Here is a 126,706-nt window from a genome sequence, read left to right on the forward strand (position 1 = left end):
CTGGCTTATATGCCTTCTGCAGTGTGTGCTCACAATCTGAGTGGGGCTTAATGTTCTGGGGAAGGGATGGGGGGTGCTGGTGTGACTAAAGTTCTTGCCCACATTATTGCAGCTTTTTTCCCCCTACCTGGCAGTGGTCCCAGGACCAGGGGTACAACTGTGGGTGCTGGAAGCAGGGAGGATTATTAAGCAAGAAACTGTAACTACTGTTAAACCCTTTATGTCAGAATTCCTAAGGGCCTGATGGGATAGGTTGTGCCTTCACCCCATCAGGCAGCGTTGGGGCTGACAGTGGATGCTGATGTGTTGCGTAGTGGTTCGGGCAGCCCATGAGTTCTGCACCAGTGACCTCGGCCTGTCTGAGTGAGAGTGCCTCGGGGGAGGCACTGGCTAAGCTAGCGTGGCTGCCTGCAATCTGGACCCGCACAGTGGCGGAACCTAAAGACCCTTCAAAGGATGGAAAAGTCTGGGTAATAGAAACAACAAATGGAGAGAAGGAGAAATAATAGCAGAGGACAAAGGGATGAATAATTGGGCTATGCAACAAGGGAAATCCAACCTTTCATTTTTTAATGCCTGAAGAGGGTCAGCAAGAGATGACACCGCCTGAAAGGGTGAAGCCATGTTTTTCCCGAGACCACCTATGCTGTTGGAACCTGACAGGTTTGAATGGCAGTTTGCAAACCTGAATGACATCACCCTGGAAGACGTTTGCATATGATAAAATGACGGCTGGATAGTTACTCATGACTGAATGAGATTCTAGTAATGGACAAGTATCTTTTTAGAGAGAGGAAGGGGATGGGGGAGATAATTGATCCCAGGGATCAAACCCACCTTTTGGTGTACAGTACAACACTCCAACAGAGCCACACCAATCAGGGCTGGACGAGTATCTTTTTGTTGTTAATCCTCACCTGGGGATATTTTTTTCCATTGAATTTTAGAGAGGGGGGGTGGGAGAGAGAAAGAAACATCGATGTGAGAGACATATTGATTGGTTGCCTCCTGCATGCACCCCAACTGCGGCCAGGGATCAAACCTGCAACCCAGGTAGGTGCCCTTGACAGACTCTTCAGTGAGTGGGCTGCTCTAACCACCGAACCACACCAGTCAGGGCTGGACCAGTATCTTTTGACTTAAGTAATTTGCTGTGAGGGATCCGAGTTCAAAGACCAGAGGTTGGACTGTGATATGTGATTTATATGATGTTCGGTCTTCATCCATAGTTCCTGGCTTCACTACTCCCTAAACCAGGCATCCTCAAACCTACGGCCCGCGGGCCACATGTGGCCCGCCGAGGACATTTATCTGGCCCGCCGGGTGTTTTTGCCGTTTTGTTTTTTTACTTCAAAATAAGATATGTGGCTCTAGCTGGTTTGGCTCAGTGGATAGAGCGTCAGCCTGCGGACTGAAGGGTCCCAGGTTCGATTCCAGTCAAGGGCATGTACCTTGGTTGTGGGCACATCCCCAGTAGGGGGTGTGCAGGAGGCAGCTGATCGATGTTTCTCTCTCATCAATGTTTCTAACTTTCTATCCCTCTCCTTTCCTGTCTGTAAAAATCAATAAAATATATTTTAAAAAATTAAAAAAAAAAAAGATATGTGCAGTGTGCATAGGAATTTGTTCATAGTTGTTTTTTTTAAAACTATAGTCTGGCCCTCCGATGGTCTGAGGGACAGTGAACTGGCCCCCTGTTTAAAAAGTTTGAGGACCCCTGCCCTAAACCCTTGGAATTTCCCTGTATCTTGTTAGGTTAATGAGGTGACTTTTGGAAGCACATAAGGATGGGGGGCTGGTTGCCAGTGGAGCCAACCATGTGATTAGAGGGTTGGACTTTGTGTCCCATCCCCATACATCAGGAGTGGGTAGAGATTGAATCAATTACCAATTCCTAATGACTTAATCATAACTCTAATGAAGCCTCCATAAAAACCCAGAGGGGCAGTTTTTGCTGGTCATTTTGTGAGAGCTTCCAGGTCGGTGAGCACGTGGAAATGCGGGGAGAGTGGTGCACCTGAACAGGGCCGAGGGGCTGCCTGCCCTTTCCTGGTGCCTTGCCTTATGTGGCTCTTCTATCTGCCCCTGAGTCATATTCTTTGATAATAAACCTGTAATCTAGAAAGTAACATGTTTCTCTGAGTTCTGTGAGCCTCTAGCAAATGAACCAAGCCCAAGGAGTGGATCATGAGAATCTGATTTATTAGTATAGCCAGCTCTGGTTAGAAATACCTGGGCTTGCCCTAACCGGTTTGGCTTAGTGGATAGAGCATTGGCCTGCGGACTCAAGGGTCCCAAGTTCGATTCCAGTCAAGGTCGTGTACCTTGGTTGCGGGCACATCCCCAGTAGGAGGTGTGAGGAGGCAGCTGATCGATGTTTCTCTCTCATTGATATTTCTAACTCTCTCCCTCTCTCCCTTCCTCTCTGTAAAAATCAATAAAATATATATATTTTTTTTAAAAAAAAAATACCTGGGCTTGGCGGCTGGCTAATCTCTGAGGTATGTTGGAGGGTGGGAGTGGTCTTATAGGACTGAGCCCTACCTGTGGAATCATCTCTGTCTTCAGGTAGTGTCAGAATTTAGCTGAATGATTGGATACCCTGCTGGCATCTGAGAATTGCTTATTGGTGAGGGACCCTCCTATGTTGGGACCCCAATTTCAACCTATAAAAAGGATAGAGAATCACTTATAATCCTGGAATGCTGAAAGCTAGAAGTTCCTCAAATTTCTGAGGGAATATGATTTTCATACAAATTTTGTGCTCAGAAAAACCTTGAATCCAGCGCAAAATGTCATTAACATAAAAAGTACAAATTGTCTCCTGTGTCCCCATTTGCGTAGTTCCTGTGCAGGGGTTAGAAAGTGAATGTCCAGATTGGGTCAGGAGCCCACCAGCTCCCAGAGGAAGGTCTCCAGAGTAAATACGGAACGGATGATGGGTGACCTTGTGTGCTTGAGAATTAGGAAAATTTATTGCAAGGAGTTTGACATATCTCTTATAGCATTTGGGGGGAAATAGCAAAATCTATATATATAAAAGCCTAAGCGACCGAACCACCGGTTGACTGGTTGCTATGATGCGCACTGACCACCAGGGGGCATATGCTCAATGCAGGAACTGCCCCCTGGTGGTCAGTGTGCTCCCACAGCCAACCTGCAGCTGGCCAATCTCCCGCAGCCAGCCAACCTCCCTGACACCCCCCCCCCCCCCCCCCCATCGGCCCCAATCACTGGCCAGGGCGAGGGACCCTACCTGTGCACAAATTCGTGCACTGGGTCTCTAGTAAGTATATGAAAGAAATGACAGGCCCTGGCTGGGTGGCTCAGTTAGTTAAAGCATCATCCTGTACACCAAAAGGTTGTGGAGTTGAGTCCTGGCCAGGGTGCATGCCAGTCAGTGTTTCTCTCACACCGATTTTTATTTTTTTAACCCTTACCCAAGTATATGTTTTTACTGACTTCAGAGACCGAGGAAGAAAGAAACATCGACCAGTTGCCTTATGTACTGTTTGTTTTTATGGGGTTTTTTTTGGTTATCAAATAATCTTTAATTGAAACATTTTCCTTTGTAGTTCTTAACTAGCCGGACATTCTGCTGCACCACTGTTGATACCATCTATGATGTCATAAGGGTGGCGGCCATCAACATTGCAGCCACCAGACTGGGCAGTCCCCAGGATCTCTGTAATGGTTCCAGAGAGTTCTCTAGCTAAAGATCAGTGCCACATTTGTTGGGCAGTGATGACAATCTCGGCAAAAGGGATATTTGCACTGTGCTTAATGTTTTGTTTTGGTTTTTTTTGCTTCTTTCCGTCTCTTGTCGGTTCTTTGAGGGCTTTGATGATCAAGGCAAAGGCAGAGGCACTACTTCCATCTGGGCCTGTCTGTTCTGAATGGTCAGTTTCACTGTAATCCTCAGACCGTTCCAATCACCAGTTGCTTTGTCGATGTCATCACCAACCTTTTTTTTTTTTTAATTGATTTCAGAGAGGAAGGGAGAGGGAGAGAGAGATAGAAACATCAACGATAAGAGACAATCATTGATCGACTGCCTCGTGCACATCCCATGTTGGGGATTGAGCCCAAAACCTGAGCATGTGCCCTGACCGGGAATCGAACTGCAACCTCCTGGTTCATAGGCCGACACTCAACCACTGAGCCACGCTGGCCAAGCATCACTAACCTTTTTTGGAGACAGGCCCAAGGGGCCGATCTTGGGGGCCAGGGCAGATGTGGCACACACTTCCCCACTGTTGCACCTCGGGTATATGACTTTGATTTCATTGGGGTCGAATTTCAGCTGCATGGTGGAGGCAGCTGGTGTCGGATGAACCCGATTCGGGATGACCGAAGAAAGTTGCACCTGAGCCTTCTCCGAGCCAAAAGGTTGATTCTTGTATGTGCCCTGACCAGGGGATTGAACCCATAACCTTGGAGTATCAGGACAACACTCTAACCAGCTGAGCTACCCAGCCAGGGCAGGCTGCCAGAATTCCTTCTGAAGACTTTAGGGGAGAATCCAGTTCCTTGCCTTTTCCAGCTTTTGGAGGTTTCTGCATTCTGTGCCCTGTGGCCCCTCCATCTGCAAGGTGCAGCCCTCCAACCTCTGTTTCCCTTGTCACCTCTCTGCCTGCCTCCTTCCAAACTGAAGTACCCTTGTGATTTCATTGGGCCGTCAAATTAAGGTCAGCTAATTAGTATCTTCAATTTCATCTGCAACTTTAATTCCCCCTTACCAGTAAAGTGAATATTCACACGTTAGGGTGCAGTCATCCTTGAGGGAGGGGTTGGTCTACCTACACAAATGAGTAAAGGCCAAGGATGCTGCTAAATATGCCACAGTGCTCAGTCCAACCCCACAAATGTCAATAGTGCTAAAGTGATAGATGGGGCTTCTGACTAGGAGTGGGCAGAGGGAGCACTCCTGAGAGCTGAAATTTATCTTGATCTGGGCAGTGTACACACAGGTGTATACATATGTAACATGTTAAGATGTGCACACTTTGCCCAGACATTGTGGCTCGACCCAGGAACCAAGAGGTCACTGGTTCAATTCCAGGTCAAGGCACATGCCTGGGTTGTGGGCTCAGTCCCCAGGAGGCGGTCAATGGATGATGTTCCTCTCATCAATGTTTCTATCACTCTATCCCTCTCCCTCCCCCCCCCCCTAAAAATCAATAAAAACATTTAAAAAAAGATGCATGCACTTAAAGTGTTACACCGCCTTTAAAAAGACCACCAATTTGCCAAAACCGGTTTGGCTCAGTGGATAGAGCGTCAGCCTGCAGACTGAAAGGTCCCAGGTTCGATTCCGGTCAAGGGCATGTACCTTGGTTGCGGGCACATCCCCAGTGGGGGGTGTGCAGGAGGCAGCTGATCGATGTTTCTCTCTCATCGATGTTTCTAACTTTCTATCCCTCTCCCTTCCTCTCTGTAAAAAATCAATAAAATATATATAAAAAAATAAAAAGACCACCAATTTTAACAATAGCAGGTAAGTCTGTGGTTTCAAAATGAGGTAAATACTAGAAGAAACAGCTTCAGGAGTTGGAAGCAATTGCTCCTGGAAAGCAGAACTGGCATGTGAAAGGGTAGCATGGGGACGTCTTTATTTTTCCCCTTATATTAGAATTTGATGTGTGATATATGATTTTAAAAATGACAAAATGGAGCTCTGGCCAGTGTGGCTCAGTTGGGCATCGTCCCATGCACCAGGAGGTTGCTGGTTCGATTCCTGGTCAAGGGCACATGCCCGAGTTTTGAGCTCAATCTCCAGTGTGTGTGTATGTGCCGGGGGAGGGGGGGCATGCAGGAGGCAGCCAGTGGATGTTGGGTTTTCACATAGATGTTTGCCTTCCTCTGAAATGAATAAACTATTCTTTTAAAAAAATGACAAAATGGAGAGATTTGCTCATTTACTGTGTCATTAGGATGGAATTCATACTGGGAACCAGGCTCTGTGCCTGGGGTTGGGACCATGAGTGCAAAGCAGACATGGTCCCAGCCAGTGGGGGGGGGGAGGGGGCGCCTTGGTGTGGTGTTGGGGAAAGTGGAGTGCAGATAGTCTGAAGCCATGATCAGTCGCTGTCTAGGAGAGGCTGTTGTGTGGATGCAAGGAGAGGTGATTCTCCAGAAAGGAGAGCTCTCATGAGCTAGTAGGAGCTTCACCTCCTACCAGGGAGGTTTGGCTCCTGGCCTCTGGTGGTGGGAGGGATGGCAGAGGCTTTGTCACTGAGGCCCTGGGCTCCAGGCTGGACAGGTCGCTGAGTCCCTCCTCTGCACTCCAAATTGGGAGCCCCCAGCGTTCATCAAGCTATTCTGCCCTTTATTCCCCCAATCCAGCCCTGGGCTCCCTCTCCCGCGTGCCTTCCGCAAACTTGGTGTATAGGGATGACACTGACCTACCCAGCCAGGGCCGAAGAAGTGGTCTGAGGGGATCGTGACTACAGAGGAGGCTGGAGGTTGCCAGGCCCTTATTCTGCCCAGGCCAGGGCTGGGGTATGAGGAGGGTCTGACTATTCTGGAAGACTTGGGGAACCACTAGCCCCTTAGGGAGGGCTTGTTGTGGCCAAACTTGTGGTTTCAAGCATCTGTTCTGCAGCAGCTAGGAAACGGGTTTGTGGGGAGAAGCTAGGAGTGGGAGGGGAGTGTGTGAGAACAGATTTGAGAGCTGTGTTACGTAAAAATAAGGAACAGTCCCTGGGGAGGAGATACAGAGAGGGTCCTAAATGGTGCAGAGGGCCCCCCACCAATCAGCTCTACTTTACCCAACCTGGGCTCTGCCAGCCTCCCTGTCTTTGCTCTGCTGGTGCCCCACCAAAACGAGCTCTGGGCCCGGCCGGTGTGGCTCAGTGGTTGAGCATCTACCTATGAACGGTTAGATTCCCTTCAGGGCACATGCCCGGGTTGCATGGGCTGGATCCCCAGTGTGGGGCGTGCAGGAGGCAGCTGATCAATGATTCTCATCATGGATGTTTCTGTGTCTTTACCTCTCTGAAACCAATAATATATATATAACTGGCTAAGGGGCATTTCTTTGCCCCTGCCCCCCATCCCTGTGCCCTGGCATTTACTCTTTGGCGGGAAGAGGGGCACCCTTAGGGTAGCACCAACGTAAGTTCTATCTAAAGGCCTACTCAGCCCTGGCTGGTCTGGCTCAGTGGATAGTGTCCGCCTGCGGACTGAAGGGTCCTGGGTTCCATTCTAGTCAAGGGCACAAGCCTGGGTTGCGGGCTCGATCCCCAGTAGGGGGGCGTGCAGGAAGCAGCCAATTGGTGATTCTCTCTCAATGATGTTTCTATCTCTCCCTCTCCCTTTCTCTCTGAAATCAATGAAAGTATATTTTAATAAATAGATAAATAAAATAAGGCCTACTCAGCTAGGGTGCTCCAGTAACCCACATCCAGACGCATCAACCTGGGCTCCTTTTCTCCCTGCATCCCTCCCCCCTACTCTTGGGAACCCAGCGAGTACCGCGGGGGTGAGCAGGGGTGGGGCCAAGGAGCAGTTATAGTTAGACCCACCAGAGTTCAACTCTTGGCCTGTAGCTTTCTGCGCTCAGACTCCCAGATACCCCAATTCCACCTCACACCCAGATCCAGCTGAGCCAGCTCCCCGAATTGCCGCTGCCCGCAGGTGCTGGTATAAAGCACGCGGCCAGTCCCGGCGACCCCCGGGTGGGCCGCGCCGCGGTTCTGCTCCTGAGGCTGCGCTGCGCTGCGTCCCACTGCCGGCCCCCTTGCCTGGGCACTCCAGGCCTGCGTGCGCACTCCCTTGGGCCATCTGCCATAGACACCCTCTACTCCAGGTTGCGCCCGCCAAGCTGTCCTGCCTCCTCTGGGGTTCAGAAACCATGGGAGGCGCGACTCGGGAGATCCCGCGCGGGGCTCCCCGTCAGGGCGCCCTGGAGCCTGCGCCTGAAACCGAGCAGCGGCTGGTCGCCGGTTCCTGGACCTCAGCGGAGCAGGCCGGGTACCGGGGAAGGGGAAGGGGGCTGGGACGGCAGCGGGCTCGGGAGGTTTGAGCACGGAGCGCAGACCCGCGTGCCCAATGACACCTTCCTGCCTTTTCATCCCTCATTACAAGCGGTGGAAGGCTTTTGTGGAGCAGGGGTGGGGGTGGGGTAGTGGAGGGCGCACAGCCCTCTCCCCATCGTCCTGCTGTGTTCTTAGAGTCTCCCGCTCAGCCTTGGTCCCAGCAGCGAACTGCCTTCGCGGGCCTCGTCTTGCTCCGGGGCGGTCCTGAACTCAGCCCCTGCCCTCGGCGCCCCGGAGCCTGACCCAGGCATGGTGGCTTTGGCCTCCAGAGCGCGAAGCTCTGGCTAAGCCGTGCTGTTTGATCAATAGAACTAGCCTGGTTCCTGCGCCTCGCGTGTGACCCTTTTCCTCTGCTATGTGTACTTTGCCATCTAGCTTTGGGGCGCAAACAGCCATGCCCACCCCCTGGAAAATGTCAGGAGCTTTCTCGCTGCCCAGTAGAATCTAATACCCCCCCTCCCCCCCACCCCCATGCCTGGATCTGTATGTCCAAGAGGGATGGATGGAAGAGGAGAGAGAGAAACACTACCTGGGCCTGGGTTCCTTTCTCCCTTCTCTGCCAGTTTGCCCCTCCTGTTTCGGAGGTGGGGGTCATCAGGCCAGGCCCTGGGGTCCCCAGGAAGGGAGGAATCTGCCCTGGAGAGGGGTAAGTCAGACCCTGGGTTCCTGCTGTCATTCACTAAGGTATAGAGGAAAGCAGGAGCTCATACCTCACCCACTGAGATGGAGCGCCCCCCCCCCCCACCTCACCCCCGCCCTCAGCTTCCCTCACTATGCCCCCTGGCCAGGTTGGGGAGATTAACTTTCCCAAAGAGGTGGGATCTCAAGACCTGGCAGCCCACCCAACCTTTCCCTGATCTCCCAGCATTCCTTCCAAACCTAGATTTCCTAGGAACCCCTCCCTCCTCTCAGCAGAAGGCTTCTGGAGAGAAAGTGGGAACCCCTGCCCACTTAACAGCCTTGCTCTCCCCCTAGGGAGAAAGAGCCCCACCACTGAGTCCCCTTGCCTCCTCAAGGACCCTCTACCTCTTATTCCCCTCCGCATTCCCAGTTATTGGCTCCAGCCCCCTAGGCAATGTGCTGTGCCATCTTGAATAGCAAAGACCTCCTCTACCTGGTCCCCTCCCAGCTCCTCCTTCACAAGTATCTGGGCCCCTCCACCTCCCGCTTTCTCTTCAGCTCTTCAGTGTGGGTTCGGACTCCCACAACTGTCCTGGACCTCACAGCACCGAGGCACTGTGCTCCTTGCTGTTTGCCCTTGGAGCCCTCTGCAAGGTCTCCCCTTGGGACACCCAGCAAAGACTGGAGGAGAGGTGGTCCCCTGTCTGGCTGGCTTTGGGATGCCCATGTGGAACCAGCCCCACCCTGCCCTTTGGCCTCTGGAAGCTAACCCTCATCTCTCCTCACTGGCACTTCCTCCTCATCTGGATGCGTCCTCTGCACGTGATCCCCTAATGTGGGTGCCCATTTTAACTCCACTCTCTCAAGTCTTACCCTGAATTTATTTACCCTGATTCCACTCAGGTTTTTTTTTTTTGCCTCAGGATCCGCACTGGCAGAAGGGGTGGATCCACACCTCTCAGGTCCTCTTTCTCTGAGCCCACTCCTGCCCCTGCTCCTCCTTGAACTTGTTCTTTCAAACCATGGACTTACTGACCTCGTCACACCCAGTACACATTAAAAGGGTTCCCCACCATTGGTGGGATGAAATCCATCTCTGGGTCTGGGCCCCAGGGCTGGACCTGTCCCCCACTCTCATTGCTCCCTCCCCTCCCCACACAGCTTGCAGACATCGGGCAAGTTCCAGCCCCGAGGTCCACCCTGAAAGACTCCTGGGCTCCAGGCTGGGTTAAATGCCCCTCCTTCGGGCTTCCCTAGCCCTGGGCCTCGCCTCCCCTTGCCGAGTACACAAATCCCCGTTTCCATGGTTCTCGGAGATGTTTCCCCAGTGCTCAACGTGCTTGGCATCTAGTGGTCAGCAAATATTTGGTCACAAGTGCTGGAGCACTTGGTGAAAGGCCAGATTTCCTGTTGCCTGAGGTATCCCAGTCCAGAGAGGTTGGTGCTAGGTAAGGTGAGGGAGAATAGCCCATTAGGGGCTCTGCAGCGTCTTCGCTTCTCTGCCTACCACTCATATGGCACCTCTAAGTCCCTGTATTGCAAGCAGCCCTATCGCGCCGACCTCGCTCCAACCCCCACTTCACAGAGCTGGACCCTGTCGGCGTCAGAGGGGTGGAGCCTGGGGCAGCCCTTCGGGCCATGCAATCCCACGCACAGCCAGCAGGTGGCGCTGCGCGGCTGCGCTTCTGGGCTACAGCCCGCTCCGCGCCTCCAGCGGTGGGGGCGGCTGGGGTGAGTCGCTGGCAGGACCCGAGCGGGGTGGGCGGGGCATGAACGCCCCGGCGTCCTCGGTGGGCTTCCTGCGCCACCTCCCTCGTTGGTACTCGTGGTTCTCCCCTTCTCTCTCCCCGTCGGTCTTGTTGCAATTTCTTCCCGTCACCCTGGTCCCGCTGCTCAATTCTGGGCTCGGAAGAGAGGCCTGATGTCGTCTGCGGGAGGAGCCCTAAGCCTGAGGTCCTAGTTATCCCGCGGGGCCATTACTGCCATTAGGGAGGGAGGCGCCGGCCGAGGAAGCTCTGGGCCATTACACAGGCGTAAGACACTCCCCCCCCCCCCCCCCCCCCCCCCTCCGAGAGGCACGAACCCATCCTCTGACTGTGACCAGGCCTCTTCCCACTGCCACACCCCATGGGAGTCACCGCCCGGGCCCAGGCTCCGCCTATCGCTGGGGTGTTGCAGCAGGGAGCTGGACTCAAAGCTCAGAGGAAAGCCCCCTCCTTACCCAGGGTGGACCGAACGACTGTCCAGGGGAGGGGAGCACCGGAAGGTCTCCTCGCCCTCTATCGCAAGGTCCGCGCAGTTAGGTGGCAGGAGTGGGGGAGGGCGTGGGGGAGGGCATGGGGGAGGGGGACCACCCAGACCACCTCCAACCTGACTTCCTTCCGCCTGTTGCCCGCCTCACCGTCCACCTCCCCAATTCCTTTCCCAGAGACCCCAAACAGCGCACAGCTCCTGGGCACCTCTCAGCCACGCTCCTGGTCCTCTGCCTTTGCGTGTTCTGCGTCTCTCACCTTCATCACAGCGCCTGAGGCTCAGGCTGCAGGGAACTTGGGGAAGAGTTTGCCCAGGAGAGCTGCTGGTCGCCCTTCCTCCGGGCTGTTCCTCGAGGCCCTCCACACTGACCCTGCTCCCTCTCACTCATTCCTGTTCCCCCTTTGGAATTTTTACCTGCAGTTCTCCCTGCGCCTTTATTTATTTGCTGTTGTTACCCACTTCCTTTGTTACCCACCCCCTTCCTTACTCTTGTTACCCTCCCTTGTATTTTCCGGCTTTGGGGCCTCCTTTGTTACTCTTGGATGCAGCGTCTGTGCCTGGCCCCTGGCTGTGACCACACACGCCCTGTTCCCCCCTCCCTCCAGCTGTGCTGTTCCCATCCGTCTTCGCTTACAGGCTGAGTCCTTTGCTGTGGAAGGTAAAAAAGGTCCAAGGCTGACCAGGAGCTTCTGTCCCAGGGAGTGAGGAGGGGGTCTCCAAGCCTTCTGACCCAGGGGACCTTGTCTGGTGGTCTCCCATTGGGCCACCTCCTTCAACTCTGGTGTGGCCCCAAAGCTACAGACTGGCCGGTCTTGGATGGTCCTCATTGCTCTGGGGTAACCCTCATGGCCCGCACTGATCCTCACAGCCTCCTGATGCAGCAGCACGAGGTTGAGTACAGGGAAGCCAGTCACAGGCCAGACAGACAACCTCTGAACAGGCAAACAGACAAATGGAGGTGGCCAGCCAGATGGGAGCCTATGGCAGCATCAGCCAGGAACTCAGAGGTGGGGTGGGGGTGGGGAGTAGCCATGCAGTTTTGGCCTAAGTGGCTTTTATGGGCAGCAGCTGGGGTGTGGACACCCAAGGGGCTTTGGCCCAGGAGGCTGCCCAGAGGCGGGCCCTGTGCTTGGGTGGGAGCTGGGAGCCCAGGCTGAGGGCACTGGAGAAGTCGCAGCAAGGACTGGGCCTGAGTGGAGCCTGCTCCCGCCCTCAATGGGGAACTGTCTGGGCTGGCTGTGCCTGACTCCTGGGGACCAGGTATGTGCCGGGGAGGGGTCCACTGAGGGGGGCCTGCATCCAGTTGTCTTCCAATATCTGAAGCTGTGAAGAGTGTGGACTTGGAATCTCTCAGCCCTCGGCTCAAGAGGAGCTGGGGAACCTGGCCTGAGACTCTTCCTTCTCCAAACCTCAGTCCTGATCTGTAAAATGGCCTGAGCCTTTAGGGTTGTTCCAGGTAAAGTGCACTCAGAGGCAGTGATTCTCCATGTGATTATATTGTGTGGTTGGCAGAAGGGGGCACTCTTTCTGGGAGGAGGTAGAGGCTGGGGAGAGTGGGGATGGAGGCAGGGGAGGACTGGGGGCAGAGGAGGGGAGCTTCACTGGTTCCTACGTATGAAAACAGCTCCTGTGAGTGCTGACCACAGGCCAGGGCTCAGATACCAGAGTCCTCAGCACATTATATCCCAGGTCAGGGTGGGGAGGAGGGTAGCAAAGACCGAGACCTTCTCATCTCAGCCAGACGAGTGTACTTCCTTACCCCACCCTTCCACTTGTTCAGTCACCCACAATGGACAGGAGTGAGGGGTCCTGAAACAGGGAGAGGATGATGGGAATGCTTAATGGACACACTCAGCACAGATCAGGGCAAACACTCCTGGGGAGGGCCAGGGAGTCACTCAGGTACTGGCCTCCAGTAGATAGGGAGGGGCTGCAGTCATGTCACTTTCAAACCTCTCCTCCTGCCTCTGGGACCGTCCTGGGACTGCGCTGGGCCAGGGCAGCTGTGGGCACAGGAGGGACCCAGATTCACGGACGGACAGCGGTGCTAGTGGTGCTTCCCAAGGAGGGTGGGCAGAGCTGCAGCCCTTGTTGGTACCCTTTGTCTCCTGTGTGGGACTCCTTGGGCCCCTGGACCCTTCTCCATCCCGCTCCCACCTCTCTATCTTGGTGCAGTGCCCTGCATGCAGTAGGTGCTCAATAAATGTGCCTGGAACAGAAGGCAAAGGTGCTGACGCCAAGGAGGCTGTCCCGAGTGGGGGCGAGACAGAGAGGTTCCCGGGGATTCTGAACCCCCAGTTCCTGCAGCCTTCCTCTGGGCTCCCCAGGGCTGGCAGGGTGCCGAGATAGGGGCGAGGCCAGGATGGCTTGGACCCAGGGCGGGGGCGGAGGAGGCGGGGAAGGGGCGGTGCGGGGGCGGTGTCGCAGCCTGAGCTCCAGCCCCAGCCCGAGGCGACGGGAGCCGAACGGGAGGCGCGGAAGCCAACACCGGGTCCCCGGCGCCGCCGTCGCCTCCGAGCCGCCCGCGCCCCTGGCTTGCTGGCGGCGGCTGTGAGCGCCGAGGCCAGCCCCTGGCCCGCGGGTGGATAGCCAGCGCCATGGCCACCCCAGAACCGCTGCGGCCGCGCCTGTGCTGCCTGGTGCGTGGCGAGCAAGGCTACGGCTTCCACCTGCATGGCGAGAAGGGCCGTCGCGGGCAGTTCATCCGGCGCGTGGAGCCCGGTTCCCCGGCCGAGGCGGCCGAGCTGCGCGCTGGAGACCGCCTGGTCGAGGTCAACGGCGTCAACGTGGAGGGCGAAACGCACCACCAGGTGGGTGCCTGCGCCCCGTCCCAGCTCGCCGGGCCCCCTCCCCGGGAGCGCGACCGTGGAGGTACCAAGGACCCCCCGGCCGGCGCTGCCTGCGCCCAGGCCTCAGCTCCCTGCTCCCGGCCAGGAGGGGGTCGCACCAGGGCCTGCGTGCCCCCAGCCCCGCTCGAGGAAGTGGGGGACGGAGCCACGGAGGCAGCGGCCGCCGGCCTCCTTCCTAGCACCCCACCCCCTAAGCTCAGCAGTCCTGCACCTCCGAGGGGGAATCCTGGCAGGGAGGGGCCCGCACTGCGGTCTAGATCTTCAGGCTTGTTCTGGCCTGGGTGCACCAAGTGTGGAGGTGACGGGCAACTTGTGTACAAGCTTGTGTACTCTTCTGAGTATGAGTGTGAGTGTGCAGGTTTCTCAGAGGATCACCCATGTGGGCAGACAACTATCTACTAGTGTGTGAACCTAGGAAGTGTCATAGTAAGGGCACACCTGCGTGTGCCCGCATCAGTGAGTGTGTATGGGCTGGACTGTGTGCATGTGAATATACAGGTCTGCATCTAGGTGTGTGTGTGCATGGACAGGTCTGTTTGCTTGGACATGTATATGTGAGCTGCGATGTGTGTTGGACATGTGTGTGAGCTGGGCTGCGTGTGAAAGTACACAGGTCTGCACGCCTGGATGTGTGTGAGCTGCACTGTGTGTGTGTGTGTGTGTGTGTGTGTGTGTGTCCAGGCCTGCATGCTGACCCGCTTGGCTGTGTGTAGTCGTCAGTGTGTGTTGGCAGCCAGGGTACTCGTGGGCGTGCTGGCTGATGGTGCCTGGATCCCAGCGGGAATCACTGCTGGTGACAGCACATTCCTCTCCTTGGAGGCTGCCTGGCCCTGCAGGTGTCCCTGGCCGCAGCCCCTGCCTCCTGCAGCTGGAGATGAAGGCCAGAGGGAGGGCAGGGTCTCCTCCCTGCAGGCTCTGACTCCTGAGGGTGTCCACCTCCCATGCCAGGGACTCACCTGGCTTGTGGACAGCCGCTCCTGCTCAGGTTCCTCTGTGTCCCCCCTGCACCTCTGCATCCACGATCCGTTTGGGTGCCCAGCCCTGGGGTCTAGAGATTAACATATTGGTCCTTGGCTGAGACGGGAGCTGAGCTCCTGGGCCCTTGTCTATCCATCTGTCTGCTGTCCTGTCTTCCACCCAGAATGTCAACCTGATAAGGCTGTTTACTGAAGGAAGGTGGGGGTCAGGGCTAGAGGGCTTGGCTTGACAGACCACAGGGAGAGGCTGGCAAAGGTGGCACCTGATCACTGTTGAACAGTCAACTGCCACCCTTGCCCCTGCTTATCCCAGGCTTCTGGGTGCTGGTCTAAGGACTTCACAAGCCCTGACTGGGTAGCAGGGATAAAAAATATCTCTCTTAAAAAATATATCTCTCTTATAAAAAATATCTCTCTTTCTCTCTCTCTCTCTCTCTCTCTCGCTCGCTCTCTCTCTCTCTCAAATAAAATAAAAAATAAAAATTCAGTATTTCAGCCCTGGCTGGTGTGGCTCAGTTGGTTGAGCGTCATCCCCTGCACTGCAAGGTCACCGGTTCTATTCCTGATCAGGGCATGTGCCCAGGTTGTGGGCTTGATCCCAGGTGGGGGTGCGTGCGGGAGGCAACCAATTGATGTCTCTCTCTCTCCCTCTTCCCTCTCTCTCTAAAAATGAATTTTAAAAAAATTTAAAAAAAATTTAGAACTCCACACGCAGGACCCCATGGGATCCTCCTCCTGTCCCCGGAGGGAGGACATGCAGTTAAAGCTCCCATCCTACAGATGAGAAAACTGATGCTTGGAGATGCTGAGTGACTCCTTTGGGTACCACAGTTGGGAAGCAGCAGGGTGCTGCATGGGGAGAGAGGTGGGACAGGGAAACACGGGTCTGGTGCAGACCCTCCTCTCTGTTGACAACTTCTGCCAAGCAGCTGATGGGAGCCCCATCTGCTCTCCCCCGGCCTTGGGGTGGGGATGGGGATGTTGCCCTCCTTACTCCAATGCGCAGTGCTCCTTCTCCCTGCAAGGCATACACTGGCATGCATGCCCCATGGACACCCACATGCTCTAGACACACAGGCACCTGCACAGACACACAGATGGGCCACCTATCACACTTGCCCCACAGTTGGACCTGCCCCTCCACACCTCTGCCTGCTGCGTCTGAATCCTGCTTACGGCATCATGTGTGGTACCTGAGAGGTGCCTTGCCACAGGAACCCTGCAGGTCCAGCAGGAATGGATCTGTGCTCATGGTCTGGAGCAAAGAGAGGGCCTAGAGGCAGGGATTTAGACTTCCATGCTCCACCACTGAGAAAGACAGAAATGGGCACAGACACACCCAGACTGACACCCAGGGAGATGCCTCTCTTTCAAACCCAGACGGAGGACAGACCGACACAGATAGACGCACGCCTGCACAGTTGCCTCACCCAGCTTCCCACCCCTCCTGGAGAGGACCCTGGGCTGAGGCAAGGCCTGGGACCACACTGAGGCCCTTGTCTCCTGGGCCCTCATGTCAGGAGCCCCAGGAGAGGAGGGAGGGAGCTGCTGAAGCCGGGGGTGGGGGGTGGAGCCGCCAGGCCTCTTGGTCCAGCCACCCACCCCTAGTAGGTCAGCCTGGCCAGCCTTGGGTGGTGCCACTGTCCATGTGCTGCCCAGAGAGCTGGCTGCTGACCCACCGCCACCCGCCTGTCCCAGGTGGTCCAGAGGATCAAGGCTGTGGAGGGGCAGACGCGGCTGCTGGTGGTAGACAAGGAGACGGACGAGGAGCTGCGCCGGCGGCAGCTGACCTGCACTGAGGAGATGGCCCAGCGAGGGCTTCCACCCGCCCATGACCCCTGGGAGCCAAAGCCGGGCTGGACACGTGCAGGCAGCCTTGGCTCCAAGGATGGCCAGAAGGTATGGCAAGATTCTGCCCACAGGGACCACCGTGGCTGCTCCCAGAACCATCTTGGCCTCTCAACGGCAGTCTCTGTTCCCGGTTCCCTCCAGAAGGCACTGTCTCAGCCTCTTCTGCCTCTCAGGGCCCTTCTTTGCCCCTGGTGACTGCCCTCTTGGCTATCCTCTTTCTGCCCTGAGACTGTGTTAAGCTGGGTAGGATGAGGGCAGCCTGGCCATTCGCCCCCCAGCCCTCTTCCAGGATGCTCAGAGCCACCTGATCTAGGTCGGGGCCACTCTGACAAGGCCCCCTCCCCAGTCGAGGGGCTAAGGAACCCACCCTAGGGAGGGGCTGCTCCAATGTCCTGGGACTGAATGAGCCCAGCTCTGTGCCTGTGTCTGGTGTTTATCCGTCTGACTCTGTCCCTGTGTCTGTCTCTAGGCACCTGATTGTTCTGTGAAGGCCTTGGGGGTGGGGGCTGGCCCTCCCTGGACAGTGTATGGTTGGGGGCACCAGAGGAGTCTCCTCTCTAAGCTGAGTCCGCATCTGATGGTTTACAGGCTGGGGCACCTCCCTCTTCTCCCTGCCCTTCTCCCCATCCTCAGGCTGGAAGAGCTGGAAAAGAATTCACCTCCTTCTAGGTTTCTGGGCCTGGGGTGTGTGTGTGGGGTGGGGGGGGGGGGGCGGGGCACAGTGATCCTACCTGGGAAGCATCCGGACACTGGGAGGAAGAGCCTGGGGCTGCTAGTTGCTCCCTCCTGGAAACCCCATGTTAGTGTCTCTCATGTCCTCGCTCCCTTTTTTATTTTTAAAGAAAAATCAATCCCTTTAGGAGATTCAAGCCCAGGGGTTCCCCAGATCCCACTTTGAAAACCACTGGCCTAAGTCCAGTGGAGGTGTGAGAGCTGAAGTTTCTGGGTGTGCAGGGGATCCCAGCGCCTGCCTTACCCTGTGCCTGTGACCTGGACTGGAGCCTAGGCCCGTGTTTTTGTTCTAAAGGGGCACGTGTGCTCCAGGACAGAGAACCCCTGGGCGGGTTGGAGCGGGGGTTGTCTCAGGTACATGGTGCCGGGCCCTGTAGTTTGCATTTTGTCCTGGGGCCGGCGAACGCTGGAATAGGGGGTGTCCGGGTCAGATTTGTGATTGCAGGGGGGTCCTGGGATGGGATGCTGGCTGGGCCCCTCCCAGGCCCGAGGGTTGAAGCCTTCCTCCTTCTTGGGCATCTCACACGCCACCCCCAGGAAGTGCCCCGCCTTCCAGACGTTTGTCCATTGACTTGGACACAAATGGCTGAGTTCACCTTCCTGTGGAAAAAATTCCCCCTCAGGCCTTATCTTCAGGATGGGGTGGCCCACCTAGTCCTTGGGTGGAGCCTTCCCCCTCTGCTATTTCAGGCTCCGGGGCTGCAGGAAGCCCTGGGAGGGGGCTTCCTCTGGGTGTATTTTTAGAGGAACAGAGTGGGGCCTGGCTGGCAGGTCCCTCTGTGGTTCAGGCTGGCCAGACGAATAGAGACCCCCAATTTTGTTGGCTGAACTCGGATCATCAGAAGGAGGCACTGGGCCTTGGGGTGGGGGGGTGGGGTGCGATGCTTGCGTGCAGGGCTCTGCTCTAAGGTGGGAAGGTGCGTGTGTGTGGTTTGCTTTGGTGCAGGATGAGGGGCCCATCCCTCGTGCCCCTGGGAGGTAAGGGCTGAGCTGGAGTCAGGGCCCCGGAGGCCACTTAGACCCTCTCAGCCTGTTACCTCCTGTCCTGGGGCTGGGAGGAGAGGCGGAGCAGGGGAGGACACTAATGTGGCCGGCCCTGGGGGCTGTCGGGGGCTGTCAGGGCCTTGTCCGTGGTGACTCAGTCCCAGGCCAGACAGGGCTAGGGGTGGCTGCATCTACCGTGCAGCCAATCCGGAGAGTGATGATAGGGGACAGCCCCCACAAGAGCCAGGGCAACTAGCAACCAGTGGTGCCAGGTGGGGGCACTGGTAGGCCCCGGGTCCTCACAGGAAGTCTGGGCCCCCACCCTCTGGTTTTGGAGGCCCTTGGGGGCTGAGAGTGAGTGAGTGGTGGCTGCTTGGCATAGGACCTTGTCCTACAAGAGGGCTCCTTGCTCCTGCCTCTGCCCCGGGAGCTGCAGCAGGACTGTCTCCTATTCTGGGTCGGGTTTCCTCCCTTACCTCTCTGTCTCCCCAGCCGTGAGTCCTGGGAGCGGGGCAGGGCCTTCCAGCAACTTCCTTCCCTTCTTGGGACGGAAACCTAGCCTGTGGGGGGGTGGGGCCTGGGCTGGAGCCTGAATAAGGGAGGGGGGCTCAGCCACCACCCTGTTCCCCAGAGTGACTCAGCCCCATGTCCCCACCTGTCCCTGGGGAGCCTGGGCCTCAGTGGGAGGTAGATAAATGGGGTGGCAGCCTGGGCCAGCCAGAGAGCTCAGGCCACGCCAGCTGGATGCTCACTGTCGGCCACTTCTATCCCGCCTCCATGGCCCACTCCTGGAATTCCACACCACCCGCCCTGGTCTCAGCAGCCCCTCCACCGAGCCCATCCCAGGGGCTTGTGCAGGTTAGGTGTGGTGGGGGCCGGGTGGGCAGTGAGGACCCCAGCAGCCAGTTTAGCCTGTGTCCCCCAGGGTTAGGAGAGGGGACCCTGGTGTGAGCAAGCTGGACCCTGAACAACAATGGGGCTTTTCTCAGCCAGTGCTGGTGAGTCACCATCTGGAAGGGGGGGCACAGCCTGGCTCCTGGGGTACCCCCATGCCAGCCTCTTTGTCTGGTTACAGGCACAGCTGGGAGGCCAGGGCTTGTCCAGTTCTGGGGCGGCCCTGCTGGGAGCCGTGGGAGCCTGAGGGCCTGGCTGGGAGAGGGCAGGAAGTGCTCCGAGCCAAGGCTGGGAGTGAGGAATGTGAGCAATGCGCCGCCCGCCTGCGCCCCCTCCAGACCCACTGCGGCCTGCTCTCCCGCAGGGCCCCCCTGCTGGGTCATTGCATTGCAGCCCCTCAGCTGTGCGTCCAGGGCCAGGTTTGGTGCTCCGTGGGCCCTGGTCTCTCATAAGGAGAGAGATTAAGGCTAGACGTTAGGAGAAAACTCCTGGCTTGTGTGATGAGAGGCAGCTGTGCTGGATTGAGGGAGGGATGGCCAGTATGGTTTTGAACCCAGATGTGACTTCAGCCTGGCCTTACGGCCCGGGATGCCCCCAAATCTGTGCCTCCCCCCCCCAAATTATTTTCTCTTTTGGGGGCCTTGACAGATCCTGCCCTGAAGGTTAATGTGGAGGGTGTAGGAAGAGGCCACGGGGCCCCATAGCACTGGGCCATCCTTTCACAGGTGTGGGTTGCCTTATGTGTCTGTGTAGCATGTTTGCGAACATATGTTTGGATATCTGGTCTCTTTGACCGTGGGATGTGCCTCTGCTACCTGGGCCCATGCCCACATTCCGGGCATGGTCATGTCCCACTTCCAGGTTCCATGCTTGGCCCTGGCCCTGGCCCTGCTCTGTCCCAGCCAGCCTTGGGGGGCCTGTGCTCCAGCGGCCTGTACTTAGAGGCGCCTCTGGGGAGGTGTGGGCCCTCCTCAGAGCTGCACACTTGTACCTCCAGGTGTGTCTGTGAGAGTCTCTCACCCTCCGGTTCAGACCATGTTGCCCAGCTGAGGCCCCAGGGAACCGAAGAGCAGCAGCTCTGCCCCTGGAGCTCTTGGGGTTATAGGGCCAGATGGTGGCCTGCAGTGGGGTCCCCGGGGGCTCTAGGCAGTCTTTGGGGGTCAGGGAAAGGGTCTTGGAGGAAGGGCACAGGCTGGACAGGAAGAGGGTGCTCCTGACAGGCAGGAAGTGCCTGGCCGCGCAGCAAGGCACCCACCCGGTGAGGAAAGGACCCACACTTTCGGTCCCACAGCTGGGTGGCCACCAACCGGCAAGCCAGAGCATTCCCGGTCAGATTTGGGGTTTGGAATCAGGTTGCAGGCCTGGAGGCTGGAATGGCCCAGGGGGTGGCCGGGGCTGTAGGGGGGCAGGTACCCAAGGCCTGGAGACCTTCCCTGAGGGTCACCCCCAGCCCGACCCAGGGTCCCTCCAGCACCCTTAAGGGAGGGGCCTGGTGAGCACTCCCACCCTGAACCCTTTCACCTGCACGCGCACTGGAGCCCCGAGCGTCCCGGGAAACCTGAGCTGCCGCCTGCCTGCTCACTCCGGCCACCGCCATGTTTAATTGAGCACCGGTAGCCGCTGGCCACTCAGCACTGTGGTCCCTGACGGCCCCGGGCCCCGGCTGGGTGGGGGTACTGGGGCCTGGCCCCTGCCGGCAAGGCTCCCTGGCCACGGCCCTCCTGCAGGATGCCAGAGGTAAAGCGAGGCAGGGCCCTGGGATGTTGATGGGGGACCCCCAGGGCACCATAGGCCCCTGAGTCTCAGCAGGGAGGGCAGCAGGGCAGGCCCACCCTCGGCCCCGTCACTGGGCTCCTGCCGCAGCAGCGCAGCCGGCCATCCTCCAGTCTCTGGGCGCGGTGGGGGTAGGGTGGAGGTGAGGGTGGCTCCAGCTTGCTCTGGAATGTGAAAGCAAACACAGTAGCACTGCCACCAGCCCTGTGGGAGAGAAAACAAAACGGCCCCTGCACTCGCAGGGGGAGGTGGGAGGGGGGCTTGCAGGCAGGGCCCATGAGGACAGCCTGGTGTGTCTGTGCAGCATGTTTGCGAACTGGGACACTGAGCTGAGTGGCAGCGGGTCTCGCCTGGCCTCTCCTAGGACCCTGGCCTGAGCTCAGTGCTGTCCTGGAGCCTGTTAACTCTCCCAACATCCCTAAGGCCCCTGGCCCTGTCAGAAGTCATTTTGGGGTTTGGGAACTAAGACTTTGCCTAAGATGTTGCAGCGGGAGCTCAGTCACAGGCAGCCTAATGCCCCCCGCTCCCCCCCCCCCCGGGTGTGGGTGTACAGTGTTTGTCTCTGCCACTGGGCAGGCCTGATGCCCAGTGTGGGGTTGGGGCTCCCTCCTGCCCACCACCACTGCTGTGCTGCACACTGGGGGCCAGAGGCTTTGGGGTGGTGTCAGTGGCCTCTGGGGTGGGAGACCGGAGCTGAAGATTGTCCCGTGTGCCTGCAGGATGTCAATGGGCCCCCGAGGGAGCTTCGCCCGAGGCTCTGCCACCTTCGAAAGGGCCCTCAGGGCTATGGGTTCAACCTGCACAGTGACAAGTCGCGGCCAGGACAGTACATTCGTTCGGTGGACGTGGGCTCGCCGGCCGCCCACTCTGGCCTCCGTGCCCAAGATCGACTTATTGAGGTACCCATCACCAAGGCTTTGGGGTGGCAGGTGCCTGTGTTCGTCTGTGCCCGTGTCCCCTGTGTGCATGTCTGTGCCCGTGTCCCCTGTTTGTGTGTGGGCCCCAGGTCCTCCCTGGGAGGAGGGGAGTTTCTGGGAACTTGAGCTGGCATTCCTCTTGCTGCCGTGGCTGGTGACAACATTGATGAATATTTGATGCCACACCTGGCCAGGCAGCTCGGGGGGCTGGTGGGGGCCTGCCCTCAGTGCTGTCCTGTGCTGCCGGCGGCAGGTGAATGGGCAGAATGTGGAGGGACTGCGCCACGCAGAGGTGGTTGCCAGCATCAAGGCACGAGAGGATGAGGCCCGGCTGTTGGTGGTGGACCCGGAAACGGACGAGCACTTCAAGAGGCTGCGGGTGACCCCCACCGAGGAGCATGTGGAAGGTGGGCGGCTGCCCTGGGGGTCTCGGGTGGGGGGGAGCGTGGGGGCTGGGCAGCCCTTGACACACTGTCCCCACAGGTCCACTGCCATCACCTGTCACCAATGGGACCAGCCCTGCCCAGGTGAGAGGATGGGTGGAGGTGGACAGGGTGGGTCCAGGAGACTGGAGTGGCACCTCTAGGGGTCCCCAAGCCTGACAGAGCTCCCCCATATTTGTCCTTGTATATTTGAGGTTGTGACACCCAATCTGGCCCGACCCTCCCAGCGGTAATGCCCTCTGTGGATCCTGTCCTGGGTCAGCCACTCCCCAGCCCCACACGGCACTCCGGCCCCAGGGCTACTGCCCTTGCTGTTCCCTCTGCCCAGCACTGTCTGGCTACCTGGAGTGTCCGTCTCTCCTCAGGAAGCTGTCCCTGGCTTTGCCCCCGGTGACGTGCATGTGGGTGATTCATGCATCAAAATAGCTCCTCCCCATTGTGAATTGGCCAGGGCCGGGCCACCTGCCTGTTCACTGTTTAGTGTCCAGTGTCCTACCTACACTAAGCCTGGAGCATAGTAGAGGCTTGGTGCCCACTGCCGAATGGAGGAATAAATGCAGCTCTGTGTGTGCGGGTGTGTGTATGTGAACACTAGTGACAGGACAGGGCAGGGCCTCTGAAGCTACTACACCTTGCCCTTGGTTTCCCAGCTCAATGGTGGCTCAGCGTGTTCATCCCGAAGTGATCTGCCTGGCTTAGACAAGGACAATGAGGTAGCAAATGTCCATCCACTTCCTCTGCTGTGCTTACACTCTGGGGGGCGCCAGAGAGGCCTTTGGGGTGGGTATTTATGGAGCTTTCAACCTGGACAGTGGGCCACTGCCTCCAGGAAGCCCTCCTGGGCTCGCTACCTCAGCCCCACCAGCTGGCCTCTGGTGTGAGCTCCCTGGAAAGGGTTATTTATCAGTGTGGGGCTTGGGTCCCGGGCTCACTCTGGCTCCCTGTCCGCCCCCAGGACCGCAGCACCTGGAAGCACGACCCTTTTCAGGAGAGTGGCCTCCACCTGAGCCCCACGGCGGCTGAGGCCAAGGAGAAGGCAAAAGCCACCAGGGTCAACAAGCGGGCCCCGCAGATGGACTGGAACCAGAAGCGTGAGATCTTCAGCAATTTCTGAGCCCCTCGCTACCTGTGTGCTGGCCCCGGGCCTTCTCCCTGCACGGACTTTGGGCCTCCCTCCTTGGGCCCAGACCAGAGCTCCCCAAGCCTCAGTGGACTGGAGGAGGTGCATCCTCACCCCCAGAAGCCGTGGTGGTCCCACCACCACCCAGGAACCAACCCACATCCCAGTGAGTCCCTGTCCTGATCCCCCTACCGTTCCCGTGGGTGCTGGGGGAACGTGGCAGCAAGACTGGGGAGAGGGAGCCCCCAGTATGTGAGAGACATTGAGAGAGGGAGAAGCAGCGGTGACCCTAGGGGCCGGGCCTCTGCGCTCTGCCTGGGCCTGCTGACTTAAAGGAATTTGTGGTTTTGCTTTTTTTTTTTTTTTTTTTTCCAAAAAGAGCTCCAGCTCCACACATGTTTTCACTTAATACCAGAGCCCCGCCCCCGCCAGGACATGTTCTCTAAATAATTGCAATAAAACAAACCTTTCTCTACAAACCATTTCCTCCCCACCCCTTCCTTCTTGGCAGCAGCCATGCCGGTGGGAGTCCCAGGAACTTCCTGGGGCAGAGGTAGTGGGCAGGCTATTTGAGGGGGCTTCAGGTGAGGCTGGGAGGCCAGATGTGGCTATAGAAGCTTCCCCTCAGCCTTGTCTTTGCCTTCTCTGGTGTGGGGGTTCCCCTATTTCCCCACCATACCAGGGGTCTGGGACGCAGGGTCTGGGCTCTCGGAGGGGCCTGAGGATGGAGGCCTCCTGCCCTCTGGACAGGCCCCTTGCTCCTCTGCCACGGCCCCCAGGCTTGAGGAGTGTGGCTGTGTGAGAGCCTACCCCAGGAGTGACTCCAGGCTTTGGGCTTGGCCCCTGCCTGGCGCCCTCCTCCAATAGACCCCACAGACTCTGCCCTGAAACCCACTGACATCGCTGTCTGCCCTGTAAGCCATAGCGCATCTGCGCCTTTGGAATAAACAGGCCTTCCTCACACCCTTGGCTGCCTCTGTGCTTCCTCAGGGGATGGGGGAATGGTGGTCCACGCAGCAAGGTAGCAGCCTAGCAGCCCCATCCCCAAATCTCAGCTGCTGGAAACAGGTCTCATTCTTTCTTTGTTTGTTTTTAATCCTTACCCGAGGATATTTTTTTCCATTGACATCTAGAGTAGAAGGGAGGGAGGAGGGAGAGAGACATCCATTGGTTGCCTCCTGCACAGGCCCCTACTGGGCTGGGGAACCTGCAACTGAGGTACATGGCCTCGACTGGGAATCAAACCCACAACCCATTGGTCTGCGGGCCGCCGTTCTAACCACTGAGCAACCAGCCGGGGCAACAGGTCTCATTTTAAACCTCCCCTCCCTGAATCCATCCACCTGGTAGCCAAGTCCCAACTCTTCTCAGCTCCTGCTTCCCTCTCCCCCCTGAGGCCCTTGCTCACCTCCTCTGCCTGGTGAGGCCCAGCTGCCTTGCCAACACCTCCTCTGTGAAGCTTTCTGGGCCCCTGGCACCCCCTGCCTTCATCTAGCCCCCCAGCAGGTACAAAGGTCAGGCCTCATGCCCCGTGGCATCCAGCCTGGGCTTCCTGGTGCTCTCTGGAGGCCAGGTGGCTCTGTAAGCACTGGGGGTAGGGCCTCCCGGCAGCGGCAGGCTCTCAGGGTGCACAAGTTCAGGAGAGGGGTGTTTCTGGGCCCTCAGCCAGCTGCTGAGGGAGGGAGGAAGCCCAGGCCTCCAGCGTCACCAGCAGGCTCCTCAACAGCTGGCTCCAGCTGGCTCCCATGATCCATCTCTTCAAGTCTGAGCTTCTGCACCCACCCCCCACGTACACAGCCCAGATTGTCACGTCCACATGTTGGCCTCCCAAGGGTAGAAGTCAGACAGATCCCAACTGTTGCAAAACCCCAAACTTTATTATGAACAGGCTGCAGCTCCCCAACAAAGTCGCAGAATAGACACGGTCTTCAGAGTCCCACGCAGCTGGGCACAGGGCCTTCAGAGTCCCTGTGCAGATGGGCACAGGGCCTGGTTGAGGCAGGTCTGGCATCGAGGGCGGACAGGCAGACAGATCTGCTGGCCGAAGCCCACCAACAGTCCATTAATCTCACTCCACAGGTCCCTGTGGGGTGGGAGAGGGTTAATGCAGAGCGAGAGAGGGAAGGAGGGAAGGCGGAAGGGGAGTCCATCCTGCCCCGTTGCAGCACCTGGGCAGCCAGTCCTCCAGGGCTGCACGCGTCTCCTCCGGGGACTTGGTCACCTTCTTGGTCCACCTGAGTCGGTTGGCAATTCTGTGCACATGTGTGTCCACTGCTGCTTGGAGACAGGGTGGGGTGAATGTGGGGCAGGTCCAGACACCCCGTTCTTGCCCATGGTCCCACCCATTAGCCCAGGTTGGTGAGTCGCCCTGGCTTCCCACACAGAGCTCTGAGGGTCCCTAACTGCACAGTACTAGCCAGATGTGAGAGTGGGTCCCCAGGCCACCACTACTGCTGGGCAGGGGCTGTAGCCAGGAACCAGAGGACTTGGGCCCTCATTTGGGGTGCAGGGAGCAGTGCCTCTTGGCCCAGCCACTGGCTGTGGGTGCCAGCATGAGACTATTGCCTGCAGAGCCAGCACTTGTAAGGAACAGAGTGGGCAGCCCAGCCAGGCCAGCTCCGGCTGTTGTCACCTGGGCTGCAGCCCCTGCTCCCCTTTACAGCCACCCCAGAGCCCAGCCTGGGCACCCAATCACCCAGGCCTCCTTGCCCAGCTATCTGCAATCCCTCTCCTCCTGTCAAGGAGAAGCCAGTCCCTGCATCAGCTTTCTCTCCTGCTGCGAACAAGCCCAGGGGGAGGGTTACACCCTCGGATCCTCCTGCCTCAGTTTCCTCTTCCATAACATGGAGGTCACTGTGCTCCCGCGGCCCAACCGAGGGTCACACCACACTGCGTGAGGCTCCTGTGGGCTGGTCCAGGAGGGCAGCTGTGTCCCCTGCTTTGTGGCCAAAGCTCAGAGAGGCCAAGTGCCTTGCCCAAGGTCACCCAGGTGGGGAGGCAGAGCTGGGATCGGCTTTCTCATGAGGCAGCTTCTCCTGGGGAAGCCCCTGGGAGGCAAAGCCTGCTCTCCCCAGCGTTTCCCTATGGGTGACCAGAAAGGGTGACATTCTGACACTCCTGTTAGGGCGGTGGGCAGGGGGCCTTCACCCACAGACCTGCCAGACCACTCCCGGGAAAGAGCAGCTGAGGACAGCTGCCCAGATAAGCTCAAGTATTTGCTGAGAGGCTGGCATCTTCAGGAGCCCTAGGGGAGGCTCTGCCCTGGCCCCCTCCTTGGCCCAGTTCTGGCTCTCTGGGGCTGCCATCCCTAGCTGCCTTTCTACTCATGGGCAGTGCTGGAAGAGGGCCCCCACCCAGGGGGCAGGCTGCACAGGCTGTGGAAGCCGAGGGAATTCCCACCCCTTCCCAGCCCCGCCTTCTGGAGTCCCAGAGAGGCCCTGTGGTTGGGGCGTACAGAGAGGTTACGAGTCAAGCCTTGGTTTCTGGGCTGGCTGGGCCGGCTGGGCCTGCTGCTGGGGTCTCAGAAGCCCCAACTCTCTGGGCAAAGACCTTAGGAAGCAGCCGCTGCACCCTGACCCAGATCCTGTCTCCACCCAGAGATCCTCCGATGCCAGGCTGCTAGGCCTGGACCCAGCAAAGGGATTCCAGGAAGAGGCTCCCCCACTCCCAGTTCTCCTCCCCATCCCCCTAGCCCCGTGGTTGGCAAACTGCGGCTCGAGAGCCACATGCAGCTCTTTGGCCCCTTGAGTGTGGCTCTTCCACAAAATACCATGGCCTGGGCGAGTCTATTTTGAAGAAGTGGCGTTAGAAGAAGTTTAAGTTTAAAAAATTTGGCTCTCAAAAGAAATTTCAATCGTTGTACTGTTGATATTTGGCTCTGTTGGCTGATGAGTTTGCCGACCACTGCCCTAGCCCATTCCTCCTCTCCCTGGGTTCCCCTGTCTTCACAACATCACCCTCATCTGCCCACACTCATTCCAGAGCCTCCTGCTCTGGCCCTCTCCCCCACCTCATGGCTTTGCAGATGCTGTTCTTCTGCCTGGAACATTGTTCCTCCTCTTGGCCCCGCCTTACCCTTCAGCTCTTGGATGAGTTATCACTTCCACAGACCCCGAGTCCATCCCCGGAGCCCAGCACAAAGTAGGTGCTCAGCAAATGGATTAGTGCTCATCTCCAGCGGGACAGGCCTAGCTCAGTGCTGGCAATATCTTTCTGACCCTTTGGGCTGAGTTGTGGATGAGGAGACCTGAACTGGGGTTACAGGTCAGAGGGTATGGGGAATCCTGACAGCAGTCAGCAAGCTCAGAGCTGGCCCCACCCTCCTCATGGGCACATGCCACTCACCAATGCCTGACACGGTACCCCAGGCCACAGCCATGGCCAAGTGCGCCATTTTGGGCCCAACGCCTGGCAGTGCCACCAGCTCTGCCACCGAGGCTGGGATGTCCCCACCATAGTTCTGCTGCAGGATGGCACTGGTCTGCTTGATGTACTTCACCTTGCTCTGAAAAATGGGGAGGGGGGTCAAGTGCTGGAGGTGGGAGTAGAGTCCAACCTGGGAGGACAAGGCCCGAGGAAGGACCACAGGTGCCCAAAGCTACCCAGGACACACTCAGAGGCACCTGTTTGCTCCTGTCCCCCTAGGAGGTAGGAATGAACTAAGGAAACAGGCAGCCTGAGGGAGGCCCAATTCATGCCTGGACCCCTGCCTTCCACCTGTTTGGGCCAATGGCATATGTTAGGGGTCCAGCTTGGGCTCCCCCCTGCCCCATCATTACCCCCCGAGGCCAGGCAGGCTAAGCAGGCCCAGCCATGCCAGGAGCTGGGTTTAGCAGCACCTGGACCTTCAGGAAGGAAGGCTGGAGTCTGGGGTTCCCTGTCAGCCAACAGGCCAGCTGGGCGGTTCCCATCCTGTGCCTGAGCAGACAGGGCTATTTAAAACCCATCTGACACACTGCAACCCACACCAGTGCCTAGGGAAGTACCACACCCGCCTGCCACCTTCAATAGGTCTGCCTCCTGGCCACCCTGTGCTGTGGCCTCTCGGGACTTGGGAGGGGAGGGTGTGACACACCCCAAGGAAGCTCGGAGTAAACAAAGGGAAAGGTGGATGGGCAGCCTCAGTGAGAAAGGGAAGGGCCAGGCAGCTGGGTGGGGAGGTGGAGGAAGGAAGGGGTGGGCTGCAAACAGGAAAGGCCAAGGAGTTCTGAGGCCTGGACTTGAGGCCCCACTGCCTGGCCCCCTGTGGACTGCTCAGAGGGGTGGGGGACTCTAGTGAGAACTCATATCCAGGCCCGTGGCCAGAAATGTCCAACCCAGCCTCCTGCCACCCCCACAGCTGCCCTCAGCGACCCGATGTCTTTTCCAGGCCAGTGGCAACGCTGGCCCTAGTTGCCACAGGCTGGGCTCACCCTCCAGAAGCCCACGGGGTAGATGAGTGTGCCCAGGGTGCTGTCATCTGTCTTCAGGATGTTATCCACCGTTAGGCCCTGGGCCCGCAGCCGCTGCATGGCACCCGCTGTCACCTGGTCTTTGGTCTGGCTGGAGAGCATCAGTGACAGCAGCACCTGGTACCTCTGCACCTGCTCACAGTGACAGGACCAGAAAGATGGTCGGTCCTGGGTGCTCACTGTGGGCCAGGCTCTAGCCAAGTCCTTTACCCACGTGGGAACAGACCGGACGTCAGCTTCCTACCCACCTTGGCCAATGGGGGGAGGTGTGTGGGATCTGGTCTGGGCCTGCTTTTCATCTATAACATGGGGACAATAATAGCACCTGCTTCTCAGAATCACTGTGAAGCTTGAATGAATTTTCACTACACTTAGACTTGTACCTGGCACAAGGTCAGTGCAGCAACCATTGGCTGTTATTGTTATCTCTATGTGAATGATGCTACTACCCATTTTACAGACAAGCGAACTGAGGCCCAAGTCACCCAGTGGAAGAACTGGGATTAGATTCACGTTGATCAAAGGACCAGGCTCTGGGCTAAAGAAGTGCAAAAAACTCTTTCTCTATCAGCAAATTTACTGAATGCCCCTGATGATCCAGCACAGTGCTGGCAAGAAGGCAGAGCACGAGGCCTCATGCCACAGGGACCCCTGATGTGTTGATTGGCTGCCCGGTGAGTGCTCTGGGTGCCAGGTGTACATGCTCTCAGGGTGGTGTCAGCTAAGAGCTGCCAGGTGTCAGGCCTGAAAGGAATCAAGCATCTTGTTCAGAAGAGGGTCACCAGGCAGATGGGGCCCCTCCCTACCTTTGGGGGAACAGTGGGGTCATAGCAGTGCTCAGCCCCCAGCTGGTCCACAGGTGCGTCCTTCTCACTCCTCATGGTGCGGATGTTTGCCAGCTGCTGCTGCCAGTCTGGAGGCTCCCAGCTTGGCACCTTGATCCCCTCTCCTTTCTCACCATCTGAGGCTTCATAGGCCACTTTCAGGCTTCGTGCCTTCCGCTGACGCTTCACAGGGTGGTGGCTTTTCCTTCCTTCTGCAAAAAAAGTCACTCAGTCCCTTCAGTGGGGGACATAGGTAAGGATAAGGTGCTCTCTCATCTCTCATCATTCATCTTTCGACAAGCATCCATCATCCATCATCTACTACTGGGGAGGGGGTATGCTCTGTCTTCTGTAGCACACATCCGGGACAGGTCAGCCTTCTTTGTGACACTGCCCCCCTGACCAAGTCCAAGTTAACAGATGAGAACTCTGGTTAACAGCCTCTACCATGATGCCCCTTAATCTAGTCTCCACATTGTCAGAGAGAACTTTGTAAGATCAAAATTGGATCTTCCTGTTTAAAAATCCTCATTGGTTTTTCCTTGTGCTCATAATGAACTTAAACTCTGTCCTGCCATCATAGCTCCTGCCTATCTGGCTGGACTTGTCACCTGCCTATTCCTTCTAGCCCCAGTTCCTCCCACTATGCTTCTGGTGGGTCTCCTTTTCTGGACTACCCCTGGGGTTCTTGGGTGCCTATGGGAATCCCCTTCTGGCCAATGCTGCACACATCACTCTCTAGCAAGGAGAGAGGACTTCTGGCTAAGGGTGTCTTGGGCACCCGACTTCTCTGAGAGGTAAGCAGCTATGACAATAGGAACAATCTGCCGCACAGAGAGCTTTGGCGCAAGTGGAACATTCCAGGACAGGCTGCTGAGACCCAGAGAACGTCCTTGTTTAGGATGAGGGTCGGGGTAGTGTGAGCTCCTGGAACCCAGCCCCTGACTCCTGGGAAAAGGGCGCTAGGTGGGAACCCAGCAGCACCTAGGGCCGAGGAACTTGCTTGCTGCCGCCGGGTCTGCCGCGTTCGACGTCCGGATCCCAGCCCGCGCAGCTGGGAGCCCTCCAGGGAGGCTCGGGACTCCAGCCCTCAGTCCCTTGCAGTTTCCTCCCTCTCCCCTCCTCCCTTTCCCTGGCCGGGTCGTGGCGCTACCTGCAGCCGACTTTCCCCTTGGGAGCGGCGCGGCCTCTTCCCCACTCCCCCTCGGTCCGACCCCAGGTCCCCGGCTCCAGCTGCGGGTCACCATCCTCGTGCCCGCGGTGTTCATGTTGAACTCCTGCGGACTACACATCCCGGCGGCCCCCGCGGCACTGTCATGTGACTTGTGTCTCACCCATTCTTTTGGCCAAGGGAAGCCTAGAACTACGACTCCCAGCAAGTCGTGCGGCGGCCTTGGACGCCAACCGCTGCGGCAGTGCGCATTTCCGGCGGCAGGTCGGGGCAGGGGTGTGTGCTCCCTTCTCCGCGCTGGGACCGCGCTGGGACCGCCCGGCCCCGCGCGCCGCGGGCGCGGCTCGGGGTGAGTGCCTCGAGGTTCCCTGACCACTGATGCCCGCCCAGACCGCGGTGTGGCCCGGCCCCGAGGGGAGGCGGCCGCGCCGGGCCTACTCGGTGATGAGGTGGCGGGAGCGAACCCCGCAGTGGCCCGGGCCCGGGTCCGGGTCTAGGCCGCGCCCCCCTTAGCCTGACCCTGGAGCTCCAAGCTCTCCATGGTTTTAAGTCATGGCCAGTGAAAGGGGGTTCCTGCTTCCCGCGTCCCTCCGAGAGTCCTTCTTTACATGGAGGGGAGAGAGATGGCTAATGTCAGGGCTTCCTAGGGCCCGCGGTGCCCACCCTTCGCTCCCCGTTCCCCTTCCTCACCCCATGCATAAGGGGCTGGCGGCCTGGCGTTTCCCAGGTTTATTTCTGGCCTGGGCAGTGTGGCTGCGGTTGAGTTCTCTCCAGGGGCTGTGGGAGGAAAGGTGCCCACCAGAAAGCTAGGGTTCCGGGTGGCTGTAGGTCCGCAGGGGCAGGTGTGTGGAGTTGTTTCTGAGATCTCTGCCCGTTGCCCCCGCGCAGAGTCCCATGTTGCGTTCCTACCCACCATGGCCAAACCAACAAGCAAAGATTCAGGCTTGAAGGAGAAGTTCAAGATTCTGTTGGGACTGGGAACTTCAAGACCAAATCCCAGGTCTGCAGAGGGCAAACAGACGGAGTTTGTCATCACAGCGGAAATCCTGAGAGTGAGTGAGCTGCCTGCTGGCCTGGGAGGTGCAAGGAAGGCTGGGTTTGGTCTGTCAACAGGTTCTGTGGGAGATGAGTTGCTGGTGACAGTCTGTATGGGGCTGCTGTCCCCAGTACCAGGGGGGCTTACATGTCTTTTTTTTCTGGAGATTTAGGAAGTCAGAATCTTGACGACTTGGTTCAGCACATGAGTTAGTATTCAAATGTCAATTCAAGAAAACCTGTTTTATGATATGGGATATGAATGCCATGGTCTCCACAGGTGATTAGGGTTATGACCATGTGTAAACTAGTAATTTGTGAGTTCCTGTGAGAAGTCTTTATTTTTCGTCTTTATTTGAATCTCCCTACATTCCTGACACCGTACTTTGTCCATAAATAAATGTTGTCTTTGTACTTTTATTTTTATTTTTGAAAAACTTTTATTTATTGATTTTAGAGTAAGAGGTAGTGTGTGCGTAGAGGGGAGAGAGAAACATCAATTTGTTGTTCCATGTATTTATGCATTCATTGGTTGCTTCTTATATGTGCCCTGACTGGGGATCGAACCCACAACCTTGGCATATCTGGATGATGCTCTAACCATCTGAGCTACCCAGCCAGCACTTAGCTTTTGCACTTTTATTTTATTTATTTATTTATTTATTTTAAAATTTTTTAATTGGTTTCAGAGAGAGGAAGGGAGAGGGAGAGAGAGAGAAACATCAATGATGAGAGAGAATCATTGATCAGCTGCCTCCTGCACATCCCTACTGAGGGTCCAGCCAGCAACCTGGGCATGTGCCCTGACCAGGAATCGAACCGTGTGACCTCCTAGTTCATAGGTTGACGTTCAATCACTGAGCCACACCGACAAGGCAGCTTTTGCACTTTTAAAGTATCCCATTCAGAAACTAGAACGTCGCCCTAGCTGGTTTGGCTCAGTGGATAGAGCATCGGCCTGCGAACTGAAAGGTCCCGGGTTCGATTCCGGTCAAGGGCACATGTCCGGGTTGTGGGCTCGATCCCCAGTCGGGGACTTGCAGGAGGCAGCCGATCCATGATTCTCTCTCATCGTGGATGTTTCTGTCTCTCTCTCCCTCTTCCTTCCTCTCTGAAATCAATAAAAATATATTAAAAACAAAACAAAAACTGGAACGTATGTTCATCACCTGGTGAGTTACCCCTTGAATAACACAGATTTGAACTGCACAGGTCTACTTAAGTGCAAATTTTGTGTGTTTTTTAAAAATTGTATTAGGGTGACATTGGTCAATAAAATTATATAGGTTTCAGGTGTACATTTCTATAATACGTCATCTGTATATTGCATGTTTACCACCACAAGTCAAGCCTCCTTAAACCCAGGTTTTTAAAAAAATCCATGTGTAAGTGGACCCTCAAGTTCAAACCCAGCATTGTTCAAGGGCCAACTGTATAAACAAAATGTGATACAGCCATACAAAGGAGTATTGCATGTCAAAAAAGGAACAAAGTGCTCATACATGTTAATTACAACATGGATGAACCTTGAAAACATGCTAAATGAAAGAAACCAATCACAAAGGTTCACATAATGTGTAATTCCACGTATATGAAATATCAAGAATAGGCAAGCCCATAGAGACAAAGTAGATCAGCCTTTGTCAGGGCCTGGGTGGAGAAAGGAATGGAGAGTGACTGCTAAGGGGTATGAGGTTTCCTTTCGAAGTAATGAAAATGTTCTGTATTAGTGGAGGTGGTTACAAGCATTGCAGATATGCTAAAACATGAATTGTATGATTTAATTTTTTTTATTGCTAAAGGGTGGGGGAGAAACATTGATTTGTTGTTCCACTTATTAATGCATTCATTGGTTAGTTCTTGTATTTGTCCTGACCGGGGATCGAACCTGCAACCTTGGCATATCGGGATGAAGCTCTAACCAACTGAGCTACCCCACCAGAGCCTTAATTGTATGGTTTAAAGTGGTGAGTTTTATATGATGTGAATTTATCACAATAGAAAAAATGCAGTGATGGGAAAAAAAAAGTCTGTTTTCACTCCACTGAGATGGAGTAATGCCTAATTTCAGAAAGGTCTGCTGCAAGTCTCCAGAGTGGGAAATACGGTACAGTTCTTAGGGTGGTCTGTGCTTGGCCATTAGGAGATCAGTTGCCTGAGCACGGCCCCTTTTCTGTCTTTTATTTTTTCCAGGAACTGAGTGTTGAATGTGGCCTCAACAATCGCATTCGGGTGATAGGGCAGATCTGTGAAGTCGCAAAAACAAAAAAATTTGAAGAGGTAGGTCTGTCTCAGTTGGGTTACTTCATCTTAGTGACCGGGAAGCTTCTGGAAATGCCCTGAGCACAACCCTGAGGGACCAATCCTCTGTGGAGATGGAGAGCAAAGGGATTAAGGCTTTCCCAGCAGATTTGAGAAAGGGGTTGTGGTAGTTTCCAGAAATGTCCTTACTTGTCCTCTTTTTTTTTTTTTTAATAGGTATCACTTAAAAAATATATATATATTTTATTGATTTTTCACAGAGAGGAAGGGAGAGGGAGAGAGAGTTAGAAACATCGATGAGAGAGAAACATCGATCAGCTGCCTCCTGCACACCCCCTACTGGGCATGTGCCCGCAACCAAGGTACATGCCCTTGACCGGAATCGAACCTGGGACCCTTGAGTCCACAGGCTGATGCTCTATCCACTGAGCCAAACCGGTTAGGGCCTTACTTGCCCTCTTATTACAGATTTGGGGAAAGGAAAAATAGAGGTGTGTCCGGGAAGAGTGTGGGTTTCATAGAGAGCAGTTCAAGGCCCACTAGGCTGTCTTCGGGGAGAGGAGTGTGGTTGGTGGTACCAAGCGGCCTTACAGACACAGGCATGTTTATTCCAGCCAGCGCTTCCCAGGCTCTCCCCTGAGGTCCAGGGCTCTGAGTTGGAAGCTGCCCTAGAGCACTTCAGGGGCTCTGCTCTAGCCCTGCACGGCGTTTGTGTGAGTCGGGGGAGATGTGGACCTCACACCTCGCAGATTCAGATCTGCTAAGGGGGAGAGTGACCACTGCACCCTCAGCAGCTCTCTCTGAAACATGCAAGCTGCACATTACCGAGGGTAAATGTGAAAATAGTAATACTTTCAACATAAAGATACTTTTTTTAAAAAGTGAAAATAGGTATTTGTGTTCATAAACTTACCTTTATAGGTACAGAAAGGTGAAATGTGGTTGAGCTGCTACATGTGAATAGACAGATAGGTCTATGAGGCTGCGATAGTCTACAAACTCAGCGTCCATTTTTGTTATTGTTGTTTTGTGTCCCCCCCCCCCCCCATTGATTTTTTGAGAGAGTAGAAGGAAGGGGGAGAGATAGAAACATTGATGTGAGAGAGACACATAAGATTGGTTGCCTCCTGCACGCACCCAGACCTGGGCTGAGAATCGAGCCTGTAACTGAGGTATGTGCCCTTGACTGGGAATCGAACTCGTAGGCCGGCGCTGTAATACTGAGCCAAACCTGGCTAGGGCTCAGTGTCCGTTTTGTTGTATCAGTAGGAATATTGTGTATGGGGCAAAGGAGGTGAAGTTCAAGTATATCCTGAGTTAGTCAGAATGTTGGTCAGACAAGATCTAAAAGACATATTAGTCCCACTCCTAAAAGGAGTGAGCTCAGGAAAGGGTGAGTCGGCTGAAAACCCGGTTGAAGAGAGTCTGGGATGGTTAATGTAGAGAAGGGAAGGTGACGAGAGATACTGGTAGCTGTAGGGAACAGGAGCCAGGTCTCCCATGGGCTAGGTGGATTTAGAGGCAAATTCCAGAAACTTGTACAGAGTTTTGTGGGGTTTTTTTTGGTTTTTTTTTTATTGATTTCAGAGAGGAAGGGAAAGGGGGATCTCCTGTTTCTAATCACTGATGATTAGAAACATCAGTGATTGAGAGAGAATCATTGATTGGCTACCTCCTGCACACCCCCTACTGGGGATCGAGTCTGCAACCGGGGCATGTGGCCTAACTGGGAATCAGACTGTTACCTCCTGGTTCATAGGTCAATGCTCAACCACTGAGCCACACTGGCCAGGCTTGCACAGAGTTCTTGACAGGTCAAGCAAGGGAGCAGAGGTGGGGAAGGGAATTGGTACTGAGTGGCCCATAGCTGAGCTGGTGTGTTTACACAGAGGGAAGCCAGGGGGTGGATTTCTATGTCAGGCTACAGGCCCAGGGACCACTGTGGTGCTTCTTGTTCTGAGCCTCTTCTACTGGCTTTTCCCACCAGAGTCTGAGCAAGCTTTAAGGTGGACTCCCTGCGATCTCTGGAGGCAGCCTGGGCGGTTTCTCTGTCCTGCCTGCCCTTCTCTCCCTCCCCTAACCTGTGGACTGGTGAGGGTTTTGAAGTGGCTTGCAGCTTCCCCTTGTCAGGCTCATGGTCACTATGGGCTGTGACAGGCATACAAGATGTGGGCTTTAATGACGCAAGGTCTAAGTCAAAAGACCCTGTTGTTCTGCTCTGCCCTTTGCTCTCCAGTTGAGGGGTCCAGCACACCCTAATCTCTCTCCCCTCTTTGCTGGTGGCAGCATGCAGTGGAAGCACTCTGGAAGGCAGTTGCAGACCTGCTGCAGCCGGAACGGCCCCCAGAGGCCCGCCACGCAGTACTGGCTCTCCTGAAGGCCATCGTGCAGGGACAGGTAAGGGTGTTGGGTCTGTGCTCAGGTGGAGCTAGGATGGGTGTGGGATAATATTGGGCCACCCACTGACTGCTCCTGCTGGTCCCACTTGGATTCTTGTCTTTGGTGAAGGCACCAGGCCCAGGGCCTGTAGTTCCCAAGGTCTCTGTAGCTAGACGGCCGTAGTGGGCATCCTGGCCTTGCCTCTTGTATCTCTGGGGTGCTGGGCAAGTCTCTGGAGCTCCCTGAGCCTCCATCTCCTCACCTATGAAGATGCTCATGGCTCCTTCCTCCTCTGGAATGTTTAGGGAGTAAATGAGGCAGTTTATGCACAATGATGAGAACGGTGCCTGGCACGAGTGAGCCACAGTACTGTTGCTCTTGCTGACCTCGTTCCCTCTCCCTGGGCCACCCATACTCACTGTGCTTTGGCCACACTGGTCTCTGCTGTTCCTGGACCACTCAGGCCACCTTCTGCCATTGCTGCCTGGAAGGCTCCTCCCCTCCTCTGTTTCCTCAACTCCTTCACACCCACCTGCCCCAGAGGCCCCATCACCGTCAGTGCAGTTAGGTCATTGTCATTGTCCTGTGAGCACAAATGTGTCCACCCTGGGCTGTGAGTGTGGTAGAGGTGGGGGTATGGAACTGCACTGTCCCTACTGTGTGCCCACAGCCAAATACATAGTGGGTGCTTCACACATGCTGGTCAGATGACCGGTGCGTCTGGTGCCCTACTCCGAGCTGCTCTGATGTTCCCAGTTTGTCCCTCATAGCCAGTTCCTGTGGGAAGGGAAAAAGGCCCAGAGTTGGGAGTTTTGGAGCCTACTGGACTTCCTGGACTCCTTCCAGCTGCCCAGAAAGCCCAGGTGACCACGGGATCCAAGCAGGACTGCTGACCTTGTGATTTTGTCTTCAGGGGGATCGCTTGGGTGTTCTCAGGGCCCTCTTCTTCAAGGTCATCAAGGATTATCCCTCCAATGAAGACCTCCACGAAAGACTGGAAGTTTTCAAGGCCCTTACGGATAATGGGAGACACATTACCTACTTGGAAGAAGAACTGGGTGGGTGCCACACTGGGTGTGAGGTTTCTCTGGCCTTGGTGATCAAATTTAATCTGGGATGTGGAAGCCACTGGGGCCCTGAGGGAGCGCTGCAGTTTGCAGGAATGGCCTACAGACAGCGCTGCACCACACAGCTCTGCTTACTCATGTACAGCCTGGGCTAGCCACCCGAATCTCCTGGGGGAGCTTGTTAAAAATGCAGAGTCCTGGGCTTCACTCCAGACCTGCTGGCTCAGAACTCCTGGGGAATGTGTCTTCGATGTGCCTTTCAGGCAGGCAGGAGGTGGTCTGAGCTCTGCTGTAGGAAGTGCAGGATGCTGAGCTGGGCATTAGACTGTGTCGTACCCAGAGTGCCCTGAGGTTTCTGGGGGGCCGGGGCCGCCTCACTGGGTCTGCCTCCTTGCCCTCTTCGTGCCCTGGGTCTGACCTCCAGCTCTCTCCTTGGTGGCTTTTCTGCTTGTTGTTCTGATGGTGTGAGGTTTCTGTGAGTCTTGAGATTTCATGTCACTGGTCAGGGGAGGAGGGAAAGGAGGAGGAAGAAGTAAATCGGACTAAATTCCTTGCTGTTGTATTGGCCAGAAAAGGGCCTCAGCTGTTAGTTTGCCCCCAGGACAGGTGCTGACAGGGTCATGGTCAGGTTTGCTGTCTAAGTTTACTTGGCTAATGCCAAGCATTGCTTGTGTCTCCTTTGAGAGATTCTTTCTGGGGTTGGGGGGCCAGGAATCTGCCTCCTAAACATGTGTCCTGCTGACGCTGGCACCTCTAGCATTGGGGTCTCTGAGCCTCAGATGCACAAGCACTGCTACCGATTCTCAGCCCAGATCTCCCTCAGTGCATGCTGGGGGGGCGGGGGGTGAATTTGAATTCCAGAGTCTGTGACCTGCTGACCTGCTCAGGCTCCAGCTGAGCCTCCCTCGACTTTGTGCATGTGTGACCTGCCTGTCATTGCATGGGGACTGAAGATGGGGTTTCCAGCATTGAGTGGGATGGGATGTGTTTTCCTGGGCAGGAGGTGGGAGGAAGTACATTGCTCTCTTCCTCTTCTCCCCAGCTGAGTTTGTCCTGCAGTGGATGGATATCGGCCTGTCCTCAGAATTCCTTCTGGTGCTTGTGAACTTGGTCAAATTCAACAGCTGTTACCTCGATGAATATATTGCATCAATGGTCCAGTAAGAAAAGAATTCTAATAACGTTACTCTGATCCTAGTCCCACTGTCTTGGGTCTTCAGTTCAGCTCTGTAGGGTGAATAGAGCTGTTGAAACCACCAAATAAATGGAGAAGTTAGAAGTGATCATAGCCACCTGCTACTTAAGTTGATATTTTGAGGCTTGACCTAGTATTTTATGTTTAATGGATGTAATATTATCTGGTTTTATTTACTTGTCATTTTTTCTAAACGCTCTGTGAAATCCATGAGGGCAGGGGCAACCCTGAGCACCTGCCTATCTGTGGATGAGTGGGGCCCTAGGGAGGAGGAGCCCCTCATGTAACTGACTCTGTGGAGTATCAGAAAGTAAATTGGAGCCACGCAGCCTCTGGGAAATAGCCTTTCAGTTAACTTTGCGCTTCCTCCAACAGCATGATCTGCCTGCTGTGTGTGCAGACTGTGTCCTCCGTGGACATAGAGGTCAGTAGCTGCCCTCTCAGACAGTTTCTTTCACCCTCCTTCTGGATAGTCTGGGTGGGCTCTGGGATTAAGTCCCCTCACTGACCATGTGGCTCCAGGCAAGCTGCTCGGCTTCTCTGAGCCTCACACTCTCCTGTAAGTAAGGGTGATTGGGTGACCTCTGTTGTGGGGTCATAGTTCAGGATGGGATGATCCACAATGTTTGGGATGTAGAAGTATCCCCCAGACACTCACTTGCTCTTGTGCTTTTGAGGGAGGCTGCTTTGGCAGTGGGAAGGGGCAATAGTCACTGACCAAAGGAGGGTGGGAAGGAGGCTGGGGATGTTACCTCCCTTTGGGCAGGAGTTGCGGCAGGGCTGGTGTGACCCCTCTCTCCACCCCACCAGGTGTCTCTGCAGGTGCTGGATGCTGTGGTCTGCTACAACTGCCTGCCAGCCGAGAGCCTCCCCCTCTTTATTGTCACTCTCTGTCGCACCATCAATGTCAAGGAGCTCTGTGAACCTTGCTGGAAGGTGGGGGTCTGAACTGTTATCCTAGAGAGCCCTTCCCTAGGCGAAGTTATAAGTCAGGCACATGGCAGGACAAGGGCCATCTTGTCTTGAATGAATGGCCATCTGATTCTTGGAATGGCCACACAATGGCCTGTTAAGGGGAGTCCAGTGACATTTCCCCAAGGTGGTTGAGCTGAGGTCAGGGTTTTGGTGGCATTTTGGGAACTCTGCGGCCTCTGTGTTTGGGAAGAGATGGTTGAAAATGGCTGGACATGAAGGGTGTTGGAGCAGTGGCTGTGTAGGGCTGGCCGGAGTGTGGGGTCCTGGGACTCGTATCTGCCAATGGTATCTGGTGTGTTTTGTTCCCCAGCTGATGCGTAACCTCCTGGGCACCCACCTGGGCCACAGTGCTATCTATAACATGTGCCGCATCATGGAGGACAGGTGAGTGTGGTTAAGGCCTGGGCAGAAGGTGAGGGTGAAGTGGCTGGATCGGCTGCTGCAGAGCCTTCGTGAGGAGGTTGTCTGTGTTGGCTCTTGCCCGGTATAGGCGAACGGGGAGGTTTCCTGTTCCTTTGGGGTGACTGCTCCAGAAGCTTGCGCTAAAACTAGAGCGTACATCTTAAAGCTCCTGATCTGCTCCCCTCTTCAACTTCTGCTGGCAAAATCAGAACATTCAAAACTGAACTCGAAATCTCCCTCCCATATTTGGATCTTGTCCAGTGAGGCTGCCTCACCTTTGATCCTGTTTTGAGGCCCTCGCCCTCACCTCTCAGCCAAACCATTATCTGTCCTGTTGCTTCTGTCCCTTAGAGGAGGCTTACATCTGTCCACCAAGGGCCTCCACCCCACCCCCTCAGCTCTCATCTCCTCGATGGACTCCTCTACCCACTCTTGGCCTTTTGAAGTCCGTTCCTCCACACGGCAGCCACATGTTCTTTTTCCAACACAGATCTCTGTCATCCTTTGCTTGAAGCGACAGTGGCTCTCAGGGCTCTCAGATCAAAACCAAACTCCTCCCTGCAGCAAGGCCTGGGTGCTCAGGCCCTGCCCCAGCCATAGCCTCTCATTCCCTCCATCTTGCCACGGGCCTCTGCACGTGTCCTTTGCTCTTGCTGGAATATCTTTCACCTTGGTTAAGCTTCTCTGGGTGCTCCTTGACATCTAGGCGCCATTGTTGATTCCCTGAGCACCCCAAGCAGGTTTTGCTTTCCTATCCCGTGATTTTCCTTCTTAGCTGTGATTTGAGGTAGAAACTGGCATTTCCTTACGTGGCTCTTTGGTTCATGTCTGTGTCTCCTGGACTGTAAGCTCTCTTTCACCTCCATGCCCTGGTATCTAGCATGGCTCCGTGGTGAGCAATGTGTGAATGAATCAGATGGTTGCTGCTGACCCTGACCTCTGTGTTCCCTGACCAGCACTTCTCACCAGCTTTGCTTCTGCTCCATAAGTGCAGGGACCTCTGGGGAGGCCAAAAGGAGCCTGGGCCCACCCTGAGCCTACCCTTGGGCCCTGCAGCAGGCAGACACTGGCCCCAGGCTCTGCTCACATTCGTCTTTCTGGGGAACATTTTCAGAGCCTACATGGAAGATGCCCCGCTGCTGAGAGGAGCTGTGTTCTTTGTTGGCATGGCTCTCTGGGGAGCCCACCGACTCCATTCTCTCAAGAACTCCCCGACATCTGTGTTGCCATCATTTTATGAGGTAACTCATTTTTTTGTGCCGCAGGAGCTGGTGAGAACCAGAGAACTCACCTCATTCAGGTTTCCTGCCTGGCTAGAACAGACCCATTGGACGGGTTCTGTTGCAGGGGCTGTGGGGATATTTCCAGTCCCTTGCTTTGCAACTGGGAATGAGGTTTAGGGCTGTTTGAAAGTTGCTTCCTCAAGCAAATCGTGTATCTTAAGAATTTCGTATCTTGAAAATTATCATTAGAACTGCTCAAGGTTCCACCAGGGATGGGACACTAACTGGTGAGGATTTCATTTGGTGATATCACTCGCTCTAGAATGGAGGCCAGTGATGGGCTTCTGTTTCCATGGTGCCTGGTCGTATTTGGAGTACTTTCTGTGTATGTTTCTCACGTAGTTATCACAGCACCCTGGTGAGCGGGGCCATTGTACCAACTGCATCTTCCCACAGGGAAAGCAGCTCCGACGAGCTGTGTTGTGTACAGGGTCAGCAAAGAATCTCCTTATGGGCTGTTTTTTCTGCCCTGCCATCCCTCGTTGGGCAGTGGAGTGTGGGGTCTTCGGGCATAGCTTGCATCAAGGTAGCTTTTAGGCTCCTCTAGGCCAGTAAGTCAGGGCCCTGAAAGTTAGCTGAGCCGCGCCTTTTGGAGCCAGTGCAGAAAACACTTCTGGGTTCCTATGATACTTGGGTGGCCCAAGAGATAAGCGTGGGTTTCATGGGTGACGTGATGGGGGCTTCCTGTGGGTGAGCAAGAAGTGGCTGACCATTGCCTGCTCCCTGGGCCTTGTGTTCCAGGCCATGACCTGTCCAAACGAGGTGGTGTCCTATGAGATCGTCCTCTCTATAACCAGACTCATCAAGAAGTACAAGAGGGAGCTCCAGGCTGTGACGTGGGACATTCTGCTGAACATTATCGAACGCCTGCTTCAGCAGCTTCAGGTCAGGCCAGCGAGAAGACTGGGCACAGGGAGGACCAAGACCATGGACAAGCAGGCCCAAGGGCCCTTCCCTGGGGACCAGGGCCTGGACCTGTGGGGCTGGCTGGTTCATCTCACCTGAATGGTAGCTCTCATAAGACCTTCCCTCTGAGCCTGCCTGGTGTATTCCCTGATGAGTTTCAGTGGTGTCAACTCGCCATCCATTAAAGACAGTTGGGTTTTCCAAGTGCGCTCCGTCATTGGGAGCAGGAATATGTAGCAGGTGTTCAAGGGGGCAGTGCTGGCATTGATCAAGATTGGGTCACCTTTATGGCCTGGAAGTGGACCCTGAAGACAGTTCCCTCAGCATCTAGAAAGCCAGCCATAACCTTGGTACAATATTGGAGGACAGTGTGACCACAGCAGGAAGGGTGACATGCTGATGTGGGGGCTGCAGAGATCACAAAGTCGTGTCTAGCAAGGGCTCAGAGCTGGGTCTTCTGGGGACTAGTATGGACCAGTGTTTAGGTGGCCAGCCAAGGGGAGGAAAGACTGGACTCTCATCCCTCATTGTCCACTGACCAGCTGGCCAGGTGGTGCTTCATCCCAGAGTGGCAGGCTGGAGACCATTCCCTGGGTCTTCAGAAGGTGTTTGAGCCTGGGGAGGTGTGAAGTACTGGGAGCTGGTCCCTGTGTGGGCACAGCCAGGACTCCCTGGGGGTGGTGAATGAGCAGGAACAGCCCGGCTGCCTCCTGGGTCCCAGCACCGTGGGGGTCATTCCCCCTGTCCAGTGGAAGGGCATGGGGGGGATCTGGATGCAGCTGGTCTTGAGTCCTTGAGGGAAGCCAGAAGTCACTCCTGTGTAATTGCACCTTTATGTTGCAGAGCCTGGAGAGCCCAGAGCTCAGAGCCATTGTCCATGACCTGCTGACCACAGTGGAAGAGCTATGTGATCAGAACGAGTTCCATGGCTCACAGGAGAGATACTTTGAGCTCATTGAGAGATGTGCAGACCAAAGACCTGTAAGACCACCTCTCGAAAACCTGGTGGGGCCTTTGCTGCTCAGGCAAGAGGGTAGTTCCGCCAGGCTTGTAGGGAGGGTGGTTCTGCTCAGCTCTGGGAACCCTGGCTGTGTGGGTCTGAAACTGTTTGAAATAAAGGCTCCTGCTCTCCTGAGATTTGTACTCCAGCAGGGAAGTCTGGGAAGGTGTCGGAAAACAATGTGTGGCTCAGAGCACAGTGCTAGCCTAACTGTCAGTTTCCTCCCACCTGTGCGGAGGAAGGTGCTGGCCAGCGCCGTGGAGACTTGTTGCTTAGCATGTCTGCTCTCTGGGCGGTAGGCAGTCCTTGTGCCAGAAATGCTCAGCTTAATGCCAAGGCTTTACATGTGCTTTTAAGTGAATTTTCGCTGCTGCCAGTAAAGCTTTGTCTTGGTAGGCTCCCCACCTGGGCCTTGAAGTGGCTGGTCTCACTGAGCAAACTGTTCTCCTGGGCCATTAGCACAGGGTGTGCTTATAACAAAATCTCTGGAGAGGCCAAGTGGCTCATTCACAACAGGTTTTTCTTCTTTTGACAGGAGTCCTCCCTCTTAAACTTAATAACCTACAGGGCTCAGTCCATCCACCCAGCAAAGGTTGGCTGGATTCACAACCTGCAGTTACTGATGGAGAAATTCTTCAGGTAGGGAGACCCTGGACACCTCTTGGGCCCTGGAACCTGACCCTGTGTCTATGCCTTGGGCTGGGGTCTAGGACACAAAGAGTGAGGGCTGTCCTTTCTGATTCTTTTTTTTTTTTTCCTTTCTGATTCTTGAAAGTAATCATTCTCAATGAGCAGGAAAATGTTGTTTTCCTGTAGGGCAGAATCTCGAGGCCTCTGCTTCTTGCTGTGGAGTGGTTGTATAGAAAGATGCCTCTCTGAGGGCCGAGCTCTGTGTCTCGTTCCCCAGTTCTTTGGATGTTGACAAGCTGGGCCCCACACAGAGAGAAATAGAGTCAGTGCCTTGCCACCCAGGCTGGGGCAGGGGGGCTTAGTTTCCTGCGGTGGGCCTGGGGTCTGGGTCCCCAGGGGAGCTCTCGGAGTTTGGGATGTTAGCTGGGCCGGGTGCAGGGGGGCGGCTGGCAGTGGTGCTCCCACCAGGCCCCAGAAGGTGTGCCTCTGCCCCTAGGAGTGAATCTCGCAGTGCTGTGCGTATCAAGGTGCTGGACGTCCTGTCCTTCGTGCTGCTCATCAACAGGCAGTTCTATGAGGTGTGTGTCCCATGGCTGGCGGGGGCACCCTGGGGCATCAGGGGTGAGGGTGAGGCTGGCCCTAGAGGCCCTGCATGGCCCTCACTGGGCACTGAGAGCCTCCAGGATCTGCCTGGGACTTGGGATCTGACACACTCCTTTGTGACAGTTCTTCTCAATAGGCTTTGTCTGTTTCTCCCTTGTTTGTTTACCCATCCATCCATCCATATATCCATGGTATCCTCTGCCAGGCCTGTGCTGGGCTCAGAGGTGTGGCTGAGCAGGCAGGAGGGCACAGTTCCTGTCCTGTTAAAGAGTTTTTTGCAGAGTCTTGCATGGGGCTGTTTTCTTTCTTTTTGTCTTTGTAATCACCCTCACCCTCTGGACCCCAGCCCGACCACTAGCTGCTGGAGTAGTGCCAGGCCCTGCCTGTCTCTACTGCCAGTTTCTCCCTCCAGCCCATCTTTCACTGGGTTTGTGGCCAGAGCCTGCCCGCCACGCTCTTTCCCCCAGCAGATGCACCTCAGGCTCTGTGTGTTGCCCTTGCTTTTCAGCACACCGGGCGTTCCGGTGCTCCTCCTCCCCTCCCAGCTTCCCTTTCCCTGAGTCTCTGTGTCTTGGCATTCCAGCCTCCCTCAGAGTCCAGCTTAGTGCCGCTCTTCGAGGAAGCCGCTCTGGGTGCTCGGGTCCCTCACGTCAGGGTCAGTCTTGCCCTGCCTTCCCGAAAGCTCTCGTCATGCTGTCCTATTAAGGTGGACTCCGTGATGTTAGGGACAAGGCCTTCATACCCCAGACGCACACACAGAGGGCCTTCCATGTGAGATTATGTTAATTGTGATGGTCAATGACAAAGAGCAAGTGAGGACATTCACTGTTGCATCATGTCTGAGCCTGAGGGCCTGTGCCTAAGCTGTGCCTATGCTGGGCCGTCATGTAGCCACTGCCATTCTCCCGAACTGAGGGGCCAGGCAGAGCACCCTGGAAGGGACTCTGGCAGCGCTGACCCATCGCTGCCATGCATTTTCCCATTTGGAGTGGTCCCTTAGCTGCTTTCCAGCCTCTGTCGCAGGCAGCTCCCCTCACTCCACTGTGCTTGCTGTAGGAGGAGCTCATCAACACGGTGGTCATCTCACAGCTCTCCCACATCCCTGAGGACAGAGACTATCAGGTCCGGAAGTTGGCCACCCAGTTGCTGGTGGACCTGGCCGAAGGCTGCCACACCCACCACTTCAACAGCCTGCTGGACATCATTGAGAAAGTGAGAGCCGCTGGGGCTCCGGGTCCCTGGGCTGCCAGAAGGACCCCTCCTGTTTGGGGCAAGGCCCTGCATGCAGCAGCATGCTCTGGACTCTGTCCCATCCTCTGCAGAATGACTGGCTGGGTCTCTCAGAGGCAGGGCTTCCCTCCCAGCAGGGATGGGCGCTGTCTGAAGATCTGCCGGGCCTGCTGCTGCTCAGCAGTGTCCTGCTGCCCGGGGCCTGGGGAGCGGCTTGGTGGTAGCCCAAGTCGGGCTGGGGTGGGGCTTGGCCCATGGTCTGCCTACACAGCTAGCATCCTTCCTTTTAATTTTGAAATGCACCACAGTGTCTAAATGATTCCTCAGGTGCATAAAGTGCGTCTCTCCTTTTGAGAAATAAAGGAGAAAGTACATGCTGGGGAAAAGTTCGGAATTTAATGGGTGCTACTTCTGGGAGCCTGGAACCGGGATTTAAATACAGATCTTCTCTCCAAAGGTGATTGCCCGCTCCCTCTCTCCGCCCCCAGAGCTGGAGGAAAGAGACATGGAGGCATACTCTGCCTCCTTGGAGGATGTGAAGACGGCTGTCCTGGGGCTTCTGGTCATCCTTCAGGTGGGCCTCCACTCTTCTGGGGGGGGGTGTGTGATGACCAGCTGTGTCTGTTAGAGTGCTGATCTTTAGGGGACACATCTCCTGGGAGAACTGGGCTCCATGGGGGTCAAAGAGGGCAGCCTGGGTGTGATTCTAACTTGTCACAGCATGGAGAGGAGTGGACTCAGCCTGGTCAGGGCCATACTGTGCAGAGCCATTCCTGAGTCATTGCCCAACAATGCCCTCAGCTCTCCCAGCAGTAGAGGAGGGAAGGGCTGCCATCCATTTGTCCCCATGGTTGTTTGATTTTATTAAAGCTTTATTGAGATATAATTTACATACCATACAATTCATCTGTTTAAAGTGTACGATTCAGTGGTTTTCAGTGTATTCACAGAGTTGTGTAGCCATCACTACAGACACTTTTAGAACACCTTTATCACTTCAAAAGACACCTATGCCCGACTGATGTGGCTCAATGGGTGAGGGTTGACCTATGAACCAAGAGATCACCAGTTCGATTCCTGGTCAGGGCACATACCTGGGTTGTAGGCTTGATTCCCCAGTAGGAGGTGTGCAGAAGGCAGCCGATCAATGATTCTCTCTTATTGTTGATGTTTCTATCTATCCCTCCCTTCCTCTCTGAACTCAATTAAAAAAAAAAAAAAAAAGATACCCAATACCAGTGGTCGGCAAACCGTGGCTCGCGAGCCACATGCGGCTCTTTGGCCCCTTGAGTGTGGCTCTTCCACAAAATACCACATGCGGGCGCGCACGTACAGTGTGATTGAAACTTCGTGGCCCATGCGCAGAAGTCGGTTTTCGGCTCTCAAAAGAAATTTCAATCGTTGTACTGTTGATATTTGGCTCTGTTGACTAATGAGTTTGCCGACCACTGGCCTATACCCCTCACAGAGCATCCTGCGTGCTTGTCCTGCCCTGGTTTATCCTCTGCTGTGTGGTGTTGAGTGTGCTCTTTCAGCCCGCAGGGTCTCCTCTCACACACGGCTGTGTGGCACTCTGCTGGATGGACTTTCCTGGTTTAGTAACTGGTTCCCTGTGGATGATAGGGACGAGGCTGGCTCTGATTTTTTGCTATTACTGCATGCCTGCGTGTGGGGATGTCTGAGGGGCAAAGTCCTGGAGACTTTGAAGTGTTCATGCATTTTAAATGGTAGATGCTACCCAGTTGCCTCTAAAGCTTGTTCTGGTTTCTCTCCTCCTGGCTGCCAGGGTGACAGCTCCCTGGCTGCATTGTGGCCTCTTGCCCTCCTGGTGACCAGCATACTTTCTCTGCAGACCAAGCTGTATACCTTGCCTGCCAGCCACGCTATGCGTGTGTACGAGATGCTCGTCAATCACATCCAGCTCCACTATAAGCACAGCTATACCCTGCCTATTGCCAGTAGCATCCGGCTGCAGGTATGATGGGGCTGCCGGGCTGGCCTGAGGTAGATTCCCCGGGGGGCCCAGCAGCTGCCTCAGTCGTGGTGGTATAGTGACCTCAAACAGGAGACTTGGTGGCAAATGTCCGTGGGGGGTGGGGGTGGGTCCTCCATCAGACTGTCCCCTCCGTTAGTACCAGCTGTGGCACCTGCTGCCCTTCTCTTTGCCTGCAGCCTGAGAGCTTCTGTGGCATGTCAGTCTGAGTCACACAGTGGCCTGGGATGGGGACAGAGAAAGGGTGTCACAGCAATTTACAGGGTGGCATGTGTTCCATTCCTGGTGCTTCAGAGTCTGTCAGCAACCTACAGCAAAGGGTGTGGCTGTGTGGGGTCGGGGGCTTGGCAGGACAAACTGCCTTGAGCTTCCACTGTGCAGGCTGGCACCAGGCTGAGCCGAGGTCACAGACAGAAGCCCGGCCCTCCCCAGGGCATCTCCCTGATGGGGCAGCCCTCTGTCATTTAGGGAGCCCAGTTAAGGGACCCTTCCTCCACTGTCACTGGAGGAGGTGACAGTGTCCTGAGCAGAAGTTTGCTCTCCGGCACTCCAGGCCTGAAGCAGTGCTCTCCAGCCAGCATGAAAGGCATCCCTTTCCTCTTTCCTGGGGGAGGGACCTATGGTGTGAGAGGCCACAGCATTGCCATCTGCTATGGGACTGTCACAGAGCCCTTGGTCTCTGAGGGAGAGGGCCGTGAATGCTGCACCTCACCACCTGCCACTGTCTGCGTGGAGAAGCTGGGGTGTGTTTGCTGTTAGTGGAAGCAGCCTTTCTTGAGAAACGTGTGGGTCTGAGGGCATGGGTCCATTATGGTCCTGCTCTGTGGATGGCGCTTTCTATTCCTTGCAGGCCTTCGACTTCCTGCTGCTGCTGCGGGCCGACTCACTGCATCGCCTTGGCCTGCCCACCAAGGATGGCGTTGTGCGGTTTAGCCCCTACTGCCTCTGTGACTACATGTACGTGTGGGCTGACCTTCCCTCTGCCACTATCAGACCTCTTTCCCCAGTTTCATGGCGTTAAGGTTACGGGGCAGGTTGGTGGAGCTAGCTGCTCTTCACCCCAAGGATCGTCGTGTGTCTGAGGGGCCCAGTGGTCTTCTTACCCTATGGATCGGGGGCTTCAGCCTCAGTGCTCTTCCCGTTTGCTTCCACAGGGAGACAGAGAGAGGCTCTGAGAAGAAGGCCAGTGGCCCCCTGTCACCTCCCACCGGGCTGTCTGGCCCAGCCTCTGCAGGCCCCACCGTACGGCTTGGCTCTCTGCCCTACTCCCTGGTCTTCCGTGTCCTCCTGCAGTGCTTGAAGCAGGTGAGTTGGCTGGTCCCTTGAGCTCCCTAATGGCAGACTGAGCAATGACTGGTGCTGCCGGAGTGTCATACAGTTCCTTTCCCTGTATCATGACCTTGGGAAGTTCGTTGCTGGTTTTCAGGTTCTACCCTGAGGTTCCACAGCAGTTCTGTAACTATGTGTTGAGCACCTGCTGTGTGCAGAGCTGGGTGTGGAGACGTTCCTGCCTCCAGGAGATGGTTTTGGTGCAAGACTAAGGTGTATAGACAGACAACTGGAATCATGGAGCAGGGCTGGCCTCAGGAGCACAGATTGGCCTGTGGGACTGCAGTCACATCTGGTTGGGGCACCTGGAGGGGAAGTAAGGTCAGTTTTGAAAGGCAGGGAAGGTTCCAGGGGCAGGAGTTAAGCAAGCTTTGAAGTAGGGTCGGTGCAATTCTGTTAGCAGAGATGTAGCTGGGTGGAGCTGGGGAGGCAGAAGTGTTTAGGCCCGTTTCCTGACGGGCCAGCAAGAAAGAAGTGGACAGCAGTGTGCCAGGGCAGGGAGGGGCAGGACAGCCTGTAATGGGCTAGGGGAGCTCCTGAGGGCTACAGCGGAGGGCAGGGCAGGTTCCCTGGGGTGCCTGACATTGGCGCTAAAGGGGACCATCCGAGATTTCCTGTGACTGTCAAGGCCTCTATCACAGATGGGGTCTGAGAAAGGCTTTCAGGGTTTGTGGCGGTTGGTGTAGCTCATGGGCAGTGGTCACCGCTAATGGAGGTTGGGAGGGCCACCAAATGGGTCTGGTGGTGCCATGACTGTGTCCTCCCATTGTTTTGGCCCTGGGTTGACTTCAGTCCTGCAGCAGTTACCCAGGCTCGTGGATTGTAGAGGGATGCTTGCTGCTGCTCCCTTGGAGCTGGTTAATAGCTTTTTCCTGCTGTACCTTATCTATCGTGCTGAGTGGGCATCCGTGAGGCCCCTTAGGTTCCGTGCAGTAGGCAGGCAGTCCCGTGGTCTCTGTTGGGTGAATGGGAAGGATGGAGCCAGGTGTGTGGAAGTTCCAGATCCAGCTAAAAAAAGAGGCAGTGTTGGCTCTGCACTGGGCCTTCACTCAGCCTGGCACAGGGCAGCTGTTACCCTGTCTAGAAATGTGGAAAACAGAAGTAGAGGGTCCAAACCCCACCCCCACCAGCTATTCAGCTCCAACTAGCGATTCAAACTTGGAAACTCCATCTCCCCTCTCCAGGCTGCAGACCTCCCCCTGACTGACCCCTCTTCCTGCAGGAGATTGACTGGAAGGTGCTGAAGCTTGTGCTCAGCAAGCTGCCGGAGTCGCTGCGTTACAAGGTCCTCATTTTCACCTCTCCGTGCAGCGTTGACCAGCTGTCTTCTGCTCTGTGCTCCATGGTAACATGCTGCTTCCTGTGTCACTCACTGAAGGGTTCCTGTGCCGCTGGTGGTGGTGCTGCAGCATAGTTCCTCTCTCTCCAAAAGGCTTCAAGGCCCTGGGCGGCGTGGTGAAACCAACATCATGATCAAAGCATTTCCTTCAGAGATGTGATCTCTGTCTAGAATGCAGACCATGCTTCCAGGACCCGTCCTTCTTTCCCAGCTTATGGGGCAGAAAATGGGAGGTCCCCAATGTAGACCTAGAACTCGAGATACTGAGTGTGATGGCTCTGCCTCACTGGGGCTCCTGTGAGAGGGACATCAGTCACATTTCCTGTCTCTCCCTGAAAAGGCAGACCTTTGGCTGGAAACGGAAGTAGGAAGGCCCCTGGGCTCTTGACCCTCCTCCCACTGGGCCTGTGTTCCCAGGGACTTCTGGCCTCCCGACAGTTGACTTAGCCACCAGGCAAGGCTTCACATCTGGCCCTTGTTTGTTAGCTTTCAGGTCCCAAGACGCTCGAACGACTTCGAGGCACCCCAGAAGGGTTCTCCAGAACTGACCTACATCTGGCTGTGGTTCCTGTGCTGACAGCATTGATCTCTTACCATAGCTACTTGGACAAAGCCAGACAGGTACCAGATGGGAGTGACAGTCGAACTCTGTGGTGCCTGTCTGATCCTCAGGGTGTTTGCTTCAGGCAAATGGGCTCAACATTTTCCTCCTAACTTACTGTGGCTGCGAGGCCAGGACAAGGGGCCTGGCTTTGCTTCCCTGTGTGCGCACTGGACCCCTGCTCTGGCCCAGCCTGGCACTGCAGACACTGAATCCCCTGGCATTCCTGAGCACTCCTCTGGGGTGTGTGGGCTTAATGCAGCACCTGATTGTCCCCCTCCCCCGCCCAACACACCCAGAAGCGTCTTTTTTTTTTTATTTTAAGAATATGTTTTTATTGATTTCAGAGAGGAAGGGAGAGGTGGAGAGAGAGAGAAACATTAATGATGAGAGAGAATCATTGATCGGCTGCCTCCTGCACACCCCCACTGGGGATCGAGCCCGCAAACCGGGCATATGCCCTGACCGGGAATCAAACCGTGACCTCCTGATTCACAGGTCGACGCTCAACCACTGAGCCACGCCGGCCAGGCAGAAGTGTCTTTTTGAGGAATATTGCCTGGCTTGTCCTTGCTACGGCTTCAGGACAGGTGGCCAAGCCTCTTGGCAGAGCTGGCCCTGTTTTGAGAGGTAGTGTGGCTGGGCTGAAGGTTCCCTGAGAACCTTGAGGCCCAAAACATTTCTGAGGGGTGGGGCAGCTGCAGGAAATCAAAATCATCCATGGGGCCTCGAGCCACCAGGTGGTTTGTGCTGAGGCTGTGGCCCAAGCCTGCACTTGGCACTAGTCTACGGGCCCAGCCTTACTGTCTTCATGGAGGATACTGCCAGGCTCCATGTGGGCCTAGCGGCCTTATTGTGTCAGGCAGAACCTCCTCTTGCTTATTTAGGCCAACCATTTGGGGGTCCCAGAACCAAGGGGATGATGGGCCCAGCATGTCCTGGCTCCAGGGTGTTGGCTGGTGGGGAAGTGTCAGGAAGCATCTGACTGGAGTAGCCCCCATATCCAGTCAGCTTGGGTGGGGTCAGCTGCTGGTGGCTCTGCCACTTAGATGCTCAGAGACCTGGGACAAGGCACTTAACCTTCATAAGCCTTGACCTTCTGTGTAGAACATTTTAGAGCGGGTGAGGGTAGACATCGCCCTGGTTCACCAGGACAGCTGTCAGACAGGAGGGGATACAGAGGGCTGGTCTGTCCGGGGCTGGTGCTGAGGCATCTGTGCTGCCCACAGCGGGAGATGGTGTACTGCCTGGAGCAAGGCCTCATCTATCGCTGCGCCAGCCAGTGTGTGGTGGCCCTGGCCATCTGCAGCGTGGAGATGCCCGACATCATGATCAAAGCTCTGCCCATCCTGGTTGTGAAGCTCACACACATCTCGGCCACGGCCAGTATGGCCATTCCACTTCTTGAGTTCCTGTCAAGTAAGTGTCTGTACCTCCATGTGTGTAAATGTGTGCACATGTGCATGCGTGTGAGTGTGTGGGGTGGACCCTTGAGTTTGGGGCTGTGCCCTGCCCTGCCTGAAATACCCTGAGCTGACTTCTCTGACCTCATCTTGTAACCTTTCTGTGGCTGCATGTAGGTGCACCGTCCTCCTGGGAACCTGGGACATGCCACCCTCTGCTGCCTCAGGCCTTTGCACCTGTGCCTTGAATGCTTTCCTCCTTTCTGGCCTTTGAGTGGCTGGCTCCTTTTCCCCCCTCAGTGTCAGTTTAAATTGCACAGAAGCTTCCTGTTACCTGTCTTTGGCCCCTGCAATCAGCTTGGCTCTCACAGCCTCCTCTTTGTCCCCCTCAAAGCACACACCACAGCTTGGAGGGGCTTTGCTGACTCGCCTCTCAGACTGTGACTTCCAGGAACTCAAGGTGCCTCGCTCACCCCTTCATTCTCAGTATCCTAGTGTGCGTTTGGCCCTAAGTAGGCCCTCAGGTGTGTGGACAACAGAAGCCAAACAGGGCCAGTACTTCTGCAAAGGGCCACATACGGCCTCTGTTGTACATTCATTTTGTTTATAACCCTTTTAAAAATGGAAAAATGATTCTTAGCTCATGGGTCATACAAATGCAGGCCACTGGCCAGATTTGGTCTAGGGACCACAGTTTGGGTATAGAGGGCCAGGGCCAAGGGTCAGTGGAAGGTCATATTTGGTGGGCTGTGACCTTTATTCCTTTGCAGCCCTCTTGGGTCAGAATGGCAGCACTGGCTTTCAGAAACAACAGAGGACTGGTAACATCAGCGCCCGCTGCAGCCTTGGGCCCGCCTTTGCCGGGCTAGCCTGGGCTCTCTTACTGGCTGTCTCCTTGCTTCGCAGCTCTGGCCAGGCTGCCTCACCTCTACAGGAACTTTGCAGCAGAGCAGTACGCGAGCGTGTTTGCCATCTCCCTGCCATATACCAACCCTTCCAAGTAAGTGCTGGTGTGTGTGCCCTGGGAGGCCAGGCCTCTTGGAGCAGAGAGCCACGCTGACCTCAGTGCCCTAGAATTGGTCTGTGCTTCCAGTTCCTGGAGCATTTCTCTCAAGTGCCAGGATGGAGCTCCTGCACTTTCTTCTTGCAGGTTCAATCAGTACATTGTGTGCCTGGCCCATCATGTCATAGCTATGTGGTTCATTAGGTGCCGCCTGCCCTTCCGGAAAGACTTTGTTCCTTTTATCACTAAGGTAAGCCAGTGTTAGGGCTGGGACTGGCTTTGCTGTTGGCTGTCCATGGCTGGAGCAGGCTGATAGATGGAGATAGGGGTCGGGCATTGTTTGGTACTATGCTTACGATGCTCAGGACTTGCTCTGCTGAGCCTGGCCCACTGGGACACACTGTGGGCATGGGGGCAGGAGCTGCCACCGCTGTCCTAGACCTGCAGCTTACTCCCGGTTGGCAGCATACCTGGGTGGGGCTGATAGGTGCACAGGGAAGAAGCATGTGGGTGCCTCAAGGGCCAGTTCCCCCAATTCCAGCTCAGATCTGCTCCACTCTGACAGGGCCTGCGCTCCAACGTCCTCATGTCTTTCGATGATACCCCTGAGAAGGACAGCTTCAGAGCACGGAGCACCAGTCTCAACGAGAGGCCCAAGAGGTGTGGAGCCTGTCATGGGTGTGCCTGGTGTCCGGGTGGGGCAGGGCAGGTCTGTGAGCTGTGAGCTGTGACCTGTAACCAGCATGGTGCATGCAGGGCCTGGGGCTGCCCGGCTGCCCCCAGGCTAATGAATGGAAATGGGACTGTGGCTGAGGGTAGGCCCCTGTGCAGGCCGTGCTGGGCACCAAGGTGCCCTGGGTGGTGAGGCAGGGCAGGGCCTGTGAAGGCCGCCAGTGCTCCACATTCAGTTGGAGAGCCCAGAGCTCTTCTCACCAAGCGGCCGTGTGGTCTGCGGCATCCTGGAGACCGCGTGCTGGGCCGTGGCCAGTCCTGGCCTGCCTGGGTGGCCCGTGCAAGAGGTGCTGAGCTGGGGATTAGGGTGCCAGCAGTAAGTAGGACATCTGTGTTTGGGTCTGACTGCTGAACGAGCCCAGGGTTGCATTAGGGCATCTGTGACTCCTGAGAAGCAAACACCTGGCCTGGATGGGGAGGAGCCTCAGGGCCCCAACACCCTCCCCTGGGGACCCAGGGCCCTGTGGTCGGCCCGGCCTCGGGCCGGGTGCCCTTTCTCCAGAACTCACTTCCCAGCCCTTGGCTAACTAGGGGACATGTTCTGCTCTACCATCGCAGCCGCTTCTGCCAAATCTGACAAAGATCTGTGCTAGGCCTTGTGTTCTTGTTTGCATTTCATTTGAACGGCTACCCCCTTCCTGTCCCCCACCTCCTGCCTAAGCTTTTTTGGCTCTCCCTAAGTGGGAATACGGCATTTTCCAGAATGACCAGGTCCGTGGGACCTAAAGTCACAAGCTGTTCTCTCAAGCCTCTGGTGGCTGGGGCCACTAGTTAAGAACTGGCCTCTGAACAGTTACCCTCAGGGCCTCAGCTCTTCCTAGTCCCTGTGCTGGCAGTGCTGGCCATCCTCGGTGCGCGGACACCTGGTCAGCACAGCCTGGAATCTGCCGTGCGGTGAGATCCACACCCGTTGAGTGAGTTTGCACTGGTGTTCTTTGTTTTGGTATCACGAGTGAAACCTTTTTCTGTCATGTTTACAAGATGTATTTTCATGCGTTTTTGTTTTCTGTTTCTTCCCCCTGCTAACTGGCTTCTGGCATGGTTTTTTGTTCATCTCACCCACGGGCTCTCCATGCTGACCCTGTGGCCTGTGACCTTTCCTCCTCATCCCTCCAATGGCTTGCTCTCCCCTCCCGGGAGCTGGGCTCCCCGGGGCTTGGGCCTTCCTTCCTCACCTGGTAGTTTGAGGATAGCCAGACCCCCCAAACAAGGCTTGAATAACTCTCCACCCGTCAAAGAATTCAAGGAGAGCTCTGCAGCCGATGCCTTCCGGTGCCGCAGCATCAGTGTGTCTGAACATGTGGTCCGCAGGTAGTGGGCTTTGTTGGGCGGGGGGCTCAGACCCTGGAGCTTGGCCCGTGAAGTGGCGCTGCCAGGCGGGAGCACCTGGGTGGCGGTGCATGGGGCTGCTTGCATGACTTCGTTGCCTACCCATGCCCTCCCTGGCTGGAGCAGGGGGAGAGCCCAGGTGGCACCTCTTGGCCACAGTGGCTGCCCTGCTGAGCCCAGCCCTTGGTCCAGGGAGCCTGGCAGTGAGGGGTGGAAGGTTGCATTCTGTCCCCAAGCCTCGAACAAGCACGGGCTGGCTACACGGCTTCCTCAGGCCGCCTGGGAGCCAGAAGCAAGTGTCTGTTGGCAGCCTCCTGCAGGCCTGTCCCCATGGCTCAGGGGCCTTTGCAAGTTAAAGCAGTGGGAGCACCTTCTCCAGGGTTTGGCTTTTCATGTCCTCTCTAGTGAGCGTTCTTCTTGAGCTTTCTTCTAGAAAAGGTCTGCTTTCTGTGGTAGCCGAAAGGGAATGGCGGGGTGTTTGTAGGGCAATAGGGGTAGGGGCCAACCTGGGAGGGGCAGGGGAGGCCTGGATTTTTGAGGGATGAAGTCTTGGCCTCCTCCCGGTTGTGTTGGGGTGCAGGTGTTGGCTCTCGGGGTCACTGTTTGTGCTGACCAGGCCAGGCTGCACTAAGCAGGGGATACCTGCCTCTCCACTTGGAAGCCCCTTCAGACCTGTGTCCTGCTGCTCAGAGACCCACCTCCTCCCTGATGCCTGGATTGGGCTCCAGCCTCAGGCTGGCCTCCACTGAACGGGGTTTGGCTCAGGGGGAGGGGCAGTGGTCAGTGAGGCTCCCTCTTAGCTTTTTTCCATGCACAAAACATGGCAAATGTGATGTGGAATTTGTATCAGAATTAAACCTGCATAAGCCCCCCTCTTCTGGTCACTGGGTGCATGTGGAGCACAGGGTGACCTGAGTGTGAGGGTAAAGAGCCACACACGAAGCCCAGACCCTTCCTGTCCTCGATGGGAGGCCCTGTGGGCAGAATGCAATCTTTGTGCGTGCGTCCCGTGGTCTCGCTGTCTCTGCATGACTAAACTTCTGCCACAAAACCATCGCCTAACTCTCCCGTGCTTTGGTGAGGGGATGTCTGTCTCTCCTGCCTCCTAAGCCTCTGCTCCCAGGAGTGGGCCTGGGTCTCCCATGAGCTCCTGCACTTCCTCTCTGGGGTGACATGTCCACTCTGTTTGCCAAGCTGTGGCTCAAGTGGCCATGTGCACTGGCGGGGTCTTTCTGAGCTTGGCCCTCTCAGCACATGCATGCCTCCATCTCTGGTCCCCAGTGGTAGATAATTTGGTCTGCCCAGTGCCCTGACCTTGCCATGGTCCCTCCCTCCAGCAGGATCCAGACGTCCCTCACGAGCGCCAGCTTGGGGTCTGCAGATGAGAACTCGATGGCCCAGGCCGATGACAACTTGAAAAATCTCCACTTGGAGCTCACAGAAACATGCCTGGATATGATGGCCAGATACGTGTTCTCCAACTTCACAGCAGTCCCTAAGAGGTGGGGGCCGGGCTCCAGGGTTGGGGCAGGATGGGCACAGGGCCAGCTTTTCTGCCACTGCTTGGACCAAGTGACTGTTCTTGGTCGAAGTAGTGGCAGCAGGTGTGGCCTGTGGGGCTCCTTCCCTCGGGTTGGCCCAGGCAGGGCAGCTCTGCATGACAGGATGCCATCCAGTGCTTCCCCCGGGTGGTGTCCAGTAGCGGGGTCTGTACTCCTGTGCTTTCAGATCCCCCGTGGGAGAGTTTCTCCTGGCCGGAGGTAGGACCAAAACCTGGCTGGTTGGGAATAAGCTTATCACCGTGACAACAAGTGTGGGGACTGGAACCCGGTCGCTTCTGGGCCTGGACTCGGGAGAACTGGAGGGCAGTCCAGAGTTGAGGTGACTGAACCTTCCGCCCCCGGCCTGCTCAACCTTGACAGTGCCCAGGCTTGCATGGGACAGTGCTGTGCTGGTCTGGGGCCCATGGGGCACCCTGGTCACACTCTGTATGGGCCCTCTGTCTCTAGCTCTGACCTCAGCATGCACATGAGACAGACAAAGGAGGCACCAGCCAAACTGGAGTCCCAGACTGGGCAGCAGGTGTGCCTCGGGGCCCGGGACCGGGTTCGCTCCATGTCTGGTGAGCCTCCACCCCACTCCCTCACAGACGTGTCTCTAGATCCCTGAGCTCAGCCAGGCCCCTGAGAGCCAGGGGACCAGGTGGTTGGCTTTAGGCCTGGCCCAGTTCCTGAATAACGGAGGTGCTGTCTCTGTGAGCCCGCGTCATGGGTGGGAGAGGTGTGTACCTGGTACACGGCTATAACACAAGCCCCCTTGCTGCTGAGGGTTCTGTTCTCGTGGCCAGTGTTCCCCCTGAGCCCTTAGCAGTCCTGGCCCTTAGCTTAGCTCACCCCTGGGGCTCTTCTCAGGTGCAGCTGAGTAAGCCATGGTCCAATTATGGGACAGGAGCTGGGGCCCCTTCCTGTGGTCCTGGGTCCACTAAGGCCGATACCATAAGAGGGCCATGCCCAGGGAGGGCTGAGCTGTGCTGGGCACTGACGTGGGGCTTCTTGGCCAGATGGGCCTTGGGTGGAGCAGCCAGGTCGGCTTGGTGGCTTTGCACTGGGCAAGAGGTGGTCACCAGCCTTTCTGCCCTCAACCCCTTCAGGGGGCCACGGCCTTCGCATTGGTGCCCTGGACACTCCAGCCTCCCACTTCCCAGGCAGCCCTGCTTTCCCGGGCCCACAGACCGCACCAGCCAGCAAGCCTGAGAAGGCCTCGGCCGGCACCCAGCTCCCGGTGCAGAAGAAGACCAACCTGGCGGCCTATGTGCCCCTGCTGACCCAGGGCTGGGCGGAGATCCTGGTCCGGAGGCCCACAGGTACTGAGGGCGGCCTGTGCTGGCCAGCGTGGGTCTCTTACCTCATAGTGGGCGACAGCTCCCCACAAGGGGGAAACAGGAGCGAGCAACGGCCGGCTGGGCCACGGGCATTTGACCTAAGTCTGCAGAGGTGAACGTGGGGAGCTGCAGGTGGCTAAGTGGGAACATAACCGTCTGCTCAGGTTCCATGACAAAGCGCCGTAGACTGGGGCCTTACGTAATGAATGTAGTTCCTCAGTCCTGGAGCCTGGAAGTCTGAGATCAGGATGTCGGCAGGGCTGGTTCTTCCTGGGGCCTTGGTTTGTTTATTGATGGTCACCTCCCCGTGTCCCCACATTGATGTCCTCCTATGTGTCTATGCCCATATCGCCTCTTAGGAGGACACCAGTCAGATTGGATAGGGCCCACCAGTACGACCTCATTTTACCTTAATCACCCACTTAAAGACCTCATCTCCAAGTAGAGGCACATTCTGAGATCTGGGGGTTGAGACTCAACATGATTTTCAGGGAGACAATCAGACTATGACAGGTGTTTCGGGTTAAAGGGGGACTTAGAAGCCAAGGCGCAGGTTCAGGAGGCACCTCAGTCATGGTCTGGGCTGATGGTGACCAAGTGGTGAAGGGGATGGGATGCTGGGCCACAAGGCCCTGAGATGGGGGCTCGGAGAGGCTCCTCACTCGTGTTTTAGCCCAGTCCCCCTGGGTTCCCGTTGGAGAGTGGGCGGTCGGGAGGCGGGTGACCAGGTGAGAAAGGGCCAGGTAGGGCAGGAGGACGTGGGTTGGGGTCAGGTGAGATACTGTGATGTGAGGAGGCTCAGTAAGGAAGGCCGAGTCATTACCCTCCAGGATCAGAGCCTTGTGTGGACGAGGACAGAGCCCAGAGCCTCTGAAACTAGGCCCTGTCCAGCCCACTGGCGAGGAGGCTGCTGCTTTGAAATGCCTCCTGAGCCTGGTCTGGGTGCAAGAGCTGACCTGGGCAGAGGCTTGCTCGTCACTGAGAAGGGTGACCACAAATAGCTGTTACTCGGACCTTGCGGCCTGGGGATCCTGGGTCCTTCACTCTCTGCTTTGAGCAGGAAGAGCCCTGAAGGCTCCGGGCGCATGCCCTTGAGGACAGTGCACAGGGGCTGCCCCGGGAGGGCCGGGGGTGAGGAGGGGGCGGGCTGGATGCATGGACCTGCAGCCTGAGGGGTGCTGCCTGCCCTCAGGGAATACCAGCTGGCTGATGAGCCTGGAGAACCCACTCAGCCCCTTTTCCTCGGACATCAACAACATGCCGCTGCAGGAGCTGTCCAACGCCCTCATGGCCGCAGAGCGCTTCAAGGAGCGCCGCGACACGGCCCTGTACAAGTCCCTGTCAGTGCCGGCAGCCAGCTCAGCCAAGCCTTCCCCACCCCCACGTTCGAACACAGGTGAGCACTGGCCTGTCTCCCACCTGGTGCACACCATCTGATGGCGGTGTGGTCCGCCACACTGTGGGCACATGCCCAACGGGGTCCCCAAATCTTTCTTGGTACTGCCTGCCTCGGGCATTGCAACGAGGCTGGCCTGTGGGAGGATGCCTGTGCTGCCGACCCAGATGTTGGGGAACAGGGCCTACTCCAGCAGGAGGGACTCTCCTTAGAGACTGGGCACTGGTGGAGCGGCAGACTTCATGTCCCCTCAGCTGGTCCTACTCACAGGATGGATGTGGGCAGGGCTGTAAGGAGCCTTTGCCCTGCTCCCTCCTCGGGGTGCTCTGTGCGAGGCTACAGGGGTGGCCCCACTTTTGTTGGGGTCTGGATTTGGATGCGCCAAGCACATAGCCTGAGCTTGCCTGTGAGCTCTAATGCCTCTGCCTGCCTGACTGGGGCCGACCTTCCAGGCCAGCCTCTGGCCACAGATAGGGCTCAGAGGCTGAGCTCTGTTCCTGAGGAGGAGGGATGAGACCCCATGCGCACCCTGCCCACCTGCCTGCCCGGATGCTGCAGGCCCTCCCCTTTCTCCAGGCTCTGGGTCTGTGCAGGTCTAGTGGTGCCTGTTCTTTCTGCCCAACCTGTGCAGTCTCCTCTGCTGGCTTCCCTTGCAGTGGCCTCTTTCTTGTCCCTGTACCAGTCCAGTTGCCAAGGAAAGTTGCGCAGGAGCATTTCCTGGGCAGGTATTCGTGCATCTCCTTGGTGCTTGCTGCAGAGCCCTACTCTGCCTCATCGATGCTGTTTTCACTGTCCCTCCTCCGCTCACCCCTACGTGATCTTGTCAGCCTCTCCTTACCCTCCAGGATCAGGGCCCTGCCTGAAGATATCTGTGCATAATGTCTGCTTTGCCGGCAGGAACCCCTCTGCTCAGCCTTTGTGGCTGAGCTTTATTCCCAGGCTGGATGGGCCCTTCCAGCCCCTTCTTTGGGCTTGATGAGGTGACATTGGGGAGCTGAGCCACAGATGCTGGCAGGGGACAGCTTTTTGGGGGTGAGCCTGGCCCTGGCGGCTCAGCCGAGCTGACCTTGCCCTGGCCTCTGGTTATCTGATTGGCTTTGTGGACTCACAAATTGGGCTGTATGCCTTTACTATGGTCATGGGCTTGCTGAGGACCCTGCAGACTGGCCCCTGGCCTGTTGCCCCAGGCCCTGGCAGGGAGGGTTTGACCTGGCAGCACTCTGGTCTGCCTGGATCCCCTGTGTGGGCAGGAGCCAGCTAGAAAAGGGCCGTGTGCAGATGGGCTCTGGCAGGTAGCTAATGAACTGCGCATGTGCAGGGCTGTTTGCAGGTGGCCTTGGGCTGAGCTAACCCTTGGTGGCTTCTTACCCTGCCCCTGGCCCTATTACTGGCACAGGAAATGCTGCTTTGGGGCATCATGCCTTCTCCTGAGCACACCTGGCTTCGGGTTTGGCTTGGATTTGGAAGGCAAGCCTCTGCTTCCCAGAACGGGCTCCCCAGTTGTCTGCACAGGGACTTCCGAGTCTGTCTTTCCTCCGGTCCAGGCAGGGAGGAGCTCAGGCCTCTTTCCCCAGTTCCTGGGGCTGGTCCAGCCACTCCTCCTGAGCTGGGCCTCATCCCAGGTGTTCCTCCCCCTCGGGGACCATCTGCCCTCGCCTCCCTGCCTTGCTGGAGGAGCAGCAGCGGCTTCTCTGGATCCCTAGCTGGGTGGTGGGGATTAGAGAAGCCAGATGACCCCTCATCCTGACCCCCTGGAGCCTGTGTAGGAGTCACCCTGTGGCAGGGATCACACCCACTCCAGCTGGCTTGGTGGGCAGGGGTGGCATAGAGCCACAGGCAAGGAGGGCCTGGGGTCAGGTTCTGCTGGGGGCACCTGTGCCCTGTCGTGGGGAAAAGGCTGGTACCTTTGAGGCCACGTGAGCTCCCTGTGCTGGACCAGCACCCAGCAGCCATGTGTGTCCTTCCAGACTCTGCCGTGGTTCTAGAGGAGGGAGGTCCAGACGAGGCTAGTTTGCTGCCCCCAGAACTGGAGGACTTTGAGGCAACACTAGGCACAGACAGGCGCTGTCGGCACCCTGAAGCTTACAGCAGGGTGAGTATCGCTGGGCACCAGAGCCACTGGCCTGAGGGGCCCTGTGGGTATTCTCCATTTGCTTTCAGATCTCAGCCTGAGTCACTGGGTGTGGGAGGCGGGGTGAGACTGAGGCAGGGGCTGAGGTGGAAGGGCGGGGCTGAGGCAGGGGTAGAGCCAAGACAAAGGGCTAGGGTCTCAGGCAAGCGGATGCAGGGACCCTCCATTCTCAAGCTTTCTGGTTCTGAACTTGGGCAAGTCTTTTTTCCCTCCAACTTTTTTTTAAAATATATTTTTGTTCATTTCAGAGAGGAAGGGACAAGGGGAGAGAAAAACATCAATGATGAGAATCATTGATCGGCTGCCTCCTGCACACCCCCCACTGGGGATCGAGCCCACAACCCGGGCATGTGCCCTTGAGCAGAATAGAATCCGGGACCCTTCAGTCCCTAGGCTGACGCTCTATCCACTGAACCAAACCAGCCAGGGTTTGGGCGAGTCTTTTAACCCATCTTTCTCACCTGAGAAATGGCTGCCTGTTCCTCCCAGTCCTTTCTGCTCAGACCGGGATTTCTAAGAGCTCCATCCAGGGATGGCTCCTCACTGGTGGCATCCTTTGGTTTGTGGGGTTCTTGGCTCCTTTGCCCAGCATGTTGCACAGGCAGGTGCTGTCCTGGGGGAGGTGGGGATCAGCAGCTTGGTGCTGGTGGCTCTGTGGCCCTGGGCAGGAGGACATGTGGGGCCTCATTGCCTCTAGGTAAACCCCCGGTGGGCCCAGTGACAATGAATGTTTTCTTGGATCACGTTCTTTCCAGTCATCTTCAACCTCCAGCCAGGAGGAGAAGTCATTCCGCGCAGAGGAGCTGTCTGCTGGGGGGATCCCCATTGAGCGGGCTGTCTCTTCCGAGGCAGCCCGGCCCTCCGTGGACCTCTCTTTCCAGCCCTCGCAGCCCCTGAGCAAGTCCAGCTCCTCACCTGAACTGCAGACCCTGCAGGACATCCTCGGGGACCCTGGGAACAAGGCTGATGTTGGCCGGCTGAGCCCTGAGGCTAAGGCTCGGTCACAGTCAGGGATCCTAGATGGGGAAGGCGCTGCCTGGTCAAAACCAGGCGAAGCCAGCCGGGGCCCCTCCCACGCCGAGGGTCCCATGCCTTCCAGCTGTCCCCGCTCCCCCAGTGGCCTGCGGCCCCGAGGCTACACCATCTCTGATTCGGCCCCGTCACGCAGGGGCAAGAGGGTGGAGAGGGACTCCTTCAAAAGCAGAGCAGGAGCCTCCAATGCCGAGAAGGTGCCAGGTATCAACCCCAGGTGAGCCTCACCCTCTGGGCTGGAGCTCCTGGACAGGACAGCCTCTGTGGTCACGTGGCATCTAATTGCCTGGGGTAGAGAAGGCTGGGGTATAGGTCTGCATATCCTCTTCCTGGCTGTTCAGTCACAGGAGAGGGCAGTCCTTGGGCAGTGGGCACAGGCCCTGCTGCTCTCTGTGTGTGTGATCGCACTGCCAGGACCTTGATCTGGGACCTGCAGTGCCACGCTCAGCCCTCATCTTTCCCTCTGCAGCTTTGTGTTCCTACAGCTCTACCATTCGCCCTTCTTTGGTGACGAGTCCAACAAGCCAATCCTTTTGCCCAATGAGGTGGGCATGCCTTTCCTCCCCTGCAGGGGTTCCCTGGAGCCTGGGGTCAGGGCACAGTGGGATGCCCAGCTCTGGGTAGTGGTGGCCTTAACCCAGGCTTGCAGAGGGCTGCAGCCTCAGCTCCCTGTGGCAGCCTGTGGTGATCTGCCTGGGCGGGGAGAGCCCTCCCTTGGGCAGGCATCTGGCTGAGCCTGGCCAGGCAGGGCTGGTGGCAGGGGACAAGCCCCTGCCCTGGACTCAGACCGGACTCTGTGGCTGTAGTCTTTCGAGCGGTCAGTGCAGCTCCTCGACCAGATCCCGTCATATGACACGCACAAGATTGCCGTCCTGTACGTGGGAGAAGGCCAGGTGAGGCTGCTGGGATGGCAGGGCCTGACCTAAGTGCCAGAGCAGAGCTGGGCGGCCTTCCTATTTGGGGCGGGGTTTGGGAAGATGGACCTTTGTCCTCCACAGAGCTGTTACCGTGTAAGTTGCTAGAGTATTAAGTGGTTATTGAGCTCCATGCCAGGTACTCTTCTGTTGTGAGGACACACGAGTGAGAAAGACGGGTCAGTGTGTAAGCACATGTACACCAGAGAGTGCTGAGGACTGTGGAGGGGAAGGGGCAGGTCCCAGGAGCCTGAGTGTGAACAGGGTGCTGCTCTCATCAATGATCCAAGGGAGGTGACACTGAGCAGAGATGTGAGGGAGATAGTATGTGTGCAGGTGTGTGTGGGAGCATCCATTGTAGAGACAGCCCATGCAAAGGCCCTGGGGAGAGGCACGCCTTATGTCATCGAGGGTTGGCACTGAGTGAGCACTGGGCAGGGGGTGGAGGTGGAGGTGGGGAAGTGATGGGGAGGGGCCAATCAGCGAGAGCTTCATGGTCGCTGTAAGGCTGCATTTCTATTCCCAGTGAGGTGGGAAGGTCTTGGATGGTTTTGAGTCAAGGGTTTGCTATGACTTAACCGAAACCTCAAAAGCATCGCTCTGGTTGCCGAGTGGAGAAGTGGGATGGTGACAGTCCAAGTGAGAGAGGGGCAGGTCTGAGGAGTAGGTGAGTGGGTGCTGAGGAATGCCAGGGTTCTGGGTGTGTTTTGACAATTGAGCTGACTAAATTTGCTGGCAGGCTAATTATGAGAGAAAGGGGAAGTCAAGGATGTCACCTGGGCAACTGTTGGAATGAAGTTACCTTGCACTGAGTCCAGGTTGATGACAGAAGTGGGGGTCTTGGCCAAGCCACACCATTCACCCCCCCAACCACCCCCTGGCTCCCAGCAACCCCCCGGGGCCCTTGGGAGCTGTGCTCAGGGGGCGGCAGTATACGGATGGGGGGCGACTTGGGAGAGGTGCCACCATGCTTCTCTCTCTCTACAGAGCAATAGTGAACTCGCCATCCTGTCCAACGAGCATGGCTCCTACAGGTACACGGAGTTCCTGACAGGCCTGGGCAAGCTCATCGAGCTCAAGGACTGTCAGCCGGATAAGGTGTACCTGGGTGGCCTGGATGTGTGTGGCGAGGACGGCCAGTTCACCTACTGCTGGCATGATGACATCATGCAAGGTGTGAGCCTTCCTGTGGCGTGTGTCCTCCCCAACCTCATTCCTATTGGCCTGTCCTCAGGGGAGCAGTGGAGGTGTCCAAGGGCCCGAGGTCATCAGCCTGAGCGCTGAGGCAGCAGCTGGGCTGCAGCTCTGCTTCCAGAAGCTCAGCCCTCAGGGAGAGGAGCCAAGTGCTGCTGGCCAGGCACCAGAGACATGGCTCCTGCAGGCGCCCAGAGCCTCTGCTCCTGGCGAGAGGCATAGAGGCCCTACTGCCCCCTTGCCAGCACTCTGCCTGGACTGGCCTGGGCCCATGCAGCTTTCCCCCTCTACCTCACAGCTGTCTTCCACATTGCCACCCTGATGCCCACCAAGGACGTGGACAAGCACCGCTGTGACAAGAAGCGCCACCTGGGCAACGACTTTGTGTCCATTGTCTACAATGACTCTGGCGAGGACTTCAAGCTGGGTACCATCAAAGTGAGCAAGGGGCTTTCAGGGCCGGTGGGCATGAACCTGGGTCCCTGGGCACCCTAGCTGGAGGCCACCCACTGGTACATGTTGAATGGAAGCAGAGAGCGCCACTGAGACCAGTGTGGTGACAAGCAGGAGCACTGACTTGCTTTAGTGTCCCCCACTGCCAGCTGGGGTGGCCAGGTCCCCCCTCTGAGCCTGTGTCCTTCTCTGTAATGAGGTGACAACACTGTCAGTTTCTTCTTTGAGCCTGTGGCACATGGCTGTGGTTTTGTGAGGAATAACTGAGTGCACATGTGCTTAGCAGGGTGCATGGCATGTAGTAAGTGCTTAGTGTGCTCATGCTGTGAGCCCTGTTCCCTTGCTACCTCCTCCTATCATTGCAGAGTGGTTGGGGGGGTGGGGATAGGCCCTGGATTCCCTCCCCTTTTCATGTGCTTGGGCTCGAGGTCCTAAGGGGAGGAGGTGGGCTCAGTCCTGGCAACTTGTCGGAGTGGGGACATGGAAGACAGTTGCAAGGCCAAGCAGGGTGGGGAGCCCAGCGCAGCCAAGTGTCTGAGGTGCTGGTGCTCAGAGGGGTTCAGATCTATCCTCAATGCAGCGGGAAGCTTTGGAGGTTACTGAACACAGGCTCCGGGCAGAAAGCCTGGTGGAGGGCAGGAGTGCCTGTAGGGAGGCTGGTTGGTTCTCCTTTGCTGCAAAGCTGGGAAACCAGGAAGTGCCCGAGGCGTGGGTGGCGAGGCTGCTCCTGAGGCGCTCAGGTGCACTGCTGCTGGTGGGTGTGCGGTGCTTGGACGTGCCGGCTGGTGAGGCTCTTGGGAGCTGTCAGCGTGTGGAGGGCATCTGAGCCAGGGCCTGGGAGCCTGCAGAGCTACACGTGCTGCTTTCAGTTGACAATGAGGCAGTTTTCAGCGGGTGGCAGCAGGTGCCCCAGGCAGTGTGTTGTGTGTATGTGTGTGTGTGTGTGTGGGGGGGGGCTCTGTGACTATTCATGATTGACTGTGAACTTACACTTCAGCAAATTCATATGCTGGGATCCTGGTGTGGAGAAGTTGGGTTTTAGAATGTAAGGCAGCCAAGAGGACATATATCAGCCCGTCCCCAGGCTGGACAGGAGGGAGTGTGCAAAAACAATAGCATTGGCGAGCATCTGCACTGAGCCGCTGCTGCCCTTGATGAGGAAGTGGCAGAAAGTGGCCTTTGGTGTTGGGGTAACCCTGCTTTTGTCTGAGCAGGGCCAGTTCAACTTTGTCCATGTGATTATCACCCCCCTGGACTATGAGTGCAACCTGGTGTCGCTGCAGTGCAGGAAAGGTGAGGCCTGGGGCCTGACGGGGAGGCCCTCGGGGTCCTGAGCCCCACATGAGTGCTGTGTTTCCCCCAGACATGGAGGGCCTGGTGGACACCAGCGTGGCCAAGATTGTGTCTGACCGCAACCTGCCCTTCGTGGCCCGCCAGATGGCCCTACATGCCAATGTGAGTAGAGGCGGCATCTTGGGCAGGTGGGACAGGCTGCAGGTACCACCCATAGAGGACTCACCACTCTGCCCACCCTGCCCCAGATGGCCTCGCAGGTGCACCACAGCCGCTCCAACCCCACTGACATCTATCCCTCCAAGTGGATCGCCAGGCTCCGCCACATCAAGAGGCTCCGCCACCGGGTAGGGAGGATGGGCACCTGGTTGCAGAGGGTCCCCCAGAGACAATGGTGGCTGGCCAGGTTGGGTGCCAATATCCACCTGGGAGAAAATGTGCTGGTCTCTGGGCTTGATGCCAAGGCTTCCTCTCCCTTCAGATCCGTGAGGAAGCCCACTACTCGAACCCCAGCCTGCCCCTGATGCACCCCCCGGGCCATGCCAAAGCCCCGGCGCAGGCCCCTGCTGAGCCCATGCCCACCTATGAGACAGGCCAGCGGAAGCGCCTCATCTCCTCCGTGGATGACTTCACAGAGTTCGTGTGAGGCTGCAGCTGGGGCAGTGCCTGGTCGTGTTGGAGTTCACCAAGATGCTGAGGACGTGCCCAGGGCTCCTTGCAGCTGCCCTGCTAGACCCTCCCTGCGCCTACAAGGCATTGGGCAGTATTTATTTGTGCAAATGAATAAAGTGGTTGTGTGCCCACTGGCCCTCAATGCTCGGACACAGACACAGGTAGCAGTCAGCCAACTCATTTATTTGACTTTGTCTGTTGGGGGGAGGAGAAGAGGGGCAGGATCAAGGCTGAAGCTTTGGCCATGCCCACAGAGTTAAGGGGGCCCATCAGGTTGTTTTCAAGGCCTCCCCCCTTCAGGAAAGCCTCACACGAGTGTTCACACACTCCCCTTCCCCAGCCCTGGGAGCCAGCCCCAGGGAGGGGTCTTTCCCCCACAGTAGTGCTGTTCCCGATTCAGACCCGATACCAGCAGGCCTGGGCCCTGCCTCTCACTGCCTGGCCTTGGGCAGGGGAACAAGGCCATGGTGGTGATAAGAACTGCCTAGGGAGTAGCCCTGCCCCCAAACAAAAGTCCCAGCACCTGCCCAAGGCCAGACTCAGAAACAAGCAGCAGCTGTCACTTTCTTGGCTCTGGCCATGTGGGCAGGTGTCTAAGGGAAGGAGGCCAGCTCTGCAGTCCCAGCTCCCCCTCAATGCAGGCAACAGTGGGCACCAGGCCATTGCAGCCACCAGGCCCCTTGGCCCTAGTGAAAAATAGCGACGTACAAAAATATATACATTTTTAACCCCATATAAATTACTGACAATAGACACATAGATGGCAGCTGGAAGTAAGTGCACTCAGCAGGGGACAGGAGAGGTAATAATTTAGGGGGAGGATAAGGGGTGCAGGTTCCCTCCCCGCAGCCTGGATCCTTAGCAAGGGGGAAATGTCTGCCCAGGAGGTGGGGCCGGGCACAGCCCGCTGTACCTGAGGACTTGGGAAATAAATTAGTATCTCAGAGGCCGGGCGCTCGGTCCAATACTGCTGTGTCCTCCCACAGAGGCCTGGAGAGGGGACCCTGGGTCCTGACTGGCCACTTGGCCTCTTTAAAGTGCTGAAGCCCACAGAGAGACAAGTGCTGCCCGCTCTCTGGGGAGCTGCATGCAGCTGTTCTGCCTGGCCCTAGACCTTGAGGGTGGCAGAAAGTAATACTGAGCATTATCTCCTGGGCCCAAGGGGCCGGAGTGAAGCCACAGGCCACCCCGGGGAAAAGGCATGAGCTCAGGTCCCTTGGGGCTAAGTGCTGCTGGGGTGGACCTTGTTCTTGGCCCGTAAGGAAGCCCTGCAGGGGCTTGTAGTCAGGCCGATGCCTCGACTGGCCCGGGCAAGGCGGCTGGGCAAGGCTGACTGCAGGCCTGCGGAGGAGCCAGGGGGAGGCAAGGCTGGGGAACGGCTGGTTCTTCGGCCATGCAGGCTCTGCAGCCTTCGCTCCAGCTGGTAGACGTCCTCCGTGGCCTGGTTGAGTCGGTCAAACTGGGCAAGTAGGGCCTCGAACACGGCTTGGAGGCGGGAGGGCTCGGGTTCCACCCGTGGCCCTGGCCTGCCGAGGCCCACACCCAGCCCGTCCAGCTGGCTAGAAGAAGTTGAGAGACGGGAGGCATCGGAGTCCCCGGTAGGTGGGGGCACATCTGGGGACGACTTGGAGCCCCTGGATGAGCGGGAGGGCAGTGGCTCCATCCCTTCAAAGCGGACTTTGTGGCGGAACTGGGGGCGGCACAGGGGCTCGGTCAGTCCGGCTGCACCCTGGGCTCACCTGGGCCCAGGGCGCGTCCCTCTCCCCCCCACTGGGCCGTACCCACCTCCTTGACCTTGCTGAAGCCCATCCAGAGGCGCAGTCTGCGCAGTAACAATTCTACCATCTCGTAGTCCTGTGGCTCCCAAGCTGGGCGGTAGAGCTCCCCACGAAGAGTATGGTACCGCCACCGGAGAAGGACTGCCCCCAGCCTCAGAGCACCCCATAGCCGCAGGGCCCAGAGCCCCGTGCACAGCAGAGGGGACAGGCGCCAGGACTCAGGGCACAGGGCTGGCCAACCAGCCCTGGGGCACATCACCAAGAGGGCCTGGGCCGCACTCTTAAGTGAGTCCACGCAAGAGGATACCAGCTACGGGAAAGGTGGCATGAGTGAGGGATGCACCCCGGGCTAAGCCTCCCCCTAGAGCCCCACCATCACCTACCAGAATAGCCAGCTGAGCATAGGCCACCGCGAGCGTCACCAGGCCTAAGGCTGCCCCCAGGAGCTCCGGCAGGGCCCGGCACAGCGTCTTGCCGAAAACCGACCACTGACGCACGAAGCGCAGCTGCTGGGTGGCCTGTGGGCAAGGGGCGTCAGCCGACCAACCCTTGCCCAGCCTGCCCAGCCCCATGCCCACTGGGCCAGCCCTCACCTTGACCAAGAGCAGGAAAAGCAGCGAGGCGGCCAGACCACGGGCCGCAGCGCTCAGCTGCGCCACCTGCTCAAAGCTGGTGAAGCGGCGCGGGCGGCGGCGCACGAAGCGCGTCCACTGGCGGTCTGCAGCGCCCAGCTGGGCCAGGCGTAGGAGGGCTGCGGCAGCAGTCAGTGCCACCAGCAGCCACCGCGCCCACGCCCCAGGCCGCGCCAAGCGCACACGCCCCTCCCTGCGCCAGGCACGCGCCTCCGCCACCGAGAAGTACAGTGCGAACAGCAACAGGCTCACCTGCAGAGGCGGCGGCGGGTCAGGCCCGGAGTGGGCGGTGTCAGGATGCGCCGGGGGCGGGGCCGGGATGTGAGGCTGTGGGTGGGCTGGGGCGGGGCTGGGGGCGGGGCCAGGGGCGGAGCTTACTGTGGTGAGCAGAGGCAGTGAGAGGCCTGCGCTCAGGCGCCGCAGCGCGAATGGACGGACGCTGAGGGAGGCCACCGCGTGTCCAGCTACGGGGAACTCGAGGCGCAGTGTGACGGCGGCGTGCAGTCCCACGGCCGGGCTGTAGCGTGTGAGCTCCACGAACACTGCGCGGCTCCTTCTCAGACGGCAGGGATGAGGAACAGGATGAGGGAGGGGTGAGGGCAGGAACCTCTGCCCCAGGAACCTCGGTGGTCGGGGCGGGGGGGAGGGGGCGTTGTGTGGACTGGGGAGGAAGTAGAGTGACTGATCTGGAGCGGCAAAGCTGGGGAGTGGGAGTAAACTGGGATCTCTGATGAGGGGGACCACCGAGGGTTCAGCGGACCGCGGCAGAGCCAGGCAGCCTGTCTCTGAGTGCCTACCTATTGTCGATCCAGTTGTGCAGCTGCAGAAAGCCCAACTGCTCGCGGCTCTCCTCCAGGCTCAGCCCCAGCTCCTGCACGTAGCCCCCGCTGTCGTACACAGAGCAGTAGCCCCAGTACCAGACGCTGCAAGTGAGGGGCAGTGTTAGACCGCCCAGCCCTGCAGCAACCTGGGAGCCATGCTGGCTGGGAGGAGGGGCTCCTCTGGAGAACACCCTGGCCCCTCCTCCTGTGCTCACCCCAGCACGTCTGGCGCAGAGTAGGCCCACATCTCAGAGCCGTTGTGGGCAGCACTCCCCCAGCCAATGCCATAGTCGCTGGTGCTGAAGCCACCGGAAGCTGCCGAGCACGTGCGCGCCCCTGAGTCTGGCCGGTCTGGGCAGAGAGCTGAAATCAGAGGGCTGGGGATTGAGCATGACCAAAGCAGGATAGCTTACTGTGTACCAGCTCCACATGATCCCCTGAAACCCTCCCAGTAATCCTGAAGATAGCTGTCCTGGTCTCACTGATTGATAAGGGAAATGAACCAGGGAGAGGGTAAAGGTCACATAGCTAGGGAGTTGAATCAAAACCCTGCCAAAGCCTTCTCTTTGGAAAAGAGCAGGGACAAGTGTCAGAGTGGCCCCCAGCTCACCTTCCTTCAGCCGCACCTGCCGCAACCGTGGGGGCCCCAGCTCTGGGCTGGACTGGTTCCCATGGACGTAGGGGAGCAGCACATGGGACATCCACGGCCAGAACTCATCAGACCTGCCCGCACCAGAAACAGTCACATGCTCCGCCCCTCAGCTCCCCGTGCTGCCAGGGGTCAGAGGTCCAGGGAGCACAACTACTGCAACCCTGGCCCAGCCTGTAAGAGGCTGTCAGTGCGCCAGAGGGGATGAGGCATGACCCATTTCCTCAACCTCAGCCTACTGTCGTTCGGGGACAGATAACTCTTATGGGCTGTCCTGGGTGCCGTAGCGTGGTTAGCAGCATCTCTGGTCGCTACCCATTGCCAGCAGCACCCACTCCAGTCCTGATAACCAAAAATGTGTCGAGACCCTTCCCAATGTCCCTTGGGGGCGGAGCTGGACCAAGGGCAGGATCAAGGTGAACCCTGGTTGGCATCAGCACCACCCTGGCCCAGCAAACAGATGTGTACATGCATCCAGAGTGTCCGTACCGGGTGATGGCCAGGAAGGCCTGGCTATCTAGCTCCTGCCTGATGGCACTTTGCAGGCGGTAGGCGTGGCTGTGGCATGAGGCGTCCCCATAGTTGGCCAGCAGTGTCACCAGCAAGAAAAGCATGTACACCAGGAGGCTCTGGGGAACAGGGACGGCCCTAGTGTCAGCCAATCCCAGCCCAGCTACCGTAACAGGGCAAGGCTCTGGACAGCAAACTGCCCATGGCCAGGGCGCCTAGCACTGAGAAAGGACAGCACAGACGCCCCACCAGTGCGTCATCAGTGATCACTTGGGGGCAGACATGTGATCCACGGAAGGCCAAGCAAGCCACATCTAGGGCCCTGCCAGAACAGGCAGGAGGAGGCACTGGAGATGGGTACAAGGGGCAGAGCAAGGACTAGGGGCATCAGGAGTTGGGGTGATGGGAGGGAGATGGACTGCCGAGCCGTAGGGCCCTCTTTGGAGAGGAAGGGGTACATGTGAGGTTTCTGAGAAGAGGCTGCACTAGCCAAGGGATAAAGAGGGTGGGTGGGCACTGGCCACACAGCCTGACTCACCCTCAGCATTTTGTGTAGCCTCTTGACTTTTCGAGCTTCCTCCTTTGCCAGAAAGAGCGCAAAGCCGTGTGGGGGCCGCACACGGGGCACACGCTCGCTCACAGGTGTCACAGCCGGGCTCTCTACCAGGGTGTCATCCTCATCAGGGTGCAGCCGCTTGGCCACCAGTGAGAAGTACAGGGCTTCCAGCAAAACCTGAGCAGGGGTGGCATCAGCGAGGCGCATGCGTGCCAGAGGCTGGCAGCCTGCCCCCTGCATCCCACTCACCTTGAGAGGCTCCCAGCCGAGGAATGAGGCCAGGAAGCTGGAGCTGCTTGAGAGGAGCCACATGACACTCACACCAGGGGGGAAGTTGGCACCGACCCACCCCGAGACTCCCACGGCCACAGCCACCAGCAGCAGGCTGAGCCCATGGGCCAGGGGTGCACACCAGGCCGGCAGCAGTCGCTTCCGCAGGCCCTCCACCAGCCCTGGGGAGGCAGAGACAGATGGGTGACTGGGGGCCCAGAGGGAGGGGAGGGAGGGGCATCCCGGGGACACAAGAGCGCACCTGTCCTGGAGAGCCTTGCTGACTGGGGCTGCTCCCACGTCAGGCCTGGGCTGGGGAGGCCGCTCTCCCCCAGTCTCCGCAGCATCAGCATCTCCATCCTCTCCCCAGGAGCGCTGGACCTGAGGCACAGGAGGGGGGCAGCGGGCACTCACCTGGCAGCCCACACACTGTCCACCTCATCTGTGAGGCAGTTCCTTGAGCCTCTCTGGGCCTTGCTCCTCGGGCCCCCCTCTCCCCCCGCCCAGGTCCTGGCAGCCTGTCTCTCTCACCCCCTCACTTCCTGCTTACTCCATCGGCCTTGCCCCAAACTCTCTGTGACCTGTGCCACCTCTCCTGTCCTGCCACCACTCCAGCCACCATCATGGGCCCAGCTGTGGTGTCCCCAACATGTGGTAAATTTACCCCATCCCAGCCCTACACAGTTAATTAAACACTTGAATTTTGAGAGAGAGAGAACAGATACTTAATACCAGCATTTCCATCTGACAGGAGCAGTATTGTTATAGCTATTTCTAGTGCCTTTTCTATATGTTCATGTTTATATTTTACATGTGGGTATAAACATGTTGTATCAAATCATGTAGTGGATACAGCATAGAATACACACAATTTTACGTTCAACTCTGAGCCGCATGACAGCAAAGACTATGTTTGCTGTTGGATAGCATTCACCGATTCCTTCAGTCACCCAACAAGTTGTTAATCCCCTACAAATATAGGCACTGCTCTAAGCACTGAGTGAAAAGAAAGTCCATGCACTTATAATGTGCACGTAGTAGTGGGGGAAGCAAACATTAAGCATGAACATTGCTTCATGTATGGAAAGCAGGGGAGGGGACTAAGGCCTAAGTGTGTGTGTGTACGTGTGTGCACACGTGCATAGGTCCATGTTATTGCACTTTACTGCCTTTGCTTAAGGCAGGAAGGAAGGTAGTTTTGAGTGAAGACCTGAAGGAAGTAGACCATGAAGCTCTTATCTTGGGGAGGAGCAGGCTAGGCAGAGGGAGCAGCAGATACAAAAGATGGAGGCAGAAGAGGGAGGGATGCTGTAGCCGAAAGGAAGTGGGTAAGAGAGACAAGGTGGCAGGAAAGGACTTGGGGAGGTGTGGAGCCCGACTGGGTACGGCTGGTGGGCCATGTAAGGAGTGCACCCAGTCCTGGTGGGCACCTCCAAGTTGCCCTGATGACATTTCCCTCCTGGCACGACACCCCTGTAGTTTCCTGCCATGGAGAAACCAAGAGGATCTTGTGGAGTGACAGTGTGTGACTAACGAGGCTGAGCCATCAAGGGAACTGACCATCCACTCTGGGGACACTGGCTACCAGTTGCGAGGACGCTTGAGCAGCTCATGGTGTGGTCCAGGTGGAGAAGCTGAGGCCTCCCACCAACAGCCAGCACCAAGATGCCTGTCATCTGAGTTAAGCCTGGAATTTTGGGGTAACCCATTAAGCAGCCATAGCTAACTCGTGCCCCAGGAAGGCTGTGACAGGGCCTGCCTCACGGAGCAGACTTTCTCTGGTGCAGATGGAGGACTCTGCTAAGGTGGCCCTGGAATGGACCAGGCAGAAGATGACGCTTGGATGGAAGGGGCAAGGGCAGGTGGAGAGGAGACTTCTGTGAGGAAGGATGCAGAAAGGAGTCAAGGATGAATATACAATTTTTGGCTGGGGATGGAAATGTCTCAGTGGGGAAATCAGTGCTCTGTGCATGCTGTTAGTCTGCACTGCACACTAACTATCCACGAGGAGAAGCTGTAGGCAGACAGTCAACGTCTGAACAGGGAGCCGCAGGGGAGTGCTGCTGCAGGCATTCGGGTATTGGGGTGGCCGGCTTATAATTACTGCCCTAGAACCTCCCTGTGTTACAGTTTGTAATCAACGGGCAATTTCTTCATAAAAATGCCATCATGTCATGGTATGTCTTCATAAAATGATTGGAGAAATTTTCCCTTTTTCTCTGTGTCTGGAACAATTTGTGCATCTCAGTAATTTTTGGTTGCTTGAAAATTAGAAGAGTTAAAGGAATAGAAATACAGATATTAAAATAAATACAAGCAGCAGGAAGTGCCTGGCCGGTGTTTCTCAGTGGTTAGAGCATCAGCCTGCGCACCCAAGGATCCCAGGTTTGATTCCCAGTCAAGGGCACGTATCTGGTTTGCAGGTTCGATCCCCAGCCCTGGTCGTGGCGTTTGCAGGAGGCAACCAATCGTGTCTCTCACATCAATGTTTCTCTCTCCCTCCCTCCCATCTTCCCTTCCACTCTCTCTAAAAAGCAATGAAAAAAAGATCCTTGGGCAAGGATTAATGACAACAACAAAGAGTAGAAGGGAGTTCCTAATGAATCTTGTTACTAAATTGGAAACAAGTAGTCTCAAAAGAAAAAAATGGGATATTTAAAAACCTGACAATGATTCTTCATCACAGCCACCCTTTCTGTTCCTCAAATGTCCCTCCTCCTGCTATACTAACGGGAACATTCCTGGGCCGTGGCTGACCCCAGGAAGTCCTTTCAACCAATGAGGGACTCAGAGGTCAAACAACGTTACCCCCGCTCCACACTGGGGCCATGGGGCGGGACAACGAGGCCAGTCCCATGCAGGAAGCGGGGCTTCTTGGCCTGGGTCCCCTACACATGCCTCCACCCCCCCAGGAGCTGGGCACTCACAGGCCAGTGAGTAGATCCGTTTCTACTTGAGTGTCCTGGGTGGGAGCCAAGCTGCTGACCCCTTCAGCCAGGATCTGCCGGATCAGGTCTTCATCTGAAGAAAGCAGGCTGTGTCATCAGGGAGGCGTGGGCTCCTCCCACCTGAGCCTCAGAACCCTCTGGGGAGAACTTAGGGAGTGCCCCTTCCTGCTCACCTGAAGCTGAGAAGTATTTGGCAGGTGAGGAGGGGCTGACCAGGGAGAGACTGTCCTCCTCAGGGCCCAGAATGTGGCCCCTCCGACCCCGGGCCAGCCGCTGCAGGGTGCTGCCCATGATGGATGGGTCACTCAGCAAGTCTGGCCAACTGAGCGTACCTTCGCTGGATGGCCAGCACACCAGGCTATAGATGACACAGGTCAGCAGGGGGAGCCCAAGGAAACACATCTGCACATCCAGTCACACACGGATACATGGGGCTTCTGAGCAAACACCCCCCTGGAACGGTGTGTGACAACACAAAGGGCCAACAAATACTGGACAAGGACACGCGACAGCACATACAGCCCAGGTAACCATGACATGGCACACACGCAGCCCGGGTAACCATGACATGGCACACACGCAGCCCGGGTAACCATGACATGGCACACACGCAGCCCGGGTAACCATGACATGACACACACACAGCCCAGGTAACCATGACATGACACACATGCAGCCCGGATACCCATACAATGGCACACATGCAGCCCAGACACCCATGACATGGCACATACGCAGCCCAGGTAACCATGACATGGCACACACGCAGCCTGGGTAACCATGACATGGCACATGCAGCTGACCTACACCAAGGTTCACATTTTCTCTAGGGGCCCCCACCTTTTGGAATCATCCAGAAATAAGTCACTTTTCATTTGTCCAGCGAAGGCCTGTTGAAAAGTACAGACAGAGCCTCAGACTCCGAGCTGCCCAGAGGCAGTGGGACCCACCCAACCCAGGCAGGGCCCGTGGGAGCCCTCACCTCAGCACGGAGCCCAGGGAAGGTGAGGAAGGAGCTGTCCAGCACAGAGGAGTCCAGGTAGCTGTCCATGTCCAGGACCTGCTGCCCTGTGGGGGTAGGGTTTGGGGCCCCAGCCACCTGCAGGGAGAGGCAGGTAGTCAGCAGGGACAGCTCTAGCTCCTATTTCAGGGAGACATGCAACCTCTTGAGCAGGCGGAGTCTAGACTGGTTTTTCCTAGAGAATGTTCTAGAATGATGCACACATTCTATACCTGCACTGTCACCGTAGCCCAAGCATGTCAAACTTGCGGCCCAGCCAATATAATGGTACATAAGAAACATCTTAATAAAAATTTCATAATTTTTACAACATCCTGTTATACCTAATTATTAATAACAAACTACAACATTCGCTAATGACTGATTACTATAATCGTGTTGCATTCATTTCCCTTACATGCAGGCACACCATTTCTCTCCACTAATACTAGCAGCAAATATTTTAGCAGCCAATTGCCACGTCATTAGTCTTGTACTGACTTGTTTGGTGTGCGCAACAGGAAATATTTCGCTTTCAGAGAACAAGAAAAATAGGTTTATTTGCATTACAATTAATTTGTGTAGTTGTTCAGTGTCTGGTAAGTTAATGTTTAAGAAAAAATATTAATTTTTATTAAGATGTTATATTGTTTTATGTTAATGGTTACTCATTTATTTCAGCCCTTTGTATTCAGCAGGTCTCTATTGAAATAAACCTACGTTTCTATGAAAATTGAAGCTTTTGTTTTTTGCGGCCCACATAAACTTAAACCTTATTCGGCCCGTGTCAGCCTTGGAGTTTGCCATTACGGAGCACTCCAAATGTAGCTGGAGCAGCTGAGGAACCAAGGTGTCGATCCTATTTAAATATAAGCAGCTGCACATGGCTCCTGCACATGGCTATCACTGTCCTGGACTCCTGGGGGACATCCCTCTTGGTCATGTGTATAGTCCTCTCTTATGAGTTGCTGGATGTGACTTGCTATTTTGTTGAGGATTTTTGCCTGCGTATTCCTAAGGAGAGTGGTCTGTGGTTCGTCTCGTGGTGCCCTTGTCTGGCTGTGGGATGAGCTAGGAAGTGCTCCCTCCTGGTTTTTTTAAAAAATGTATTTATTTTCGCCCTCCTGTTTTTGAGTCTGGAAGAACTGCTGGTTCTTCTGTAACTGTTTGGTATAATCACCAGTGAGGCCGTCTGGGCTTCTCTTCACGGGAGGTTTTAACTTCCACCCCTGTACTTGCTACATGTGTGTTCAGGTGTTCTATTTCTCCTTGAGGCAGTTTTGGTAGTTTGTCTTTCTAGGAACTTGTTTGTTTCTTCTGGGTTATCAGTCCTGTTAATGTCTGTGCTGTTGGTAGTGACATCGCCTTGTTCATTCGTGATTTCAACAACTGTATTTCTCCTTTTCTCAGCTAAAGGCCTTGCTGATTTTCCCTCTTTAGCTGCCATACTGGACAGCACAGCCCTTTGCACAGGCAATGAGGCTCTGCTCTCCAGAGCTCCGAGGTCCCCAGCCCACCTTGCTCCGGGACATCCGGAAGAGGAACAGGATAACCAGGTAGATGGGGTAGACAACCACACTGGACACTAGGCCAACGGCGATCGTGTCAACACTCAGCGGAATCAGACTGGACACGGGCCCCGAGCTACGTGGCAAGAGAGGAGAGACCTGGCTAGGTTAGGCTGGGAGGGGGAACAAGGGGGGCGCATAGGGAATACATCCGAACCCCCACAGGCACCCACCTGTAGGCAGCGTCTCCCACGACCCCATACCACACAGCATTGGCACCCAAGAATAGGCAGATGAGGAGAACACAGCAGGTGGCCCGCTGGACTCGAGTGAAGCGGCTTCGTGGCGGCCGGTCCCATATGGAGAGCCAGATGTGCTTGTCAAAAAAGCCACGCTGGAGCTCAGCCACCAGGAGGCGCCGGAACCGCCGAAGGGCTGCGTCACCTAGAGAAAGGGCACCCATGGGGTTCCAGCAGGCCGGCGGCGCTGGCTGCTCCTCCAGCCTCAGGGTGCGGGAGGGTTAGCAGGCCCTTACTCGCTGCCAGCACCTCCTTCTCCACCAGGCCCCCATTAGCCTCAGTCTCCACTGACAGCCAGTCGTTGACCAGGAAGAAAGTGCTGCGGGCAGTCTGCAGATCCCGGACGATGACGTGCTGCAGGAACCAGGCGGGACTGAGCCCTGCAGAGGGGGCGGGGCTGGGTCAGGGCCGCAGGGTGCCAGTCGGGAAGGAAAGAGGGGCAGGAGCAGGTGCCACTCAGACCTTTGTTGTCGTGCCACACGCGGATCTTCCACACGCTGCCCAGGCTGTGCGGGGTGGCAATCTGGAAGATGTCCAAACTATTGCGGTGAAAGGCTCTGTCCCCATCCAGGTGCCGGTGGCCACTCCGGCTGTCCGCCCCATACAGCATGATGCCCACATGTGCCGTGGTGCCTGGAGGATGGAAGGAGAGGCGGTATGACTCTAGGTTTGCTGCCCACCAGCCATGTGACCCCAGCCATTTTTTTCCTGTCTTCCTTCATTCAAGTATAGGCAGTCCTCACTCTGCTCAGCTCTTATGAACACAAATCTCAGTTACCTAATTTATTAAATAAACACAGCCCCCAATGACATGATTCATGTGTTAGTTATGATGGTATATTAACTGTAACTGTGTGAAATATAAACTTGGCTGCTAGCTCTTCAGTCCACTATGTAAATAAGGATGCACAGCCTGACCAGTGGCCAATCGCTCACTTCTCCCAAAGCCGGCTGATGACGGGTCACGGAGCATCTTTCAGTTCCCACAGACCACCCAGTGTGTAATGTGCTGCCTCCTGGTCTCCCCAAAATGAAGCCACCCGTGTTTTACAAGAATGGGCCAAAGCAGGGCAGTGGCCGGCAAAGAGGAAAGTACAGCAAATAAATGAAAAATGGTAATAACACTGGACATGAATTCTGAATCAAAGGTAAATGAGCCCCCGAAGCAGCAGCCACGGGGTGCGGACCGGCCAAAGAGACTCCAGAAAGGCCATCAGTGACCAACTCCCGCATAAACAAGGACAGTGGCTGTGACAAAATGGACAGTGAGGTTACAGAACAAATATGGGGGCAAAAACTTCCTATTAAAAGAACTCGCCAAGGTATGTCATGATATGGAGAGTGCAAACAAGAAATGCTGGAATATGGCAATTTGCCAGGGCACAGAAAGATGTTCACTCCATATCGTGAGTTACATGAGGGAACACTGTTAAACTATTCTTGGTAAGTTTTTCACAAAGAAATAAAACACTTTAATTCCCAGTGTGTCTGTTTAAGTACGCTGTACTAACTAAATGTTTCAAGTTATGCTGTACTGTTTAAAACCAATGATTATTACCATCTTGGAAATAATCTTTGTTTTTACAATGATTTATTATCATTTAATAATCATTTTTCACCCTGGCTGGTGTTGCTCAGTGGTTGGAGCATCAGCCTGCAGACTGCAGGGTCACGGGTTCAATTCCTGGCCAAGGGCATGTACCTGGGTTACAGGTTCATTCTCTGGCCCTAGTCAGGGTGCATGCAGGAGTCAACCAATTGATGTGTTTCTCTCTCCCACCCCTCCCTCTCTAAAAAAAAGTCAATGGAAAAATATCCTCAGGTGAGGATTAACAAAAAATAACAACAAAATAATTTCCCCTTCTGATCACTAAGCTCGCTTTCACATGGCCTGCGCACACCGTATGACCGTACAAAGCAAGGTCATCCAGGCTGACAGCACCTGCTGCACAGCGACTGTTCTCCTCCTCAGGAGGGGGTCAGCCTGTCCACAGGTCACACAGCATTTGGTCAAGTGAGCCCTTGTCCTGTGTCATCTGCGATCACTATTAGGGAAAGCGGCCAGAGCCAAGGAGAGTGGCCTGGGAGCCCGGCCGAGGGGCCCTCCCTCACCTGAGCCGCGGCCCCAGCCAGTCTTGACCAGGATCTCGTACTTGAAGCGGCCGCCCTTCCCACAGAAAGGGATGACGCGGACCCGGCTAACGTCCAGCTGGTCCAGCTTACGGAGGATCACAGCCGTGACCACGTAGGTCACCAGGCACGTGGCACACGTCAGCAGGACGACGTAGTTCACGTCCGAGGCCGGCTCCTGGGGAGACAGAGCCGTCAGGCCCGGGAAGCATGGCCCTTGCCTCACAGGCTCAGGATGGAGCTGGGCCTGCACCCTGCTCAGGACCGTGGCCCCACTCACAGGGAAGATGAAGTGGACATGGCTGGGGGGCACAAAGAGGCTGGCTCCGAAGGCCGTGAGGTGGCGGGTGAGGCAGACAGCCTGGCTGGGCGAGGTCTCCTCCAGGGGCACAAGCCCCTCCGTCCGCCACATCATCTCCTTCTCACTGAAGTACTGGCACAGGGACGTGTACAGGCCCACAGACACTTCCAGAGCAGACCAGCGGAAGTGGCTGGTCAGGTTCAGGTAGTAACTCTCGCCCAGGTCTCGGGTCCTGTTAGAAGCAGGGGGAGTGTCACAGCCAGCCCCTGGTCTCAAGCCACGGCGGTATTCTCAGCCACAGCCACGCTCACCATTCGAGGCCAGGCCTGGCCACGCCCCAATCACTCTGCTGCACACCTGCCGCCACAGGGAGCCCACGCGACCTTGGCACATACGGTTCTAATCGTGTCCAGCTCGCCCTTAGAGACTAGCCCACCCATGCCAACGAGTCCTGGTCTGGTTTGTCAGACCCAGTGACCCAGCATGTAGGCCCCTCCCGGGTCCTCACCCGGGGGCGATGAAAAAGGTGTAGGGCCTGTGGTCCGTGCCCGCCAGCGCCTCCAGGCTGATCTTCCTGCTGGCTGAGCAGTTGTGCTCGTTGGGCCAGGGCGCCGAGTGCAGGTAGACAGCCAGGTAGGGCTCAGGCTCCTCAGACAGGTAGTGCTCTGGGGGCGGCACGTACGGGGTCAGACGACCACCCACCTGGGCGACATCCCCGAGAGCCCTTGAACCCGCCCTCCTGCAGGGCTGCGGGGACTCCATGCTGGAAACAGCTCCTGCTCCTCCCTGGTTCCCCCACAGCCCACCGCCCGGCCCACGGCACCCACCGTTCAGCACCGTGTAGGTGAGCTGGAGGTGCAGCCCGGCCTCAGGTTTGCTGTGGTTGGGGGTGACCACAGCACTGACCGAGGCCCGGGGCGGGACGGTGGCGGAACCAGCAGGGATGCGGTGGACCCGGGCAGCCTGGTCAGGGCTGTTGGGCACCTTCACGGTGATGGCACGCTCCGAGGCCAGCTGCCCAATGGGGATCTGGGTGCCAGCCTGCGTCTGGAAGGCCATCGATGCCACCTTGGTGGAGACGGTGTAGTTGCTTATGTAGCCAAAGGGGAAGGGGTTGGAGTCAACGAGGAAGATGAGCTGCACCACGTCGCTGAGGTTGGACAGAGCCCCGCTGAAGGCGGCAGGGATGGAGAAGTGGCAGCCGGGGCCCGAGGCATTGCCCTGGCACAGCAGGCTCAGTGGGTCTGAGCGCTTGCCCTGTGCCACAATCTCCTCGCCCGCCAGGGTCAGGGGCTCCTCATTGAGCACTCGGGAGCGCATGAGGATGCACATGAGGGCTGACGACAGGTGATAGGCCCTGGATGCCACCATCAGTGAAGGCGGCTCAGCCCCCAGCTCTGAGGGCTGCAGGTCCTGCACGTTTGAGTTGGACAGGTGGATGAGGTCACCTGTGGATGGGGGGAGACATGGGGGGCGAGGTTGGGAGGAGGTGGGAGGGTTGGGGAGAGGTTGGAGGGGAGAAATGTGACAAGAAAAGGAAGAAAGGTTGGGGGAGAGAAATGGAGCAGGGCAGGGGGGCAGAAAGATGGCGGACTGGAGGAGTACCGTGGGGCCCCGGCCCCAGCCCACACCTGTGATGTTGAGGATGCTGTCGGCAATGGCGGTGGGTGTGCCCGTGCCCGCAGTGGTCTCGGCCTGCAGGACGCGCATCATGGCCTCCAGCTTGTGCAGCGTCTTCTTTAGGCAGGAGAGGCACACAGGCTCCCTGCTGGACACCTGCAGGGAGCCCGGGCCATGTCCAGCCTGGTAGCTCCCTCTTAAGCTCCTGGCCCAGCTTAACTCCATCACATTCGCTGTGATTCCGGGGTGCCCTCCATGACCATAGCCTGCCTGTTTCCATCGGGTCTCTCCAAACCACCCCAAACACAGCTTCCCCCACGTGCCTCCCTGTTGAGAGCCTTTCTGGGGCTCCTCCCTACCTACAAAATCCAGGGTACTGTGGCCCTACCGGCCACCTCCAGCCACACAAATAGCCACAAATGCCACATGGCAGACAGGGAGACTCCCAGAAGGCTCTCTGCTCCTCTGCTAAGGCCTCTGTAGCAATCCCCTGGCACCCTAGGTACAGTGCCCCCCACCCCCATCAAGATGCGGCCCAGCCCAGCAGCTCCCGGTTCCTAGGTGAGGGGGCGGGCAGCCTCTCGGGGCTGGAGAAACCATGTCAGCCCTCTCCATACCGGGGCCGCTCCTTTTGCCCTGGGCCGCCCTGCAGGGTCATCCTGGGGGGCACCTATGGCTCATGCTGGGCTCCCCCAGGAAGGGCTCATGGCCAGCCAGACTCTCGGGTAGGGAGGCCCAGTGCTGCCCAAGAGCCTGGGTCCCATCCTACCATGCACTGGGCCAGCACTGCTGCGATCTGCTGGATGTCGTCCACGGTGTTGACCCGCAGGGAGACCAGGGTCTCTGTGATGTTCTTGCGTATCTCGGCTTGCAGCTGCCACCGTAAGTCAGGCTCTGCCACCATGGCCAGGGTCTGCTCGTACTGGGGGTGGAGGGCACAGGCAGCCGTCAGTGGACAACAGGCAGCCATGTTGGTGGGCGCAGTGCAGACCGTCTCAGGTGCTGCGTCATGTGGGCAGTGACTCAAACCCTGTTTCTGCAAGGGCCCTCCTGAGGTTCTGGGGTGCACGGAGAGGCAAGGCAGGGGGAATCTGACACTGGGGAGGGTCCCAGGAGGGGTCTGCTGAGAGGAGAGGCCATTTCAAGGAGGTTAGGGATTTTGTCTGTCGGGAGCCAGGGACAAGCCCTTGGCAAGAATTCGAGGATCCAGTCAGAAGTACTGCTCTGGGCCAGCACCCAACAGCGGAGGGCCAATGCCCCAGCCCCCACAGCCCCGGAACTGACCTCATTGAGCACAGTGATAAGGGCCAGTGAGTACTCGATGACATGTTGGGGGTCAGCCTGTCTCAGCAGCCTGGGCAGCATACTCTCCGTGAGGCTGTGCAGCCATGGGGTGAGCTCTGGGGGGCCGCCCAGGGGGTCACCTGGGGGCTCTGGCAGGGTGATGGCCAGAGACCTGCGCAGAGGTCATAGGTGAACAGGCAGCAGCCCCCGCTCCCATCCCTGAGGCCCTGCTCCCAGGGGCCCTGCTCACCTGTTGAGGGCGACCACAGCAGCACCCAGCTGGTCCTGCACCACCACAGCCAGGCCCACCTCAAAGTGGGGTGCGAAACCGGGCGGCAGGACCGCCCCGTAGGCGGAGAGACTGCCCTTGTACACACAGAACTCCTCACAGTGGCCCTGGCGACAGCGCTGCAGCAGCAGGGCGTACACCAGGGGGGCACCCGCGTCCTCTGCATCCCGCCAGCCTGCGGGCCACAAGCGTCACCTCAGCCGCTCCACGCAGGCCTCCATGGGCATCACCGTGGCCGCCCGCCTCCCACCCAGCCGCACTCACCCGCGCACTCGAAGTGCACCTTGGTGGTGAGAGCCTGCACGGCGTCCAGTGGGAAGAGGTGGCAGGAGCCCCCCAGCGGAGGACGGTTGGCGGAGAGGCGGATGGAAGCGCAGCCCTCCTCCTCGCCGGAGCGGCCCAGCACCGTGAGCGTGAACGTGTAGCCCTCACCGTCCCGCAGCACACCGCGCCGGACCACCAACCGCATGCCAGTGCTGCCCGTGGAGGTGGTCGTCTCGTCCAGCACCAGCGTCTTGTTGCTGAAGGTGCGAGCGGCCCAGAGCTGTGGGTGGAGATGGGCGCTCAGGGGAGGATTGGGGCTGCCGAGCCCTCAAGGCTGGGACACGTCCCCACCGAAGCCCCGACCCTACACCCAGCGCTGCCCCCACCCCAGGCCCACCCAGCTCACCCCTCGCTTGGAGCCCTCACTGCAGTTGTCACAGTGGCCCTCCAAGTACACGTAGGAGCTGCGGCTCACTGCATACACGCCCTGCGCCTTGCAGGACACGCACTCCAAGGACACTATGGGCACCCGGCCACTCCGGATCAGCACCTGGAGAGGGGGTGGGATTACAGGAAGGCCAGGCCCTGAGGTAAGGGCCTCTGCTTCTCTGGCCCAGACCACGAGGCTGCCCAGGTCAGTGGGGTGGTTGGGCCCAGGAGAAGGGCCTCTTCCTCTGCACGTGCTGTTGCCCCAGATGGGGAAGCTCCCCTCTAGGCCCCAAGTCCAAGTTCCCAAAGGACAGTGAGCTTGGCCCTCACCCAGAGCATTCATCGGGTTTTGGATCTTCCAGTTTGGGGGCAGGGATCATCTAAAGGAGCAGAGACCACGTTGCAGCCTCTAGTGCCTATCTTGGGCCTGCCCCACAGGAGGCACCTGGTAAGTGCTCACATAGGAATGCACACAGGAATGAGGACAGCTGTGTTCTACACAGCCCCTTCTGAGGTTCCTGCTGTCCTGGGGGGCGGGGTCCACCTCAGACAGCCCAGCTGGGCTGGACCCTGCTCGGAGCTCCTACCTGCCCAGACACTCCCGAGGCAGGCCATCCGGGAGAGGCCTGGCATTGGGGACAGACACCCCAACCCAGGCACCAGCAAAGCCTGGCACACCTGCTCCCATCAGCAGGCCCTGCCCAACAGCAGCTGGAGTGGCTGACATGGGGTCACTGCACAGGGGTCCTGACCTGCCTGGCCAGTCCAGGGGAGGGGAGCAGAGCACATGCCCACGGAGAGGGAAGAACAGGCCTCCCTGTTCGGAAACCAGGACAGCCACTCTCAGGGAGAATGTGTTTCCTCACTGCTGCCTTTGTGCTGTTGGGACAGTTTACTTTTCACAAATCACAGGAGCTGTATGGCTCCTCTAAGGTTCGGAAGAAATAATGCTGAAGCAGAATGTCTTGTTAAACAAATTTGTATCAAAAGTAGTAACTTAGAGGAGAACGGACAGCCTCTGGAAGTACTCAAACAGAAAACCTTAAAAGGGTGTTTGGTGCTCTCTGCAGGAGGCAGCCCTGTGCACTCAGCCTTCCTGGCGGCCCTCCCCCACCCCACCCCCAATGCAGGCCTACGGCTCCACTTTCCCGGGCTAAGGCCAAGGGCAGGTGGCACCCACCGTCTGGTTGGTGGCCTCCTCCTTCCGGCCAGCCTTCCACACGGTCAGATTGAAGGTGTACTCCACGCCAGCTTGCAGCCGCTCCCGAGGGATGGTGACTATGCTGTTTCCACGGGGCCCGAAGTTCAGCACACACGCACCAGTCTCGCTCTGTGGCCAAGAACAGGGGCGGTGAGACCCTGGCCCCCCCTCAAAGCAGAGCCTGACCCGGAGGACAGCAGGGGACACCCCTCCCCGTGCTGGGATCAAGCCCACCAGGACTCTGCCAGCAGATGAACCCTCTCCCCCTGCTGGGCTCACTGGTGCAGACACCTGAGGGGACCAGAAGGCCGCCCCTTCCTCTGGCCCTGCCGAGAATCTGACCTGCGTGGAGGCCACACAGGCCCAGTGGAAGCTGAGCGGAGTCTGGTCGCCATCCTCCAGGTTGGGGTCGTAGGACTTGCTCCCATCCAGCACGAGGTCCTGCACGTCTGACCACACTCGGTAGGAGCCACCCTCCACGATGGGTACTAGGCGCTCAGGGGCTACGGTCACGTTGGCCTGGATGCTCTGCGACAGGGGTGTGTCCCCAAATGACACCACGAACACAAAGCAGTAGTGGCCCACAGGCAGCACCAGGCGAGGCACCACCAGCTGGGGCCGGCTCATGTCCACGCCAGGCAGGGGCACACGGGCTGTGCGCCCAGGCCGCTGGCAGCTGGTGGCGCGGTACACCTCCCAGCGGTACTCAGTCTGGTAGCTGACACAACCGCGCAGGTCAATGTGGGCCTCCAGGTAGTTGCGCTGGGAGCGCCGCATCAGCACCTGAGGGGGCAGGGCCACGTCCACCTTGGGCTCCCTGCAGGCCAGCACGTGGACAGTCACTGTGGCCTGTGCCACAAAGAAGCTCACCAGGTTGGAGGCATTCACCTCCACGTGGTAGTCCCCAGGCTGCAAGTAGGAGTGGTCGGCCCAGGGATCCTCCGTGTCCTCTGCTGGGGCCCCATCCCCAAAGTCCCAGTGGTAGGCCACGCGCCGGGGGCTGGGGCTCGTGGCAGCCTCGAACCGGGCCGAGCGGTTGGTGAAGCAGCGGCTGCTGCGCAGCGCCACGTGCTGGATGACATCCTGGACCTCAACCACAAGAGTTTGGTTCACACCGCCCAGCTCATTAAAGGCACGCACGTGGATCTCCAGGAGCCCTGCGGCCACAGGGGTGTAGGTGACCTCACGGCCCGACAGGATGACCAGCGAGTCCCCCTGGACCTTCTGTAAGGAGAAGTACCACGCGTAGGCAACACGAGACCCCCGCTGCACTCGGGCCGTGAAGTTCCTCTCAGTGCCTGTGGCGATGCCTGCTTCGCAGCAGTTGGGCACCTGGAGCCCACCCACGGCCTCCAGGACCAGGATGCGTGTCTGCGCCTGCGCCCGGCTCACATGGTTCTCGGCCTGGATGCTCACTGTGTAGTCCCCAACCCGGGGGAAGCTGCGGGAAAAGTGAGGCCCGGGGAGTGGCTCGAGGCCAGCCCCCGCAACCTGCAGGTGGAAGCTGACGGCTGAACCAGAGGCTAGCAGGACCTGAAAGCGGACCAGCTGCCCAGGCTCCACCACCTTGCTGCTGGCCCACAGCACCAGGCCCCCAACAGGCTCCTCCACCACGAGGCTGTGTGTGGCGATGACCCAGCTGACTGCGTTGGAGGCATTGAGCTGAACAGAGAAGGTGCCAGCGTCAGGGAAGACCACAGTGACGTGCTGGCCGTGTCTGCTGCCACCTGGCACAGCCCAGCACCAGCTGACGTTGGTGCCGGAAGCCACCTGCCCCCAGAAGGGCACGGTGGAGCCAGTCATCACAAAGCTTCCATCCAGCTCACTGGCCCTGATGCTGAGGCCACTCACAGGCACTTGCACGGCCAACTCAGTGGTGGTGTTGGCCAAGCCCAGCTGGTTCTTGGCCGTGACTGTGACCAGGTACAGGCCGGCAGTGGGAAAGGTGTGGGTCGTGGATGGCTCTGGGGTCTCCCAGCTCAGTCCTTCCTCCAGGGACCAGGTGTAAATGACATCACTGCCACCAGCCAGCTCGGCGCCGAAGGTGACACTCACGTTGACAGGGGCCGGGTTCGGGGAGGCAGCCACAGACAGCCACCCTATGGGCTCCACAAATTCCACGGTGCGGTTGGTCGAGGCACTGCCCAGCATGTTTGTGGCCCGCAGCTGGACGTGGTAGGTGCCAGCCTCGAGCACAGTGAGTGAGAAGGTTTTGCCGCTGCCAACCAGGGCTGTGCCGCTGTCCCGCTGGGCAGTCCAGCCGTAGGAGATGTTGGTGCCATCCCTGACCACAGCCTGCAGCTGAAGGGTGCTGTTGGTGGGGAAGCAGCAGCCGCCGCCGCCACCAGCCACCTGCAGCCCTTCAATGCGTTGCAGGACGTAGACGAAGATGCTATCCTGGGCAGCGCCCACCTCATTCTCAGCTGTGACGATGATGTTGAAGGTGCCCACAGAGCGAAAGGTGTAGGAGATAGTGGGGCCCCCAGGAATGGGTGTGCAACGGTCACAGAGCACCCAAGAGTAGCGCACATCACTGCCCGCCTCCAGCGAGGTGCTGAAGCTCACGCTGCCATTCAGGGGCACCACTGTGCGGCTGGCATTGATACTGAGCCCCTGCACACGCCGCTGTACTGAGACATTCAGCTGGGCCTCCCCGCGGCTCACCTCGTTCCAGCCGGCCACCCTGATGGTGAAGTGGCCTGTGCTGGTGTAGAAGTGAGTGACCGAAGGGCCCTCAAGCCGTGCGCCGTCCCCAAGCTCCCACAGGTAGGTGACAGGGCGCCCGTGGCCCACAGTGGAGAACAGGTAAGGCTGCTGCAGCTCCAGCACACGGGATCCATTGACCCTGATGCCCGTGAGCTCCACGGGCTCCTGCACCTCCACGAGCGCCGAGTCGTTGGCAGCCGAGATGTTGTTGGACACGGTGACCGTCACCAGGTAGGAGCCTGCATCCCAATAGGTGAATGTGGCCTCAGGGGCCCCGACGCAGGGTGCATGCTCAGTGCCAAAGTCCCAGGTGTAGCGGTAGAGGAACGGGGGCCAGGCGTGGGCCACCAGCTGGGCCTTGTCTCCAAGCCGCACAAACTGCCTCTCAGGCAGCAGAGTGACGTTGCCCACCTCGGGCTCCACGCACACGCTGGTGAAGTAATGCGCCTTGTTCACACGGCTTGACAAGATGAGCACCAGGGGAAACGTGCCGCTCTGTGTGAAGTTGTGAGTCACAGTCGGGTCCCCCCAGATGGTCGTGTTGGAGGAGCCATCCCCAAAGGTCCAGTCGAAGACATAGTGGGCAGGGTCCCCCGTGACGTGGGCCGTGAGCCGGGCCTGCGGTTGCACTGGTATGCAGGCCACAGGGTCAATCCACAACACCTCCAGGACAAAGACCCGCACGGGCAGGCTCTGGGCTAGGTGGCCAGCGGGGCTAGACACGCCCACGGTCACTGTGTAGTTCCGAGCCTGCAAGTACACATGCTCCACTGCGGCCTCCGGTCCCGTGAGCACCGTGCCATCCCCCATGTCAAAAGTCCACGTGACATTGTCGCCCGACTCCAGGGCGGCGCTGACCACCACCGGCGTGCCCTGCTCCACAGCTGAGCTCAGGCTCACACTCAGGCCACGGAGCTCTTCAAAGACGCGGACATCAGTGCATGCCATTGTGCTGCTCACTGTGTTGTTGGCCTCTAGGCAGATGTGGTACGTACCCCTCGAGGTGTAGATGTGGTTGACCATTGGCTGGTGATGTACCATGGCTGGGGAGCCATCCCCAAAGTCCCACGTGTACAGGATGCTCCCAGGCGAGGGCAGTGGGTGTGGGGAGAAGGTGATGGGCCGGCCAGCCACCAGGACAGGGCTGCCCACAGCCACAGCCACGGCAGGCAGAATGGCACGCACACTCACAGGCACCAGCTGCGTCAAGTTCTCGAAGGCGTTGGACACGAGCAGGGTCAAATTGTACTCACCTGGGGGACAGGCCCGGAGTGGGAACGGTGCAGTGGCCACTATGCCGCCTGTTAGCACAATCCCTCCCTAACCCTGAGAGGCTGCTGTGCGCAGGAACCTCTTAGAAGGGCAGAGTAGGGCCATGGTCAAAACAGAAAGAACACCCTGGGGTCCCACCCCAGGGGTCCTCAGAGAGGTGTGTGTAGGGTGCCATCAGCACAGAGCAAGACACAGCGCTACAGCAGAGCTGGGATGAGGAACAGAATGTCTCTAAGTAAGACTTCACTGAGGTTAAGAGAGTGAGCCAGCGCAAAGCAAGGACTGTGGGAACCCTGCTATTTACTTTGCATTCTGTGTATGAGGATTCTGGAATTTTAAAAGTAACTAAACAGTAACCCTCCACCCCTTCTCTCCAAAAAAAGGCTCAGCGAAGGACATAGGAGGGTCTAGTTTCCTATCAGGAAATTCAATTCACAGGGTTCAGTGACCTAGTCCACCCCTCACCCCTAGGCACCCCTCTTTCACCCTAGTAAGGCCCTGGGCCATCACCCCAAGCTACTAGTGAAGCAGGGCTTGCCCAGTGGGGGCCAGCAGGGCTGTGGGCCCGCCCTCACCTGGGATGGTGTAGGTGTGAGTGGTGTTGTGTTCCACCAGCACCTGGGCCACCATGGGGTCGGGGACCTGGAAGGACTCGTCGTATGGAGGCTTGAACTGGCCGATCACCTGCTCCCCATCCCCGAAGGTCCACCTGCCGGGGCAGCAGGCAGGCAGTGAGCATCTGGGAGGATGAGTGGGACAGGCTGGCCGCTCGCCTGGCTACAGTCACTGTTCTTGTACCTTCGTTCAGGGTACCACCCAGCCCTGCTGCAGCTCCCACCCCCTCCTAGATCCTATGTACCCATCACCTCCTGACAGATGAGGAGGGGACTGGGGAAGGGGTGCTGAGAGAACCTGCCACCCCTGCTACCTGCTGGGCCCAGTGCACTCACAGAAAGGCCACCTCCACGGCCGAGTCCACTAGCACATCAGCCGCCAGCACCAGCGTGGCATTGGGGGGCAGCACAGGTGGCACTGCAGACACCCGCAGGCCCCGCATCTTATGCATCCGCTCCACGGTGACGTTGTAGTTCACAGTGACATTGCTCACATGGTTGGTGGCTGTGAGCTGTGGAGACAGGTGGTGGTGTTCAGGTAGCCAGCAGGCCTCAAGGCAGAGTGGGCAAAGCCCCACTCTGCACTCACCCCCAGCGACCACAGGGTGGTCAGGAGCAACGCGGAACAGAAACAGAAGGCAAGGGCGAGCACCAGTCATCCGCCCACCCGCAGCCTTTCCTGCTCCCTCCACCCACCGAGAGCTTGAAGACCGCAGCGCTCTGGTAGATGACGTTGAAGACCACGTTGTGAAAAGTCAACGACTGCTTGTCATCGATGGTCCAGCGGAAGACCACGTCGGAGCCGGCCTCCACCACCGGGCTGTACCTCTGAGGAAAGGGCACAGCGTCAGCCCACGGTGACCCTGCCCCAGCACAGGGTCTTGGAGGACCAACTCTGCCCCCAGCCCACGTCTACCGTCCCGGACACACCTCCCTGTGGGGCTTCCTGGGGCAGGACTTGAAGACACTGTCGGGGAGAAGGGGTAGGAGGAGGGCCTCAGGGCTCACCCTCGCCTAAAGAGCCACACGGTATGGGGCTGAGCTTGGGTTTAGTCACACCTTGACCTCTCTGTACCTCAGTTCCCCACCTGTCATCCCTGAACCTGCACATCCCTTCCAGGGCTCCTGCTCCAGCCCCTTAGTTGAACAGCACACTGCCATTTGGGAAGGCATGTGAGTCTCAATGCGTCTCATGCCCAGATATTTACCTGCGTCACCTGACAGAACAGGTGTGACTGGGAAGCTGGGGGACACAACTATACAGTGGCAGGACTGTCAGAAACCGCCCTTCCCAAGTCCCTGTGCAAAGGTGCAGAGCTGGTGGCTGCCTTGTCCAGGTGGGCACCCCAGGCCCCGGGACAGCCCCTTCCCAGAGAGGCCTTGATGTGGCCAGGTGGCATCAGACCCCTTCTCACAAAGTGCTTGGGGCCTGAAAACACACCCAGGGTCAGCGAGGTCAGAGTGTGTGAAGAGTTTCACAATTTGTTTCTTGAAATGTGAGGGTGCAAGAAACGTTTTTAAGAGCCACTGTTCCAGCAGTGACTTTTCAGTAATTTAGGAATAAATGGCCACCTAACAGGACCTGCCCATTAACCAACCAAGGTCTTTCATCATCGGGGAGAGGCCACTCTTTGCCCGGGCACCTTATCTCAGGAGAGGCCGTACAGACCTGCTGGCAACACTCACCACCAGGACGCCCTGCAGCACGCGGGCCTCGGGGCTGGGCATGGCTCGGAGGCCGCAGATGGGCTCCTCCACCTTCACCCACAGGCTGAGGTTGGCCCGGCTGGCGCTGTTCTCCACCACAACCTCCACTGCATGCTCGCCCTCATCGAGTCTCGGTAGTGCCAACACTGAGAACAGGGTGTTGTTGGCCTCATGGGCACAGCTTGGCACCAGGGCAGCCACTGAATCAGGGCAGGTGGCCTCGAAGGGCGCACTGATGTTGCCCCCGGGCCAGCGCACCGTGGCTGTGGCATTGGCACCGGAGTCTACCTGGAGCACCAAGGCCGAGCCATTGGTGGACATGTAGAGGAGGCCATCATGGGGGGTGGGGTGGACCACTCGAAGCCCGGCCACTGAGGAGAGCACATCGAAGCTGCAGGACAGGTTCCACCTAGACACGCTGTTGCCTACTGAGGCCCGGACCTCATAGCGTCCCGGCCGCCTCAGCCCCGGGTTAGGCCTGAGGCCCAGCAGGGGGGTGAGCCGTTCCGTGGCAGTGAGCAGCCGCAGGGCACAGGCCTGGCCAGCCCGGCTGGCCTCTAGCTGGGTAGGCAGGCAGCCCAGCCAGGCCGAGGCATTAGTAGAGAAATATGGGGCCTCAGGGCCAGGGTGGCTGAGTGCTGGGGTACAGCGCAGGAGGGCGCCCGGGCCGGCATCATGCTGGAAGCCTATGAGGTCACCAGGGAGCAGGGGGCCATCCTGGCCACGGAAGGCGACCTACAGGAGAGGGAGGTGTGGCTGTGTCAGGGCCTCACAGTGGGCCACCTCTGCTCAGGGGCCTGCAGAGAACACTGGGCCAGGGCTCCAACAGGTAGGTAGGACCTTCACAGGTAACCTGGAGTCACTCCTCCACATGGATCTCAACACTCATCAGTCACTCACACTCTACCGGGCTTCACAGGGGCCCCAGGCACTCATGGTGGGGACAGAAGGGACAGCCTCAGACAAACAGAACATGCACAAGGCAAGACAGAGAGAATGCAGGCAGAGTGGGGCTTCCCAGACAGGGGAGGGACCTCTGAGGGACACTGCAGCCAAGACTTGAAGAAGAGGAAGGAAAAGGCCAAGCCAAGAGGTTTAGAGTCCTCCTTAGAAGGCACAGAAAGTGTAACGGTCCTGGGGCGGGAGCTTCTTGTGCTGGGAGATGAACAAGGGCTCTGACAAGGCCGGGGGTGGGCAGGGGGGGCCGTGGACTGTGTGGAAGAATCTGCATATTGTCTATGTTTAATGGGGAGACCCAGACTTCAGGTGGCTGAGGGGGAGGCAGATGGCACCCAGGCCAGTGACACCCACCGAGTACTGGGCAGGGGGCCCCGCAGGCACAGAGAAGAGGAACTCCCTCCACAGTGTGTAGGAGGCCCCTGGGAGCCCCGGCCCTGCCGTGGACCCGTTGGCCTGAGGGTCGCAGGGGGTGTCCAGTGGCAGGCAGATGTTGGATCTGGGGCACCAGACACCTTCTGGTGTACAGTCAGGAGCCAGCTCAGTCCTGTTCTCCAGGGACCTTCTCTCAGGCTCGCTGCTGTTTGCTGAGAGCCCTGTGAGGAGAGGAAGGGTATCACAGGACGTGATTTACGGGGAGTTCCAGTCAGGGATGTCCACTACTACCTGAGGCCCTGCCATGAAGTACTCCCGGCCTCTACCAGCATTCCCCTCCCCTTCCCAACACGGGGCCAGCTGACTGAGCCGGGAGAACCCGCCACCCAGGCAAGCCCTATCCAATCTGTCCTTGGGAGCCCAGCACGAGTGGTCCCTGTGGACACCATTCTGTCCACCTTGAGGCTGGAGACCAGTCCAGTGGTCAAGAGACCAGTAGACATGACAACGCACAGAGGCTACCCAAGCCCCCCAACTCCCACCTCCAGGACAGGGTCCCACCTGCTCCTCCCATGGGTCGGTACACCTGTAGCCTCATCTGGGCAGGCCGGCCGAGCTCTTGGGTTCCAAACTCGGCAGTGGTGAGGAAGGCTTCACGGCTCAGGCCCAGGCCAGGGAACACCATCACCTGGTGAAGTGGAAAGGGATAAGGACGGAGGGGGGTTGCGGGGAGGTGCAGGGGGCAGGTGCAGGTAGGAGGGGAATTTGGCATGCTCAGCTCCACAAACCCTGGCCTGTAGCCTCCACCAGCCAAGAAGGGAAGGGGCCACGACATGGGGCTTTATGAGGCCCCCCACATGCTTTGCTAGGGAGGAAAAGTCATGTCAAAGCACCTGTGAGCAGCAGGACCCCACCATGGTGTGTTTTTTTTTAATCCACAGACACAGAGAGAAAAGGCATAGGAGCTCAGAACTCTCCTGCATACCAGGCCAGGGGCTTCTCCTCCCTGCGCAACAGCGGGTTTTCTAAACCAGCGGTCGCCAACCGGTGGTCCGCGGACCACTGATGGTCTGTGAGGTCTGAAGGGTTGGCGACCGCTGTTCTAAACCATCTCTACTGGGCACATAGGAAATTTAAAAAGACCCTTAAAAAAGCAGCTTGTTTTTTAAAGAGACACACAATAAGGGTGATCTGTGTCCGGGAGCAAGATCTTGGCTGGCCTACCTCGATGGGCTCCCGGGGGGCAGAGAGGGCCTCTTGCTGTGCCAGGGGGCTCAGTGGTCCCTGCAGGTCTCCGCTGGGCGCCCCCAGGAGGAAGTTCTCCGCATCCCTCACGGGGCCTGGGGTGGCATGTGTGCAATGAGGTACTGGTCCCAGGCCAAAGAGGAGAGTGAAAGGGGCCAGGGCAGGACTGAGCCACCTGGCAGCAGCCCCCACCCACCCCCCCAGCTTCCTCTATCTTTGTTTCCTCCAGTGCACACCCAGCCCAGGACGACAGCAGGTGCTCAGCAAACACCTAATGAACACTGACTGGCTAAGAAAGGAGCCTGGGTGGAGGAGGGGGCACTGTCCTGGCCAAGGGCAGGAGGAGCTCTGGGGCCAGGAGACTGTTTTGGAGAGTAGCTGCCCTGGCCCAGGGCAGAAGGCACTCCCCAACCCCCTAGCAGCCCCAGCACACCTCCAGGCCGCAGCTCACAGACGTAGCTGTGTGGTGCCGAGCACAGGTCTGTGTTGCACTGCCCAGCAGGCCCAAGCCGCACACAGCGCTCTGCAGTAGCGGGATGTGGCTCCCCAGGTAGCCAGTTCTGGCAGCTCTCTAGGCTGAAGGCCTCACCCCGAGACAGCGGGCCTGCCTGAGCGCCCTCCACAGCCGAGAAGCCGATCCACACGTCCAGGCCCCTGCAGATGATGGGGAGGGCGGGGACTCAGGGGGCTCCCCAAAGACAAGTGCCCCTCCATTCATCCTCTCTAGGGGCAGGCTTCTCATAGCAGTCCCTCAGGTGAGCCCTGCCCCTACTATCCAGATGGGGAAACCGAGGCTCAGAGACATGACCTGGAGAGTAAGGCCCATAGTAATTCCCATCCAGCCACCCTCACCATGGGGCTAGGGGCCCAGCCAGAGGAGTTTGCCTCAATCAGACCAGCACTATGTCCTGTGGGGAGGCCCAGGGTACGGCATTTGGGGACCATGACACCCACATATCAGTTCCCAAAGGGATATTCTCCATAGCTCTGTCAAGGTAGGAAGACCCTCTTAGGGGCAAGAATTGTAGACACATAGCTAGAGATACACACAGAAACAGGCAGAGGGATAGGGACAGGGACAGACACAGGGACAAGCAGAGGGACAGGGATAGACAGAGAGAGAGAAAAATGAGGAGCTGTAGTCAGAGCCAGGGACTGGGGCTAAGCATATTAACCAGTGACCTTGGGCATGGGTCTGACCACTCCGGCCCTCAACTGATTTCCCCTTCTGTACACTGAGGATGTCCAGGACATGATTTCACTGTCTAACTAGGCTCTTCCCACCGGGGAACCCAGGAGGTGGGGATCTGGCCCCCATGGGGATCTTGGCTGGTACCGAGGCCTCTCCAGCCACTCTCACTGTCCTCCTGACTGTCTCAGGCTCTGTCCCCACCAGTGTTCAGCCTCGCCACCCCAACCTCCCAGCCTCTCAGGGCTGGGTTCAGGTACCTGGTGACCCGGGAAACCAGGAAGTGCTGGACGGCGGGACTGTCCACCATGGCCAGGGCGGCCCCAGCCCAGGCCTGGCACTGCTCCTGTGCCTGCAGCCAGGCTGTCTTCTCTGCTACCAGGCGATAGCAGTGTCCGTTACCAGGGAAGATCTCAGTGTCAGACGGACATAGCGGATGCACCACTGGGGGCCGGAAGGGAGAGAGATGGGGCATTAATGTGTGCCCACCTGGGCCTCTGCCCCATCCACCCCTGACCCTGGGGTGAAAAACAGGAGTGGGGATCCAGGCCCAGGGAGGCACCCACCTTGGACTGGCTCCTCGCCCAGGGCCATGATGGTATAGGTAGCTTCAAGGCCTGAGCCACCACGATTTCGGATGCTGAGCTCAAGGGTCTCATCACTGTGCACCGAGGCCGGACACATGAGCTCTAGGGCAGCGGGAGCCGCCTCCACCTGCACCTCTGTCCTCAGTTGGGCTGAGCCAGCCCCCAGGGCCAGCACTGCTGTCACGTGATAGCGCCCAGGCAGCACATAGTGGTGAACGCTGGCAGGACCAGCAATGTCCACCTCAGGGGAGCTGTCACCAAAGTCCCAGCGTGTGGAGCTGACAGGCAGCAAGGCAGTGACATGGAAGGCTGCTGGCTGGCCAGAGGCCAGGGGTCCTTGGGGCCCCACCAAGGCAGCCCCTGGGGAGGCAGGGAAGACATTCTGGAGGATGGTGGGGCCCCCACAGGCAGGGGCAGGGGGCTGTGGGGAGCTGGAGCAGAAGGGCAGGCAGGTGGAGGAGGTGTTGGGGGGATGGGCAGCCCCGCACAGGCAGTGGCCCTGCTCTGAGAGGGCCGCAAGGTCCTGGCCGGTGGAGAAGCAGAAGGCACTGCAGGCCTCGGGCACCAGTGGACCCTCATGAGCAACTGAGAAGGCCACCAGCACCATGGCACCCGAGCTGTTGTTGGGGAGGCAGGCAACATACTTCTCACCTGAAAGGGGCAGATGGCTGCCTCTCAGGCCCCACTCCAGATCCCAGATCACCCCACCCCACCCCACCCCACTGCTGGTCTTCCCCCATCCTGCCCACACCCTGGTCAGAGGGCCTTCCTGACCCAGTTAGTCTGTCTCAGCCCTGTTCCCCAGGTCCCCATCTACCATCCAGGCTGGAGACCCGAGCACCTGCAGAGTCCCTGCTTGGAGGGGCTGTACCACAAGAAACGAAGCTGGCCCTGCCCACACTCACCACAGCCACTGTCAGACAAGGGGACTCGAAGGAGGGGTAGGCCAGCCAGGGGGCCAGGCCCCGCACAAGTGGCTGCCTCTGGCTGCACCACATGAACCCGCTGCTCCTCTACCCAGCGCGGCAGCCAAGCTAGGCCACAGTCACACTCCAACGGGTTCCCACTCAGGTTTCTGTGGGAGGAGCAGGGCCAGGCACTCAGTGTGTGGTGGGGCAGGTACAGGGGACCAGGCCTGGCCTTGAGGAAGGAAGGGTCTAGGCTGTCCTTATCTCAGGGAGGTCAGCCCCCCAACCCCCAGCAAGTGAACAAAAAGCCTCTCAGAGTCTGGTCTCAAACTAGGAAGCAAGTAGGAAGGCCAGGCCAGGAGGGCAGGGTGTTGTTGGGGGGCCATGGGCCAAGCCACTGACACCCATCAAAAATAATACAACTTAGCCCTAGCCGGTTTGGCTCAGTGGATAGAGTGTTGGCCCTCGGACTGAAGGGTCCAGGTTCAATTCCGGTCAAGGGCATGTACCTGGATTGCAGGCTTGATCATCAGTTCTGATCCAGGCTCATGCAGGAGGCAAGCCATCAGTATTCCTTTCTCTTCCCCACCCCGCCCCCCACTTCCACTCTCTCTAAAAAAATCAATGGAAAAATATCCTTGGGTGATTAACAAAAAAATAAATAGAAAATAAAAACAATACAACGTAGCCCAGCCGGTGTTGCTCAGTGGGTTGAGCGTCGACCTATGAACCAGAAGGTCACAGTTCAATTCCCAGTAAGAGCACATGCCTGTGTTGCAAGCTCGATCCCCAGTGGGGGAGCATGCAGGAGGCAGCCAATCAATGATTCTCTCTCATCACTGATGCTTCTATCTCTCTCCCTCTCCCTTCCTCTCTGTAATCAATAAAAATATATATATTTTAAAATGCAACTTACATTTCACTTAAATTAAATAAATTAGCAAATGTTCCTTCTTCTAATGTAGAAATCTTGTTGTTGCTTATGTCCCTGAAAGAAAGGGGGGATTCGGGAGGTTCTGAGGGATGCCCCCATAACCACAGTGGTGACAAGCTGCCGCCACCTGCCCACCCTGTGGAATTCCACAGCTGAGCCAAAGCGGACACTCACAACTCGGTCAGCGCTGAGAGATTCGCCAGGAGCCCAACATCCAGCGCCCGGAGCAGGTTGTGGGAGACATCTCTGGGAAACAAAGCGGCCACAGGTCAGCACTGGATCCCCGGGCAGGACACCAGGCCACCCCGAGGCCGTCCTGGAAGCTCCCCAGTACCCCACCCCCAAGTTCCCTATCCCGAGGGCCAGAATGGAGAATCGGAATGAACCCTCAGCTGGGGAAACGAAGGCAGGAGAGGCCTGGGGCCCCTCAAGCTCCATCCATGCCCTGCCCCCTCTCCTGCAGATCCAAGGCCCTGCCCAGTCCCCTTCCCGTTGGCCCAGCAAGGCCATCCCACACCATGGAGGGCAGACTTCACCCCCCTCCACACAGGGGCCAGCTGCTGCCACTGGGGAGGCCTCTGAATGTCCCTGAGACACAGTGGGGCACAAAGTCCAGATGAATAGGGATAGGGCCCTAGTGGATGACCCAGCACCATAGTGATGGTAACAGCCCCTATTAAACCTCAAGGTTAACATGACCTCGATAACATGACCCCACACAGTCAAGATACAGATTCAGTGAGAAGCATAATTGGGCAAGAACCATCAAGGAAAGGTGAGACATGGGTTGACCCTATGTTAAACTATGCTACCTGCGTAGGAGTGGATGAACTGACAGAGGAGAGCAAGGGAATCTCCTGAAACACACTGTGACCCCACAAGAATCTGTGCAAAGAAAGACGGGACTGACACAACAAGGACTTAGCCAATAACCCCACTTTCCCTCCCAGCCCAGAGGGGGAGATCACAGTCGCTCTGCCCATCTATCTCCTGGGACGGGGACTCACGGACCACTTAGACACCCCCAGTCACCTAACCACCCTATCCTCCTCATCCTGTCCCCAGGCTCCCACAGGTCTGTGTACCCCAGACCATGGTCTCCAAATAAATGAGGCCTGGACCTCCTACCCATAAGCCTCTGCCCTCTGATGTCTCAGAACCCCTCTCACCAACCCTGTCTTCCCATCAGTGACCACACAGCCATGCAGAGACTGGGGTCCATTGATGCCTCCTCCAGGCCTGTCAACCCAGATCCTACAACACAAAGCCTCCCCCATCCTACCCCCATCCCTGGCCCTGGCCCCGCCACCACGGGCCCTCCTATCCAAGCTCCCATGCAGCCTGGGGTGGGCGAGTGTCCCGAAGCCCAGCTCCTATCAGTCATCCTCTGGCTCTGCTTTCTCCAACCTGCTCTGAACACAACAGGAGCTTAGTGAGAACAGGCTGGTGTGAAACAAGGTCCTCCTGGAGCCGAGTATCAGCCCAGGCCTCTGGCCTCCACACACACAGGCCCCAAGGTCATGGGGTGAGGGGAAGACAAGGTCCCAGGGCTTGGCAGACTAGGATGCCTGGCACAGCCTACCTGCTCAGCTCACAACAACCAGGACCACCTCTGGAACCAGGCTCAGGAAATGACCCCCACCCAGCCTCTGACCACTGCTCCTCCCTCTGACCACTGCTCTCCTCCCTGGAGACCTGCTGGCGACACGGAGCCTCATGGCAACGAATATTTGAATGCTGGCCACCTACCAAGGACAGGGGCTGAAGGCTGGGTCTCAGCCAGGCTGCTCCCACTGTCCTGGATCCTAACATAGTCAGGGGGCTACCTAGGGAGTTTGGGGGGCACCACTGGCCTTTGAGTGACCAATGTAGGGAGCTTGGCCCAGTCCCCCTGTGGCTTCCACTAAGGGGGTGTGGGGATTTGAACTACAGATGCAGTCAGCTAACACTGGGAGCCTGGTGTGTGTGTGTGTCTGTCTCTCTCTGCAAAGCGCAGTAGCCGTCCAGGGACTCGATGAGCAGGCAGCACATGGACATGAAGAGCTCCACTGACACTGGCCTCAGCCTGCCAGGGGTGGGCAGCCTCAGTCAGAGGGTACAGGCAGCAAGTGAGCAAGAACACGGTCCTCCAGAGAGCAAGAGGGGCTGTGAGAGAAACGTCAAACACGGTCAAAAGGGCCAGGCCGGCAGAAAAGCAGGCAGGTCCTCCCAGCGGTGGAGCCTCTGCAAACCTAGACAGGGGTCCCACAGGGCGGGGGAGGCATTGGTGGGTCAGAGCTCCTGCTGGGACCAGACAGGAACGGGGCTTCCACCAGGAGGACCCACAGCGGCCCCACCACTGCTCTGACCAAGTGGCCCAACCAGGCAGGATGCCAGGACACCTAACCTGGCAAGGCTCTCCTCCCAGCAAGAAGGTCGAATAGCAGTGCAGGTGCCAGCTCATGCAGCCATGCCACCCCGCACCCTGAGAGCCTGCTGCTTCGGGAACCAGTGTAGCCACACACAGTGAGAGGCCCAGACGTTGTCTGCCCCTCCCCGGGGACACGAGACAGGATTTAGTTTGAGAGCCCTAAGCCCATCAGCACACAAAGGCACGAGAAACACAGGTGCAAACTGCAGCCTCCCCCCGCCCCCAGCCCGTCCCCAAATGTTCAAACTGAGATCTAAAGAAAGCGCTGGAAGGGGTGCAGAGTAACAAAGCCATTCTCAAGAGCAGGCAGGTACCCTAGATTTTCCACACTCTCATTCTGCTCTTCAAGTAGGAGAAACGAGATGTGGAAGCTTCGGTGCAGAGTGGACAGACGGGCTGCCCTAGGGGGCCTGGAACGGGGGCTGGCAGGACACAGGGCCAGGAGAGGGGGCTTCACAGGGGGAGCAGATGGCGAGAGGGTGGGCAAGGGTAGTCAGAAGCCACTCCAGCCAGGGGGTTCAGGACCCAGGCCTCCTCCACTCCAAGAAGTGGCACTGTGGCCTCAGGGTCAGACCCCCGCCCTGCCTCTTAGCTCGGTGCCCACCACTCTCACTGAGACCTGAGATTCTCCATCTGGAAGGGGAGTGTGTGCTCGCACATGCAGGTCTGTTTGCCTCAAGGGTTGTGGGACAGGAACCCATGCCCAGAGTGTGGGTTCCAAGAACTCCAGGGGCAGAAGCCTTTGTGGGATGGGGCCTCTGGCAGGGTCACCTCTGCTCTCCCCATCTGAACCCAGCTTCCCCCTTCCCTCTGACATGGGGGTGGGAGGAGGCTTTTTCCTTTCAGTCTGGCAGCTGCCATCAGGTAAGCCGAGATACATGCTCAAAAGTGGGTCTGGGCCCTACCCAGTTTGGCTCAGGGGATAGAATGTCAGCCTGAGGACTGAAGGGTCCCGGGTTCGATTCCGGTCAAGGGCACATGCCCTGGTTGCGGGCTTGATCCCCAGTAGGGGCCGTGCAGGAGGCAGCCAATCAATGATTCTCTCTCATCATTGATGTTTCTATCTCTCTCTTTTCCTCTCCTTTCCCCTCTCTAAAATCAATAAAAAAAATATTTTTTAAAAAGTGGGTCTGGGAGCCCTGACGGGTTTGGCTCAGTGGATAGAGCGTCGGCCTGCGGACCGAAGGGTCCCGGGTTCGATTCCGGTCAAGGGCATGTACCTTGGTTGCGGGCACATCCCCAGTAGGAGGTGTGCAGGAGGCAGCTGATCGATGTTTCTCTCTCATCGATGTTTCTAACTCTCTATCCCTCTCCCTTCCTCTCTGTAAAAAAAAAAAAAAGAAAGAAAAAAAAAAAGTGGGTCTGGGAGACATGGAGGGGGCATGTACTTTCTTCCAGGGGGCACAGTGGGCAGCACTACCCATTTCTGTGCTCAGTGTACACCGGGAAGGGTGGGAGCAGAGAAAACACTGGAGTGGAGGTCGCTGGAGGGGTCATGCGGGAGGGTCACTAAAAGGAGAATCGTTGGAAGGGAACATGGGTAGAGTCCTCACCCAGCCCCACAGCCCCGAGGCCCTGAACAGCCACTTTCCACATCTCCATCTGCTTTTGCCATCACTGTTCTGGGGGAACGCCAAGGCGTCGGGCCAGCCCCATCCCCTCTCCAGCCCCTCAGCTTCCTCTGCACCCCCAGGTGATGTCATCGCAATCTGACTCCCTGTCCCACACTCAGTTGCCCCACAGTCCTGAAAAAGTGGGGGAAACGACATGGGAGGGGGAAGCAACAGGACACAGCAGGTCTACGGAGCTGCCTATAGGAGCCCACACAGTGGGCAGAGACAGCAGAGCCAGACCCATGGGAGCAGAGCCAGCAGCCTGGCTGGACAGCACCCTGAGAGACACCAGGCCAAGCAGGCCCACCCTCTGAGCGAGCTGGACCATCCCAGGTCCCTGCAAACCCCAAGCCAGCAACTTCCAGGGATGCCAAGGTTGGAGAGATTAGGCCAGCTTGGGGAGCGGGGGGGAGTGACCTGGGAACAGGCACACACCCACAATAGCACAGGACATGTGTCACCTCCCTAGGCACCAGGGATAGGGATGGGAGGGGCCCCCACTGCCTGCAACACTGAACACGAATCCCACAGAGATGGGGACTCTCACTCCCAGCCCATTCCTTCTGCTGTCCCCTCTCCCGCTCCGAGACAGGCACGTGTGATGGAGAAGAAGGGAAGATCCCTGGTCTACCCCATGCATCTGGGCCCTCCTTCTCTTCCCCAAACAGCTTCCCAGCAGTCACCGGGGAGCCCAGTCTGTCCCAGCACAGGGGTGGTCCCAACTCCCCCTGCCTTCTAAATCAGACATTCTCAAGGGGAAGACCATTAGCTTCCCTGGGCCTGCATCCTTGTCTTCAGGGCTTGAGCACCCAATAGCACAACCCTGTGCCTCTGGCTCTGATCTTTCCTGCTCCAAGCAAGAGAGAGGGTAGAGTGAGGGAAGGGGGGACCCCTGCTTCCACCACCAAGCTGGAGGTGCCCAGCAGAAGGGGCTGAAGGCCCTCCCAATCCAATGGGCAAAGGCAGCTTCCCCTGCCCTACCCACACAGGGCTCTGTCCCTGCTCACATCCCAAGCCCTGCAGTGTGGATGGGGTGGGGGAGAGAGGGGAGGGGAGGAGGAGGGGAGGGAGTCCCAGGACCAGAGCAGAAAGAGATGGAAAGGGACTTTGAGTGTAAAGGTGAAGGCCAAGGAGAGAGGTTGCTGTGACAGCAGGGCTGGAGTGTCCCCTGGGTGGCTCCAAGGGCAGTCCCTCTGAGAGCTGAGGAAATAAAGCCCCAGACAAGCTGGGAAGCTGCCCTGCAGCCCAGAGCTGCCTAAGTTTTCTCCTCGGCCAAGGAGGGGATTGCTCTCCAGTCTAGAGCTCCCCAGTCCAGATGCCGGGCGAGGTCTGGGGGCCAGTCAGAGCCCCCAAGGAAACATCTGCACATTCCAGACACATGTGGTCAGTGGCGGGGGTGAGTGCCAGGCCCCAGCCCAGCACCCCCACCCCAGTGCTGGCCGCTGTGCTGGATACAGGGCTTGAGGGGAATGGGCTCCAGAAGGGCCGCCTGCACATGTTATGTAACCTGCTCCTCCCAAGCCAGCAGCTGCCTCCTCCCTCCGACAGGACAGGACAGCACAGCGGTAGCAGAAAAAGGCACCCTCCAACCTGAACCCTCAGAGCTCCTGGAAATACAGTGTCAGTGGGTCTTGCTGGGCCAGCCTGTCCTCTCCCTGGAGGTGCCACAGGCTCCGCCCAGCAAGGGGAACGCCTCACACAGTCCCTGGAAGCCAGGCCACAGTGCTGGTCCTGGCCCCTCAGGGGACCCTGCCCCCACCTCAGCCCTCAGGCCAGGTAGAGCCACCCACTTGCCACCTTGTCACTCAGTAATGTGTCCTGTAGCACTGGGTACAGGCAGTCAGGAGCCCAGTCCTGCTCCAGTTTGAGTCTAACAACCTCATTTTGTTTTCATTCCCTTCTATTTGTGGAGAGTGGGGCTGGCGTCCAGGGCCGGAAATGATGACTTTTAATGAATTCAAGTTTAAGAGAGAGAGCCGATTTGAAGAAAAACATGCAGAGAGGATGAGCTGGGGAGGTGGGCAGGAGGCAGGCCTGCCAGGGAGAAGGGGCAGACCCACATTGGCTCTGTGCCCAAGCCCCCACCTGGCTCTAAACCAGGGCCCGGGGAATCAGCAAGGGGGGGGGGGGGTGTCTCAGCCTTGAAAACTAGAGGGAAAGGCCAGAGTGAGAGCCTGCCACAGCCTCTCAGCCCCAGGGCATGGAACAGCAGGCGGTGCCCATTTCACAGGGTGTTCTGTGGGGCTCCCTCAAGGAGCTTTGCCATCCTATTACTAAGTTGTCACCAGGATGAGCCATGGGTGTCTGGTACAGTAACACCGACTGGCTAGGATCCCCCCGGGACCACAGGCAGATGAAGCTGTGGGGTGTCCTCCACACAGCCCAGCCCTGAGGAGGTGCATTTGGAGATCAGCCACTGTCAGGGTACTGTGGGGGCCAGGGGCTGGGAAAGAGGGAGGCCTGCCCAGGAGAGGGGCCCAGCTCACGCTTCCACCTGCAGCTAGGGAGCTGGGATCCCCCTTCCAAGTTAAGGAGAGGAAAAGAACCAGCACCTGGGTGCCCCCCAGGCATGTCCCTCTACCGCTCGCCGGTCACAGCCAGCCAGAGCAGGGGCCGCACCATCCCTTTACAGATGAGAATGCTGAGGCTCAGGGAAGCCACCACCCTCACCCACCATCATTTCCTCAGAATCTGCAGAATGAAGAAGGCAGCCGGGGCTCTCCCAACCTGGCCCGGGGGCCGGCACAGGGGCAGAAGCATCAGGCCAGCATGGCCGGCATCCCACCACCCACTCAGCTGCTGGGCACAGCCAATGGCATGATGCGGCCTGAAGCCAGGGCCACAGAGCCGTTTGGAGGCGCGCGACCCTGGAGCCTCCAGTGCCGTTAGCCTCGCCCTGAGCCTGGCCCTCATTCCCCATCTCGACTAGAAGGAAAAGCTGGCTCTGCTCTGCCTTGGTACAAAGCCCTTTCCAGAGTGGCCCCCGGATACAGGAGCGGGCGCCATGCCTCCGGGCATGGGGGCTGCTAACCTTGGGAGCACTACACTTTGTCAGGCCTGGGCCCACAGGCTCCTCAGGAAGAGAAAGAGCTCCGCCCACCTTGGCCCCCAAATGCAGTCTCCTCCCTGACATCAGCAGCTGGGCATCACTGGGCCCCTTGACGGAGATGGCTGCCAAACCATAAAGAACGAGGTGTTCCGGGGAAAAAGGACATGAGCTGCATTTTCCAGCTGCCTTTCACTTGGCAGCGCCTCTGCCGCCTTGGCCAGCTGGAGACGCAGACACCCGGCAGGCAGGGCCAGGCCCCGGTGTGCCGAGAGCCCAGACACCGCACCACCCCAGACAGTGGCAGGGAAACGGGATGTTTTCATTCCAGAGTGCTCAGCAGGCTGGGCCCACTGGGTTCTCACTGTGGCACTGCCACCACACAATGTTCCAGAAAGGAAAATGTGCCTCTCCATCCAAAATGGCTTCTTCACTGGAAACCAAACCCAGCCAGGGTCTCTCTCCACACTCCCTACCCAACCGGCATAGGGGCAGCTGAGAGGGGTTGAGGGTAGGACCACATCTGGCATACCAACTAGCCCAGCCAGTTGTCACATGATGGTGGCCCCAGGCATGGCTTTGGAAGAGAGGACAAAGAGGTCCTAACAGGAAGTCCACCAGGAGATGCCCTGGCTTTAGGGAAGGGGGGTGGAGGCATGGACTGCAGGCCAAGCCTGCAGAGAACTGGGAAAAGGAAACTGAGTCTGGGATTGGGGGACAGCCAGGCGCACCTTCCCTTAAAGCACCTGCATAACAAGTTAGCTCCCCGAGTGAAATCACAGGGTGTGCATGTGACAGCTGAGGGGCAGCAGAGCCGATGTGCCGGGGGACACTGGGCAGCTTACATGCATGTGGGTTCTACGTCAAGAACAAGGTGCGCAAGGGAGTTCATAGCACTCTATTCATGCCTCATAACTTCACTGTTTTACATATCCCCACCTAAATGCATCAAAAACAAAGGCTTAAAACTGAGATAAAAACACAAGAGGAATGTGCTGGGTCTAGGCATGACGAATCCCACTAGCTGTGTGGCTCTGCGTTGAAGGCACTTCCAGGGTCAGACCAGGCTCCTGGATGTGGTCTCTCAGCCTGAGTGCTGAGGGGTGTAGAGGAGTCTGCCTGTTCAGCCTTATCTGTGTTTCTCCTATCTGCTGAGGCATTTGGTCTGAGCAACAAAGTCATGGACACATATGCATCTACTCAGGCTTTTGAGTTCTGTCTGCTTTGCAGCAGGGAAGGTCCTAGGGACCCATCTCCTGGTGGCCAGTGCTTAGGATACAATAATGGGCTCTGAGAACATGGAGAGGAACAGATGGAAGAGGCCACTCTGGCAACAGTTCAATTACTGGGCCCATCAGCAACTGACTCCTGTGGGTGGCCGTACACTTTTACTTCTGAGGCCCCATAAGCCCGTGAGATGTATCCACTCATGGTACCCATTTCCCAGGTGAGAAAACAAACTCAGAGAGGCTGAATGACTTGGCGAAGGTCACACCGGAAGTATAGGAGCTGGGATACGAACCAGGTTTGACCCAGGGCCTGAATTCCCTACTCCTGGGCTCTCATGCCTCCCCCCTAAAACCAAACAGGAAGTCGGTGGAAAGGACTAGAACAGAACAGGGACGGCAGAGGGAGGTCTGAGGAGGAGTTGGTGGGAAGGGCAGGGCCAGGCAAGCAGCGGGGGCCTGAGTCCAGAGCCCACTTGGTCCCACTCAGGGACACCCCACTGCTACCTCTCTCTGATTTATAAGCCAGGTGGCTGGTGCTGTACCCCAGGCCTCTGCATGCAGTTGTGGGGATATGCCCCAAAGCACGCTGATGAAATCACCTCTCTGCCACAACACACCAGTCACGTGACCCCAGGAAGTGACTCAACCTCCAAGAGACCAGTGTCCTGGTCTGTAACATGGGACCAAGAGTGGTTCCACCCCCATAGCACCGTGAGACACCATGAGATAAAGGTCAGAAAGGGTCTAATACAGAGCCCAGCACTTGGCAACTTTAAAGGGATAGGACCAGGCTGTGCTGGGTATTTTCTTCAGAGATTTGTCTTTTAATTTAGACATAATTCACATACTATAAAGTTCAGCCTTCTAAAGTATAAATTCAGTGGTCTGGCATATTCTCAAGGCTGTGCAACCATCACCACTATCTACTTCTAGAACATTTTCATCACCACACTCTGTGACCATCATCTCCCCTACCCTCATCCCCCACCCTAGCTTAGACAACATTAGTCTGCTTTCTGCCTCCATGGATTTGGCCACCCTGGACATTTCATATCAGTGGAATTATTCGATATGTGACCTTTTGTGTCTGGCTTCTTTCACTCAGCATCAAGGTTTCAAGATTCCTCTATGATTATAGCATGTGTCAGTATTCCAGTCCTTTTTAAGGCTGAGTAATATTCCACTGTATGAACAGACTACATTCTGTTCATTCATCTGATGGGATACTTGGGTTGTTTCCACCTTTGGCTACTAAGAATAATGTTGCTGTGAACAATTGTATACACGTGTTTTTTGTTTTTTCAAAGAATAGTTTATTGATTTGTAGAAACAGAGGAAGGGAGAAGAGAGAAACATCAATGTGTGAGAGCATTAACATTGATCAGCTGCCTCCTGCACACCCCTACCGGGGCATGTGCCCTGACAGGGAATTGAACCAGCAACCTTTGGTGCATGGAACGACGCCCAACCAACTGAGCCACACGGGAAGGTCTCGTCCGTAGACTGGAAGGTCTCAGGTTCGATTCCCATACGAGTTTTTGTGTGGACGTACGTTTCACTCCCCGTGTACAGATACCTGGAAGCAAAACTGCTAGGACCTATGGTACCTCTATGTTTACTCTCCTGAGGAACTGCCCAACTGTTTTCCAAAGGACTTCCCCATTCTACATCCCCACCAGCAGTGGAAGAAGTTTCCAATTTCTCCACATCCTCATCAATACTTGTTATTGTCTGTCTTTTTGGTGTTAGTCATCCCAGTGGATGTTATCACTGGGGTTTGACTTGCATTTCCCTGAAAGCTAAACATTGAGCATCTATTAATGTGCTGATTGGTCACTTGTATATCTTTTTTAGAGATATGTCAGTTTTCCCATTTTTTAATCGGGTCATATGTCTTTTTTTGCATTGAGTTACAAAGGTTTTTTTTATATATTCTGGCTACAAGTCCCTCATCAAATAGATGACTTGAACATTTTCTCCAACCTGGTCCCCATTCAGGGGACCACGTGTAGGAGGTGTGTGCCCTCCTGTTCCCAGTTTTGGCAAATCTGCGTTCTGTGTCTCATCCGGAAACTAACATTACACACACATTTACAGTCTGAATTCCCAAGTGCCAACTATCATGTACAGCTCAGGAAATGTGAGGGTGAGACCAGCAGAGTGTGCAGGACACACGGATCCTCCTAGTACATCTACCTCCACACAGCAGCCAGTGTTCTTTCTAGAAGATGCCAACCATGCCACTTTCCTCCTAGATCCTTCAATGCCGCCCCACCTGCTCGCTCAGTAAAGGCCCCACCTCCCACCCCTCCATCTGAGACTCTGTCAGGCTGATACTCTCACCAGCCCCTACATGATTTCTGTGAAGACTTCAATGTCACTTACACTGGGGGACATTGTAGGCAGACACTCCAAAGTGGTCCCCCCCATGATCTGTCCATGATTTAACAATGGCTCCCTCATAACTGAGCCTCAAAAAGGTGGGTCCTGAAGACCCCTGGCACAGGGCTGGCACACAGCAGTCATGCCCAGGGCTCATAGGAGGAACCCTCTGTTACTGAGCCAGCCCTTAAGACAGCATCACATGTGGCACCTGAAGTCTAACATGTTACACACACACATCAGGCCAGACCAAGTCCAGGAGTTGCTCACCTTACCTCACACATATCCTGTGCAGACAACAGGGGCTGAGCCTCCCCGACACTCTCCTGTCATTTAGGGGTACAGGTAGGGAAGAGTGAGGCTCTGAGTGCTCCCAGCCAACAGATGATCCTAAGGTCCCCAAAATTTTAATCAGCAAACCAATTGAGTCCCTGTTCCTAGCCTAGACCCAGACACAAAACATGCACAAGACAGTACACAAAACCCAGGAAGGGCCCCTGGCCAACATTAGCGGCCACAATACCTGAGAAATGGTCGGCCAAAATCACCCACACCTGAAACTAACTGATCGACAGACCACACCTGGAGCAGCAGCGCTGTCACATCTAGAACTTTCTGTGGTAACGAACATCCCATCTTTGCGCTGACCTTTCCAACACAGTAGCCACCTGGCTCCAGAGCACTTGAAATATGACTCGCCACGCAATGCAGCTCTGAACCCAACTATCAATCTATAGGAAACAGAGGCCAGAGGGATATGTTGGATGATGCATGGAGGTGACGCAGAGACACAACCCAACCCCAGGGACTGTCAAGCCTGTTTCTTCAACAAAGTGCACACGGAGAAAAAGATGAAAGGGAAGTCCATACGCCAACAGAGCTCTAAAAGACACCAACTGCCCTGCTGGTGAGGCTGTTGGTTGGAGTGTCGTCCACAGACTGGAAGGTCTCAGGTTTGATTCCCGGTCAGGGCACATACTGGGCTCCTGGCGGAGATAACTGATGGATGTATTGATGTATCACTCCCTCTCTAAAATCAATTAAAAATAAAAATTTTAAAAAATTGGAATATAAAAAAAAAAAAAGACTATTTTTTTTAAAAAAAAAGAAAAGACACCAACTAATTGCACTGTGTGGGCCTTATTTGGATCCTAATTCAAACTACTATAAAAAACTGAGACACCCTAGCCCAGCGGTCGCCAACCTTTCGGACCTCACGGACCACCCGTGGTCCATGGACCACCGGTTGACGACCGCTGCCCTAGCCAGTTTGGCTCAATGGATAGAGTGTCAGCCTTCGGACTGAAGGGTCCTGGGTTCAATTCCAGTCAAGGGGACGTGCCCGGGTTGCAGGCTCAATCCCCAGTAGGGGGCGTGCAGGAGGCAGCTGATTGATGATTCTCTTTCAACATAGATCTATCTCCCTTTCCCTTCCTTTCTGAAATCAATAATATATATTTTAAAAAAATGAGACAACCAAAAATTTAAACACAATGGACATGTGTCGCAGATATAATCATGGTGTTGCCATACACTCCAAAATGCTTATAGATCAAAGAATAGGATGCTAGAATTTGTTTCAAAAATGAGTGGGGGGTGTGGAGGGGCAGATCAGGCCACAGAGCAGTGGGTCCCTGAGTTCACCAGGCTATTCTGCCTACCTCTATATATGTTCAAATTCTCCATGATAAGGCTTTGCAAGTATAGCCAGCAGCATTTGGCTGAGTGACATCACCGTTTTCAGGCTGCTTGGTTAACCCAAGAAAGGCTGGGAGCTTTGGGAGCCCACATGGGTCAGACTCTCACCCAGGTCCTGCCAAGGAGTCTCAAATAGAGGGGTGGCTGCAAGACACCAAGCCTGAGCCTCCCGGAAGAGGCTGCTGGGTCCCCTGCACTTCCTGGCTTCTCCAAGTTCGGCCCTATCTCCCTTGGAGAAGAGAAGGCTCATCTCTCTCCCTCTCCCTGAGGAGGGGATTTGCAGGGTGGACAGGCAGAATGGCTGGGGCAGCCCACAGAGTGCAGATGGGGAGCCAGCAGGGCCTCACCATCTGCACCCAAGGGTCCAGTTTCCCTTGAGTCCTAGCCCTCAGCCTTCTGGAAATCTCCCAGAAGCAGCTTGAGGGTGTAAAGAGCATGAAGTCTCCTCTCTTCCCCATCCACCTGCCTCCAAGGGTCCTTCCTGTCACACACACTCAGAGGGGCCAACAAGCCTGGAATTCTGCCAGGTCGCTAGCGCCCAGGAGCAGAGCCTAAGGGGACACATGCAAGGCAACAGGCCTGGGCCCCATCACTGTCTCCTAGAGCCTCCTGAGCATGGGCCCTGCTGCTGGCCTTGGACCCACCAGCCTTGTTTATTCCCTGGATAGTTCCCAGAAGCCAGCTGGGACTAGCCAGCAGGAGCCAGGCCAGATCCCTAGCAACTCCCAGCCCACCAGGGATTAAAGTAATCTCACCCACAGCATCAAGAAACAAGGGATAGGGTGGGTCTGATGCTATGATGTGAGCACTGGTGGCAGGCAGGAGGCTCATCTCCACAGAGACAGCAGAGATGGCAAATGCTTTAGTGGGCATGAAGCAAGACAACAGGCCCAGAGCAGCCCCCACAGATCCCGGCTGGTCCTGGAGAACCTGCCCTTCCCCCACCCCCAAGTCCACCTGGCAAAGCCCCAAGAACATCTGGATTGCTCAGGAGAAGCACACGCCCCTACTCCCTGCCCCCCAACATCCAAACACTGACCATCAGGCCCCCTAATTAAAGGTGACTGGAGTCACCCAGGGAACAATTTTACAAAACTGAATGCCAGAGCCCACCCCCAGATTTAACAACCTTCGTCCAAGGAGAGATGGAGTCCTGCCTTGGGTGCCTGGAAGTGCCCAAGAAATCCAAACGGCACCACAGGGATGTGGATCAGCAGGCCCTGAGCCTCCCCCACCCCAGGGAAAACTGTCTGCAAATCTTGGTCCCCTGCAACCTTTTTATTCCAACTCTGGATCCTGAGCACCTCAGTCAAACCCAGCTGTGCCACGTACTGGCTATTACTTGGTATTTGTGCTTGGACAAGAGGCATCACCTGCATCTCCGTTTTCTCATCTGTAAAATGGGGATCTTCACTGTACCTTCACCTCAGAGGGTTAGGGTTAAGCATGACAACCACAACCAGAGCTTGGCACGGGACCTCACTCTAGGCAAGCTCTCCATAAAGGCTGACTCATTACTACTTCCAAAATGCAAACCTGACAGCTCTTTGGTGTTTTAAACCCCACCCACCCACTGTTCCCAGAATAACATCAGAGCCCTAGACGGGACACTTGAGGCCCTTCAGGACCCCTGCCCATGGTGCCTCCATGCCCTCACACTTCCCTGCAGCTGCACACTGCAGCTACACACAACCAAGTCCAGCCTCCAGGTCTTTGCATACATGGTTCCCTCCTCCCTTCCTCTAGACAAGGGGTAGGGAACATCCAGCCCTCGGACGGTGAAATCATTTGGTCTGGCCCTGCCAAGGCACTAGGGGTGAGTTAATTAAATGTTCCACCAAATACAGCTAAGCTAATTTTTAGGTTGATAATTTTGTATGGCCCCCACGAATGATGGGATGATGTTATAAATATCCAAATGGCCCTCGGCAGAAAAAAAGTTTCCCCATCCCTGCCCTAGGCCCACCTTCCTGCCCATCCTTAGGTTTCAGGCCAATTCTTACACATCCATCAAATCCCTGTCCAGACACCCCTACTGGGAATCCTTCTGCCATCCCACACAGAGCTCTCCACCTCCTAGCTTCCTTTGGGGCTCTAAGGTGCTGGGTATCCACGCCCGTCCGAATCCTATTAGTCCCTAATTAGGGCTTCAGTGTTTGCAGTCTCCATTCAGAGACCGCCCCACCCCGCCCCCGCACGCTGCCACAGGCCCCCCCCCCCCCGTCAGCTCGCGTTTGCAGAGCCCCACCGGGTGGGATGTCTCTGCTTTCACAGAAACAGAGATTATTCTGTTTCACTCTGGCTCACTCCAGGCGGGCTGACAGCCGGCCGCGGTCCCAGGTTTTCCTTATTTAGTTGGGCCGACCTCACTACGCTGGAGCCTCGCCCTGGGAAAGGCCTGGCCCGCACTCCGTTTCCCCTTCTAGAGGCCGGGGACGCGCCCACGCCCTGCGAGGCCCGCCAGGCCGGCGGCCTGCCCGGCCAGCCTCTCCCAAGAGGGTGCAGGCGCGCGGCGGCCTCCCCCCGTCCTGCTCCCCGCTAGGCCCCCACCTCCCAACTATGTCCTCGCGCCCGCCCGGCGCCATGGCAACTGTCCGGTCCGCATTGCGGGGCGGCGGGTTACTCACAGCGCGGTGGCATCCGCGGGGATGCGCAGCGCGGGCCCGAGCGTCCGCAGTCCGCGGCCGGAGCAATTGACGCGGCAAGCAGCGCCGGGCGCCGGGCCGCAGAGGCAAGGGGGCGCGCAAGGCCCACAGCCGCGCCCGGGGTCCCCCGCCAGCGCCCCAAGCCACAGGCCCAGGCCCAGGGCGAGCGCTAGGCGGGCGGGCGGCATCGTCAGGGCAGCGCGCGCATGGCCCCGACCCCGAGCCCGCCCGGCGCCGGCGGCCGTGACTCAGGCGGGGCCTGCGGACGGCATGGCGGGGCGGGATCCAGGGGCGACCGTGGCTTGTCTGCCTGCGTGACGCCCGCTCCCGCCACGCGCAATGTCCACCGCCACCCGCTCGCGCGTTCGCGCTGCAATGCGGCCCACCGCCGGCTCCTCCTCCTCCCCGCGCGGCGGGGCGGGGCGCCCACAGGCTCCGCCCCCTCCGTCACCGTCTGGAGGCTCCGCCCTTCGCTCTGGCAGAGTGGCCGCCGCACGGGGTGAGGCGCGGGGGGCGGGGTGTCCTAAGGCCCCGCCCCCTCCGCACTCTTCCCTGTGCGCGCTCTCCTCAGCTCCCGGTCGTAGGTCGCGTTCGTGCCTCCCAGCCCCGCGCGGTCTCCACAGTCACAACACTGAAAGCACCAGCAATCATAGCCTCCGGAGGGAGATCTCGGGGCGCCTGCTGTGCGTGCGCATCCACTCTCAGCGCCTCTGTCCATTTCGATTTGCGCGGCATCCCGAGAACCTGGCGCGCTGTGGACGCTCAATAAATATACGTTGTGTCCTCTCCCGGAGCCCCGCCAGAGCGCCGGCGAGGCAGGACTGCGAGTCCCCGCAGTCACAGAGGTGACGCCCAGAGTGGCCTCCCCTGGGACAGTGAACGTCAGCATCTCTCAGCCGCCCGCCTGCCAGCAGACAGAACACTGCGCTCTGCTCACGGGGCACCGCGTCCCCCCTCTCCGGCCGCCGCTTGCCCACGAAGTACTCCGTGCTCGGCTCTGCAGAGGAGGCATCTGTTCCTCTGGGTGCGAAAGATTTAATTACAAAACTAACGCTCGTGGTGGGAGGAATACACACCTAACAACGTGAATGCACCCTGAAAACACTCCAGAAGTCCCACACAGAGGACCACATATGATTATGATTCCATTTACAGGAAATGTCCAAAATAGACAAATCTGTAAAGACAGGAAGTAGATCGATGGCTCCAGGGGGTGTGGTAGATGGACAGTGACTGCTAATGGATATGGGGTTTCTTTGTGGGATGACGGTACTATGGAATTAGTGATGATGGTTGCACAGTCTTGTAAATATACTTCTAAAATCGCTGAATTGTGCTCTTAAAAGGGTGGATTTTATGGTATGTGAATTATATCTCAGTTTTTTAAATAATGAAGACATAATAAAATTGTTCCAGCCCTGCGGGTGTGGCTCAAATGGTTGGGTGTCCTCCTCTGCACCAAAAGGTTGCTGGTTCCATTCCCAGTCAGGACACGTGCCCTAGTTGTGGGCTCAATGCCTGGTAGAGGGCGTGCTGGAGGCAGCTGATTGATGTTTTTTTTCTCACCTAGATGTTTCTCTTTTTCCCTCTCCCCCACTAAAAGTCAATAAAAATATTTAATTAAAAATTGTTCCATCATTGGGCACAGCGAGTGTGACGATTAGTGATAGTTTCCCCGAGAGATAGGAGGGAGGAATCCCACATCTGTCATTTCCCCATCCATTCATTCATTGCCTGATTCCATTGAGTCTTCAGGACTCTAGGATGTGGATACTTTTATTATTCTCTTCAATAAATGATGTAACTAAAGCACAGAGAGGTTAAGAAATGTGCCATGTCACACAGCAGGTAAATGCCAAAACTGGGATTATATTCCAAACCCAAACTTTTAAATCCAGACAAATGACAAAGAACTCAAGATGAGGGAAGATACCCCCACGAAAAACAATCGTGTAAAATGAGGGGAAAAGATTAATTGAGTCTAAATGATTGTTTGAATGTGGTTGTGGAATAAATGCAATTGTTTGGAATTACTTCTGAAATTGAAAATACATATTTTGCCCTAACCAGTTTGGCTCATTGGATAGAGCATCGGCCTGCGGACTCAAGGGTCCCAGGTTCGATTCCGGTCAAAGGCATGTACCTTGGTTGCGGGCACATCCCCAGTAGGGAGTGTGCAGGAAGCAGCTGATCAATGTTTCTCTCTCATTGATGTTTCTAACTCTCTATCCCTCTCCCTTCCTCTCTGTAAAAAATCAATAAAATATAAAAAAATATATATTAAAAAAAAGAAAATACATATTTTTTCTTTAATAGTTTATTGATTTTTAGAGAGAGAAGAAGGGAGAGGGAGAAAGAGAAACATCGAAAGCAGAACATGGATAGGCTGCCTTTTGCACGCCCCCTGTAGAGGTTGGGGCCCCAAACCCCGGCATGTGCCCTAACCAGGAATCAAACCAGCAACCTTTTGGTGCAAAGCACGATGCCCAACCAACTGAGCCACACTGGCCAGAGTGAAAATAGGTAAGTTTAAAGAAGAAATTAATAATTTCAAAATGAAATTCCAGACTAGTTCAACAAACTTTGTGATAAAACAGAGAAAATAAAATTTACCAAAGATCTTTGTTTGATTCTGAGAGGGGGGCATTGGAGAAATGCTTAATTCATGATCACATATTGATTTTAAGGTTTTTATTAACAGTTAATGATAACTATTACTAGTAGCATAAAATAAAGGGGGAAACTACCGGGAAGGGGAGAAACCAACCAACAAACAAAAAACCTGATTGGGCCGAAACCGGTTTGGCTCAGTGGATAGAGCGTCGGCCTGTGGACTCAAGGGTCCCAGGTTCGATTCCGGTCAAGGGCATGTACCTTGGTTGCGGGCACAGCCCCAGTAGGGGGTGTGCAAGAGGCAGCTGATCGATGTTTCTCTCTCATCGATGTTTCTAACTCTCTATCCCTCTCTCTTCCTCTCTGTAAAAAATCAATAAAATTAAAAAAAAAAAAAACCTGATTGGTCCAGGAAAGGATTAAAAAGGAGACAATGAGCCCTGGCCAGTGTGGCTAAGTTGGTTGGAGCATTATCCCCATGCACTCGAAGGTCTCAGGTTCACTTCCCTGTTAGGGCATGTTCAATCCCTGGCCCCAGCAAACCAGGAGGGAACCAATCAATGTATCTCTCTCTCATCTATCTATCTATCTCCCTTCCTCCCTCTCTAAAATGAATAAAAAATTAAAAAACAAAAATGAAACAATAAGCCCTGGTGGGGTAGCTCAGTTGGTTAGAGTGTCTTCCCAATACGCCAAGACTGCAGGTTCAATCAGGGCACATACAAGAATCAACCTATGAATGCATAAATAAGTGGAACAACAAATGGTTGTTTCTCTCTCTCTCTCTCTTTTTCTCTTTCTTTCTCCATTCCTCTATCTCTAAAATCAATAATTTTTTAAAAGGAAACAATGTATTTTAATCAGAACACACAAAAATAAGACCAAGCACATGGATGAAAATGTAAATGAGTTAAACTCCCTATTAAAGAACAAAAATTCTCACATAAGAAAACACACTGCCAAAACCGAAACTGGTTTGGCTCAGTGGATAGAGCGTCGGCCTGTGGACTGAAAGGTTCCGGGTTCAATTCCAGTCAGGGGCACGTACCTTGGTTGCGGGCACATCCCCAGTAAGGGATGTGCAGGAGGCAGCTGATCGATGTTTCTCTCTCATCGATGTTTCTAACTCTCTATCTCTCACCCTTCCTCTCTGTAAAAAATCAATAAAATATTTTTTTAAAAAGAAAACACACTAAATACTGTTTACAGGAACAAGCTAAGATAAATAACCCAGAAGGCTGAGAATAAAAAGATAGGAAAGTAAAGACATAAATAAGGAGAATGTGGCTATATTAATTAAAAAAAAAAAATTGAGCCTGGCTGGTGTGGCTCAGTGATTGAGTGCTGGCCCATGAAGCAGGAGGTAATGGTTCAATTCCCAGTCAGGGTCCATGCCCAGATTGTGAGCTTAATCCCCAGTATGGGGTGTGCAGGAGGCAGCTGATCAGATGTTTCTCTCTCATCAATGTTTCTATCTCTCTATCCCTCTCCCTTCCTCTCTCAAAAAAATCAATAAAATATATTTTTTTAAAAATTGAACCTGCCCTGGCCGGTGTGCTAAGTGGTTAGAGCATTACTCTGGGCACCCAAGAGCCTCGGGTTCGATTCCAAGTCAAGGGCATGTGCCTGGGTTTTGTGTTTGCTTCCTGCCCCCAGTCAGGGGCATGCAGGAGGCAACCAGTAAATGTGTCTCTCTCACGTTGATCTCTCTTCCTCCCTCCCTTCCACTCTCTCTGAAAAGCAATTTAAAGAATATCCTCAGGTGAGAATTAAAAAAAAAAAAAAGAACCTAAACCAAAAGATAATAAATGGGAAAATAACCCCTCTATTTTACACTAATTAAAGGTATAATTTGTGTAAAATATATAATGAACCACTGTATTCTCAAAAATAGAATATCAATATGCAAAGCTAAATTATTAGAAATTCACCAAATCATTGTGGGAGACTTTATTACACCTTCCTTTGAAGTGTAGAAATAAAGCAATTTTTTGCCTGGCCAGCATGGCTCAGTGGTTGAGCATCAACCGATGAACCAGGAGGTCATGGTTTGATTCCCGGTCAGGGCACATGCCTGGGTTGCAGGCTCCATCCCTAGTGTGGGGTGTGCAGGACGCAGCCAATCAATGATTCTCATCACTGATGTTTCTATCTCTCTCTTCCTCTCCCTTCCTCTCTGAAATAAATAAAAAAAATAAAAAATATTTTTTTAAATAAAGCAATTAATTTTTATTTTTTTACAGTGAGGGGTAGGAGGGGAGAGAGAGAGATACATCGATTTGTTGTTCCATTTATTTATGCATTCATTGGTTAATTCTTGTATGTTCTCCAACTGGGGATTAAACCCACAACCTTGGAGTATGATGACAAGGATCTAACCAACTGAGCTACTAGGCCACAGCTGAAGTAATTTTTTTCTTTTAAAAAAATACATATTTTTAAAAATATAGAGACAGAAACATCAATAATGAGAGAGAATCATTAATCAGCTGCCTCTTGCACACCCCCTACTGGGATGGAGCCTGCAACCCAAGCATGTGCCCTTGACCAGAATCAAGCCCTGGACCCTTCAGTCTCATGCTCTATCCACTGAGCCAAACCAGCTAGGGCTGAAGCAATTTTTAAAGTCAGTGCAGATATAGAGCAGCAATTTTTAACCTTTTCATCTCATGGCACACATAAGTTAATCACTAAAATTCTGCAGCACACCAAAAAATATATTATTTTTTTGCCTATTTGACCAAAAGAAAGTATAATTTTGATTCACTTTCACCGGACATCTATTGTGTTGGCTGTTGTCATTTTTTATTTGACAATCTAAGGGGAAAAGAGGTCAGTGCCCCTGACTAAATAGTCATGTATTGCATGTTTTAAAAATTCTTGCTGCACACTGGTTGAAAAATCACTGATATAGATGATTTGAACAGCACAATTAACAAGTTCTATTTTATGTAACAGTGTTTGCAAGGTCAAGGGAAATGATTAGGCAAGAAAGTGGCCTTAGGCAACACCGCCCCCTAGAGGCGCTCTGGGTCCATTCACCTGCTCACCACAGCACATGTAGAGTCCAGCCCACAGCTAAGCTCACCCTAGCCCAGGGATGCCCACCAGAGTAGAAAGTTGTCTGCAGAGGACCTGGGGACAAGGCTGGATATCCTGACAATCTGGGCAGTTGGATGGTAAATGTGCAAGGGGTGGATATCTTAATTATCTTGTTTACAGTGATGGTTTCATGAGTATATACCTATGTCAAAACTTATATTGTACACTTTAAATATGCGTATTTATTGGATGTCAATCAGACCTCAATAACACTGTTTTTGTTTGTTTGTTTGTTTGTTTGTTTGTTTAAAAAGGAAGGGGGAGGGAGGGGGAGATAAAAACATCAATGATGAGAGAATCATTGGTCGGCTGCCTCTGGTATGCCCCCGACTGGGGGTTGAGCCCACAACCCAGACATGTGCCCTTGACCGGAATTGAACCCGGGGCCCTTCAGTCTTCAGACTGACGCTCTATCCACTGAGCCAAGCCGGCTAGGGCAACACTGTTTTTTTAATATCTAACCACTTGTAGTGACAAAAAAAGCAGGTAGTCAGGGATTAGAGCCTGGGAAAGGAAATTACTGTAAAGGGACAGGAGGGAATGTTGGGGGTGATAAAAATGTTTTATATAATTAGTATGGTGTTGTCCTGGCCGGAGTGACTCATGGTCAGAGGGTCAGCCTGTGCACCAAAGGGTCTTGGGTTCCATTCCCAGTCAAGGGAGCCTTGGTTGTAGGTTCAATCTCTAGCCCCGGCTCAGGGCATGTGCAGGAGGCAACCAATTGATGTGTCTATCTCACATCAATGTTTCTCTTTTTCTTTCCCTCTCCCCCTCTAAAAATTAATGAAAAAAAATATTCTCAGGACCTGGCTGGTTTGGCTCAGTGTTAAAGCATTGGCCTGCGACCGAAGGGCCATGGGTTCGATTCCCATCAATGTCACGTACCTTGGTTGCAGGCTTGATTCCCGGCCCAATGAGGGCATGTTCAGGAGGCAACCCATCAATGTATCTCTCTTACATCAATGTTTCTCTCTCTCTTTCTCTTCCCCCCTCCTCCCTTCTCTCCACTCTCTCTAAAAAAATCAATGGAGCTCAGCCAGTGTGGCTCAGTGGTTGAGCATCGACCCAGGAACCAAGAGGTCATTGGTTTGAATCCCAGTCAGGGAACATGCCCAGGTTTCAGGCTGGATCCCCAGTAGGGGGCATATGGGAGGCAGCCAATTGATGATGTTTCTCTCTCATTGATGTTTCTATCTCTCCATCCCTCTCCCTTCCTCTCTCTCTCTCTCTAAAGATCAATAAAAACATATTTTAAAATTTTTTTAAAAACCAATGGAAAAAATATCCTTGGGTGAGGATTAAAATAATTAGTATGGTGATGTTTAAATGACTATATACTTGTCAAAACTCACCAAATTGTATAGTTAAAATTGGTTAATGTTATTGTACATAAATAAAGCTAATTTGTAAAAACCTAATCATGTGTCCCTAGCCAGTTTGGCTCAGTGGATAGAGCACCAACCTGTGGACTGAAGGGTCCCAGGTTCGATTCTGGTCAAGGGCACATGCCCGGTTTGTGGGCTCGATCCCCAGTAGGAGAGGGGGGAGGCAGCCAGTCAATGTTCCTCTCTCATAGTGATGTCACTTTCTCACTCTCTCTTCCTGTCTCTCTAAAAATCAAAGAAAAGATATTCTCAGGTGAGAATTTAAAAAAGAAGAAACTAACCAGAAAATAACCCCTGACCTCTCTATACAAACACTTTGATAAATCAACATATTGAAGGACACACCTGAAAAGCTATTGAATATTCTTTTTTTTAAAAGATATTTTATTGATTTTTTACAGAGAGGAAGGGAGAGAGATAGAGAGCTAGAAACATCGACGAGAGAGAAACATCGACCAGCTGCCTCCTGCACGCCCCCCACTGGGGATGTGCCCGCAACCAAGGTACATGCCCTTGACCAGAATCGAACTCGGGACCCCTCAGTCCGCAGGCTGACGCTCTATCCACTGAGCCAAACCGGTTTCGGCAAAGCTATTGAATATTCTATTAAACCTTTCCCTGAGCTCTAGTCAGTTTGGCTCAGTGGATGGAGCGTCAGCCTGCAGACTGAAGGGTCCCAAGTTCAATTCCGGTTAAGGGCACATGTCCGTGTTGCCCACTCGATCCTCAGTTGGGGGCGTGCAGGAAGCAGCTGATCAATGATTCTCTCTCACCATTGATTGTTTCTGTCTCTCCCTTCCTCTCTGAAATCAATAAAAATATATATATTTTTAAAAACCTTCCCCTGAGACCTTCCCTAGGATTCCAGCTAGCCAAAGAAAGATAAAAAGCCTCAGAACAAAGGAGCCACAGTCACACTCTCCCTAGAGCAGTGATGGGCAACCTTTTGAGCTTGGTGTGTCAAACTTCGCCAAAAAACTGAGCATAACTCGGGTAGTGTGTCACTTTGAGGAAAAAACATTATTTCGCACATGTTTCATCCTCAGGAGCAGCAAATGTTTCATCCTCGGCATGCGGCTGCCTCAGCGGCCACGTGTCATCAGAAATGGCTACGCGTGTCAGTGCTGACACGTGTGTCATAGGTTCGCCATCATTGCCCTAGAGCATGCCCAGGCCTTGTATCTTTGCTTTTTCTAAGGGTCACCAGGGGATCAGGGGTCAGTGGCAGATCGTCCTGGCTTAACCCCTGAACCTGTCTCCAGGTTCAGCTTTTGGTTTTTTAATATATTTTTATTGATCAAGGCCCCCCTCTTTTTTTTTTATTTCCCAGTGAGCTCCCTTCTGTCACTGTGACTTTTATATCTCAGTGAGCCAAAGCAGCCCTGCCTCGGCTCTCTCCTGTTGCTTCTTCTGCCTTAAGCCCTCGCTTTGTTTCACTGTCCCAGCTTTAATTAACATACTCTCAAAATCATCTGGACTCATATTGTGATATCTTTCCTACACAAAGTGAAAAACCCACACACTACCAGTGGGCCCGAGGTGGACCTGTTCCGGGTCCAGGCCCCATCCGGTAACACAGGTGGGCCTTAAATGTAATCACAAGTGTCCTTATAAAAGAGAGGTTTGGCCCTAACCGGTTTGGCTCACTGGATACAGCCTCGGCCTGTGGAATGAAGGGTCCCAGGTTCGATTCCAGCCAAGGGCACATACCCAGGTTGTGGGCTTGATCCCCAGTGTGGGCTGTGCGGGAGGCAGCCAGTCAATGATTCCTCTCATCATTGATGTTTCTATCTCTTTCTCCCTCTCCCTTCCTCTCTGAAATCAATGAAAATATATTTAAAAAATAATAAAAACAAAATAAAAGGGAGGTTTGACAGCAGAAAAAGAGAAGGCCAGGTGACTATGGAAATGGAAATTGGGTGATGTGGCCATGAGTCAAAGAAAGCTGGAAGCCACCAGAAGCTGAAGACATAAGGATTCTCCGCAGGAGCCCCCAGGAGGCATCAGTTTTGGGGACACCTTGACTCTCTAGCCCCTTAAGATTCATTTCATACTTCTGGCCTCCTGAGTGTAGGCTAATAAATTTGAGTTGTTTTGTGCCACTGTTTGTGGAAATTTGTTACAGCAGAGATAGGAAACTGATACAGGTGCCATTACCAAATCGAATAGTGCTTACCTCTAAAGGGTAGGATCTGGGGAGGATAAGAACTTTTATTCTTGACTTTACCTTTTAGTTGTTGACATGCCAGCAAACATCATATATTATTTTTATAATTAAGGAAAAGAAGTCCTGGCTGGGTAACTCAGTTGCTTAGAACATTGTCCTGATATGCTAAGGTTGCAGGTTCAAGCCCCAGTCAGGGCATATACAAATCTCTCTCTCTCTCTCTCTCTCTCTCTCTCTCTCTCTCTCTCAAATATAATTTTTTAAAATATATTTTATTGATTTTTTACAGAGAGAAAGAGAGAGGGATAGAGAGTTAGAAACATCGATGAGAGAGAAACATCGATCAGCTGCCTCTTGCACACCCCCTACTGGGGATGTGCCCGCAACCAAGGTACATGCCCTTGACCGGAATCGAACCTGGGACCTTTCAGTCCGCAGGCCAACGCTCTATCCACCGAGCCAAACCGGTTTTGGCTCTAAATATAATTTTTAAAAAAGAAAGAAAAGACAATGCCAGTGAGGCACTTAGCCCAACCCAGGGGCAGCCAGTGCTCAGACTTTAATGGTTGTCATGGCTACATAGGGGTCCATTTACACTACACCTATGAAGGCATCACCTTAAGGCCAGGAGTGACATTCAGAGACTGCGTGGAGAGCCTGGGCCATGAGGCAACTGGAGATGTTCTGTGTTGCCCAAGCCCAGAGGTCTCACCCACATGGAGACTCAGTGCAGGGTCTGGATCAGAGCCAGGCCTCCTCCGTTCTACAGTTGGCACATTTTGCATCCTGAGACTGCCAAGAGTACTCATGTGTGAGGACCTGAGCTGATGTGAGCGGTGATAGCCGAGGGTGGACCTGCCCTCTGCTCCAGCCCTCCATGGAACGGTCCTTTCCCCATTCAGGCAGGAATGGGCACTTGTACCTTACCACCTGCCGGGCAGGGCCTCAGTGGGCTACACCGGGGCATTGAGGGCAATGGGGGAGCGCATCTCTGACACCACTTGCTTCTGGGGTAAGTGGGTTCTTCTCTCTTTTTTTTTTATACTAAATACAGATGCATTGATTGATTGATTTATTGATTGATTTCAGAAAGGAAGGGGGAGAGATAGATAGAAACATCAATGATGAAAGAGAATCATTGATTGGCTGCCCCCTGCACATCCCCTACTGGGGGGGAATCAAGCTCGCAACCCGGGCATGTGCCCTTGGCCGGAATCAAACCTGGGACCCTTTGGTCCGCAGGCCAAAGCTCTATCCACTCAGCCAAACCGGCTAGGGCGGTTCTCTCTTTGAGGCAGAATTTGCACTTAGCACTGATACAGTTCCTCTCTGATGTCTCCATGGCAACAATCATGTGGCTTTCATAGAACATAAGGTGTTTGAACTGGAAGGAACCTCAGAGATCAGCTCCTTCCACACCCTCCTTTCATAGAGTGGACAGGCTCAGAGAGGGGATGCCACATTCCCAGAGTCACACAGTGAGCCAGGGACCCAGTGGGAGCTTCTACCTTCTGGCACCATTCCCAGCCAGGGTTCCTTTCCCTGATATAGCAAACAGCTGAATTCTGTAGGACTGACTTCTTGGAAGGTGCGCTGGGGGCAAAATCTTTGGGGGCTTTGCCATGTCCCCCTTGCTAAAGGGCTCCTGAAGTCCAGCCTACCTCTGTCCTGCTCAGTCACTGAGCTCTGTATTCAGTGCTTGGTGGGGGCAGGATGGGAACTGTCCTCAGGAAGCTCACAGGCTGGGAGAAAGGCAGTGCCCCTGCCCCCCACCCCGGGGGAGGCCACTGAACAGCAAATTTGAGTGTCCACGGAGCAAGAAGGGGAAAGAAGTCGAGAGGGCTGCCTGGAAGAGTGGGTTCTAAGCAGAGCCTGGAAGGTAGAGGAGGATTCTTGTTCCTTCCTGAGCCTGCCTGTCTTGAGGGCAAATCCCTATGGATGAGTGAAATGTGGGGGTGAAGCTGGAGGGCTTGGGAAACAGGAATCCAGAGAGACACTGCCCCAGAGGGTCCTAGAGGGTTGTTGTATCTGGGACTCATGGCACATATTGCTCCAGGACAGGGGGTAAGACACTCAGAAGGGCAAGCTAAGGACAGAGTGCAGGAGCTAGAGGCCCCAGGCATGAGGGGCCAGAGATCAGGGCCTGAGGGTACTGGGGGTGGGGGCTCAAGGATGAGACCTCAAGGAGGCTGGTGTTGCTCCATCCCTTTTCTGGGTCATGAACACATGTAGACTCTCCATTGCTCAGCAGAGCCAGCCCTATGCCAGCAGGATTGAGGGCTGTAGGCACCCCTCCCCAGTGGGACATGGTCCTCACCCGCCACTGCTCAGCCCTATGGCTCACAACTCATTCCCTGCCACAGGAACCTGACCTGAACCACGGGGCAGGGTGCCGGGGAGTCTTCTCTTCTCTAGGTCTAAAGATGCTGAGATTCTGGGCATCCATCCAGGGCTGCCCTCCTGACCTTTTCCACCAATTGGGCCCGTTCCCTTCCCGTAGCTGGCAGCCTGTTCTAGTTCTCTATAGCTGTGTAACAAACATGCCCCAAATGCTCACAAATCTGCATTTTGGATGGGGCTCGGTGGGATGGTGTAACTGCTCTGCATGGAACCTGCCAGCATAGCGTACCCACCGCCAGTATGCCTACTTTACTCGCATAAAGCGGGTCGGCAAATGGGTCCCTCTCCACTTGGGCTTTCTCACAGTATGGCAGCTGGATTCCAAGGATGAGTGTCCCAGGAAACAGGAAGGAGGAGCTGCCAGGATGTAAGTTCTGAGTCCACAAACGGACACAGGGTCACTTCTGCCAGTAAAGCAATCACAACTCCTGCCCACACCCAAGGCCAGGGAACATAGACCCTCCCTTCTGGTTGGGAGGAGTAGCAAGGAGTTTTCCATCTCCAACCCATCTCAGCACTCCACTGTCCCTGTCCTATGGGCTCTCACTCTTCTCTGCCTCCCCTCCAGGCCTGCAGATTCTGTCTCTCCTGGAGGTCCCCTCTGTCCCTATTACCTCCCCTTGGGTTACTGCAATCCCCCCAAGCTTATCCCCCTGCCCACATCCATTCCCTTTCTGCTGCTCTCCAGTATTCCTAGAGCCGTGTCCTTTCTCTGTAGCTCTGCTCAGAAACCGTGCATGGCTCCCTACTTCTCGCTGAACAATTTCCAAGCTCCTAGGTAATACATTTATTTACACTTGCCATATAATCTAGTCCCCCTCCTGTCACCAACTGGACTGCCATTTCCTTCAAGCAACTGGACCACACTTTGGCTTCTTCTGCTCCAAGTGACCACCTAATGGCACTCTGAGCCTGCACATATCCACTCCCTCCACCTGGCAAGTTTCTCTGTCTCCTGTTCTGTTAGACTTCTGCTCCACCTTAAAAACCCAGAGAAAATGCCCCTCCTCCACAAAGCCTGCCCACCCTAGTCTTATCGTTGGTGAAGCACATTCTGCCTCAAATCCTTGTTAGAGGCATGGCTCTTGAAGTAGGTGCCATGTTCCTAACTCATACTTCTTTCACCAATTTAATAACTGTTTGTTGAGGCCCAGGGCCAGCCGCCAGGGATATGCAGTGACTAAGACAAGAGACTTCCTGTGCCCAGAGAGCTTACATTCCAGAGGGTGCTACAGATGGCAAACAGAGGCACCAAGACACATAACGATCACAGATTAGGAGGACTGCTGGAAGGCAAGAGAGGCAAGGGGGCCCCGGCCAGAGTGGCTCAGTTGGTTGAGCATCATCTGTGCACTGAAAGGTTGCCGGTTCTAATTCAATCAGGGCACATATTTGTTTCAGGTTTGATCCACAGTTGGGGAGCATACAGGCGTGTACAGGTGCATACAGGCACACATGGGAGACAACTGGTTG

General features: G+C 56.2%; 4 protein-coding genes and 1 pseudogene across 15 annotated transcripts; 2 read left to right on the plus strand and 3 right to left on the minus strand.

The window, feature by feature from the left end:
- Nucleotides 1-3,578: 3,578 nt before the first annotated feature.
- On the minus strand, nucleotides 3,579-11,176 carry LOC114233341 (60S ribosomal protein L12-like; annotated as a pseudogene).
- Nucleotides 11,177-13,365: 2,189 nt separating this feature from the next.
- NHERF2 (NHERF family PDZ scaffold protein 2) lies at nucleotides 13,366-23,554 on the plus strand. 3 transcript variants are annotated; one of them, XM_028152970.2, is made up of 7 exons: nucleotides 13,366-13,723; nucleotides 16,438-16,638; nucleotides 21,693-21,872; nucleotides 22,144-22,297; nucleotides 22,374-22,417; nucleotides 22,984-23,046; nucleotides 23,289-23,554. In XM_028152970.2, the coding sequence occupies exons 1-7, from the start codon at nucleotides 13,511-13,513 to the stop codon at nucleotides 23,445-23,447; spliced, it is 1,014 nt and encodes a 337-aa protein (XP_028008771.2). In that variant the 5' UTR covers nucleotides 13,366-13,510; the 3' UTR covers nucleotides 23,448-23,554. The 3 variants fall into 3 exon arrangements, with proteins under 3 accessions (XP_028008771.2, XP_028008772.2, XP_028008773.2); XM_028152971.2 differs by lacking the exon at nucleotides 22,984-23,046; XM_028152972.2 differs by lacking the exons at nucleotides 22,374-22,417; nucleotides 22,984-23,046 and having other exon boundaries at nucleotides 23,289-23,429.
- A 1,755-nt stretch (nucleotides 23,555-25,309) lies between these two features.
- Nucleotides 25,310-31,025, minus strand: NTHL1 (nth like DNA glycosylase 1). Its single transcript, XM_008146405.3, has 6 exons — nucleotides 30,881-31,025; nucleotides 29,710-29,939; nucleotides 28,865-29,035; nucleotides 27,798-27,957; nucleotides 25,622-25,727; nucleotides 25,310-25,536 (listed from the first exon to the last, which is right to left on the minus strand). The coding sequence occupies exons 1-6, from the start codon at nucleotides 31,017-31,019 to the stop codon at nucleotides 25,413-25,415; spliced, it is 930 nt and encodes a 309-aa protein (XP_008144627.1). The 5' UTR covers nucleotides 31,020-31,025; the 3' UTR covers nucleotides 25,310-25,412.
- Nucleotides 31,026-31,151: 126 nt separating this feature from the next.
- Nucleotides 31,152-67,720, plus strand: TSC2 (TSC complex subunit 2). Of its 10 annotated transcripts, none has more exons than XM_054714604.1 (41): nucleotides 31,152-31,247; nucleotides 31,787-31,950; nucleotides 34,127-34,213; nucleotides 36,482-36,592; nucleotides 37,488-37,632; nucleotides 38,684-38,801; nucleotides 39,212-39,260; nucleotides 39,647-39,772; nucleotides 40,122-40,195; nucleotides 41,328-41,454; nucleotides 42,238-42,381; nucleotides 43,246-43,383; nucleotides 43,938-44,041; nucleotides 44,529-44,610; nucleotides 45,692-45,847; nucleotides 46,308-46,439; nucleotides 47,718-47,840; nucleotides 48,709-48,815; nucleotides 49,013-49,163; nucleotides 50,410-50,532; nucleotides 51,013-51,147; nucleotides 52,357-52,546; nucleotides 53,437-53,530; nucleotides 53,681-53,783; nucleotides 54,099-54,193; nucleotides 55,448-55,576; nucleotides 56,932-57,096; nucleotides 57,323-57,475; nucleotides 57,604-57,716; nucleotides 58,245-58,457; nucleotides 59,668-59,871; nucleotides 61,839-61,963; nucleotides 62,758-63,251; nucleotides 63,504-63,579; nucleotides 63,841-63,927; nucleotides 64,936-65,122; nucleotides 65,441-65,580; nucleotides 66,810-66,888; nucleotides 66,959-67,050; nucleotides 67,137-67,235; nucleotides 67,370-67,720. In XM_054714604.1, exons 2-41 carry the CDS (start codon nucleotides 31,813-31,815, stop codon nucleotides 67,532-67,534), a joined length of 5,373 nt encoding a protein of 1,790 aa, XP_054570579.1. In that variant the 5' UTR covers nucleotides 31,152-31,247; nucleotides 31,787-31,812; the 3' UTR covers nucleotides 67,535-67,720. The 10 variants fall into 10 exon arrangements, with proteins under 10 accessions (XP_054570579.1, XP_054570581.1, XP_054570580.1 ...); XM_054714606.1 differs by having other exon boundaries at nucleotides 58,284-58,457; XM_054714605.1 differs by having other exon boundaries at nucleotides 56,935-57,096.
- A 2-nt stretch (nucleotides 67,721-67,722) lies between these two features.
- PKD1 (polycystin 1, transient receptor potential channel interacting) lies at nucleotides 67,723-113,924 on the minus strand. The gene is made up of 46 exons (XM_008146409.3): nucleotides 113,549-113,924; nucleotides 98,718-98,789; nucleotides 98,526-98,597; nucleotides 97,607-97,776; nucleotides 96,681-97,352; nucleotides 96,375-96,558; nucleotides 95,359-95,579; nucleotides 94,905-95,020; nucleotides 94,242-94,368; nucleotides 93,660-93,901; nucleotides 92,328-93,083; nucleotides 91,338-91,469; nucleotides 90,978-91,153; nucleotides 90,603-90,736; nucleotides 86,392-90,008; nucleotides 86,029-86,178; nucleotides 84,826-84,969; nucleotides 84,420-84,699; nucleotides 84,117-84,330; nucleotides 83,867-84,038; nucleotides 83,352-83,504; nucleotides 82,594-82,738; nucleotides 81,790-82,410; nucleotides 81,471-81,627; nucleotides 80,942-81,194; nucleotides 80,644-80,839; nucleotides 78,994-79,164; nucleotides 78,768-78,911; nucleotides 78,466-78,676; nucleotides 78,242-78,368; nucleotides 76,707-76,823; nucleotides 76,565-76,614; nucleotides 75,898-76,082; nucleotides 75,704-75,797; nucleotides 73,039-73,157; nucleotides 72,756-72,958; nucleotides 72,489-72,683; nucleotides 71,930-72,069; nucleotides 71,402-71,514; nucleotides 71,007-71,154; nucleotides 70,768-70,893; nucleotides 70,349-70,523; nucleotides 69,932-70,222; nucleotides 69,722-69,856; nucleotides 69,346-69,648; nucleotides 67,723-69,250 (listed from the first exon to the last, which is right to left on the minus strand). Exons 1-46 carry the CDS (start codon nucleotides 113,752-113,754, stop codon nucleotides 68,783-68,785), a joined length of 12,897 nt encoding a protein of 4,298 aa, XP_008144631.2. The 5' UTR covers nucleotides 113,755-113,924; the 3' UTR covers nucleotides 67,723-68,782.
- Between the last annotated feature and the right edge of the window lie 12,782 nt (nucleotides 113,925-126,706).

Source organism: Eptesicus fuscus, chromosome 4 (genome assembly GCF_027574615.1).
Source record: "Eptesicus fuscus isolate TK198812 chromosome 4, DD_ASM_mEF_20220401, whole genome shotgun sequence".
NCBI classification, from domain to species: Eukaryota; Metazoa; Chordata; class Mammalia; order Chiroptera; family Vespertilionidae; genus Eptesicus; species Eptesicus fuscus.

Coding starts and splice junctions, on each gene's coding strand:
- NHERF2 (XM_028152970.2), top strand. CDS start 13,511: ATGGCCACCCCAGAACCGCTGCGGCCGCGCCTGTGCTGCCTGGTGCGT. Junction 13,724..16,437: donor AGGGCGAAACGCACCACCAG/GTGGGTGCCTGC, acceptor CGCCTGTCCCAG/GTGGTCCAGAGGATCAAGGC. Junction 21,873..22,143: donor CCCAAGATCGACTTATTGAG/GTACCCATCACC, acceptor TGCCGGCGGCAG/GTGAATGGGCAGAATGTGGA.
- NTHL1 (XM_008146405.3), bottom strand. CDS start 31,019: ATGTGTAGTCCGCAGGAGTTCAACATGAACACCGCGGGCACGAGGATG. Junction 29,940..30,880: donor AAGGGGAAAGTCGGCTGCAG/GTAGCGCCACGA, acceptor CTTTTTTTGCAG/AAGGAAGGAAAAGCCACCAC. Junction 27,958..28,864: donor ACCCCGTGGGCTTCTGGAGG/GTGAGCCCAGCC, acceptor CCCATTTTTCAG/AGCAAGGTGAAGTACATCAA.
- TSC2 (XM_054714604.1), top strand. CDS start 31,813: ATGGCCAAACCAACAAGCAAAGATTCAGGCTTGAAGGAGAAGTTCAAG. Junction 38,802..39,211: donor TATATTGCATCAATGGTCCA/GTAAGAAAAGAA, acceptor TTCCTCCAACAG/CATGATCTGCCTGCTGTGTG. Junction 47,841..48,708: donor CCAGTAGCATCCGGCTGCAG/GTATGATGGGGC, acceptor TATTCCTTGCAG/GCCTTCGACTTCCTGCTGCT.
- PKD1 (XM_008146409.3), bottom strand. CDS start 113,754: ATGCCGCCCGCCCGCCTAGCGCTCGCCCTGGGCCTGGGCCTGTGGCTT. Junction 86,179..86,391: donor CCTGTGTGGCCTCCACGCAG/GTCAGATTCTCG, acceptor TCTTGGCCACAG/AGCGAGACTGGTGCGTGTGT. Junction 76,615..76,706: donor TCCCTGGGCTCCGTGCTGAG/GTGAGGGCTCCC, acceptor ACTTTTCAACAG/GCCTTCGCTGGACAAATGAA.